The 144,179-nt window shown below is 46.3% G+C and overlaps 1 pseudogene; it reads left to right on the forward strand.

Annotated features, from left to right (window-relative positions):
• The first annotated feature begins 6,925 nt into the window (after positions 1 to 6,925).
• LOC127687809 (polymerase delta-interacting protein 3-like) lies at positions 6,926 to 113,839 on the forward strand (annotated as a pseudogene).
• Positions 113,840 to 144,179: the final 30,340 nt, after the last annotated feature.

Genomic DNA, 144,179 nt, shown 5'->3' on the forward strand with positions numbered 1-144,179 from the left:
CTTGTTACATTGTAACATGCAATTTGGTGCCTTAATGAGCTGATAATCAATGCCAATGCTCTTAGAAATATCTGTGTTATTTCAGTTTTTAAAATTGTATACTTTCCCACATACGTATATATGGCAAGGTCTCAGCGTGTAACTCCATTGGCCTGGAATTCATTATGTATACCAGCTGGCCTCAGACTCAGAAATCCTCTACCTCTGCCTCCCTAGTGCTGGGATTAGAGACACGTACTACCATGCCTGGCCCAACACTAGTTTTTTTTTTTATACAATTCATCTTATATATTTTAAAAATAAAACTTGCTAGGCAAGATGGGCTCATGCTTATAATCCCAGCAAAGAAACTGAGGCAGGAGGAATGACGAAAGATTCAGTTCAAGCTGGGGCCAGCATCTCACCAGCCTGGGCTATGGCCTGAGACCCATCTCAAAATAGCATGACAAAACTTTCATTTTAGAATAGTTTTAGATTAATTGAAGTCTTTCAAACTGGGCAGTGTTCCCGTATCCTATAGTGTCTCCTGTGACAGCATGTTACAATAATAGAAAACATTAACCACACTGAATACCCCAGTACCAATGTATTAGTATGCCAGAACCCAAACCCTGCTTCCATTTCTTCTCTCTGACCTTTCTGTCATGCCACTTGGTGCCTGGTTACATTTAACTGCGACAGTCTATATGACTTTTCCTTATACTTAAGGATCTTGATAGTTTGAGGGACACTAGTCAAGTGTCTTCAGGGTTGGCCTCACTGGGATTCATTTGGTGTTTTTCTGGTAGTTAGCCAGGTGTTGAGAGGAAGCCCCAGGTGAAGGACCATTTCCTCCGCCACTCTCCTGGGCACACGCTGTCAGCACGCCCAGTCCCTGCCGTGTTGACCCTGCTCTGTTGACCTACATTGCCCTGCTGACGCACTGCTGGGCTTCCCCACAGAAGCTGCCAATCTTTCTGCTTCCCTAGTGTCTTTGGGAGGAAGTCACCACGCACAGGCCACCTAAGAGGGTGGCAGGCGTGTGGCACCTGAGGCTGGAGGACCTACATAGACAACTCCAGTCGTTCCTGCCTCTTCTCAGCCCCCACTTGGTTATTTGTTCCATCTGTTAAGTGAGACAAGGCTCCGGTGTGTTTATTGGATGGTTTGGGCTCCCATCCAATACTAGGCTATTTATTCTGTTGCTCATATAGATGCGGCTCTGGCTACTGGGGGCTCATCCCGTGGGTGTCTGTGACCATTGCCCTGCTGACACATGGGTACTTATGGGGTTTGTGGCCATTGGTGCTCCATTTCTTCTTTCCTGTTGCTTCATTTAAGGGGCTTCTTCTTCTTCTTCTTCTTCTTCTTCTTCTTCTCTCTCTCTCTCTCTCTCTCTCTCTCTCTCTCTCTGTCTTTGTGTGTATGTGTGTGCACACATACGAGTGTGTGGTAGGCCAGACACTAATCCCCAGTGTTTTCCTCAATCACCATCTACCTTATTTTTTGAGACAGGGTCTCTTCCTTCCGCCCAGAGCAGAGCAGACAGACTCAGTTAGGCTGGCTGGCCACCAAGACCCAAGGAGCCTCTTACCTCTGCCCGCTCAGCACTGGGGTTACAGACGCACTATCACACTAGGGTTTTAACTGGGCACTGGGGATCTGAACATAGGTCCTCATACTTGCAAGGTGAGTGCTTAACCCCCTGAGTCATCTCCCCAGCCCCTTTCCTCAGTTTTTTAGTTTTTACTGGAAGTCTGTCAGAAACCCAAGATTCACGTCCTAGAGATGCATCCACTGTTATTCAGGCACCATAGCCCTGTGGAGCTCTCTTGGAGCACAAGAGTATCTGTGTGTGTGTGTGTGTGTGTGTGTGTGTGTGTGTGTGTGTAGGGGGGTGGGTTATGCACACACAAGCAAGACAAGCTCCACATGTGACCGTCTATGCTCGCATGAAGCTTACCTTGTGCTCCTGTCTGCATGTCCCTTCCAGCTCTCCCCACATGACTCACTCCGGCCTCTCCTCTCCTCCTCTGTGCTACCCCCTCTCGAATAACAGTTTCTTTGCCCTGCCTCCCCAAGGTGTGTGAGGAAAACAAACCCCGACAAGACACTCTGCAATGTGTTAAGAGACGGGCACTTTGAACAAGGCGGCAGGAAGAGAAACAGGAAGGAAGCAAGGCAGTGTGGGCCTGGCTGCTTGAAGGCTGTGGAAAACTCCTGTCTCCTCAAACCTAGCAAGTCTTAGGTGGGGATTGGCCTTCTCTCCATGGAGCAGAACCCTCAGGAGGACGATGTGGCCTCTGCTGTTGTCTGCCTCAGCCTAGCCTGTGGGTTTGGTATTCAAAGCTGCTCTTCCCTGCAGAAGCACAGCTCCTTAGCTCAGCTTCTATAGATGATGCCATAGATAACCTCACCTTTTCTGTCTGATGAATTGGGCTTTCTCCTTGGAAGAGGCTGTGCCCGGCTCAGGAGAGAGAGGGCGCTGTTTCTTGGTGTGTCTGGGTGTAGAGGCCTGCCAGTCTTCTCCAGGCCTTGGTCGCTTGGCACACATCCTAGCCTGGCAGGTACTGTCAGGAGCACCAAGGTTACTGCAGAACATGAACTGGCCTTTGTTAAATATTTTGCAGGCTTACTGTGTTTGATGTAAGTTTTGGGCTCTGGGACTTATTTCATTCCGGAAGAAGTTTTTAGAAACAGGTGAAAACCTCTCCTGCTTCTAAAATAAATATCTGTCCTGGCCTCTTGCACACTGGCATGACTAAAACCAAACTCTTTGAGAATAACCACCTGCTGTCTCTGTGACCTGTCCCTAGTTTTGCCATGTAGAGAGTAACCTGTGGTCACAAGGAGAAACAACCAGGGAATGAGAGGCTAGCCAGGAATCACTGGGTCTGGACAACATGTGCCCCTGGAGAAGTTCAAAGTTCCTCAGCTGTGTAGAGTACACATTGTTTGAAACATGCGGGAATCTGGTCATAGGGCCTGTGCATGCTCATGGACTGGATGCTTTGAATTCCTGGCTGATAGCTTCTTTCCAAACCTCAGGTAGACAGAAGGCTGCAGGGTTGTGGTACCACCAGCTGACTATCAAAGCTGTATCTTGTGTCTTGTGAAAGTGTCACTCATGTATGAAGGATGTCTGTAGGATATAGGCCCAGTTCTTCCCCCCAGGGCCCATGCTCCTGGAAATAAGACTCGGACTCAGAATACATTTATAAACACCTTGGCCATATAGCTTGGGTTCTTTTCTGACTAGATCAAAGCGTAGAGAACTCAATTATTTTAACCTACATTTTGCCGTGTGACTGGTGGCCTGTGCTCAGGGGCCATGTGCCCTGCCTCTTCACATCTTCCAGGGTTGATCTTCCACCTGGCTCTCTCCCGGATCCTTTCTGCCTCCAAGATGTCTTACCTCTATTTCCTGCCTCAGCCATAGGCCACAGAATTTTTGATTGACAGGCGAGGCATCCATACAATGCACAAGAGATTCTCTCTACACATTCATCTTTCCAATTACTTCATCCTTCTGATAGTGAAGATCCTGTCTCAATTCTTCTGAAGTGCTATCAGCAAATAAATAAATAGCTCCACGGGCTGTCAGTGCAGGAATAACAGACACTTACTGCTCACAGTTCTGAAGGGCCAGAAGTCTAGGTGCCAAGGGATTCAGTGGCTGGTGAGGGCTCTCTGCTTCATAAGCAGTGATGTCTTTCTGAAAACTCACAGACGTCTCAAGCAATCTCTGTAGGATCAGCTTGTCAGGACGCTAATCCCATCTCATGACTTAATCACTTATCCCCAAATCCCATCTCTTAATATTATCACACTGAGCTTGGATGGGAGAGACAGGCATTAAGACCACAGCAAGACCTCTTATCTGAAAATTCACTGTGGGCTGTGGGTTTGCTGGCTTGTCTATTTCTAGAAACTCAAAACAAAGCAATAGCAAGAAAAAAAGTAAGTAAGCAACAAATCCTCATTTCACCTTATTTTTACAGTGAAAGAAATGTTCCACCACTGCAGATAAATGCTGTCTTGTTACCAGCAGGCTGGAACACAGAACATTGCATCGCCTTAACTGGCACAGGTGGCGTAGGATGTGGAAGGTACTTTCTTGTGTATATGAAGAATTGAGAAAGGATATTCACTCTTTGAAATAGATGAGGACTGAGTTGGTAAAAAATATTGTCTGTTAACGGTTCTTAATCCTCTCAGATCTGACATACCCTTTAATAATAACTATCCCATAGTTTGCTTTGTAGAAAATGGTGGGACAGGGTTATCAATGTCATGCATGTGTCTTCTGTTTTTGCATCCTGCAATCCCTTCTGTTTTGACTAAGGGGGTCCCTTCACAGACCCCCTTGAATCTGGGCTGGTTTCCGGATTAACCGTGGTAGGCAGGGTGCTGCAGAAGTGCTGTGTGACTTGCGAGCCAAGGCTTCCAAGGCCGTGCAACTTCTCCCTTAAACCAGGGCTCTGTGGAGGAAGCCTGAGATAACCACGTGGAGAGGCCGTGGGAAACAGGGTCCAACGCTGTGGGCTCCTGCCACGTGAGCGGCCATTGCAGCCGAGCCTGGCCTCACGGATCTGTTGACTGATCACCAGGGAGTTACGCACTCAGCCAGCCATCATGAGAAAAGATGTGATTAGTGTGTGAAGTCATTATATTTTGAGGTGGGGCAATCTTTAATCACAACTCTCTCTATAAAGCTATGGGATCTATGTTGGGTACGTACGAAATGCCAATGTGTGTGAAAATCATAAGCATACATGCAGTTGAAAAGAAACCACAATGCCCTCATTTAAGTGCGGACGCAACAAGAAAATAGTTTATAATAAGATAATTGTGCTTGAAGTCATAGTGAAACAGCTACATGTGCCTGAAGTCACCAGAAACTTTTCCACCCCAGCTGGGATGTGGTAGATGACTCCTAGTGATCTTGTCAGTGAGCTGATTTTATTTCCAAAATAATAGCCAAATCCAGAGATACAACAAATTGTAATTTATCTCTACTGATACAACAGTTGTGGCCTTAGAAAAGTAACATGAAATCTGTAGCCCCAGAGCATGTGTATATGTGTGTGTATATGTGTATGTGTGTATGTATGTGTGTGTGTATACTCACACAGTTATATTGTATTCTCATAAATTATACATACATTCAAAAGCTGAAAAACTCATCAGCCACAGATAGATGTTTTTCATCTAGAAAGAAATTGATAATGTTCAGAAATGTGGGTCTTCACAGTATAATGGTGACATCAGACATGGTAACCACGTGAGCAGATGCCTAAGATACTTTTTTATGTTTTACATTGCTTTGGATGATAGCTGGCTCTTCAAACAAATGAATGTGAGAATGAGCACATAGACGCCAGGCAGGGTGAAATGGAAGCACCCTCCTGTACATTTCCTATGCATCAGGACATAATGTATATGATGTATAATTCATGATACCCATCAAGTGATAACAGCTATTGACGAAAACTGTATCCGGGGCTGGAGAGATGGTTCTATGGCTAAAAGCACTCACGACTCTTCCAGATAGCCCGAGTTTAGGTCTCATTTAGCATCCAGTTTGGGTTGCTCACAGCTGCCTGTAGCTTTGGCTGGCTTTTGAGGGCACCTCCATATGCTTACACAGATAAATGCATGTTAAAAAATAGAACCTTTGAAAAATAAAAATGTATACTAACAAGCTCGAAGCCCCTATCAAAAATACTCCAACAGTTGTCTTATCACATAGGTTAACAAAAGTTAGGAAAAAATGTACAGCTAATTTTTAAAAAGGAGGAAGAGAACTAAAGACAGGAGAAATAGAAAGCTTTTAGACAACTTAGGAAGATTTAGCCCTCCCCCAAACCCCTATTAAATGTAAGTAGTAAAACATAGCAATCAAAAGGGAAAGATTTAAAGATGGTGAGGAAAAACCCCCACCTTTTTACAAGCGAGACTAAACAAGGTACGCTTTAGCCATGAGAGATGGGTAAGCACTCACTGATAAATACGCATACGAAGCGACCTCCCGGCACGCTTAACCGTTTATTTATGTAACAGTTCTCAAGATGTATTCTCATCTCCCCTGCAAGCTGGAGGGTCTGTATTGGCTTAGGAAAAGCAGGTTTCAATGCAGAGGGCATTGTCAAGAATGAAGACAGTTCATAGTGAGGTTGACGTTACACGGCGAAGGCTGCCTCGCCGTTTACACACCTAAGGGCAGAACTTGAAAGGGCGAAACACAATCTGATAGACCCATAAAAAGAAAGAAACCCTTAGTTACAGGCAGACATTTCAGGCACCTCTCTTGACATGTTGCCCAGAAGATCAGTTTAGGGCAGCGTTTAACGGTGCCATCGGTCAGCATGGTCTGAGTGTCGTTTATGGAGAACTTCCTCTGTGGACAGAAGGATGGCCAACCCTAGACTACTCTTGGCAGCTTTACTGAGGCAGCTCCCAGTCTGGGTCGTAATGGAAGTCTCAATAAGCATTTCAAGAAGTTCAGTCAGTGCTATGCAATCATGCTGGAACTAAACTGCGAATCAGCACCCGGGAGACCCCGAGGCAAACTTTAAACATTCAGAACCGAGTAAGTCACTTGAACATAACTCACGGTCAAAGGAGACGGCAAAGGGAACCAGGAGAACCTTTCCAGGGAATAAACTAAGAGCAGTATATTCGAGAACTTGAACTGAGCAGTACACACGAGACGCTGGGCAGTACATATGAGAAGTTGTGGGATGTTGTTGGCAGAATTCTCCAGGGGAAATTAATTTAAAATGAAACAAAACAACCAACACTCTATTCAAAAGAAGAAAGGCCTCAGACTGGTGTTCTTAGTGTCCATATTAAGAGAGAAAGGCACTGGCTCATAACTCCGGCCGAGGGGCGGGCTCTCTGCAGACGGCCTTTCATCCGCTCTCCGCTAGCTTGGTGGCACAAGATGGCCGATATCTCGCTGGAAGAGCTCATCCGGAAGCAGGGAACAGTGACCAGGGGACGGTCCAGTGTCAGACCAGGAATGGGAGGTGTCCGATCTTGAGTTGGGGTCCAGCATTGTCTTCTTAGCCAGGCAGCTCGCACAGCCATCTTCCAGCAGAGATCTGATGCCGGCAGAAGATTGGCTTCTCAGATGCTCAGCTCAAACTGCGTGTCAAAAGATGCCCATGAAAAGCTCTCGCAGAAAGACGCTCAGTTTCAGATCAAAGGAAAAGCACAGGATGCCAGAGAAATGCCGAACTCACAAAAGCAGCCGAACGGTGTGCCCCAGAAGCCCTGCCAGGCGGCTGATGCCTGGGAGAAGATCGTCTTGAAGAGGGGATCCCCTGCTTCATTCACGAGACCATTGGGACTGTGACCCCTGCTCTGAAACTCACCAAAACTTTCCAGAACTTGTATGACCCGGATGAAGATGCTGACATTGCAGCACCTGTTCCTGCTAAGCGGATGAGGTTTGCAGCCAAGGGCAGCCTTGGTCACTATATGACTGGACCGAGTAGTTTCAAGCTGTTCGTGTCCAAGGCCCTCCCTCTCACGGAAGTGGCCCAGAAGCAAACCTACACTGCTCCTGCTCTGTTTGAACCAAAGCCTTGACCAGCATGTCCGGGACACTGGAGAAGGAGGAGGAGCCTCTCAAAGAGCTGCCACCTGCTGAGCCTGTGCTTAGCTCCTTGGAAGACACCAACGTGACTGTGAATGTTCTGCACCCTCAAGTCACAGAGGAGAACACAGTTGAGCTTCTCTCTGTGTGTGGAGCTCTCAAGCGGCCTCAACTGGTCCATCCTGAGGTAGCAGAGGTTGTTTTTGTGAAGAAGGATGACACCATCATTGCTTATAAGAAATACAACAGATGTCTGGATGGGCAACCTATGAAGTGCAGCCTTCACATGGATGGAGATGTCGTCACCTCAGACCAACCCATCCTGCTGCCGCTGAGTGACAACAGCCCTTCAGTGAAAAGGGGCAAATCCTGACCCTTCCAACCCTCCCACCAAGGCGGACCCCGACACCATTCTCAGAGCACTCTTCAAGTTCCTGGGTGGCCTTCTTGTGGCCCCATGGGACACAGGGTACAGGAACATGTTGGATAGACTCATTTTTTTTTTTTATGTTTTGTTTTCAAGAGTTTTCTTGCTCTGTTGAAGTTTTCACACAAAACGGAATGAATGGGGCCTCCTGCCCTTCAGTGGGCACCAGGTCAGCTGGGGGCTGCATCTGGTCGCTGTCTTCTTGTGTTCTCACCACTGTCCTCTCCAGGCCTGACTGCCAATGTGCAGTGCTCTATGACAGGCAGGTAGGGTGGCAGTGGCCAGCTCTTTGCTGCCTGTGCTGTTTGTGCAGTGTATCAGGCATCTCAGTGTTCATGGTCCCTGGTTAGTGTTGGGCCAAAGGCCCTGCCTCAGCCAGCTCTCTCAGCTTCCACATGGGCTTGAGGAAGGAACCTGTGCCTCTTAGCCCTCTTAGTTCTCACCTTACAGGGCAACAGCAAAGCCTGGTCTTGGTGCAGGTGCCAGTTCCAAGTTGGTTGAGCCTTTTCCCAGGCTCTACCCTGGGTTGCAGCACAGAGGACTTGGGGGAGATTGACCGGATCAGAACCATTGGCTGGCTCTGGCTCTGCTCTTCTGGTTCTGTTTATCTACAGAACAGCAATCAGGGTTGCCCAAAGTGCAGCCTCCACCGGGAGCGTTGTCTCTGATAGTATAAGTGACCCACACTGATGAGTGCTCTGAGTGGAGCCGGCCTAAGAAGCAGGCTGGTGGGTTACTTTGTACAGTGTGCTCCTCCGTTGTTAGTGTGGTGCTGTGGGACTTGGGCAGGTGCTAAGTGTCATGTAGCAGCATTCCAGAGCTGGCCAGTAGTCCCCTGATAATGGGAAGAGAAAATGTAAGCTGTCCGAGCTGGAGCAGGATCCTGAGGGCGCATATTATCTGTGGTGTGTGTTGTAAGGGGACAAGCCGAGGAACTAGAGGAAGCTGAGGCACTGCGACCCAGTCAAGGCTAGCCCAGGAAAGAGAACTTCAACTAATTCTTATTTTCCTGAGTTAGATCTGCCCAGCTGGAAGGGTCTGTTTTGAGTCCAAATCAGTTTTGATTTCAGCTCTAAGGTTGCTCAGCAAAGGACTGACATCTGGGGTGTCCACTCCTATAGAAGCCAGGACTGACATCTGGGGTGTCCACTCCTATAGAAGCCAGGACTGACATCTGGGGTGTCCACTCCTATAGAAGCCAGGACTGACATCTGGGGTGTCCACTCCTATAGAAGCCTCCTTCTCTTAAACCCTTTTAAATGGGTACAAACTTAATTCTTCTCAGAAACTGGAAGACATTCCTCTGTGTTTGCCCCTTCCTAGCCCAAGAGAACACCCCAGACACTAGGGTCTACCTTCTCTGCCACTGGGAACAGTTGGCACGCCTTCTGCTTTGTGTAGAGTAGGGACGGCTGAGGCCCTTCCTGGATCCCCTGCTCTTTTTGAGCCAGGCGTGCTATGATGGCACAGTCAAATGGAGTCAGCCTCACCCTCCTGGCCATGGAGTACTTTGGGGAGTGGGGTGTTTGCCCCTCCTGCATTTCAGAAAGTCATCTTGGGAAACAGAAAAGAAGGTGGGCCAACCCTCATGTCCTCCACTCCCTTGCATTACTTCTTTGTGTCTTGTTCAGGAGAGAAAGACATTGTGGTATGGAGGGGCTTGTTACTTTCCATTTCTCAATAAATGTTTGTTCTTCCAGAGAGAGGGGGAGGGCCAGAGGGAGGGGAAAGGGAAGGGAGAAGGAGGGAGAAGGAGGAGGAGGACCAGGAGAAGGAGGAGGAACAGGAGGAGGAGGAGGAGGAGGAGGAGGAGGAGGAGGAGGAGAAGGAGAAGAAGAAGAAGAAGAAGAAGAAGAAGAAGAAGAAGAAGAAGAAGAAGAAGAAGAAGAAGAAGAAGAAGAAGAAGAAGAAGAAGAAGAAGAATGACATGCATATTTCTATTCTGAGCCCCAGGAAGGGAAAGAAGAAGGCTTATGAATTTGAGACTTACTTGTGCCAAGTAAGAAGATCCTATCGCAAAGGAAAAAACCAAAAGCTTAGTAGTAAGGAGGGTGGAGTTGCTCAAGCTAAGTAGGAAGAAGAAACTGGAAAAGGAGAGTGGACTCAGCAAGAAAACAAACCAACCAACAACCACCACCGTCAATGGCAACAAAGTCAGAGAAGATGGCAGAGAAACATCTACAGAATCATAAGGAGGGTCTTTGCACAGATGCAAACAAACAAGCAAGCAAGTAAACAACCCTCAGTAAACACTTACACACACTGATCTAGAAAAAAAGAAGAAACAGATGTCCAGGATTAGAGTCGGAAAAAGGTGACCAACTTCACTAGGAATTGTTATGTTATTTAAAATGAAAGAGAATAAGGCGAAAAACTTGACCTGGATATGTTTACCACTTAGACTGGATGGACAAATGTCTGGAAAGAGTTGAGTTAGCAGTGTTCACTCATTATAAACCAAATGACTTCGGGTGCAGGGGATTGGGCTAGCAGATAAAGTGCTTGCTGTGTGTGGGCACTGGGGTTCAGATCCTCAGCACATGACAAAACCTGGGTGGGTGTGGCAACCTACCTGTAATACCAGGTAGAGACGGGGTATCCAGAGAAAACTGGTTGGTGAGACTATCCCAGTGACTGAGCTCCAGATTTAATTAGAGACCCTGTCTCAGTAAATAAAGTGGAGAGCAGTTGAGAAAAATGCTTAGTACAACAGCTGGCTTACATACACATGCACACACATGCACACTCACACACTCACACACTCACACACAGACACACACACTCATACACACTCACACACACACAAAAACACATGCATGCACATTCACACACTCATACACACAGAGTACATGCCTACACAGAAAACTTAAATAGCCCTACTTATTAAATGACCTATGTCTATTATGCAAATGAATTACATAATACTATAATATAACATAAAATAAATTTATAACATATAATCTATAACATATAAAATTAAGTACTTTCCCACAGTGAAAAACATCAAATCAAAACAACTTTACTGGGCACTTCTAATGGATGGTTAAATTAACAGATGTGTTTGGTGTGATGTGGACACCATGGAAAGCCTTCAGTAGAGATTGAATGTGTTATGTCAGAAGTTAGACAAGCAAGTGTTTATTTCCTGTGTCTATTTGTTATTGTAGTGAAGGCAAGACTAGAAAAAATTGAATAAATGATAATTTAGAAAAGAATAAGGTAGGCTGGGCATGGTGGTATAAAACTTTAATCCCAACACTTGAGGCAGAGGCAGAGAGGCAGAGGGGCAGAGGGGCAGAGGGGCAGAGGGGCAGAGGGGCAGAGGGGCAGAGGGGCAGAGGGGCAGAGGGGCAGAGGGGCAGAGGGGCAGAGAGAGGCAGAGGGGCAGAGGGGCAGAGGGGCAGAGGGGCAGAGGGGCAGAGAGAGGCAGAGGGGCAGAGGGGCAGAGGGGCAGAGGGGCAGAGGGGCAGAGGGGCAGAGGGGCAGAGGGGCAGAGGGGCAGAGGGGCAGAGGGGCAGAGGGGCAGAGGGGCAGAGGGGCAAAGGCAGGTGTATTGCTGTGAGTTCAAGGCTCCATTGATTGATATAGCAAGTTCTAGATCAGCTGGGGCTACATAGTAAAATGTAACTCAAAATCTAACAGAGCAAAAGCCCAAAACCAACCAACCAACCAACTACCACCACCACCACCACCACCACCACCACCACGAACAACAACAACAACAACAACAACAACAAAAACAAAACAAAAGAAAAAAAACCAAAATGAAACGAACAAGCAAATTGTCATTATCAGCAGCTGCTCTGGCTCTGTATGTTGGAAGTATGGGGCTGACACAGAGTTCAGGGGGACAGCCTAGGGTTTGATCCCCAGCACCAGAAAAGAAATGGATGCAATTTACATAAAATTCTCCAAGTGAATGAGTTCCATAAGTTATGGGATTTGAAATCATTACACAGAAACACACAGACCGCAAGTGCATTTCTATATATTAATATAAACACATCAAAACACAGAGATACCGGCTGGAGGCGGTGGCTCACGCCTCTAGTCCCAGCACTCGGAAGGCAGAGGCAGATGGATCTCTGTGAGGCCAGCCTGGTGTGCAAACGGAGTACCAGGACAGCCAGAACTACACAGAGAGAATCAAATCAAAACAAAACAAAAAACAGAACAACCAAAACCAAAACCAAAACCAAAACAAAACAAGACAAAAAAAAAATAAATAAAGGCTTCGGTGAATTGGACCAAGCTGTATTAAGTTGCATGCTGAAACGTGAAAATATTGCTGAGAGGAATTGAGGATGTCATCAGGAAGTGTAAAAACAGACCACCTCAGGGGGCAGGACAGACATTATTTATAGACCACTTCTCCTCAGGTTGCCGCAGGGACAGGATGCAGCCCTGATCAAAATACCCCCGTTCCCATTCTCTCTCTCTTTTGCCTCTCTCTAGCTTTTTGTGGTTGATGGCTTTGTTTTGTTTGTTTTGTTTTGTGTGTCTCTCTCTCTCTCTCTCTCTCTCTCTCTCTCTCTCTCTGTGTGTGTGTGTGTGTGTGTCTGTGTGTGTGCGTGTATGCGCGCGCGTGTGTGTGTGTGTGTGTGTGTGTGTGTGTGTGCGGTAGCCTGGCATTCACCACATAGTCCAGACTGGCTTCAAACTTGCAAGGACTCTCTTGCCTCTGCTCCTGGAGTATAGGGATTCTGGGCTGATGCTGCAATACCTAGCAGATTATTTGGGTTTTATTTTCACATGTGGCGAGTGACACTAGAAGAGGAGACAAGTTTGAACATGATGATGAATGCTGTTCACCCCAAGGCCTCTCCTTACAGAATGGTACCCAAGCAGTGAAGCTTTGGCTTGAAATAGATGAACTAGAGGAACAGGATCAGACTGGGGGACACCCCCATGAGTCTCCATGCTCTGCATAGCTTGCTCAGACATGTGGTCACCTTGGCACATCCGTGGAGAAAGGACAGCACTTCCCAAGAGCTGGGGTTGAGGCTTTAATCGAATCACTTACCAAAAACTAACTGGAGGTGATGTCTACATCTAAACATAGAGCCTTGTGTTTCAGAGCCCGCTCAAGGAAAACAGGGGGATCCTTGATGAGACTGGGTTAGGCAAAGGCTTCAAACACTACAAACTGTGATCCAGTGATGATCAGATGGCTTAATTGGACTTCCATAAAATTGAGAAAACTTGTCTTCTTCCAAAGACATTTCTGCAGGGATGAGAAACCGGGAGGGAATTCTTACTGTGTATCGACTAAAGGCTCAAAATCCATGTGCAAGAAAACAAATGTTTTAATTTAAATATATTAATTTAATCAATGGCAACTTCAGATGTTCTTTTCACTGGAGACAACATGTAGGTTGCAGATAACGGTGTGTGCCGGCTTGTTTTATGCCAATGTGACACTAGCTAAAGTCTTCAGAGAGGAGGGAACCTCAGTTGAGAAAATGTCTCCTTAAGAGCAGGTTGTAGGCAGGCCTGTAAAGTGTCTGCCTACTTCGTGATCAATGGGGGAGGGAGAGTCCGGCCATTGTGGGAGGTGCCATGACCTACCAAGCCATGGGGAGCAAGCAAGTAAGCAGCACTCCTCCGTGGCCTCTGCATCCACTCCTGCCTCCAGGTCCTGTTTGAGTTCCCGTCCCAAGTTCCACTCATTGATGAACAGTGATAAGGAAGCTTAAACCAAGCAAACCTTTCATCCATAAGTTGTTTTGGTTATGGTGTTTCATCATGGCAATAGTAACCCTACTAAGAGAGGGTAAATAGATGTTTGAACCAATCCGGATCAGGGAAGTATGAATTAAAAACATGATGTCAGGACACACCCAGATTATGGGAAGAGTGTTTGGTCACCATTCCACTCCATGCAAGAGAGATAACATACATGACACGTATCTGCTTTGACTTGGACACAGATACTCAAAGCAGTTCTGGTTGTAATGGCCGCTATCTGTGATTATCAGCTATGGGAGGGGACACCTGTGGGAGACACACTGTAGACCATGAGTCAGTAATGAAAAGGATTCGGTCCTCCCTATGTGATGCCAAGTGCTACAGCATGGGAAGATTTCAAAATGGCTGTGCCGAGCAAAAGGAGCAGTTCCTGGTTCACTAAGAGTTTACAGGCACAGAGAGCAGGCCTGTGGTGAGGGAAAGCAGGAGGCAGAAGGATGCCTTTGTTGAGAAGGAGAAGGGTACTTTTTATTGGGTTAAGTGCAATGAGGATTTTCTAGGGTGTGTGTGTGTGTGTGTGTAAAACACACTTAAAAGTATACAAGGCAGCATATATCCTCTTTATACTGAAGAATGGTTTCGCCCAAACAACATGGCCAGGATTACTCCCCTGAACTTCACGAGATGCCCACAAAGTTCCCACTGAAGGGTCAAAACCATCGTAATTGCGTCATGAGAGGCGATCGGTGAATGTCCCAAGTGCCAAGCCTTTGCTTTGCTCCTGGGGGTGGGGGGCACGACCAGGTCATCGTTAGCACAGCAGTGGGATGATGTGGCCTTTGCTTCTGCCCACAGTTAGAGAGGATCTTTAAGGCTAGTCCTGGGTTTCAGCCTGTCACTCGGGGATCTTGGCTTTCCTACCTACTGATTTCTACTTTCTTTGTGTTCCAGGGAAGCAATGATCTTTTCTGCTGATGCTTAGCACCCAGCCTCAATAGAGGCTGGATTCTCTGAACACACATGTAGATGGTTTTTCTTTGCATCCTTTGCTGATGGCTTTCTGCACTTTTCCATGTCTGTGTCCTTGCCTCTAGGAGGGGTCTCGAGCGGAAGAGGTACTTACTCACTGGCTGGTTTCGAGGGGGGCATAAGCAACCTATTAACAGTTAGCAAGTAGTGTTGGCTATTTCTCCCCATGTCAGGACCCGCCCGTGAAATCGGAATGCTTTCCCGATGTGCTTGACCAAGCAGAGCCATCTCTCCTGTAAAAAGTGAAACCAGAAAAGAGAATGTCTAGGCCTGCTCACCCGGGTTACTTCATTCCCGGAACATCTCTTGTTTTTATTGGCTGTGCTCTGATATGATCTACATAACACCGACTAATTAATTCACCTACACAGACATGGCACTGGTAGGTGTGCGAGGCGTGCTGTGTGTGTGCCTACACACACACACACACACACACACACACACACACACACACACGCTGCGTCTGTGCGGTACTTATTTTTACGGTAGAATCGCTATCACGAAGATTCCTGTGGATTCAGATTTGTTTTTACTGAGTTTGGAAATGTTAGAATCTGAGAGCGTGGGGTAGTTTTAGGACATAGGAAGAGAACCACTGAGCATGCCTTGGGGTGCTGTCAGGCAGCCGTTGTACACGAGAGATGATGCATCCTCCGAACATCCATGACATCATGCGTGGTCCAGCCACAACTGGCTATTAGGAAAACTAAAGAATGTCTTTTGGGGGTGTCAGTTTCCACTCTCTTGGAGCCTGGTTGCTGGGAAGACAGTGGAGAGGGCTTTGGCTTCACACACCAACTACCTTGTCAGTTAAATACACTTTCCCAACTCGTGATCATCCACAAAAACCATGCTAGGTCCTAAAGTGAGATTGCTGCTGAGAACGAACAAGTGTGTAAGTAGATCAGCGGGGGCACTCAGACCTCATCCAAGGAGTTTCTTTACACCTTGTACAGTGGTTAGCATAGAAGCTCACAACCGCTCAAAGTGTGGAGACTAAGGGTATATGGAGGACTTGGTCACAAATGGGACATCTACATCATGGCTTGGGCCATCACAGAAGAGGGACAGGAAGATTGTAAGAGCCAGGAGGTCAGGGAGAACCAGAGCAAGCAGTGACTTCTGGGTATGCCAGGATGGCTGAACTCAGGGATTAAAGCAGCTAAGGCTGACTGCACCAGACCCGTGTAAGACTGAGCCGGTCAGCGTTCTACTGAGTGTGCATTTTAAAGTTTTAGGAACACTGGAATGAATTTTCAGGAACATGTGTGCGCTCATAGCTCAATTCTGCTCTTACCATTTTGCCATGCTTCCTTGGATACCATCTAATCCTCCATCCTTCCCTAAACACATGTTTCTCTCTGGATGCATCTCTGCATTCTCCTCTCTGGACATACATGCATCTCCAGTGCATACATCTAGGGTTTAATCTATTTTTATTTAAAGTAAAATGCCCAAAGTGGAGTTCGTCCAATACCTACTACAGCAGCCCCAATGATACTAGCCCCCTGGTGTTTGTTCCCTGCCCAATCTCTTGTACTTACAACCAGAGGCTTGGAGAGAGGTGGTCAGTCACCACCATGATGGTGTTGCAGTGTCCTTGAGACTCCATTTTGCTAGTAAACTAGAACCAGAGACCTGTGTGGGGTTCATGAAGTCAGGGGCCCTATCAGAAAAGTCTAGGTGTTGGGGAACTGGGTGTGTCCTCTAGCACCTGAGCCTATCCTCTTGGCCAGCATCTGGCAAAGAGGTAGACCCTGAGTTATACAGCTGGAAGGGAAAAAAATCCCAACAAGCTGTAAGATGAGGTCTACATAGAGACCCTTCCTGGTTTAGCATCTAGACAAGCCACCGGTGTGTAGAACACTGCTTAAAAGATCTGGGGAAATCACGTCTGAACTTCCCTCCACCACGACCCTGATACAGTGGGTGCCAGAGTTGTTTTAAGATGCCGAATGTGTGGGATTTTGTTACACAACAATAGGAAACAATGCAAATATTAGCACTTGGAGAAGTGGGGGTGTCACTGTACCAAAGACTCGAGAGAATTCGGGGCAGTCTTGGAGCTCATCAAACACCAGAGATAAAGCTTCTCTAAATAAATAAATAAATAAATAAATACATACATACATACATACATACAAACTAGGGCTTCAGGGGCCCTGCAAGCCAGGGCACAGAAGGGGTGAGGACCAGGAAGCTAGAAACTGGGGACCGGGCAGTCTTTGGGATGTGGCAGCCGAAAGCTTGCCAATATCCTTACCTATTTGGGAACCATCCATGTCTACATCCTCCTCTGAGTCTGGTGAAATAGGACAGGAAAGACCAATGGTGAGAGCGCCTGAAAAAACCGAGGGTGGGAGGGGAAGAAAGATTGGCTCAGGCAGGAAAGTGCTTGCTGAAGAGCAAGCAGAACCCTCACAGAAAGTGGGTGTGGGAGGTGGAACTAGGGGGACGGTTGAGGCTTGCCAGCCAGCCAGCCTGTCCTACTCGGAAAGTTCCAAAGAGAGACCCTGGGTGTCTGAGGAGTGAGTCCTCTGGTCTTGTGCATGGGTATGCATACCTGTCTAGCGACAGATGTCACAACAGCATCGTCCAGGAGAAATGAATCCAAGGGATGATGGGACAACCTTCAGCTGAGCCCCAGTGATGGAAACAGAAGCTGTTCTGTTACACAGAGGGGTCTGTGGAGAAGGTGTGTCTCATAGGACCTCTCCTCACACAGGTCAGCCGAAGGTTTCAAAGCACTGCTGTTGTACTAGCAACAAGCCAGAGACTCTTAGGGCCTCAAGGCATCAAATGTAGTGTGGGAAGGACCACAGGACAAAGGCACCTGTTGGAACTGTGAGGTTGTCTCCAGATGGTGGCCCAGGGTCTAATAGAAAGATCTTGGGGGTTGGTTCTTTCCCAAGAGAGGATGCAGCTTCTATGCTGTCACAGACAACCTTGTGGATCCTGAGGAGGGACCAAGGAGGCTGTGCTTGCATAGCTGATCAATAAATGCTGTCAGGTGACATGCGGGTGGAGTTCTAAGCACCTAATTCTGTTAGCTTATTATACAGAGTAGAAAACAAAGACATGGAGATTTGGAAAATGCACACTGTGCAACCAGGGATGGGAGAGGGAGAAGGAGAGGGAGGGGGAGAGGGAGAAGGAGGGGGAGAGGGGGAGAGGGAGAGGGAGAGAGGGAGAGGGAGAGGGAGAGGGAGAGGGAGGGGGAGAGGGAGAGCGGGAGAGGGGGAGAGGGAGAGGGAGAGGGAGAGGGAGAGGGAGAGGGGCAGGGGGAGAGGGAGAGGGAGAGGGAGAGGGAGAGGGAGAGGGAGAGGGGCAGGGGGAGAGGGAGAGGGAGAGGGAGAGGGAGAGGGAGAGGGAGAGGGGCAGGGGGAGAGGGAGAGGGAGAGGGAGAGGGGTTGAGGGAGAGGGAGAGGGAGGGAGAGGGGGAGAAAACTTTGGAAGAGCCACTTGGCTTCTTCCTATCTGCCCCGTCCTGAAATCATCAGAGGCAACAGATTTCTTCAAAGCCTGTTATACTCTAGATTAATCTTGCCTGCTTTAGGATTTTGCATAAATGGAATCATAGTAAATACTTCGAGGGGTCCAGCTGCTTTCAATAAGCATATTTCAGAGACCGGCTCACCGTTTTGTGTGTTCTAGCTGGTCCTTTGCATCACTGAATCTTTCTTCACCACACACCTTTATCGCTCTTCCACCTCCCACTGATGACTGTGGGTACAGTTTCTAGTTTTAGGATGGTATGAATAATTTGTCATGTTTTTTGCATGTCTTTTTGTGAGTAGATGTCTATTTTTGATTCCCTTAGGTAAATACTCAGTTGTGGATTTACCAGGTCATGGGAAGCTCTTGATTAGACTCTGGGATTTTCCGAAGGGGGCTTCTGCAGTTTTCACTCTCGCTACACCACAGGACACTTTTCTCAGCAAGTTCTTACAGCCTTCTTGATTCTAACAGCATGGCACGGGACACAGCTGCAGCTCAACTTCATTTCCTGGCTTCTAAGGACACTGACTACTGCTTATTTTTCTTATTAGACCCTTGTATAGATTGTTCTGGAAAAAACTTCCTTTAAAGAAACTTTGCCTAATTTTTTCTTTTTTTTTTTGAGGAAAGTAATCGTTTGTGTTTTCTTGTTGAGTTGGAGGGTTCTTCATGTTTCCTGGACACCCACCCTAGGTCGCACATTTGCCACACAAATATTTTCTCTCAGTCTGTGGCTTGCCTATGAATTTTTCCTCTGATGTTGTTTGATGGACAGGGGACTTTAATTTTGGCAGAGTCTAGTGTTTCAGTGTTTTCTGCTATGGTTATTGTTTCATAGGACTTGTCAGAGAAACATTTCCCAGTCCCCGGTCTTAGCACATTCTCCCCTAGGCTGGGAGCGCTGCATCTGATTGTGGCAGGCTGACAGTCAACTTTGAAATTAGGTAATAGAAGTCCCTGGCTGCTGCTTCTTCGTATTTATTTTAGGTTGCTTTGAGATTGGAGGCCAGCACTGTCCTTATAACTTTCTGCAATGGCAAAAGTATTCTTTGTCTGAGGTGCTTTGGGTTTCTCTGTATCTCATCCTAAAATACATGATCTGGTACGGAACTGGATGTGTGTGTGTGTGTGTGTGTGTACAAATGAACAAATGAATATTGTATGTGAAAGGGTATGTGTGTGTGGGTGGCTTTGTGTGCATACATGTGGAGGACAGAGGTAGGCATAGATGTCTTCTGCTATTGCTTTTACATGATGGTGATGGTGGTGGTGGTGAGGGGTGTGGGTGTGGGGATGGTGATGAGAATGGGGATGGGATGCAGATGTGGATGAAGGTGATGATGGGGATGATGGTGAAGATTCAGACAGGATCTCATTGTAGCCCTGACTGTCCTGGAACTTACTACATAGACCAGACTGGCCTTGAACACACAGATCTGCTCGTCTCTACCTCTTGAGTGCACCATGCTGGGTTCCAACTTATTCCCACCGACTCTAGAGATGTCTGGCTGGCTTGTGAGTCAATCCTGTATCTGTTGCCCCAGCAGTGGGGTCACAGTCATATGTGGTGTGACAAAAGTCCTGCCTGGCTTTTGTGTGGATGGTGGGAACTGAAGCTTGGACCTGGTGAGCCATCACTTCATTCCGAGTAGCTGATCATTAGTTATGTGCTCTCTGTGCATGGGTAGGGACACAGCAGGCACAGTTTAGCTCTAGGTGCTTACACATCATGGGCATTTCAGAAGGAGCTGCCAGTCTATTAGGCAGTAGCTGGCAGGCAGAGGCTGTTCTTTATCGGTTAATTTATTTATTTACATTTCAAATGTTATCCCCCTTCCCAGTTTCCCTTCCACAAACCCCTTATCCCCTCCCCACCCCCTGCTTCTATGAGGGTGCTCCCCCATTGCTGCCCGACAAGGCCATACTTGGCTACATATGCAGCTGGAGCCATGGGTCACTCCAAGGGAGCTTTTGTCTTTGGTCCCTGGGAGCTTGGGACGGGGGTGGGTCTGGTTGGTTGATGTTGTTGTTCTTCCTAAGGGGTTTCAAACCTCTTCAGCTCCTTCATTCCTTCCCCTAACTCCTCCAGTGGTGTCCCCACGCTCAGTCTGATGGTTGGCAGCTGGAAACTTACTCTGAATGTTTATGGTTATGTGAGTCACTTGGCCATAATCTGCCTCCTGGCCTCAGTGAAGGTACGTTGCTCAAATTAGTCATTTAATTTCTGTAATTTCTCCCAGGATATTTTGTACATCTCAGTGTGCCAGTCTTAAAATGTCTTGGTTAAATCTATCCTTAGGTGTCTTGTATTTCTTTTGCGGCTGGGGTGGAGAGTGATAGTGTCAGTGAATTGTTTTTCAAATTTTAGTTTTTGGTTATTTGCCTATTTGCCACAATAACTTTTGTGCATATGTCTTGTATCCTTTGTCTGTTTGTTGTTATTTTTTTTTTTACTAAATTCTTTCCTTAGTTCCAGTGGTAATCCTGTTGACTCTCTCAAATCTTCTAGGCTTGTGATTGTGCTGGGTGACAGACAATAGGTACCATTTTTATTTCCTCCTTTCTAATTGGGATGGCTTTGTAATTGACCCTCTAGGACAGAACTGAACAAGAATGGTACAGCCTCCCCACCCCCACCCCTGGCTCAGGGTCACTGAGGAAGATAAGAGGAAAGTCAGCAGGGGCTTGAGAGATTGATAGACAGGCTATGAGGGAACACTTTCCTTCTAGCATGGAAGAGGGAGGTGGGTTTAAAGTCCTACCCTAAGTATCTATTGATGGGGAAGAGAGAGAGAGAGAGAGAGAGAGAGAGAGAGAGAGAGAGAGAGAGAGAGAGAGAGAGAGAATTATTTTTCTTTCTTTAAGGCTATGACAGACCATGTTTGGTCTATCATAGTCTAACATACCCAAGACTCCAAGAGTATATGGGCAGCAATAATGGATTTGATGGGTTTTGTAAAAATCAAAGACACAAAGTTGGGTGACTATGGAGCAAGGGTCCATGGGAGGAGATGGAGGAGCGGAAAGGGTACGGTCAGACTACATGGTATGAAATTCTCAAAGAACTAATAAAAGATTTTAAAAGAAACAGCACCAGGCATGGCCATCCTCACCCTCCTTCTGTTTTCTGTGGGGGAAGTGACAGTCTATCAACATTAAATGTGACAGTAGGTACGCACAGTGTTATTTTGAGGTTTTGTTGAGGATGGATGTTCAGTTTTGTTAACTGCTTATTGCGCATTTATTGGAACCTTGCTAGGAATTGTCTTTACTCTGCCAATACAGTGAATGACATTGATTGATGGTTGAATGTTAATTCAACCTTAATTTTTGGGATGTGCCCCGCTTGCTTATGATCTATTAGCCCTTTACATGTTACTAACATTTTATTAAAAATTGTAACTATGTTTATGAGTGGTTTTAGTCTATAATTTTTTTGTTGACAGCCTTGCAAAGCTTGGATTTTTAAGGTTTTAGTGGTTCATAAAACAAGTTGCAAAAGGGTTTCCTCCTCTGCCTCTAGGAAGAATTTTTGCATTGTTGGTGAACCACTTCTTCACAAGTTGACAGAATCAGCCAGTGAAGCTATTGATAAGTCTTGGATTTTTTTTTTAATGGACAAGTTCTTGACAAAGAGACTGTTCTGCCTGTTTTGGAAGATAAGGTCTTGACTGTAGCCCTAGCTGGCCCGGAACTCATGCATCATGTATCTAGGGTTGGCCTTGAACTTTCTGTAGTCATCCTGTACCAGTCTTTGTAATGGCAGGAGGATAGGCATGAGCTATCACACCTGGCTTAGAAATTAATTTTTTATAGATAATAATTATTGAGATTTTATGTCATAAGGAATTAGTCAATGTCGTCTAAGTTGTCAGATTCATTAGTGTAAAGTTGACACAGTCTATAATTATATCTTTAATCCCCATAGACTTGGCGCTGACATCTCCTGTCTCAGGCTTGATGTAGTTCATTAGTGCCTTCTCCCTTTTCTAGATCAGAACAGGTATGTTAATCATATTTAGCGTTGCTTCTGATGTGTCTACTTCTGTTTTAACACAGCATTGGTTTCTGCTCTTATGTTTAGCCTTTCCTTCTGTCTGCCACTCAGATTTCAGTTTCCTCTGTTCCTCTTTCTCTAGCACGGTGGTTCTAAACCTTCCTAATACCACAACCCTTTAATACAGTCCCTCGTGTTGCGGTGATTTCTATCCCTAAAATTGTTTTCGTTGCTACTTCAATTTTGCTTCTAAGTTGCAACTGTAACTTAGCTACTGTTATGAATCATAACATAAATATCTGTGATTTTGTATGGTCTTAGGCAACCCTGTGGAAGGATTGTTTGACCTCCCAAAGGGATAAAGACCCACAGGTTGATAACCACAGCTCTAAGACTCCTAAACTCCAGCCTCGGGCCAATTTAAATCTTCCTTCTTTTTAAAAAAAGTTTTTATTTATTTGAATTTACTTGGTCGTTTTGTTTGACATATGTATGGGATGTATGTGTCCAATGCTCTCAGTATCTAGAAGAGCACCTGATCACTTGGAACTAGTTATAGGCAGTTGTGAGGTGTCATGTGGGTGTTGAGAACTGTGTCTTTTGGAAGAACCCCGAGTGCTTGTAATTGTTGAGCCATCTCTTCAGCCCCAAATCTTTCTTCTATTATATGAACATTTAAAGCTATTTTTTTTCTCTCTAAGGGATTTGTCTCAGTTCTGCAAATTTGGATATGAAATCAGCTCAAATGTTTTCTGATTTCTCTTGAGATTTATTCTTGAACCATACGCTACTTAGAAATTTGTTATTTAATTTTCACATATTTGGGGTTTTCTGTTTTTTTTTCTCATTATTTGATTTATAATTCCATTGCAGCTGGAACCCATCCTTGGTGTGATTCTCACACAACTCTTAGTCTGTCTGTATTTGTGCAGCAATGTATTTGAGAGAATGTATGTTCTCCAAGTTTGGGGCTAAATCCTGCCTAGACTGTGGCTGAAGTTGTCTTGTCTGATGTTGCTGTAGCTCCCTTGGTCTTCTCCTACCTGCTCTTCTCATCTCTATGGGGCTCTGGCTGATAATGTCTCCACAGGCTCACACATTCTATGTTTGATCTCCAGTAAGTGGAGCTGTTTGGGAAGGATGGGTGTGGCGTTTGTGGAGGAGATGTATCAGTGGTGTTGAGCTCAAGCCTTCATAAGCCCACCTCAGACCCAGTCTCCTCCCTCCCAACATGTCCAACCTGCTGATAAGGATGTAAAGCTCTTAGCTACTGCTGCAGTGGCATGCCTGCCACCATACTCCCTGCTGTAACCGTCATGGACTCTAACCCTCTGAAACTGTAAGCAAGCCCCAAATTAAATGCTTTCTTTTATAAGTTGCCTTGGTCTTTGTGTCTCCTCACAGCAATTGAAAAGGAACTAAGACAGTCACATATATTATATGCCATTCATTTACTTGAAACCTACCTATCTTCACTGACAAACCTATATGCAGGGCTGGAGAGATGGCTCCATGGTTAAGCACACTTGCTGTTCTTCGAGAAGACCTGAATATCTCACTATCCATATGGTAGCTCACAACTACCTGTAACTTCAGTTGAAGGGGACTTGACACCTTCTGTCACCTTCTTCTGGTCTTGGTAGGCACTAGGCACATACAAGACACAACACCACACATACAAAATAATAATTCAAAATAATAATAGTTTAAAGAAAAATATGGGTATTTATATTTCTTATTTTGTTTGCCTGTTGGAAGCATATAGTTGAATCTATTTTTAATTTTTTTCTTTTCTTTTCCCACCACCAAATCTCATTTGTATATGGTACATATGTATGTACACATACATGTTTATGTGTGTGCAATAGTGTGCTTGCACATGCAGGTACACAAGTAACGTGTGTACTTGTACCTGCAGAGACCCCAGGTTGATGCTGGGAATAATTCTTATTCCTCTTCCACTTTATTTATGGAAGCAGGGTCTCTCAATCAAACCCAGAGCTCGCCAACATGTCTCTTTTTGCTAGTCAGCTTGTTTTGCCCCCCTCCCCATCTTCCATCTCTGAAGCTGGAATTACAGGCAGGCCATCATGCCCACCTAGCATTTCCATGACTTCTGGGGATCTGAGTACCTGGCTTTGATAGCAGGTCCTTAATCACTGAGCCGTCTGGCCAGTCCTTCTCTTTCCCCGCATCCCCACCCACCTCTTTCGGATCTTCCTCCTCAGACAATATTTAAAGCATTTTTATATGATTAGACCAAGCTCTCTTTTTTGTCCACTCTCATTCTGTGTGTTCATCTTCCATCTCTTCTCCCTTTCTCTCTGAGTGTAGGACCACTTTTGAGAGATAATTTCGATCTAATGATCTTAGGTATTTCTGTTTGCTACTGTAGTGGATTCTAAGCTTTGAGTGACATCCTCTGCTTATCAGGCCCTGCCTAGTGCTCGTGTTGTGTTCTGCATGTGACCCAAGTGAGCGCGTGGCTGCTACCACTATAGCCATATAGATTACACCTACATTCTAAGTCTATCCATGTGATGCTGCAATGTTCACTTCAATTGTTATATATTTACTAATATATATGAACAAAGGAACATAGCATTTGCAGTTATTCAGATATTTGGCAAATCTACTGTTTTCTTTATAAAAACTATTTATGTGATACACATCGCCTGCATGTATGTCTGTGTACCATGTGCATGTGTAGGGCCTATAGAAGCAAGAAGAGAGTGTTGGGTTTACAGATGGTTGTAAGCTGCCATGTTTATGTGTTGAGAACCAAACAAGAGTCCTCTGGAAGAACAGCCAGTGAATGTGACCACTGAGCCGTGTCACAAGCCTTGTCTCCTCTGTTTTCAATAAGTCTGTTTTATCCTAGGTGATTTGATTTCTTTTTAATGTGAAAAATCCTACAGCCATTTTTAATGCAGGTCTGCTGTCAATGAATTCTCAGTTATCTTTTACCTGAAGCTGTATTTATCTTAATCCTTCACAGACGGATTCATGAATGGAGGTATCCTAACTTGCTTTCTGTCCTTGCGATCATCACAATGACCTAAAGCAACACAGAGGAGGGACGTTTCTTTGACTTGTATTTCTCAGTCACAGTTCATCAGGATGGGAAGTTAGGACAGGAACTCAAGGCAGGAACTGAAGCAGACCATGAGGAAGAAAGCTGCTCACTGGCTCGGCCCCTGGCTCATGCTCAGTTGGCTTTCTTACCTAGCTCAGATACACCCGCCTAGGCACAGTGCTGCCCACACGGACTGCCAGCAATCATCGGCTAAGGCGATTCTTCACAGGCGTGGCCACAGGAAATCTGACCTGGAGATTCCACATTTGAGGTTCTGTCTTCCCAGGTAACCCTAGTTACGTCAAGTTGACAATAAAGACTAGCCAGCACACTGGATTAGCAGGTTTAAAATCCAGCATTTTAATGTTCTAAATTCATAATTTTGAGGCTGCTCTGGCCTTCCACGGGCTGGAGGTCATGTGACTGGCTGGTTATACACTTCGTCTCCTTTCCCCTTAAGGCTTTCAGGATTTTCTCTGTCTTTTAGCTGCTGGTTGATTTGTTGGCATTTGTCTTAGTTAGGGTTCCATCACTGTGAACAGACACTGTGACCAAGGCAACTCTTATAAACGAAAACAGTTAATTGGGGCTGGCTTACAGTTTCAGAGGTTCAATCCATTATTGACATGGTAGGAAGCATGGCGGCCTGCAGACATGGTGCTGGAGGAGCTGGGGGTTCTACACCTTGATCCACAGGCAGTGTCTATCTCACTGAGTATAGCTAGAGGATATATCTATATATGTATAACTCTATATATCTATATATGTCTTCAAAGCCTGCCTCCATGGTCACACACTTCCTCCAACAAGGCCACACCCACTCCAACAAGGCCACATCCACTCCAACAAGGCCTCACCTCCTAGTAGTGCCATTCTCTATAGGCCAAGCATTCAAACACATGAGTTTACGGGGGCAAAACCTACCCAAATCACCATAGCATTATCCCACTGGTCTCAATCGTGTTAACTATATAAAGTTTTTTTTATAATTTTCAGTTTGAATAATTTTTATTGGAAGTATTTTCAAGTCTATTCACAAAGTCTCTCATACATCACACCCATTATGCCACCACACCTAATTTATTTTCTACTTAGTTTTTTAAAAGAATGAGTTAAGAAATTTTTAGATTTTGTGTCTGGTACTTATGTGTGTTTGAATGTGGGTGTACACATGCCAGGTCCTCATGTTCAGGTCAGAGGACAGCCTTAGAGTCCATTGTCCTTCCCTTCTACTTTGTTTGAGACATGGTCTGACTATTGCTAACCATTGCACTTGTCGGATGAGCTTGTTTGTGAGCTGGGCTTTCTTGTCTCTGCCATAGGAGAACTGGGGTCGCAGGCATGTACCCCCATTTCAGGTGGCTTCTGGAGAGGGGGGCAATGGGACTCAGGCTCTCCCACTTACACGGAGGGCTTTATCCACTGAGCCATCTCTCCAAGCTCAAGTACTGAAAGTTTTAGAGGAGCATTAGGTCTGAAGCAATGTCAAAGGAAGGCTCAGGTATTCCCCTTCAGTCTCCTGGCACCCTTGAATGCAAAGCTTCCCCCATTATCAGCATCCTTCAGGGGCATGCTTCCTTTCTGGTGACTGATGAATCTCATTGATGTGTTTCCTCAGTAAAATCCGTTGTTTACTTGAGAGTTCCCTCTTGGTGGTTCCTTCTGTGGGTTGGCAGGTGTTTATGGATAAGTAGTAAATGCTATAATGTTGTACGTTTTGCTGTTCCAGAATTTCCCTTTAATTCCTTTTTACCACTACCTATACCTTGATACCTCCTGTATGTATAAGTGCACTGAGAACATTCCCACCTTTGTTGGTACTTTTGGATCTTTATAATTTAAAATTTTCATTGTTTTTGGAATTCTCCTTCATCTAGTATACTTTCCATTGGGGGAAAAATCATGTTTTCTAGTTTCTTTTAAGTATATGTAATCTTAAATTTTATCTTGAATACTGGGAATGCCATCTGGATTTTGTTACATTTTTCTGAAGAATGTTGATTTTGTACAAAAAAAGAGAATATTATTTATTTGGACTCAAATTGAGTCTTGAAGCAGCTACAACTCTTAGGTCAGTTCATTTTTTCTAACTTTAAGTGCATTGACTACGTCTCCTACATGTAACTTAGATATCAGGGAGAGAACTTGGCCCCTCCCAGTTCTTTTTTCCAGAATTATACCCTCACTCTGTAGTATCCCTGGCAGTTTTGAGCTCTGTTCCTAGGTTCTTTGGGCCAGAAACCTCACACATTTTCCTTTAGATATTTAGCTACCTGGTTGGTTACTGCTAACATGCCCTCAGGGTAAGAACTTCACAATTTTACCTCACACCATTTTGTTTTCTCTCTAGACTCTGCCTATTTTCAATTGAAGTCATGCTTTACATTTTTCACCTCAGCTCACAGTTGTTGGGGTTTTTTTTGGGGGGGGGGCAGAGATAGGGTCTCTCTATGCAGCCACAACTGTCCTGAAATATGTCATTAAGTAGACCAGATTGACCTTGAACTCAAAGATCCCCTTTCTCTCTGCCTCCTGAGCCCTGGGATTAAAGGTTTGCAGCAGAGATAGGTCCAGAAGCTGACTCCCTCATAGCAGAAGGCAGGCGATGCTTCCCCTTGGTTTTAAGATTAAATGTGTTTTGATTTTGGGCAACCTGCATGGGACTTGATGTCTTCTTAAAAATAATGTCTGGACTTCCCTTGAGTCAATGTCAAAGTAAATGAAGACTCAAGATGCTATCAGCCCTGTTTCGTTAGGCCTTGGCTCACTTTTAATTGCATAAGAAGGATACAATCTTTTCTTCATTTACAACGTGTTCTGTAGCTTCGTGTTCCACTGCTTATGGGCATGACCTGTATCATAAAATGCATTTGAAAGACAGTTTTAAATCTCTACATAACATTTTGTTACATGGATACACACTAATTAACTTAGCTATTTCTTAGCCATTGTAAATTCAAGTTTTTGAATTCAAAAAATTTTTTTTTCTTGTTTGGTTTTATCTTGTCAGTGTCAGGTACTTTCTCATAAGACATCTTTGCATATAAATCTTTAACTCTAGAAAAAGTCTCTCTAATTGGCCCAGCCCGAACCAGTTTGTTGGACTGATTGTTGCTTTCTGAGTCTCTGTGTTGTTGGCTTTTGGAGACCTTCCTCTGCTTATACTGTTTGTGATGCCTGCTTAACTCAGAGCTAATTGTGCATGTTTCTGTGGTAGTCAATCTTGATTGTCAAGCTGATTAGGTTGAAAAATGCCTAGATTAGCCAAGCACACCTCTGGGTCTATCTGCCAATGAGTTTCAGAAACAAATATATCATCAGGGTTCTGAATTAATGAATGGATTAATCCCTTGATGGAGTCACACAGTTATGGCACTAGTGGGGGAAGGAGAGAGAAGATGGAATTTACTTGTAAAGTAACGCATTGGAGGTGTGGCCTTGGGAGCTGTTTCTTGTCTGGGCCCCTCCCATACTGGTCTACTTGCTGCAGGCCATGATAGGTGCTAGTCTACCTCATATTGGAAACCATTTTGCTACAGCTACCCAAAGTAACAATGCAGATCGAAAACCTGTTTATGCCACAGCATGGTACTGTGAGACTGACTTACTGATTAGGAGTCAGAAGAGAAAAGGAAAGACTCTTTGTATAAAAGTAAAGTTGAATGCTTAAGAGAGACTCAATAAAGTGAAATAAAAGTAAGGCTGCTATGAGATTAGTTGACCAGCCAGACAATTGAAGATATAAAGGTGCATTATTTGTTTATTTGCATGTATGTGTATGTAGGAAGTTCAAGCATGAACACAGGCCACAGCATGGATGTGGAGGTCAAAGGACAATGTTAGGGAGTCAGTTTTCATCTTCCACTGTGTGTGTGTGTGTTTCTGAGGATTGAACTCAGGTCGAGATGAACATCTTTAAGCTGGTGATCTATTCAACCAAAAGCAACTCAAAATGAAGTGTGGGTCACTGGGATGGTTGGTCTAAGGATGTTACTGAATTCTAATAGGAGAGTATAGGGAGGCTTAACCTTTCACTGAAAGGTGGTTGGGAGAGAATTTATAACTTCACATTGTAACTTTTAGACAACTGCTTTTGGTCATTTGTGACATTTGTTGCAGCTTTCCAGTTTGACCTTTTGTTGGGTTGACCAGTTGTCTCAATTTCTGATGGCAAAATTGTGAAAAAAGGAGACTCCAGTTCTCTTCTGTATAGATTCCTAGAAGTGTAATTACTGAGTATTTTGAGGCCATTAATCCACATTACCTAATTTCACATTTTAACTGTGTCTTTGTAGCATTTATGCCAAGGAACGTGATTGCTGGGTGGTTTTAAAGCTATCAATCTGTATTACCTCATTTCCCATCGGAGTGTTTGTATCATGTTATGCTGTTTCTTAACTTTTAGAAGGAACGTCCAAGCTGCTGTCTTTTCTCCAGCTTCAGTTGGCAATGACAGAGTGGGGTCCAGGGCCATTAGGCTGCAACTTCTTGGAAAAACTCCCAGGATTCTCCTCTGCTCCAATGAAGCAGAGTCCTATTCCCTTTTCTGCCCATGATAGATATTTGTGAAGTTCCAAAGAAAATCCTAACCACAAGAGCATTGGAACTGTTTACCAAGTGCAATGTAGGCCTTGCTACCACTTTATAATTCTCAGGTAATTATATATTAGCTGTGATGGGGATGAGGACTGGTCTCAGTACCTAGGTGTAATGGCTTCTTAGCTGAGCTCAGAACTCAAGTCTCAGCTCCACCCAATCTGGTTGGTCCTTTGATCTCTACCACACTCCGTCTGATTGTGCAGGGACGCGATGCTAGGCGAGTCTGGTCATATCAAGGGACTGTCTGCAGGGTTAGAAGATCAGGTCCACTGGATGAGCAAACCCTTGCTTATGAGCGCCAGGTCCTTCTGGGAGTGCTTTTGGGGGTCACATCACCTTATTATCTCATGTAAACGTCGTAATTATCTCAAGCAAATGTCATAATGGCTCTCTGTGGTCATTTAACGATAAGAACACTGAGCCTGGAGCCATGCCTGTGCCTTTAAACTGTAGTGGAGTGAGGTTTTGAGTGTCCATGCTCCCCATCCCCAGCCTGGATTCCTGTAATTCCTGGTAGTTTCCTCTATGTGTGTTGAGAGAACAAAGAGATACGATTATTGGATATATGTATTTGAGGCAGGCATTTTAATGTATTTTACATAGTTAAAAAGATGTACCTACACCATCTCATTTCAGATTTGAGAAAGTAAGTATCAGACAAGTTAAATGACCTGCCCAAAGCCATCGATGGGGGAGTGGAGAAAATGGAACTCCAGCAAAGACTGGACTGATTCTGAACCTAGCCCTGGCTGCTGCTTCACCTACACAGCAGGAATGCCTGACTTCTGGCTGCTCACTGACATCACCCGCAGAGGGTTAAAGCATGTATGGACAGAGTTTACAGTTCAGTTGCTAGAGTGTGGGCCTGGCAAGCACAAGGCCCTGGGTTCAAGCTCCAGCACCTCATCAACCAGGCATGATGGTGCACACCTGTATATCTATGCTTAGGAGGTTGAGGCAGGTAGATCATAAATACAAAGTCATGTTAGTTACATAGGCCTGAGCCATCTATCTCATCAGCCCTCCTGGGGCTGGCCCACTTTGAAGTATGTCACAGCTTTGGTCATTCTGCACCTTTAATCCCTTTCCACACATGTGAGAGCAGGGGGCAGTTCTCATGGGTGAAAGGTATAACTATGGCAATAGCTTAGTTTGCTAGAGCGGTGTGACAAAAGACTGTGGACTGGGTGACTTAGGAGGAGAAATGTATTTTGTTATCGTTCTGGGGTTGGAAGTCTGGAGTTGAGCTGCACGCAAGGCTCCATTCTGACTGCACTCACCAAGAGTCCTCTGTTGCCTCCTCCCCTTCCTGGTGGTCTTTAGTGCTCCTTGGCATTCTTGAGTTGTAGCTTTGAGGCCCCAGTCTCCATCAACACAGGGCTGTCATTCTCTCTCTGAGTTTGGATGCCTTTCTGCTTTGTCTATGAGGACTCTAGTCATCGGAATTAGGACCCAGTCTAACCTACCATGGCTTTATGTCTGATTTCGTCTGTACCAATGCCACTGTCAAACAAAGCCAACTTTGCCGGCAAGCATTTTAGGGGGGGGGGGACAATATTTGGTGTAACAAAAACAGAAAATCAAATAATATTGAAAAATTGAAGACTATGTGAGCCTCTTAAGAGCAAAGATGACCGTTTCTTTTGGAATTAAGAGAAATTCAATTGGCCTGGTGTGGTGGCACATGCCTTTGATCTAGCACCTGAGAAGAAGAGATAGGTGGATCTCTGGGGGTGTAAGTCAGGTCTTGTCCAAGTGAGTTCCAGGCTAGCCAGAGCTAAACAATGAGACTGTCTCAAACAACAATTCAATTGTACAAAAGAAGGGGTTTCCTTACAGTGATTCCATATGTAACTAGAATGTTCTCTGATGTTCCTTCCTTACCCTGCCCTTCTTTCTTTCCACGTTGATAATGGTTCCCTCTTACACATACTTCTAGCCCTGAGATTCACATGAGAGAGACCAGAGCATTTGATTTTGTGAGTCAGACTAATTTCTCTCAATGCAGTGATATCCAGTTCAACTCATTTTCCTAAAGGTGACATAATTTCACACCTTTTCATGGCTGACTAAAACTCCATTGTGTATACACCATATTTTCTTTACCTATTCGTCCATCAGCAGGAACTAGATTGCTCCCATCACCTGGCTATCGCTACCAGAGCCGCAACAAAGACAGACATGTGAGTGCCTCTGTAGTAATCGAACTTTGCTTACTTTTGGATATACCCGAAAAATATTAATTAAAAAAATCCATTTTAAATGTATTAAATACTCCATGGCCCCCAGCAGAAGCATACCTATACCACTGAATTTTGGAAAGATCTGTATATGCCCACCTCTTTTCTCTGGGTTCATTTGTTAAGTTCGGGGCTATAGGAATGACACTCAGGGGACAAAAGACCTGGTCTGAATCATTCAAGAACTTCACAAATGCTTCAGAAAAGGAGACTTTTGAAGGAAAAATAGGCTTGAATCTCCTTCTTCTTCTAGAAGCTTGGAAGACAATTTTTTAGAGATGTGGGAGGTATCACCACCATCACAGATATGGCTTGTGAGATTTTGGGCATGAAAACAGTAGAAACGGGGAGCTTTGCCCTCAAGCCATCCTTTCATTCAAATGTTTGTCTCTTATGATGGAAACCTGACAGCACTTGGACAGTACAAGGTCACAAACGATCTTGACTCCTTAGGGGATGTTTGTACGCTGAGCTGCATGGTCAGCTGTCAACACACCTGTCTTATTGAAATACCCACTCACCACAGAAGGCACCATTCCTTCCTATCTCCCCCTCATGGATTCTCCATGGTCAGTGTCTTGACTTTTGACAAGCTACTAGTTTTCAGTTAGAAAATGGCTACACAGGATTTCATTGTAACAGACAACAAACAAACCAGTAAACAAACCGTCACTAGCACCACCATCACCACCAACAAACCCAGTCTGTTTTGAGGAGGAAGGAGATGGCTCATTGGTAAAAGCATATTCCAGGCAAGCAAGAAGACCTGGGTTTGAATCCCTGGGGCCCATATAGATGCTAGGCAGGGACACATTGGTCTGCAACCCCAATGTTGGGAGGGAGAGGCAGACAGACCCTAGGAGCTCACTGACCAGCTATCCTAAACCAGTGAAATCCAGGTTCAGTGAGAGACCCTGTCTCAAAAAATGAGGTCAAGAGTGATAGAGAATACCCTATCTCTTCTGGTATATGTATACTTGTGTGTACACGCACAAACATGTGCACACGTATATATGGTACACATCACACACACATACACACACACATATTCATGTACCACTCACACCTGATGAGTCACCCCACTCCTTAAAGTTCTCATCAAACTGCTACCCCCCAACTCCAGCATCAGACTATCTAAAGCTGTCACTGAATCTGGCTTATTCTGCTCTGGACAGTGTGATGTAGACACACACGACTCACAGTTGGCAAGTCACCTAGGTCAATACAGTAATTGGTATGGAAGCAGGGACTCTTCTTTTTACAGAGCTCTGTGAGTCTGCAAAGTCCCAGTAGCAATAGTTAGGCAGTTTCTTAAACAATCAATCTCCATTTCCATTTGGGGAGAACCCCTGGCCTTTCTGTCTCAATTTTACTTTCCTTATAAAGGTTACAGCTAGACATAAGTATGCTACAGCAGTCCTTAGGCAAGAAAGAAAGGCAGGTTGACAACCTATTTCTCCATAAGTGTCCCAAAATCAAATTTCCCAAGGTTCGTCAGATGATGTTATTGCAAAGTCCTCGGCTAAGCGTGCAAGGCTGCAGAAAGATGAGGGCTGGCTTGTGTGTTTATGAACTGGGTCCCAGTGAGGACTTTGGCAGTGACAGCAGGGAGGAGGGAGATGCGTTGCCATGGCTTGCAAGCCTGCTTTCCAGCTAATGTGCATTATTAAGAGTGTCACAAATCCCTAATAAGCTGCAATTTATTGTGGAGTCTTAAATTGCTTACCCATTTGAGAATGACATGGTGCTGGTGAGGTCTTTTTTTCTGTGGCCCCCTAAGTCGTGTAACAAACACCTGTTCACTCTATAAGGGAGGGGATTAACCCATGCGGTACGTGATAAAAACATAAACCCACAAAAGGGGTGCTTGCGTGGCTGTTCATTTAGTGAAGCCATTCAGACTGAGACTTGTGAGCTAGAGAATTGAGGCCTCTGTCTGTCTCACAGAGGCACGATCTTGAGCCCATTAATTGCTGGGAAAAGAGATATGGACTTGAATTTCACTCTAACCAATAAATCCACTCACTCTCTGATCACTGGAATTGATGGATGTTAAAATTCTTGAATCTATCTATCTATCTATCTATCTATCTATCTATCTATCTATCTATCCAAAAGATCTTCTTTAAGTCCTAGGATGTGTCCCAAGAGAGTCTACTGAGTATCAGCATATCCCAAGTGACCCCTGGTTGCAGCTGGATGGGCCATCTTCCTCTGATAGGGACAGACTCAGGACAATAACACTTGCTTTGATAGCAGAGGGACTGATTGGAAGATACCAATGTTCATGGACATCTGGCTCTTTGTTCATGGCCACGTTGACATTGCTGCCTGAGTTGTAGTCAGCTTGAAGCAGACAAACACAGTGACTGTGTTAGACCCGCTCCAGAAAGCAATGGTGGCTGAATACAGGGGAAGCTGGTAAAGCCAAGTTACTAGCTGGGGTATGGTGGCCATGGTGTCTGTCTCCTCATCTACCTCTGGGTCCTTGCCTGTTGGGGGTTTTAGTTAAGCATTGTCCAATTTGGTCCTTTGTCTATGTGTATGAGAGTAGGAAGGACAGGGAGGGAGCCAGGCTGGTTTTCTCTAGTTCATCTTGGCAGAGGGCCCTGTGGCTGACCTTGAAACACAGGTCTTCTCTCTGGTCCACTTATGAGGTATAGGTGTGAGCAGTAAGAAGGTAATTTCCATCCCAGTTAAAATGGTATTTGAGACTGAATTTCATGCTTTCAATAGGCTCAGGTGCTCTGTCTGTGACTTTAGTGACACCCTGAGATGCCTCTTGTCAAGTCAAGCTTGTGGATCAGTGCCACCCTACCTGGGCAGCACTGTGCTTCTGAACATGAATCTGTCCCTCAAGAGGAAAGGAACCATTGTGCGCTGCTATGGGCTGTAAATGGGCATTCACTGCAGAAACTCAGCTGTAGCCACCTGTGGCCCGTTGTCACTGTGGGATCATCAGGGGCTTCAGCTAAGACTTGGGTCCCATACAACACCTCTCTTCTGCATCTATGTCCAGCAAGTGATTTGACATCTCTGTACCTCAATTTTCCAAATGTGAAGTAGGTGCGATAGCAAACACATTGACCAGAGCCAAGAAAGACACCTAGCCCCACGAGCCTGATGGCCCAGGTTCAGCCCCTGGAAACCACGGAAAATCAAGAATCTGGAGATGGTGGCCTGCATCTGGACTCCCCGCACCCCTACAGCAAAATGGGAGGTGAAGACAGAATTACCCAGGAGCTCAAGGGCTGGCTAGCCAACGTGGAGTAGACATCAGCTGCAGAGAGACAAGAGAGACCAACCGTCTCTCAACTAGACATAAGGTAAGTACTGGAGTTCTCTTAATCTCTAAAGCATCTCCCTCTCTCTCTCTCTCTCCATCCCCTCCCCCTCTCATTCTCTCTTTCTCTCTCTCTCACACACAGCACACATGCATGCATGCACACACACATGCACTCATGCACATGAAAGTACTAAAAGAAAAAGCAACAACACAGCTCACACCCCTTTGTTCCCATGAGTAGCAAAGTCTCCCTCCAGATCTCCCCAAGCTCCTTCAACTGTACAACAAGAATAGTACGTCTGTGTGTCTGCGGGGAGCTGTGGTCTCTTTGAGAAGGAGCAAGGCCGGATGCAAGTTAAGTGCATTCAAATGTAAACAGCAGTACAAAGGAAACAGAATTTCTTTCTCAAGCCTTAGGGGAAACAACTGGTAATCCACGAACCAGATGGAAGGGTCATAACAAGGCAGGAGAGAAACCCACGCACATCAGGGGCCAAGAGGGCTCTGGGGGGGGGCACCCATCCTTAGCACCTGGGGAATTGCAATCTAGCTACCTGTAGGAATGTTTTTGCTCCTGGAATCTATGAGTCCTGTGTCTCCACCAGCCAGACTGAACAATGGGAAGGTTGTCTGTTCCTAAGAAGGCGTGTGTGGCATTTGTCCTCAGTAGCAGGAAGGGTGTGGCAGTTTGTGGGGAGATTATAGTTTAGGTACAAGTCACAGCAGTATCCCTCTGTATATTAGGTTCCTGTTCTCTAGAAGCCATGGGTTATGGGGAATAAAACGGAGATGCTCAAGGGAGGAGGTATTGTCTCTTTTTGCTTGACATGGTGGTCGCTGGTTGAATTTTGACCTTCTTCCTCTTGACTTCTATCACCGGGACCTCATCTCCATGACTTCAGATTGGCCAGACAGATTCCTTCAACACGCTGGTTTATTCTGTTAGAGGACCAGCATCCTGGAAATGGGTCCTGACTCTGAGTGGATGCTTGATCCTGCTACTGTCTGAGGGATGGAGGGGGTCTGCCTTCTTGCCTCTGATGATGTCTCTGAAGACATTCTTGCTTCATTACTGTTTGTAACTGTGGATTCTGTGGCCACACCAAGAGTACCCTTGAGAGGTGGACAAAGGCTCTGAAGCCCTGGCTAGGCCCCATTCCTGAGCAGTGTGGCCCCGAGTCCCGTACACTTTCATCTATATGTCTTTCCCAGGGCCTTCCTTGCTCTCTCTATCTTCCTATCCCAGTGTTGTAGAACCTTGGAGTCAACCTGCCCCAGCAGAGGGAGGGAGATTCCCTTCCTGCAGCCCCTCATCTCTGGAGCCACATTATGGTCTGAAAGTTACACAGGGGGCTGCAGAACAGAGGTAGCTCCGTCAGTGCTTTTCATGCAGGTGTGGTGATATGAGTTCCTTCACCAGAACACATGTAAAACGCTGGGCACGGCAGTACATGGCTTAAACCCAGCTCTGGGAGGCAGAGACTGGACAGTCTCTGGGATTCACTGGCTAGGCAGGCCAAGGAAACCCATGATTTCCAAGTCAGTGTGGGACCTGGGTGGCGGAGTCACAAAACAAGGTAGATAATAAATATCCTGAGGAAGGACACCCAAGACTGATCTTTGGTCACCCCGTGCAGACATACATACCTACCTCAAGTATCTTACACACACCCTGAGGTAGACAAAGCATTTTACAGCGAGTGTCTGTCCCTGGTTATGTCATGAGCCAGGACATTGGGTGAACGCTGATTTCAGGGGTTCTCTGATCCCAACCTTGTGCTCTGGGGTAGGGTGAGAGCTGAGAGCTGTGAGGTTCACCAGCAAGCCCGCGCTGCGGGACTGATGCTCCCTGACCCCTGACGAACGGATGTATTCATTACACCAAAGACAAAGCATAAAATGTGGCACAGACTTCAGGAACCAGGCCCACAGCTAGGTTTACTTTTCCTATCTGATTTTCGCTGGTGCAGTGTGAGAACACTGTTGAATACTTGGCGGCTGCCTTTCCATACTTGACTTGTTTGTCATTTCTGGGGCTGCTGTGGCTGTTATGATTTCCCTTTTGGGAGGAATTTACAGGCACATGTTGACCCAGCTGAATGGGAACAGGGAACAGCAGGGATTTTCAAACAGGGACCATCATGGGCTGGAGAGCATGGATTCTTTTTTCTTTTTTTTTTTCTTTTGACAATCATCCTGCTGGACATTTATGGCATTGTCCGGTTGGTCATTTCATGCACTACAACCCATTAAGACACTCAGGTACCCTCCAGCCTGGGGTTAAAATCAGCCCGACTCTCTTCTCTGTCGATGTCTGCTTTGTTGTGGAAATTTCAAGAAGGTTGGTTCTTGGTAGCAACAGTTGCTAGGTAAGGTATGCCTGCCTCCAGAGCCAGCAGAGAGGGTGGGAAGGTGAGACAGAGCAAGGACAGGGCAGCTGAGACAGAGAGGGGCCTGTAGCAAAGTGTGAGGCTGGATGGTGGCCACAGTGTTCTACCTGCTCCTGCTAGGATCTGCTGTGAATGACATTCCCTTCAGCTTCCATTTCTCCAAAAAGCTCAACGTCATCTCCCCCAGGACCACTTACGGGCTCACTGGCAGCACGTTTAGACATCTCCACTCCCCAGGGACTGGGATCCAGGAGCTCATCATAGATGTGTGGGCCAAGCAGGCACAATTGCTAGAACATAACCCCACCACAAGGCTGCTACAGCGTCAGCTGCTGTTTGCACGGCTGGCCTTAGGGTCTTTCTGACCCCATGTTCTACTGTTACAGCCTCCCAGCTCCTTACTCCGAAGTTTCATCTCAAGAGGACCCCTCCCCCCCCCCCCCCCCCCCCCCGTGCATTTTCTTGCCTTCCTCATTCTATATCCTTACTTCCCAGGCACCCCTAGAACACCTTACAGGCTTGCTTTTGTGTTTTCAGGCTGTCAGGATGTGGAGACCCTTCCTGAGGGTCCAGGAGGCAGGGTCTGCTGCCTGGAGAAAGGGCTTGGGTAAAGACTGTAGAGAGGACACGCCTGGCTTGTTTCCAGAAAGACAAGTTTTCCATGGGAAGATAGTCTTCTCCTCAAGGCAGAGGCCAGTAAAATGGGAAAACTAGGATTAATCTGTAAGGAAACTAGAGAGAAAGATTGGGAAGCAGGGAAAGGTTAGGGTCTTACTGTCATTAGTGGATGCCGTGGTTTGCATATGCTTGGCCCACACTATTAGGAGGTGTGGCCTTGATGGAGTTGGTGTGTCACTGTGGGCTTTAAGATCCTTATCCTAACTGCTTGAAAGCCATTCTTCACCTAGTTGCCTGTGGAACAAGAGGTACAACTCTAAGCTCTTCCAGCCCTGTGCCTGCCTGGATGCTGCCATGCTCCTGCCTTGATGATAATGGACTGAACCTCTGAACCTGTAAGCCAGCCCCAATTAAATGTCATTATTTTCTTAATAAGAGTTGCCTTGGTCATGGTGTCTGTTCACAGCAGTAAAACTCAAACTAAGACAGTGGACTTCCTTTTCCTGAGACTGGGATTCCCCTGTAGGCTTAGAAGACAGGCAGGTTGGAGCTTGGCACGAGCTGAGGGGTGATGGGAAAGTGGGGCGGAGCCTAGGAGGAGCAGGTAAGCCATGCACTGCTAGGAGAAAGGGAAATGGAAGAGGGAAAGAGGAAGAGAAGCCTTCATAACTGAGTGTGATTGGAGGGAGAGAAGAGAGGACATCACCTCCTGGGAGGTAGCCAAAAACACACCCCCACTTGACCTCTAGTTGGAGCCCAGTTTCCTGGGGTCCAGAGTTCCTGTTGTGTTACCCATTGCTTGGGCTGCACTCAGACCAAGCGATGGATCTTGTGGGTTTCCTTTCCATTGCTATCAGGCTTCTGAAGTGACTCCTTGGGGCCACTGTCCATGGCCACTGTCAAGGGAACACACCAGGTGGATAGCACAACCTCTGCAGGGTCAGTTGACTAGCTCCTTTTGTGTATGTATGTGTGTGTGCATGTGTGTGTGTGTGTGCATGTGTGTGTGTGTGTGTGTGTGTGTGAAGGCTAGAGTTTCTGAATGGAAACTCTTGAGATCCTACCCCTCTTGAGGATTTATAAGCTATTGCTGGTTGCTAGAAGAGAAAGGGACGCTTTCTTGAGTGGTGTAGCTATTGGCAAAGTAAGCTGCCCATACCTCCATAAACAACTTTTTACCTATACTCTTGTGACAAGCCCTAATTAAACTTACTGGATCACACACATTAAAAACAACAGTCATGAAACAGTGGAAGAGGCTAGCTGGTAAGAAGGACTTTAGCAGGGGCTAGCTGGTAAGAAGGACTTTAGCAGGGGCTAGCTGGTAAGAAGGACTTTAGCAGGATTAAGGAGGGAGCAAGAAGACAACTGGGAGTGGGTGGAGTAAGTTTGCTCTTATGCATAAATGAAAATATCATTACAAAAGCCATATAATATGTCTCAGCAAAAAGAAGTCATACTTTAAAGTGAAAGGGAAATTTGTGGGAAACTACAAGCCTCACCTTACTGATTTCTGGCAGATGTGCCTGTAATGCCTCTGTCCTTGGTTGGTCTGACCTTTAGAGTTCACTTCCGCCTACTTCTCAATTACTTTACCTCATGGCTGCCGCCATGTTACAGCTTGCATGTTCTGAACTGTCCCCTCTTCCCTCTGCCCACACTCATCATTTTCAGGAACTCTTCGTTTAGTCAGGAACTCTTCGTTGTAAACTAAACGTTGCAGACTGTAGTCACAGGGCCAAGCCCCTCCCACGCCCTGGCTTTGTAAATAAAGTTTTATTGGGGCACAGCCAAGTGTACTCATCTACATATCATCTATGACTGCTTCTGGCGGCACACAGTGGGGTTGAGTGGTTGCCACAAGGCCACATGACCTGCAAAGGCAGAAATATTTACTGTCTGCCTCTTACAGGAGAGGTTGCCAATACCCCTGCTGTGAGAGGTGTTGGTGTGTTTAATTAGTTGAGGACTGGAGTACAGAATTGTGGAGTTTTTTTCCCCCCTTTTATTTCAACACATTAAAGAAGGAAAGTATCCATAAAGCATCCTGTGACAGGCAGGAAGCAACCCTGTGTAGCAACTTCTGAGCTCACATTTGAAGTTTAAGGAGTTCCTTTCATCAGGTCAAGGATACCCAGGGCAGGGGACGGGGGAGGATCTAAAAGGAGCCGCTGACACATTTCGTCCAGATTCCCTCATCTGGGCTGGTGAGATGGCTCAGTGTGTTGAAGTGCCCACTGCCCAGGTTTGACTACCGGAGTCCAGTCCCTAGAATCCAGAGTGGAAGGAGAGAACCGACTTCACAAAGGTGTGCTCTGATTCCATATATGGAATGTGCACTCATGCACATGCATGTATGCACACACACACACACACACACACACACACACACACACAGACACACACACATATGCGAACACATGGGACCACCAAGCTCTGGTTCTCCTATCTTGTCCACATCCCTAATAGTTTGTGTGTTTATAAGCATACACACAATGAAGGAGGTGATCAGACAAATAAGCGTAACCAGTTATATCAATTTTGCCTTATTTTAGTTTAATTTAACTCACTTTGACATTGTGAAATAGAATATCAACTTTCCAGAAATGCCCAAGGTGTTCCAGTGTTCCAGGCCCAGAGATCTGCCTGCCTGCCTGTCTGCCTATCTGTCTGTCTGTCTACTATCACTCTATATGTAACCTGTCATCTATCTATCTATCTATCTATCTATCTATCTATCTATCTATCTACCTTGTGTCTATTTTCATTATTTATCAATTGTACAAATCTGTTTGGCTAATCAATATGTATCAATCATTATCTATGTACCTACCTATTTATCATCTTGTTATCATCTAATATCTATCATGTGTTAGCTACCTATCTGTCTGTCCATCCATCTGTCCATTCATCCATCCATCCATCCATCCATCCATCCATCCATCCATCCATCCATGCATCTACCTGTCAACCATCATATTTGTCTATTCATTTATCTGTCTACCATCAATTGCTATCTATTAATAATAGTCACAAAAATTTCAATCAGCTAGGCCACGGTTTCCCGTGGCATTGCTGACATTGGAGGCGGGGAATTCTTACAGGGTAAAGGCAAAGAATTCTTAGGGGTTAAAGGTGTGGGTTCCTGGAAAGACTCCATGGACTTGGTCTATTAGATTCAGTAGTGGGTGAGGCCATCCTCTACTACCTGCCCTGGTCTGATGGATCAAATCATATCCAGATATTATGAAATGTCCCCTTGGAAAGAAGTATCTACAAGTGAGGAGAGCAGAATAAGACCTTGGTAGCCACATGGCACCTCTCTGGATGTGTGAGTGTCTCTGCTTGGCACCCTGGGGACCCATGGCCTGACCTGACCCCCCAGGCTCCTAACACTTGAGTGATGTCTTTGCTCTAGGCTCCTGGCAGCTTTGAGTTTCAGGGTCTTTGTCCATGGAAGGGCACACAATTCATGCCTTGTTGATTCTCCAAGAAAAATTTCAGGAACCAGGTGAGATGGCTCATCTGATGGCTCATCTCACAGCACTGGGATGATGAGGCAGGAGGATCACCATGAGGGTCAGGCCAGCTGGAATATTTGATAAGACCTTGACTCAAACAAACAAATAAAATGAACAACAGACACGGATACAGACAGAGACAGAGACAATAAAATGAACAACAGACACAGATACAGAGACACAGACACAGACACACACAGACACACACACACAGAGTGAGTGAGAGAGAGAGAGAGAGAGAGAGAGAGAGAGAGAGAGAGAGAGTAAGGGCATCTCTTTAGTCAAGGGGAACCATAAAGTACTTCAGTGATGGGTGCCTTCCACCCCTAGATACACAGAAATATCTAGAAAATAGACACTCGAATATCAGATATACTTCTAAGAGGGAACAGTTAAATAAAACTCAACAAAAAGTTAATAAACTTGGAGTAAAATATTTAATAATTAGATGACTTTCACAGGCACTTTCTCTGAGCAAGTACCATTTTATGTAATTTCCTGACATCGAAACAACAGCTCTCCTCCTTGTTAAGAAAGAAGGAAGCAAGATTCAGTCCCATCTCAGTCAACAGGATCGGGGTCTGACTAATCCCTATAATCAGAAGCTAATTTGCCTTAAGGACAATAATAGTAACAATATGCCTGTTATGAAAGAGTATGCCTTTATCGTTTTATTTGCCTGCGATTATGTAAATCCCAGATACAAGGCAGTGTGGAGAGGCAGCAGAGAGCTGCCCTGCCTCAGCTGAGGAGCCCCGGGGAACTGCAAGCAGGGCCTTCTGCTGAGAGACAGAGCCAAATTTCTTCCCCTGTGCAAAGAATTTATTTTCTGCAGATTGGCGAAAACATTTGATAGTTTAAATACAAGATGCTGGAAAAAGAGCCGGGCTGACAGCCTTCTCCGCTTCTCGCTCTCCTTTTCCTCCCCCTGTAGAACTGTGTGGATTCTCACCCGTGCCTGGCAGTGGCCCTGAACCTAGTGTAGGATGTCCCCCGGATCAGTTCTGAGTGGAGCTGGCTCAGGAACTAGGCCTGAGCTTCTCCTAGTCAGAAGGTCAAGTGCTGCCTGGCTCCTGCCTCTTCCAGAGGGTGGCCCTTTGCCATTGCAGTCTCAATTCCCTTAGGGACTCTTCTTACCATCCATATAATGAGCAGCGGGAGTGGCCCTGGTGGGGCCTGCTGTGCCCTGCGAAGCCAACATGGGTGCACAGAGTCTTAGATCTGGTGACTGTCATTCTGTGAGCCTAGAGGTGGATGGCTGCTCCCCAGAGCTGTGCTCTGAGCTCCAGCCATTCAGGGATGGTCCGCTGCTGTGTGGTAATTCTGTGTGTGAGCTTTCCCTATGTCATCACTGGTGTGACTTAAACACTTGCTCAGTGGTCTTCTCGTTCTCCAGCTGTGCAGCCAAAATCCTAGACATTTTTGTGCCTCAGTTTCCCTTCCTGTGACAGGGAGCTGATGAGCGTTTTTGTGGCAGTGTTGATGGACATGTCAGCCAGTGTCCCAGCTCTAGTGTACACACAGGTACTGGTGGCTTCCTGGAAGTGTTCTGACCTTGTGCAATTCTAGATCCGTTCAGTACCTGAGATCTCTGGGGAATCCGTTTGCCCCAGAGCTGTCCAGAGTTTGAACAAGGTGGCAGCTCTCTCGGCAGCTACCGTTCTCAGCGTACGTCTCTCTGTGCACTTGAGTTTTCATAAGCATGCACAAGGAAAACAAGATTATTATCGTAGACATGGCATGAAGAGGGGCACCCACGCACTGAGATTTGTTATTACTGAGAGCCACCCTGCAGCTAAGTGGCAGGGCCAGAATCCAAAGCCTGAGCTACTGGGAACCAGGGAAGCTTTGGGAAGGCGGCTGCCAGCATGTTTCATACCTGTTGCTGTTTTCAGATACCTTTCCGTCCGGTAACAGAAAGTTCCGGACTAATGGGAAGTAGCTTGTGAAGTTAGAGTGGTGTACACGTTTATTGGACACAACATCCCATGTCAGCCCTGCGTTCTACCCTGTCTGATGCTGTCCCCTAAGCTAGGAGCCTTCTCCTTTTCTGTATTTGGTTTGCTGTGGACTTGATCTGGAAACTTCTCCTCTGCCTTTATCAGTCTGTGTCTGTTTCTTTACTTCTGTCAAAATAAAACAAAACAAAACATTTTTTTGATTGATCAAAAACTGATTTTGACCGGTTTCTACTGATCTCTGAGTACCTGGAGGCTGAGATCTAGAAGACATCAAGGAAGCCAGGGCCCCGAGAATTCAGGTGGGTTTGGGCAGGGGCTTTGCTGGGCACGTGTTTAAATGTAGAGTTCATCTGACTTGTACTGGGCTCCCTGCTAGAAAACATTTCGTAGAGACACATATTTGCTGAAGAAATAAAAATGACATTTCACCAGAGACAGTTTGAACACTGAAGACAATGTTCTCAGCTGTGGCTGTAAACTACCTCTTCCCGAAGCGAATAACGGTGAAGCAGGCCAAAGGGGCCCAGATTTTGATTGAAAACTTTAAAGTTTTAAAGTGTTGAAATTATAGAAAATGACATAGACACAGGGGAGAATTCGCTACAGACAGATCCAGACTCTCCCCCCAAGAAGTCCCACAAATAAAACCAGAAAACAACAAAAACAATGACAGCAACTGATTGCAGGGATCTAACCATCGCCTCACACTCCAGAGCAGTCACCCAAGGTTGGTAGGTCATCTAAGTGTATTGCTCAGGCCTCTTCCCTGTCATCCCAGTGACCCATCTGAGATAAGGCACTGCATCCTAACTGGACCGGTGTCACGTGGTGATTGATGTTGAAGCTGACAGGAAGCTATGCCGAAGCCTTTCCACAGAACTCGGAGCGGTCTGGACTCTGGAGATTTCTGCCCCCACACTCCAGAGGCATTTAGGGACGTGGCAGAAAGCGAGAGTGGAGAGGGTTACTCATCTCCTCTTGCTGGCTGTTCTGCAATTATGAGGAATGTTCCTGAGGCTGGTGTTGGTTGGGAGAGCAGGGTGGATTGCAAAGCAACAAGATAATTAGGCACAATTGAATTAACTAACGAATAAGTGTCAGCCTCAGCTGCCATCCTCCTCAGGGGAATTAGGCTCTCCCTATAATGCCACCCCCACCACACACACACACACACACACACACACACACACCAGTTTAAAACATCAAGATAAAGAAAAAGTGAAAATATGTGAGAAACATGCTTCACAAAGTCCATTGAGATACTGCTTCAGTGGGACTGTCCCCTTGCGTGGGCATGACACTCAGCAACTGCTCTGTGTGTGTGTGTGTGTGTGTATGTGTGTATGTTTGTGTGTGTGTATGTGTGTGCCTGTGTGTGTATCTGTGTGTGTGTCTATGTATGTGTGTGTATGTTTGTGTGTGTCTGTGTGTCTGTGTTTCTGTGTGTGTATGTGTGTATGTGCGTGTGTTTGTGTGCCTGTGTGTGTATATGTTTGTGTGTGTGTGTGTTTGTGTGTGTGACTCTGTGTCTCTGTTCTAATTTATGCATCCCTTTATTGGGTGTGGACGATATGGCAGCAGAGATTTCTGCAACAGGTGAGTGACTCCATCTAAAGGTAGCTTCCTGTGTCTCAGTATTTACCCAGCATCTTAAGGCTGTGTTGGGACAGAAGCGAGGGACACCATCTACAGGGTGCAACGGAGCAAGTCCTGAGAGCCGAGCAGGATCGGAGCCCTGGCCCTTTCTAAGCAGGCTGAATCCAAAATACATTCGGTCTGGGAAGGGAGGGACATGTTCAGATCTAGGAGTGCCTGATCCGGTGGGACCTCTGGAGCATCGGCTAGGGATAGAAGAAGCAGCAGGCTCCTGCTCCCTTAGCTCATGTAAGGGCTTTTGACATCTCTGGATGGCCTACAGCCAGAGAGGGCAGATCAAAATAGAAATCTAGGGCTAGGGAGATGGACCGGCAGTTAACAGGGCTGCTGCCCTTCCTATGGATTCCAGTACGGCTCCCTGGACCCATGCTGACCGGCTCCTAACTGCCCATACCTCCAGCTCCAGTGCATCTGACGCCTTCTCTGGACTCCGCAGACGCCTGTACATCAGTGGCAGGTACTCACACCCAGGTAAATAAAAGATAAAAAGAAGTATTTAGAAAATGGAATTCCATGCTGCCATCTTCTCTTCTGGCACCTCTCTCCTCCCTCCTTCCCGTTCTTCGCGGTGCTCTTTTACTTTCTGGCTGTTTGGAAATACTCATCAAACTAAACCAGGCCAACAATGAATGTGTCTGTCAGGCCTGCAGTTTTGGGGGCGGGGTCCGTGTCTCAGCAAGGGAAGTGTTAGCTGCAGAAGCCCGAGATCTGAGTTTGATGGAACTTGAGTAAAGGTGCAGAGGGGGAGCCAAGCTCACAAAGTTGTCCCCTCACCTCCATTCGTGCACCTCGGTACTAGCGTGCCCACTGCATCTGGTGTGAGCTCATGTACATGTGCATGCAAACGCATGCATGTGTTCACGCACACAGGTTTTGGAGCCATATCCTGGGTTTGTCTCAGGAGAGCAGGTTACTGTTGATGTGGAAACACACCCCCAAGTGTACCTCCGAGGTCCATGGATAGTGTAGTGCACTCTGCTGCACCCCGGGGAGCACGCACTGTAGGGCTTCTGCTCAACTGCTTTAACATTTGTCCTCCGTGCATTGTGAGTTGGGAGAATGTCCCCCCTTCTCTGAGTAAGATTGAGCACGTTTGTCACATTTAGCAAAGACAGAATCTAAACTCCAAGCAAACACAAAGCCACAGGCTCCCCACCCACCCAGGGATGGCTGTTCAAACAGAGTGTTGGATAAGCAGGGGCTATATGCTAGTGCTCAGAGGCCCTGGGCACTGCTTGGGACCCACTTATAGCCAGCATTTTGTGCTGCTTAACCAACACAGGAATTTGGCTAGGAGCCCTGTGTGCTACCTGGCAACGTTCGTCAAAAACCAGGCAGAGATTAAGAGATAGGCGGGCGCTCTCTCCATGTTTTAATTTTAAAGAGAGGCGGAAGCCAGTCACATTGAAACAGAAAAGTTTAAAGCAAGAATATAGCTGTGGAGTTTACCCCGCAGAGGGCTGGTGTATGGGGTGTGGGGTGGGGGTGGGGGTGGGGGTGAGGGTGTGAGGCAACAGATCACATCCCACCCCTCTTCAGGACACTGTCTAATGTGGTGACCCTTGTTGGTAGTCACCAGTTATGTCTGGTTTTCTTGTTTCCTAGGGGGATTGTCAGGGACGTGTGAAAGAAGGTGGTGACAGTTCTTCCCAGGTGTCACCATGACCCTCTAGAGGTATGCTTTCCTTGGTCCTCAGGTGTCACCATGACCCTCTAGAGGTATGCTTTCCTTGGTCCTCAGGTGTTACCATGACCCTCTAGAGGTATGCTTTCCTTGGTCCTCAGGAGTAGGAATGACAACAGCCCAGATCTGAGTTGCCAACCCATTCACAGTGGTCATACACAGAACAAGAGACAACAACTACATATTAGCACAAACCACCTAGATTGGGGGGCGGGGATGGTTCATTGTGCCAGAGCCTTCCTTGACTGGCAGAAACTCTGTGGCCACTTTGGGGTAGATCCTAATGTCCCATGACACTTGATGTCTTTATCTGGAAAAAAATAAGGTTGACATAGGAGGCCTTTTAAAATGCGCATTTTCTCTTTGGAGGCAAGTCTCTTAAGAAGTTGCAAAAAACTGCCTGGTTTTGAATAACCCCGGAATTAAGCAATGAGCCCTTAACTTGGTTTGAGGGAGGTGATGCTTAATCTTTATTGCCAAATTGATTGCGTCTAGGGTGCCCTGAGATTGATGGAGCTCAGCCCTGGATGTGTCCTTCAAGGATGTTTCAAGAGATCACGTCTTACTGGGTGGGTTAACCCTTGATAGATTCACAATATGGGATGTGAGTGGAGAGTGATGAGGTGGGGGCGGGGACAGGCTGGAGAAAGTAGCGACTGGTGATGTGACATGCCCCGGGGGGGGGGGGGAGGGGGCACTGTATCCTGCTTTGGCTTCTTTCTGTTTACTTCCCTCTCTTTCTGTCTGCGGGGGGGGGGGGGGGGGGGAGTGAGGCTGCGAAACTTTTTGTCAGGTTTCTGTTGCCAAAGTGTCTGCCATCAGACTAGCCTGAAAGCGTTGAGCGACCCCAAACTGAGTCCTCTGAACCTGTGAGTCAGAATAAAGCATTCTTCCCCGTGTTTGCTTTCTTTGGATATTTGGTCACAACAAGCAAGGCAGCCAACATAGGGATGACACTGCTTTAACTGATTCACCAGAGAACCAAAGTGGCCCTTGAATCCATAATTCTTACTGTAAGTCAAAGTGGTTGAAAGTCGTTACTGGGCAAGCTCACACTTATCCCAGGAGACAAGCTCCACCTCCAGGAGACAAGCTCCGCCCCCCGTGGTCGACCAGCTGGCCTGCCTCACCACTGTGGCCAGCTGAGATCCAACCTGTGAAGTAAGCCTCTCTCAGAAGAGCCTGATCCTCATTAGCTGCGAGTTGACATTTACAGTTTCTCCTTTCCCAAGGGAAGCGGTCCAAAAGGTTATGTAAGTTTTCTGTCTTAGACACATTCGAAAACATGTTAAAACAATACAAAATGTCTACTGGAAACCACACACAAGCCCAAAGAGTAGGCGAGGGTGCAGCCTTCCATGGAGAACATATCCTTGATTGGATGAGGGTGGGGTCCCTTTAGGGAGTTCTGTTCCGATTCTGGGAGGGCTGGGTGACAAGTCACAGGATGCCACATTTTGGCCATAGCTTTGCTTGTCTCCTCTTCAGAGGCATTGTAGAGTAAGGGCTGGTCCAGCAGAGCTCCTGTGAGTTCCAGGTCAGACATGCTACAGAGAGTGGGAGGCAGTCTGGGCTTTCGCTGGTGCCAGCATCCAAGAAATCCCTCTCATCTGTACATGTTTATTACACATCTGTCCATCTCTGGAGTCTTCAATTTTAAAACAAAAGGTGCTTTCTTTCCAAAGCATACCCCTTGTCCTTTAGCTCCCCGTTTGTTAGCTTTGACATTTGGAAAATCCTGTCCAGAGCTTTAGCCCAGTGAACAACCCCCTCACTAACTGACTTTGAAGTAATTGCAGGCTGGCCTTCTCCTGCTCCAGGGACTCTGTGGGGAGACTTTGGCTCCCTGGGACTCAGATTATGTTATCAGCCTTGTCTCACTAGTGTCTAAATCATTTCAGCATTTAAGATTTTTTGTTATTTAAAGATCAGGCTAGGCCCTTGAACAAGTGAAGACAGAGCGAGATGGGAGATAAAAATCGTGTTTACTAGGAGCTGTCTGTGTCAAGTGACAGCTTCAGTTCCTGCCGAACCAATGCAACCTTTAGCCCAGTTTTAATGCTTGCAGTGGATGAACGTCTTGTTTCCAAGTTGTGCTGTGTTTGGGATCTGAGACTGTGTAGAATGTAGCTTGTTTCTTGGACTAATTTCTATGTATTATATAATTTCTCTCTGGGTATGCTTATTTAATGCCATGCCTTCATGCAGAACTTGGTTTCTGAAGCTGCCAACGGGTGTCTGTTCAGTGCTTGGATTCATTTCAAGCTTGGGAAAGCATTAACTTCCAAGGCTGTGCAGGCTGAGAATTCCTATACAGGTAATAGGGGGTGGGGAGGGGACTGAGCCAGTGTGGAGTAGAGACAATTATCTCTCAGAGACTACTGTTGTGATTAATGAGAGTTGGTTAAACCAGGTAAACTTGGGGCATGACAGAAGTCAGGCTAATGTTCCGCTGTGCTGTTCTTGAGGATTTGCATTGCACATGTGATGTCCTAGCACACGCTGCCCCCCTCATCTCTGTTAGGAATTCACAGTAGCCCCGCCTACAGAGCTCACAGTAGCCCCGTCTACTGAGTGCCATTTCCTTTCCCCATTCCTCCTTTTCCATCCCTATTCATGGAGTACCCATCATATGTCAGAACGGATGTTGGGACTTCAAGAACTTAGTAAGATGGGGTTCTTCCCCTCCTAGAACATATATTTGCACCAGATGCACAAGACAAAGCCATCTCCGAAGGTTACCTGAGTCGGTACCAGATGGAAGACAGGCAGTGGTGTTTGTGGATTCATTTGGGGGGGATTCCATTTTGGTCTCATGAGAGGAGCTTATGATTGCTCTATAAGCAAGAAAGTTTGCAAAGAGCCCCAACAAATAAACCCACCTCAAGGTGGGAGAGACTGCATTATACATGTGGGAGCAAGATTGGCTGTGTTCTGCAGGAGTGGTAGCCCATGATTAGGGAGAGGTACACAAGACTTGACAGGAGGAACCTTGACTGTTTTGGTACTTAGTGAGGTGGCTTAGACACCATCTGGCAGATAAACAGAGCATATTTCTGGGTTCCTGCTTAGTTTTATGCTATAAATATGTGCTCTAAAAATGTGTTTTGAGTTATGTCGTAGGAGAATCCCCCTGTTGAACTTCACTGCTCACAGTAACTAGAAGCTTTCCACTGGGCTAGGAGACTCGTAGGGGTGCTAAGGTGAGCAGGAAGTATAACATTCCCATTGGGATCCAACCTCTGCTCTGTGGTCCCTGCACAAGTATTCAGGTCCACCCTAGCCTATTCTATGTCATAGAAATCTTTAATATATTTCAAACATACACAGCTGCTCAGGCTCACACATGCCATGCTGCTGAGTAGCGAACCCAATGATCTTGTATCCATCACTGTTGCCCTGGGTCTTGTTAGAATGGGTTGACCTCATTCCTGACTGTACCTGGGGCAGGAGTTCTAGTTTCCATCCTGTTGCTGTGATAAAACACCACTACCAAAAGTAACTTGGCAGAGTGGCGGTTTGAATGAGAATGATCTGCGTAGGATCACGTAGCCAAATGTTTGGTTCCTAGTGGGTGGAACTGTTCTGGAAGGATTAGGAGGTGTGGCCTTGTAGGGGGCGTGTCACTGAGGATGACTTTTCAGGTTCCAAAAGTTAAAAACAGTACCCAGTTAGTTCTCTCTCTTTCTGTCTCTATTCTGGCTTGTGGATCATATGTAAGCTCTCGGCTACTGCCCCAGCACCGTTCATGCCCACTGTCATGCTCCTCACCATGACTGTCACCCTCTGAAACTGGAAGCCCCTGTACAAGGCGCCTTGGTTACGCAGGAATAGGAAAGTAACTAAGTCAGGGTAGAAAGAGTTCATTTCTTCTTTCAAGTCACAGTTCATCACTGAGGGGTGTCAGGAAAGGAATCCCAAGGCAGGGCTGCTTGCTAGCTTCTGAACATTACTGATGACAAGGGAGCCCACCCATGGCCAAGAAAGTAAACCATAAAGGATGCTGCTCAACAGCTGGTTCAGGCTCACACTTAGCTAGCTCCTTTTCCAGTTCAGTACCTCCTGCCTCGGTGCCCTCCTGCAGCAATTAAAAATCGAGATGGTCCCTCGCAGACACACTCACAGAGCAACCTAGTAAAGGCAATACTTAGTTTATACTCCTTCAGGTGACACTGGATTGGGTCCAGGTGATTGTGGATGACTAGGATAGCAGATTGACTGCCCCACATTCACCCTTTTTCAGCTCTCTCTGAAGCCCCAGCACACCCTCATCAAGCTGGTCTCCTCAAGACCCCTGTGATAGCTATTCCTGGTTGTTGGCTTGACTACATCCGGAATGAACTAAAATCCAAAAAGATGGCTGGGCACAACTGTGAGATATTTTTTGCTTAATTAAAACATTTGGGCCGAGTGGTGGTGGCACATGCCTGTAATCCCAGCACTCTGGGAGGCAGAGGCAGGTGGATTTCTGAGTTCAAGGCCAGCCTGGTCTACAGAGTGAGTTCCAGGACAGCCAGGGCTATACAGAGAAACCCTGTCTTGGAAAAAAAAAATCCAAAAAAGCAAAAACAAACCCAAAATATTTGAAGCAGGAAGATTCACTTTAAATCTGGATCTTTGGAGTTAGGAAGACTTTTAATCTAGATCTTTTGATATGGGAAGACTCACCTCTAATCTGGGCCACACCTTCTGCTGGTGGCCCGTGTAAAGGGCATGGAAGAAGGGATTGCCTTTCTTGGCTGCTTGCTCTCACCCTTGCTAGCAAGCCCATTCCTTTGCTGTCATTAGAGCCTACTGATTTGGGATTCCAGTGGATACTAAAAATTGACTGCAACATCAGCCTTGTGGACTGAAGAACGACTGGATTCTTGAATCTTCTGCTCATAGGCAACCGTTGTTTGATTAGCTAGACCTCAACTTATAAGCTATTCGAATCAATTCCATTTCTAGGCATGCAGATTCATTCTACAAGTTCTGTTACCCTAGAGAACCCTGACTAATACATTCCCTTAGATGTGTCCTGCCTTTCTCAGCCATAGTTGATGATACTTAAGGATCAGCTCTGCATTTCTCTTGGGAGGAAGAGTTGTCTTTGACTTGGTGGATAATTGACCTATCTGAGCCTGAGATTTCCTATCTGTGTAACACAGACAATAAAAATAGTATGCTACAGGCACTGGGCCAAGTGATTTGCATGTATTAACATATATAATCTCCGTGGCAACTCTGAGTTAGGCCTTGTTATGATCGCCATTGTACAACTTGAGGAAGCAGAAGCAAAGGGAGATTTAGTAAGAAGAAATGGATACACTAACGTGGAGTCAAAATGGAGGGTAAAGATACAAAAATAAATGTGAGGTATTTGGAAAATAGTGATACTTGGAAGAGTATTAAATAGGTATTGGGAAAAAACTAAAACCATGTGCTTAGATATAAGTATCTATGTAATTGGAGTCTGAGGAGAAGAGAAATAAGAGGAGAACTGAGGAAAAGAAGAAATGTTATGGGTTCTGAAAGCTTGGAATGCATAAAACATGAATGAAAGACATCAAACTACAAACCCCAGAGGATGCACAACCCCAGTGAGTGCACTGAGGATTGTGGGAAAGGAGCAAGCTGTGAGATGCAGCAAGCAGAACTGAACCAGACTTCCAGAGAGCCCCAATGACACTAGAAACAAGGATCTTTACAAAGAAGCATCAAGAGGAGAAACAGGGGCCAGAGAAGGATGGGAGCATTGTCCTTAAAAGGCCAAGAGAAAACAACCAAATTCTGTATCAGAAAAACTGCCCAAAACGGACCATGAAGGAGTGCATCTCCCACCAATATTAACTGAGGAGGTTTGCAATAGGCACCTAACACTAAAGATATTCATCAGATAGAGGAATAGGATCCTAACTCGATGGTGTTGATAGAGAAAGGAATACAAAGCAATGCAGAGGGAAAATATAAAGTTAAATAAAATAGTAGAAGGTAGGACAATAGTAGCATCTGTAAAAGTAACTTTTATTTGTCAGCCGTAATAGTCATCTCTGAGGCTTTCTGCTTCCTTCTGCTAACCTAGGCTTAGTCCTGGAAGCTTCTGGCCTTCATAAAATCTTATCTAGGCCTAGGATATTTTCAGCCTCTGAGACTTACTGGTGGATAAGCTCACCCTTTATCGTCTTCTCTGAACTCTAGCTGGCTGAGTCGACTCAGCTCTTCGGCCTCGAACTTCTCTCTGAGTGGACTGACTCAATCTGGTTTCTCTCTCTTGGCTTCTGACTTTTTTCTCTTCTTGACTTCAGGCTAACTCTAGCAGTCTGTTCTAACCTCCTGGCTCCTTCTCCGTCTCTGGCTCATTCTGTCTTTACCCATGTCTAGCTTGTTCGCTCTTCAGCCTGGCTTTGCAAAACTCCCCTGGTAAAACTGCCTCCTTCCCTTTCTTCTGCACTGCTCTCTTACATGGCCTCCTCTTTCTCTTTCTTCTCATGAGAGTTGGGCATAGTCTGTTCTGTCAAATCTTTCTCTGATTCATCACTTTGTCTGCCACTCAAATAGACAACACTTTCAAACATGGCTGCTTTCCTCTACAAACTAACTTTAGGATTAAAAGTGTATACTAAGGCCATGCCCGTATTACAGTCAGAGGGATTAAAGGTGTGTGTATTACAGTCAGAGGGATTAAAGGTGTGTGCTAAGGCTTGAGGGATAGCACAACTAGAAACAGGTTTTTCCAGTAAACAACACAATTTCGAGGATCAAACCTGCAACAAATTTTCTGTCAAATTGAAATTATATAGTGAGTTAAGATACATGAAAAATTATTAAAATGAAGTAGAAACTGTTGAATTATCTAGGAGGAGATAAATGTATTGAATTTGATAACTTAATTAAGAATAAATATTAAAAGAACATCAAGAATTAGCAGATATGTAAAAGAGCAGGAGGATTATAATGGACAAAAAGTTCATTCAAAATTAGGGGAGGAAAGAGATTTAAAAAAATATTTACAAGGGAAGATGGAAGCTTGATGGCGGGTTACGTGAGAGGCTGATGAGGCTGTGATGGAGATGAAAATAAGGCGGACATGAAGAATGGGAACCAAATTGGGAGTTTAGAGGGGGAAGCAAAAGATCTGAGATGAATGCACTGCATATTAGTAACAGTTGCTTAAGATTATCATTACAGTTATTTATTATGTGTGTGCATGCATGTGTGTGTTTGTGTGTTTGTGTGTGTGTGTGTGTTGTACAACATGGAACATGTATGGAGGTGTCTTAGTCAGGGTTTCTATTTCTGCACAAACATCATGACCAAGAAGCAAGTTGGGGAGGAAAGGGTTTATTCATCCTACACTTCCACACTGCTGTTCATCACCAAAGGAAATCAGGACTGGAACTCAAGCAGGTCAGGAAGCAGGAGCTGATGTGGAGGCCATGGAGGGACATTACTTATTGGTCATTGCCTTTCCTGCCTTGCTCAGCTTGTTTTCTTATAGAACCCAGGACCACCAGCCCCGGGTTGGCACCACCCAAAATGGGCCCTCCCCCTTGATCACTGATTAAGAAAATGCCTTACAGATGGATCTCATGGAGGCATTTCCTTACCTGAAGCTCCTTTCTCTGTGATAACTCCAGCCTGTGTCAAGTGGACACACAAAACCAGCCAGTACAGGAGGTCACAGGAAAACTTATTGTTCTCCTCCTTCTACCATGTGGGCTCCAAGGTTTTCAGGGTTGGCAACAAGCTCCTTTACCCATGAAGGCTTCGTGCTGGCCCTCACTCGTCAATTCGATACTACACGAAAGTCTCCCAAATGGCAGTATGTTTGAATTTGTAATAATGAGATAGACATCTAAGATGAAGTACACATAGGCATGTGAAGATGGCAGCTTGCCTAACACACACTTGACTGTCAGAGCAGAAAGAAACGGGGTGGAAACAGAAAAGGTTTGAGCTCATAATGTATACAAGTTTGTCTAGTTGATTTAACAATCTTTACAAAACCCAAGGTAAATCTCTCTCTCTCTCTTTCTCTCTCTCTTTCTCTCTCTCTCTCTCTCTCTCTCTCTCTCTCTCTCTCTCTCTCTCACACACACACACACACACACACACAGACACACACAAGTGGCATATTATAGTCATATTGAGAATCAATGAAAAAGAAACATCTCTAAGCAACTCGAGACTGAAGATTCGCTATCCACAAACTATACACAAAGAAGCGAGATAGAACTATGGCAGACTTTAAATGCAAACTTATAAAAGTCGGGAACAATGGAGGGCACTCCTGTGAAGTGCCAAAAGAAGAAAGAAAACATTCAATATGGAATTAAATACCTGATAACATTATTTTAAAATGGAGTTGAACTGTGCATTTCCCCCCACACCCTTCGTATGTCTTTGCTGTGGGCAGAACCACAGTCATAACTCTGACCCATAATTGTGCTTCTCTGAAAGAATTACAGGGATGGAAATGGAGAGGCACCTGAAGAAAAGAAGGTCCAGTGACAGACCTAAAGTGGGATCCAGCTCAAGGGGAGGTTCCAAGTCCTGACACTATTACTGAGGCTATGGAGCACTCACAAAAAAGGGACCGAGCATGATTGAACTCCAGAAGACCCAACAAGCAGCTGAAAGAGTCAGATGCAGATATTTGCACCCAACTAATGGACAGAAGCAGGGGACCCCTGTTGTTGGGTTAGGAAATGCTGAAAGAAGCTGAGGAGAAGGGCAGTCCTGTAGGAGGACCAGCAGTCTCATTTAATCAGGACCCCCAAGATATCTCAAACACTGGAACACCAAACAGGCAACATACAACTGGTGCTGATATGAGGCAGTAGAGGACTGCCGGGTCTGTGTTCATTCAGAGATGATGCACCTAACCCTCAAGAGATTGGAGGCCCCAGGGAGTTTAGAGGTCAGGTGGGATGAGGGGTGGGGACATCCACATGGAGAAAGGGGGGTAGGGAGGAGGTTCAGGATATGGAACAGTCAGAGGGTGGATAGGGGTGGGGGGAATAAAATATGGCATATAAAAAATTAATTAAAATGGTAGATACTCTTTAGGCAGAAAACAAGAGTTAGGGTGAGATATGAATCTGTATAGAATAAGAATGCGGTGGACATCCAAAGGACATCAGCATGGTGAACATTCAGAGAACATAAATTTTTTAAAAAATTTCTTTATGGACAACTGAATGCCTAAAACAAAGAATGGGCTGTGGGGTTTCTTACATATTCAGCAGTTAAATGTGTGACAGCTAGGCCACTAAGGCAAGAGGGGTGTGTAAAATGTTAAAAGTTATGTGTCAGGTACCTTGATGTCTTTTCAAGGTCACTGTGTTGAGTTAAATTGCATATTGAGAATCACAGTCCTTTAAAAGAGGCACAGTCCTTGTCAGAAAGACATAAAGATGGATTGTTGGGAAAGGGTAGCAAGAAGAAGAGAACAAGATGAGAAGGGGGCACAGAATGCTCAGAAAGATGTGATAGCCAGTCAGGAAAGCTAGTGATGCAGTATAAAAAGACATGGGTCACGTTTATTTATGCATTAAAAAAAGCCCACAATACTTTGTGTCAAACAACTGAATGTTCTCTGCTTAAAGCTGTCTACCTACCTAAGCTACTTTTATCCAACATTTCTGTGTGCCGTAGGGGGTATAATAAGAGAAATGATGAGAGTAACAGGGGTGTAAGAGACCCGTGGGATACACACCACAAAGATGAATTAGGAACAAGAGAAGGAAATTAGAATTCACAGGTGTCTGATTGCAGAGAATTCCAGGGAATCTAATTTAAACCGTTACCATTAGCCTGTGAGCTTAGTAGGGTTTTAGAAGTCTATATTTCTATAATTTTTTAGTAATGAGCTGCAGAAGCATAAGAAAGGCTTGAGTTAGGGGAGGAATTATCTACCCTAACTCAAAATAGGCAAACATCCAAACACTAAAAACAATTTACTTTTAAGGGTAATGAAAGAAAGCTTAGATAGGTAGGGAGATAGATGATGGATAGATCAATACACATAAACACATGGATTAGATAGGAAGATCAACACAGAGATGGATAGATGTAATAGAAAGATGGATAAATAGATGCTGTCATTGGTAGGTAAGACTGACAGATAAACACATACATACATGAGTATATATGTATACTCACATTATATATATAATATGTGATAGACACATTATATATATATATATTGTGTGTGTGTGTGTGTGTTATACAGACAGGTGATAGACATATGGATACATGGATAGTCAGCTAGTATAAAGATAACTATATAATTAATGGATGTTATAACCAGATGGATGATGATAGATAGGATAAGTAGATAGGTAGGTAGTGTTGGGGGTCTGAGAGAGTTAATCATGTTAACATGGCCATTACCATCAAATTAACAAACACAATTCACTCCTGGAAGGATTCTTTAAAAATAATAATAATATTTCCTTAAGTATTTGAGAATTTCATACATATACCTTGACAATATTCACTGATTGCTCCTCCCTCCCCCAACTCCTCCAAGATTCTCTCTCTCCTCCCCACAAAGCCCCCTTCATGTCCCGTTTGTTTGTTGTTTGTTTGTTTTAAGATGAGACTCATTTGCAGCAGGTGTTCTGGTCTTACAATCTTTCAACACCCTTCTTCCCTGATGTTCCCTGAGCCTTAAATGTAGAAGCAGTACTGTAGATGTATTTTAATATGCTTTCTTTCTAGCATGAATTATTAAGTTGATTCAAGAAATTATTCAAAGATGTGTGGGATTAGGAAAAGCCAAAGTGTGTCCGAATGTAAACAGCACTTCCTGAAGACCACTGTCTGACTTTAAGACTCACTGTAAAGCTACAGAAGTAAAAACAGTACAGTAGTTCCAAAGGCCAGTCAGGTAGAGGAACCAGACAGAACAGGAGCCAGGAATAGACACAGCTGATGTGGTCAGCTGGGTCTTCATAAAATACAAGGTTCCTGAAAAGAGAGGTGGCTGGTGGTGGGGCAGAGTCCTTCCTGCCATGCACCAAGCACTGGGTTCCACTCTCAGCAAGGCATAACAGGAGGGTGATGGTGCACATCTGTGATCCTAGAGCTCTGGAGGTGGAGGCAGGAGGATTAAAAAATATCATTCTTAGGCACATGACAAGTTTGGGCTAGCCTGGGTCTTAAGGAACACAACTAAAAGTAACAAGTTTCATGGGTGGAGTCAAGGCTCTACAGCTATTACCTAAACACCTAGCAATCCTTATGGCAAAGTTTGAACCTTCACTCTGTCCCATACTACATTTAGAAAATGAACTGTGTCTGGTGAGCTGAGGTTGGATATGAGACACTGAAAATCTTACCTTTTTTGTGTGTGATATTCTTTCCTTTCTATGAATATTCCCAAGTTTTCTAGAAACCACTTGAAGTGGACATTAAATTAACTCCAAGTAAGATATAGATCTGTACTCTGTATATGAACAAACTGCGCTTGTGGGGAAACACACTGGAAAAGTTTCATGACTCTGGAGGGACGCACACTCCATAGATAAAAATAAAGATATCCAGATCATACCATTGTAAAAAGGTTAGACACATTGATCATGTAATAGAACTCCTGAATATAAGCCCATCCTTCTACAACAATCTGAATTTTGACAAAGAAGCCAAAACTGCACACTGAGGAAAAGACACATCTTTGCCAAACGGTGCTAATTGAACTGGCTAACTGCATGTCAAAGAATGAGATTAGATCTTTATCTCTTGTACCGTACAAACCACAACTCCAGACGGACCAAGGACCTCAATGTAAGACCTGACACTCTGGATGTGCAGGTACTAAGGACCAACAATAAATCAGTGAGGCCTCATGAAACTTCTCTATAGTGATGGACAACATCATTAGAGAGAAGAAGCCTACAGAGTTAGAAAAAAAAGGCACTTACCAGCTACATAGCTAGAATATACAAAGAACTAAAAGAAATCCTAAACACCAAGCAAACAAACAGCCCAGTTTTAAAAATGGGGCATGAGAGTAGACAGAGTTCTCGAAAGATCAAACACACAGGGCTGAGGGACATTACAGGAACATTCAACATGCCCAGCCATCAGGGAAATGCAAATTAAAACTACCTTAAGACTTCACAAAAAGTCAATTTGAAATTCATCGGACCCACAGATTTGCTCTTCAGAGTTCACTATTGAGAAAATAAAGGTGCAAGGCAGAAAGGGTGGGAGGATCTCACACAACACTGCCTCAAGAACGTGCCAAAGGAGCTGGGGGCAGTGTGGCTGGTAACGTATGCTGCCTCACGATCAGAAAAATCCGAGATTGATCCTGGGAACTCGTCAGAAAAGGTGAGTTTGACTGACAGAACAGACTTTAGGCCAAGTGGTGTAGAGGCCGAGACAGGCAGATCCCTGTGGCTTGCTGGCCAGCTACTTGGCCTATTTGATATACCTCATGCAAGGGAGAGACCATGTCTCAAAACCAAGAGAGACAACACCGGAGGAATGACAGCTGAGGTTGTCTTCTATCCTCTACAAGGACATGCACATGTGTATCTGCACATACATGAATATGCATACAAATAGGGCCTTTAAAACTCAGCTCTGCGGGGCTGGGGAGATGGCCAGTGGGTGAGAAATGCTTGCTGATCTTGTTGAAGGCCAGAGTCATGTTCTCAGCATCCATATTGGGCAGCTCTGGCCTCCACAGGCGCTCTCTCTCTCTCTCTCTCTCTCTCTCTCTCTCTCACACACACACACACACACACACACACACACACACAAACACACACACACACAAACACACACACACAAACACACATGCACAAACTTATATGCACAGACACACACATACAAGTAAATAAAAATAAAATAAATCTTTAAAAAAAAACCCCAATACCTCAATACCTCATTTAAACCTGGAAAAATTCTGAAGATCTCAGATGGCTTATGTGTATGTATGTATGTGTATGTGCGTATGTAACTCCCCAAAGTAGAGAGAACGCTTTGTTTTATCTTGGATACTTCAGCTTCCATGTAAAATGGAGTCCCAGAGACAGGAATTGCTTTCCTGGCTGCAACCATCAGAAACTTTCAAACTAAAACCCAACCAATTTATCAAGCAACAACTCTGCTCTATTTTTCCACCTCTACTGCTGGAGACTGAACCCCAGGGCTTTGCTTTCCAAGCCCTTCACTATTGAGCTACATTTCCATCCCTGGAAAAATACAATTTCGCAGCACTGACAACGAGGCAGCAGAGAACACGACTGCCTGAAAAGTGGGAGCTGTTGAGTGGGCTCTCGGATCTCCCAGGTTACTCATGGCTCTGACATCTCCATGGTCAAATTTCCAGTTTCAGTAAAAGGATGGGAAAGAGATGGAGCCAGACTAGCTTTCCCGAGTGGAGGGTGAGGAGCCGAGAGTCTGGGGAGCCCAGCTGAGTGTGGTCTGTGCCTTCAGGATGGCAGTGGAGAGGAGGAGCCACAGAATGAGCCGCAAAGACCCACTGCGGCACCTCCTGAGACACAGCAGAGCACTGGCCCACTCAGGTGTGTGGGAGCGGTACTGAAAGTTTTGGGAGAAGCATTCAACAGTACTCAGACGCCAGGAATAATGGTGTCCCATCCACAGAAGTGGAAAAAGCCATTACTCAGAGGCATGGGGCGAATACCCTGAAAGATCCTGCTTTCATCGTGTGGGAAAATCGGACATGGTTCCAGACACACCTAGCAAATAATAAAGCAAGAACAGACAAGACCAGCAGTTTCCAAGTGACTTATGTCACTTTCAACATATGTCAAGAAAGCTCAGGATAATTCATAGAAAACGGAAAAGCCCATTCAGGTAAAACAGTGTGTGACATTTAGTCATAGGTTACCAAACATGAAGAGAAGCATGAAAATATGATCTATCTTAAGTAGAAGCATCTGTCTGCCTATCTATCTGTCTGTCTGTCTGCCTGCCTGTCTGTCTGTCTTCTGTCTATCCATCCATCTATATCATTTATCTACCATCTATTTTTATCATCTATCTATCTATCTATCTATCTATCTATCTATCTATCTATCTATCTATCCCTATCTGTGACTCTTTTAAAACTGACCTAGACTTAAGACTTAACAAAGACATTAAAATGGCTTATTTTTTGTTTTTGTTGTTTTAGTTTTGCCATCCCAGCACTCAGGAGGCAGAAGCAGGTGGATCTGTATGCATTCCATGGCAGTCCAGTCTATATAACAACTTCCAGGCCAGCCAAGGTTACACAGTGATACCATGTGTCAAAAATTAGTTACTGCCATCATAACTATATTCCATATGTCCAAACATTAAGGAAAGCACACAAATGAGCCAAATTAGACTTCTGGACACAGAAAATGTAGTGCAGAAGATGAAAATATATGGAATGAGTGACTGGGAAACACAGGAGTAAATGTTACAGGACTTAATGACGTGCCGGCAGAACAAAGCACACCAGGGGAAAAATGAAAACCAAGGCATCCTTATCCGTGAGGGAAAAAATCACGTGTCAGAACGCGTAATTGGAAGCCGTGAAAATGGAGGGAGAGGTGGAGACGTGAAAGTCATTTTGAGAAATAATGGCTCCGAGTTTTCCAATTTCTGTGAAAACTATCAACCTACAAATCCCAGAAGCTCACTGAGGCAAGGACAGGAAATGCAATGAAAGATCAATGCTCACCATAAGCAAGTTGGTCAAAACCAATAAAGAGAAAGTGCTATAAAGGCCCGGGGAAAAAGGCACATTATGTACGGAGGAACAAAGATAAGAAGGACAGAAGATTTCTCCTGGACTCGATGCGAGTGGGGAGCCGCCGCGGAGCATCGATGGCCTAATGGAATGCTCGCAATCCGGCGTTCTAACCCAACGACGTCATTCTTCAAACATGAAGGGAGGAAATAAAGTTGATTTCAGACATACAAAAGCTAAAGAAATTTATCACCAGCAAAATGGCACTGTAGGAAATGTGGGAAGGACACTTTGAGGCTGACCAACAAGGCAGGCAAAATGGAAATACAGATCAACCCAGAGCTCTGAAGTGTGCGGGGGGGGGGGGGGGTGCTTGGTGAACGCTGAGGATAGTTTATTACTTTAACGTCATTCTAAGATAGCTGGCTCTTTGTACAGGAGCATAATGCTGTGCTTATGAGCTTTCTGTGATATGTGTGAGTTAAATCTACGAAACTAGCACCAGGATTGAGCTGGAAGGAATGGATGTCTCGTTCTTAGATGTCAAAGTGGGTTCCCTTGGAAATGATAATCTCTTGCAGGCAATAACAGAATGAGATAGTTTATCAACTGCTAGGAGCCCCAAGGCTGTAATTTGATCGCCGTTGCTCTCCACGCAGCCTCCTGTGCGTGTGTTTGCAAGAGGTAACAGAGAGGTCTCTGCCAGAGCTGAATCCGGTGAGGGCGGGTGGAGAGCTCATGTTCCAGCTCTTCCCTGGAGTTCCCTGTCTCTGGCTCCCTCCATGCCAGTGCAACACCTTCTTCCTGTGGACATTAGAGTCTTGGTCGTCCATCATGGCACCCTGATAAGATGCAGTGTTCTGTTAAGTTTGATTATCTGATGAGCAACAGGTAATGTTCCAGTATAAGTATTTCCAAAATGGGACATTTCAAGGGACATGAGGGGCATTCTCATGCCCTCCAGGTGGCAACTTGCAGTCTTGGAAGAGGCTAGCTCTCTCCCTAGCCACTGGGCTCCCTCTGGAATGTGCAGGACTTTCTCCTCTTGGCAAGTTAGGAGGGTTTTTTTTTTGTTGTTGTTGTTTTGTTTTTTTAAGTTGGTGATTTTATTTATTTACATTTCAAATGTTCTCCCCCTTCCCAGTTTCCCCTCCACATGCCCCCTATCCCATCCCCCTGCTTCTATGAGGATGCTCCCCCACCTACCCACCCACTCTCTCCTTTCCATCCTAGCATTCCCTTATGCTGTGGCATTGAGCCTCCATAAGGACCAAGAGCCTTCCCACCCATTGATGCCAGAGAGCCACACAAACATAATTCTACCTCTAACAACAAAAATAACAGGAAGCAATAACAACCATTGGTCCGTTGATATCTCTTAACATCAATAGACTCAATTCCCCAATAAAAAAGACAAGACTAACAGACTGGATAGTAAGCAGGACCCAGCATTTTGCTGCACACAGGAAACACTCCTCAGTGACAAAGACAATCACTACCTCTTGGGAATTTTTATCTCCACTCTCCTCAATACCCTGCCTCAAGAGCCTGTCTGTGGAAGGAGTCCTGTCTGTGGAAGGAGTCCTGCGAGTTTTCTCAGCATCGGCTCTTCCGCTCTGAAGGTTCCCGGAAGCTGGGATGGGGTTGAGAACGACAGCCTCGCACGCCACAAGCTGCCGTTTCTGATGAGGCTGATGTGAGGCGGCGGCTGCTGCTGACATGCTCTAAGGTCTCTGTGTCACGAGATGGGGGTGGGAAGAGGAGGCTCAGTGTGAACCCCTCAGTCTGGCACCTTCCCCGAAAGTACTTCTCAGTCATTGTTTAATGTCTGAGGGGACAAGTCTCGGTATCTCCCATGATGCCTGCCATTGAGAGATTGTGGGGCAGTCATTCCTTGCTGAGGCCTTGTGGATTACAAGGGTGATTTGTCTCCGGGTGTGTGTGTGTGTGTGTGTGTGTGTGTGTGTGTGTGTGTGTGTGAGAGAGAGAGAGAGAGAGAGAGAGAGAGAGAGAGAGAGAGAGTGTGTATGAGTATGTGTGAGTGTGTGTGAGTGTTGGGTCCTACCGACTGTTAGCGTGGGACACTGTGGTAGCAATACAGAGTCACAGGGCTTGGCTCTGCCGTGGGATGCATGGAACGGACACCGGAATTTCTGTAGAGTTCTGGAGGTTTGCTTTAGTCTTTCCTGGTTGAGCCATTAGGAAAGTAACGGAATGATTCTATAAACAAAGTATCGAGGTAAGAGTCTAAGGACAGGAAGAGTGGGTTGGGGCTGGGAGATGCCTCCGTCTAAAGTGCTTGCAGAGCAAGCATGAGAATCTGAGTTTGATCAGGAGCAGTGGGGTGCCCAGTGAGATGCGCCTGAAATCCCACACAGAGAAGACAGAGTGAAGAGGACCCCTGGGGTTTGCTGTCCGGCTAATGGAGCTGAATTGGTGAGAGGCCTGTAAAGCAGACAGCGATGGAGGAAGCTGGTCTGTATTGGCCCTCTGACTTCCACACACGTGTGCACACTGGTATGCACACTCACAGGCCCATGTCTGCCCCGCCCTGTCCCCAAGACCAGAAGAGTCTAACAGATATTCAGGGCGTGGACTGAGAGTTAGGAGATAGACCTGCTAGGGTGTGGGGACAGAGAGATTTGGAGGTACAGAGAACCAACCGTGAGAGCTCAGTTTGTGAGACACGAGAAGGCAGTTGTCTCTGATGCATCCTTTGGCTTAATTTGAACCAATTTTTTTGAACTGTTGCATTAACCTTTTTCTGAGGTGATGTCAAAAATATCTCTTCACCCCAGATAGGGTCTGAATGGCAAAGGGACAGTCCCATCCAAATCTAGCTTGGGGCTCTTTGTATATATTGGATATTAGCCCTCTATCTGATGTAGGGTTGGTGAAAATCTTTTCCCAATTTGTTGGTTGCCGATTTGTCCTTTTGATGGTGTCCTTTGCCTTACAGAAACTTTGTAATTTTATGAGGTCCCATTTGTCTATTCTTGATCTTAGAGCATACGCTATTGGTGTTCTGTTCAGGAACTTTCCCCCTGTACCGATGTCCTCAAGGGTCTTCCCCAGTTTCTTCTCTATTAGCTTCAGAGTGTCTGGCTTTATGTGGAGGTCCTTGATCCATTTGGAGTTGAGCTTAGTACAAGGAGACAAGGATGGATCAATTCGCATTCTTCTGCATGCTGACCTCTAGTTGAATCAGCATCATTTGTTGAAAAGGCTATCTTTTTTCCATTGGATGGTTTCAGCTCCTTTGTTGAGGATCAAGTGGCCATAGGTGTGTGGGTTCATTTCTGGATCTTCAATCCTATTCCATTGATCCGCCTGCCTGTCACTGTACCAATACCATGCAGTTTTTAACACTATTGCTCTGTAGTATTGCTTGAGGTCTGGGATATTGATTCCCCCAAAATTTCTTTTGTTGTTGAGAATAGTTTTAGCTATCCTTGGGTTTTTGTTATTCCAGATGAATTTGAGAATTGCTCTTTCTAACTCTGTGAAGAACTGAGTTGGGCTTTTGATGGGTATTACATTGAATCTGTATATTGCTTTTGGCAAGATGACCATTTTAACTATACTAATCCTGCCAATCATGAGCATGGGAGAACCAAGGGCATCACTTCCTTTATAGCTGCATAGTGTGGTCTCCCCTCTGGTGAGGTTCTGACGACGCTGCCATTCCCTCTTTCTACAGAGGAATATCAACAGGCTGGGTCTCCTGAGAGTTTCCAGTGTTACCAAAGGTACTCTGATTAGGGCAGTGATGCTGATGAGCCCAGAGACCAGTGTTCAATGACTTAGTGCCTGTTCAGTATGCACTTTGCTTAGGGTCAACCACCCCTGACATCATGTGTGTGGGCAACTAGAAAGCCATACTCAGATTTTATGTACCTCTAAAATGGCATGGCTGTCTTCAAAAACCCTCCAAGAAGAGGGTGTGAAGGACTTATCCCCTTTCTGGGAGAGATGAACCCTGAAAAGGCACCTAAGGGGGTTGAGGCTCTTCCCGTGTGGAGCCAAGTTGCCTGTGGAGCTGCCTCATTTGGAGCTGTGTTTGCACCAGGTAGACAGGCCTATGGTGCAGAGTTCTGGTTCTGGAAACTGTGCTGGGCTGTCAGGATTCAGAGCTGATGAAGTGTTTGGTTCTTCTCCTCCAGAAGTGCATGGTCTCTAAGAAGCAACCAGCGAAACCCATGGGATCCAAGCACTGGACTGTGCATAGCAGCACCAGACGTGGCAAATATGCCCCACTGTGCTTTTCCATACACTCCCTGGCAGGAGGCATACAACGCCATCTCCTCCCGGAACCCCAGGATTCTCCTGTGGGCAGGCAGGGCCAGCACTGCTGGGAAGAGAAGCCCTTTCTCATGAACCCATGTAGGCTGCTTGATGCACTGTACAGATTCCTGCCTTAGGAACTAGACTCTATTCTGGTAAAACAAACAGGGAATCTGAAGTAATACAAGGTAGGTGAGCAAGCACCGCCCCCCCCCTTCAAATGGTCTTTACCTGGAGCCTCTATGTGTGATCTAATTCGGAATGGAGTTCTTTTGTGGTGTGATTAGACAACCGAATGAGCTAACAACCTACAGGATAGAGTGGACCCCCATCTAAGGACTGAATTCCCTAAAGGAGGCAGAAATAGGGCCAGCAAGATGGCTTAGCAAGTGAGGGTGTCTGCTGCCAAGTCTGATGACCTGAAAACCTACATGTATGGTGGAAGGAAAAACCTAACTTCCACATCTGACCTCTATTTGTATGCTGTGGCATGATCACACCCTCCCTATACTGTGTGTGTGTGTGTGTGTAAGCACATTGTGTATGTGTATTAGCCTATTGTGTATGTGTATATGCATACACACATTGTGTATGTGTATATGCAGAAATAGAAACACAAAGCAGGCAATGAGAAGACAGGCTAAGACCGGAATAATGGAGCCACCAGAAGCTGGATGGGAAAAGGAAGGGAACTCACCTAGGCTCGCTAGAGCCATGGTTCTCAACCTGTGTGTTTGAGACCATCAGAACACCCAGATAATTTACATTACAATTCATAACAGTAGAAAAATTATAGTTACAAAGTAGCAAGAAAATTGTTTGTATGGTTGGGGTCACCACAGCATGAGAAACTGTATTCAAGGGTGGCAGCATTGGGAAGGTTTAGAACTATGCTCTAGAGGCCTCTAGAGGGAGGAGGCACTACTGTGCCTTGTTTTGGGATGGACGGTCTGTAGTACTGTGAGACATGACAATTTGGTTGGTTAAAGCAGCCATGTTCACAGTCATTTGACCCAACATTTCAGAAACACCAACTTGCAACATAACCCCTTTAAAAATAGTATGGAAGCCTGTGTGAAGTTTAAGTTGTGGCCTCTTTCACTCAGCGAGGAGCAGAGGGCTAGCAAGAGAGAGGGCTCAGTCACTAAATGCTTGATGTGTAGGAATGAAGGCCAGAGTTCAATCCTCAGAACTCACTGGAAAAAAAATGGGTGTGGTGGCACACATTTGTAGTTCCAGCAGTGGGGTGGCAGAGATGGGCAGGTCTCTTGTGTTCACTAACCACTAGTCTGCCCTACTTAGGGAGATCCAGGCCAGTGAGAACCCATCTCAAAAAACAACGTGGGGCTGAAGAGATGGTTCAGCTGTTAAGAACATTGTTTGCTCTTCCAGAGGTCCTGAGTTCAAATCCCAGCAACCACATGGTGGCTCACGACCATTTGCAATGGGATCCAATGCTCTCCTTCTGGTGTGTCTGAAGACAGCTACAGTATACTCACATACACATAAAATAAATAAATAAATGAATAAATCTTTTAAAAAAAAGCTTGCCACTGGCTTCCACATGCATGAGCACACACACATTCACATACACACATACACACACATGCACACACAAGCAAACACACACATGCATGCACAGTGGGGAAGAGAGTTTGGCACCCACAAGCTCCCTCTCAAATCCTCTTCAGCTTTTCCACCATCCTTACCTGCTTCCCACAGGGCTCCCTGACTCCTGTTCAGCCCGCACACCGACTCCTCTGGGTCTGTGTGTATTTCTGACTGGACGCTATTTGGACATCAGACAAACCAATTATTATTGCTATGCTCGTGGACCTGGAGATGGATAGAGTTCCAGGGGATCCCGGCTTCACCTGCTGCCATCTTCTCGTGCTGACCCACGGAGGGCCCTCAGACACGCCAGGACAGCAGCATGGGAGCCCTGGCTCTGGTAGCAGGAAGCCCTGTGACGATTCCATGCTGGAGGAAGCTCCGTCTTGGAGCTTGTTTCTTTATCCACAAACTGAGAAGCTGGGCATCTTTGCGTGTTTCTGTGAGGACGAGCCTGAATTGCAGCACAAGAGCAACCTGTAGATGTATAGCCATCGCCATCCCCTGAGGAAGTTGATGGGGACCGAGGGTGTGAGAGCTTGGCTCAGCAGACATGATCATGGACGGCTGGGCAGGAGTTCCTACTGCCCACTGTGTTAGTGCTGTCTCCATTGCTGTGATAGTTACGCAAAGAGCAGGCATGCGAGCACTCAGGGGAGAAGGGACTTTGGGACTCATGGTGTCTGAGGTTTTGGCTTCCTGGTGGCTGGTTCCTTTGTTGTGGGAATGAGGTGAGACTGAGAATGATGGCAGAAAGAGTGTGGTGGGACAGAGAGGCTCTTCAGAGTGGTACTCTTGAGAGGACATCCCCGGTGACCCATTTCCTCTAATCAGGCCCCGCCTTCCAGTCTCATTACCATTGGGCTGTAAACGGAAGCACGGATGAATGCACTGATCATATCATAAAATTTATAGCCCAGTTATTGTCCTATAGCCCACCTGTGGGCATCACATCGGGGAGCAAAGAGTCAACACATGAACCCTTGGGAAACATTTTATATCCAAACCAGGACCTCACACCCTTCCTGTCACCTCCTGCAAACATACCAGAAAGGCCATCTGCATCCCCGAGGCTCAGGTGGACCATGTAGAGGGACTGAGTAGCTCACCCTCATCTCTGTCCAGCACCTCAGCAGTGTATGTGAGGACAGTGGTACACCTGTCCCCCATCTGTGTGCAGCAGGGGCCAGCTGATAAATGGTACCAGCTCCAAGAGTCTCTTGTCACTGCCATGGATTTAGTTTGGCCGTGGCATTGTGAAAGCAGCCACAGGAAGCTGGTAGGGAAATGGGCATGGCTGAGTGCCTAGAACATCGTGGACAAAGCCAGCCAGACGGCTGCATCTGGTCCTCCAGCTGTACTTTTTCATCTTCTGGTAGCAGAAGGGTTCCGTCGGGAAGCTGGGCTGATACACTTTGCTGTAAGTCTCACTTTTGAGACTACGGCCATCTAGCTAAGTCAACAGTTAACAGGGCTTGATAATGAGGAAAGGAGTCTGGCTCATGGGCCCGTCTACCAGAGGGGCTGCCTTCTAGTGATAGCTACACTGCACGTGTCCACAGGGGCTAAGGCTCTGCTGCAGGCAGGGCCAGAACTGGGACTCGATTTTTCTGCCTGAGCTGACATGACCATCCACCCAGTGACCTGACAGCCAGTGGTTTCTGGAAGAATCTGAACAGCACTCCTACAGAGGAATGTCTGATTCTACTTCCTCCTGCATCCGATGGAACCTCTAAAAGCCAGCAGATAATGGCCAAGCCCTGGTGGGGCTGGCCGCCATGCTGGCAAGTTTATACTTGGGTTCTGACTCAAATGGCTGGATCCTCTACTTTGTCGGTTAGACTACAGAGGCATGATCTGGTCACCTGCCTGGTTTCATTCTTATTTTTCACAGTAACTTTTTTCTAGACAGGGTCTCATTGTGCAGCCCTGACTGGCCTGGGACTTGCTCAGTAGACCAGGCTAGCCTGGAACTCACTGAGATTTGCCTGTCTCTGCCTCCAGCAGGCTGGGATTAAAGGTATGCTCCTATTTTTGTTCTTGATGTATTATCACCAGTGGTAGTAGCCACACATTATGCTAGTTCTCTGAGTCAGGCATCAAGTTAGATGCCTTATCGCCAGACCACAGCTCAGCTGAAACACAGCCTCAGGTGGGCAGAAGCCTTCTCTGTGTACGTGGGGACAGAGTCTTAACAACTGAGATGGCTTCTCCTCACCCAACATTGCTCACATCACTGGGATAGGGTGGAAAAAAAGACACTTGAGAGGATGTCAAACCAAAGGCTTCTTTGCAGAAATGAAACATTCAACAGAATGAAAGACAGTCTATACAACAAGAGAAACTCTTCCTCAGCTCTTTGTGTGACTGAGGATTAGTATCCAGAATATAAAAAGAACTCAAAAAATTAGACACTGAAATGACAAATAGTCTCTTTAATAACTGAGCAATAATCTGAACACACCCTTCTCCTCTTCCTCCTCTTCTTTGCTTTTTTGTTTTTGTTTTTGAGCCAAGGCTGCACTCTGTCCAGCTGTCCTAGAACTGACTGTGTAAACCTGGCTGGCCTTTGAATTCACAAAGATCCACCTGTCTCTGCTTCCTGAGTGCTGAGATTAAAGGTGTGCACCACCACGTCTGTTTGAGCAAACATTTTTAAATGAAGAAATAAAAATGGCCAGTGGATTAATGAGGAAGCAATCAGCATCTCTAGTTACGAGAGAAACGTGAACCAAAAGCTATGTGAGATTCCATCTCAGTAGATTTGGCAAGGGCTTTGAAAAACCAACACAGTAGATGGCAGTAGGAACTGGTGGACACTGTGGAAGTTCCTGGCCCACTCTGGACACTTGGAATTGTGAGTTAAAATAAATTCTTCTCTTCTCCATTGCTTTTTGTTGGCATGCTTTATTACATTAACAGAGATGAACCCAGAAGAGTTCCCCTGTTACCCACACTCAGCCTTTCTTCCTCCGATAAATGCTTAACAGCCCGTCACCTCCCTATGCCTTAATTTAACAGCCCACCTTCTAGGGGAGCAATGGCTTCTTTGGCTCACAGTTCCAGGTTTCAGTCAGAATGTTTAGGCAGGAGCATGAAACAGCTGGTCACATCACATCTGCAGTCAAGTGTAGAGAGAAAATGTGTATGTGCCTAGTACTCAGATTTCCCTAATCTATACAGGCTAAGGTCCTAAACCAAAGAATGGTGCCTCCTGCCGTAAGGCTGGGTCTTCCCCTATCAATTAATGCAATCAAGGTGATTCTTCATAGGCGCCCATAGGCAGCCTGGTCTAGGCAATCCCTCAATGAAACTTTGCCCTGAGGTGATTGCAGATTAACTCAGATTGGTAATTGAGACAGCATCCCAGCGGCAGGGTTAGTGTGGGTGTGGTCACTCAACCATCACATTGGCAGCCATTGGCAGGTGTGATTGATCACTCAGCATCCCAGTGAGCATGGATGGCATGTGTGACTATGGTATCTCAGATACATATGAGAAACTCTCGTGGCAAAACCCACCATTTTGTATAATGAATACACACTCAGAAGGCCCAAGGAGAACCCTTTTAAAAGGAGAGAAGAAAACAAACAGCAAGGCTCTTGCAACACAGGGATAATCCCTTCTCAGACCAGAACATCATCTTGCCTTGCTAGGGCACATCCCACTGGCCAATGGTTGGAGCAACGACAGTCGCCTCTTTGAATGAACAGACTTGTCTCTTCTGTATCTTCCAGCCATTGGTTCTGTTTGTGCCTGTTTCTCCATTAGCACTTTCCGACAAAGAGAACCACTAGCCACAGTGACTATCAGCCCAGACTGAGGCATAGAAGAATCTACACCAGCTTTCTTTTTTTTTTCTTTTTAATTTTTTATTCGATATATTTTTTATTTACATTTCAAATGATTTCCCCTTTCCTAGCCCCCCGACTCCCCGAAAGTCCCGTAAGCCCCCTTCTCTCCCCCTGTCCTCCCACCCACCCCTTCCCACTTCCCCGTTCTGGTTTTGCTGAATACTGCTTCACTGAGTCTTTCCAGAACAAGGGGCCACTCTTCCTTTCTTCTTGTACCTCATTTGATTACACCAGCTTTCAAAGATAGATTATTTCAACAAAATGGATCCCTAATAGCTCAGTGATGCTTAATAGTGGTATATGTTTTAGGCGAATTAAATGCCACATTCTCCACAAAGCTGCCTCCTCTTAGACTCACTGAGTACCCGCCACTGAGTTGGCAGCCATCTGGCTGGGTTTCCACGTATGTAGAGCTCTGAGCCCTTCCCTCTCACATGTGTGGGGTTGCAGCATAAACTGTATGTGTGTGTGTGGGGCTCTGTGCCCACTTCTCTTTCAGGTTCCTTCGAAAAGCATGGATTCCTTCAAAAGTGGCCACAGAGATCCACATGGCCCCAGATGTTCTGAGGTTTTCAGGACGGCTACACCTCATGAAGTCTGGGTACCTGACTGAAGCACCCCTTTCTCTCCTGCTGGGCCTCCGTTTACGTCCACACAGATGCTTCCTAATCCCTCAGCCTCCACGCCTTCTCTCTGTACCCAGGGTCTCCTGAACCCTGGTAACCCACTCTCTATGCTTGCCCACTTCCTTGACATTTCATTTCCAGCAGGTTCTGCATGCTCTGCTCCAGGGTCTAGCCTTGGCTCCTGGGTGTTCTCAGCACCCAGCAGGGTGATGGACACGCATGCATCAGTGAGTTCTCTGTGATCAGAAGAGCAAACTCCCTGCTTTTTAAGAGCAGAGATATAAGGCGTCATTCATTGCTGTGACTGGGACAACATTGAACTGAACAAAATATACATGGTCACTCTCTTCCTACGCAAGAGGAAAGGGGGATCCTGTGGTGGGGTCCGCTCAGGATCCCACAGTGAGTGACAGCGAAGGCATGGACATGTTTATCACTTCTGTGACTGGGCACACATCACATCCACTGAACATGTGTTTTGGGCCGAAGCCTGAGTCCTCTCATCTGCACAAAACCTGGAGGAGTTTTGGTTCTTCCTTACTCACCTTCTGTGCATGGATGAAGAAACTAATGCAAAAGTATGGTCAATACCTTACTGTGGTTGCACAGGCTCCTCAGGGTTGGTGGGATTAGAGCATGGGCCTAGGAGATGGCTCAATGGCTAAAGACACTTGGCCTGCAAGCCTGACATGAGTTTGATCTCTGGCGTCTGTGAACAAGTTGGGTGCAGTGGTCACGTCTATGATGCCCGCACTCCCGTGACGAGATGAGAGGCAGAGTCCCAAGAATCTGGTGTGAGGCCAGTTGGCCTAGAGCACACCATGAAGAAACAAGCAGACTCTTCCCCAGAGACAAGATGGAAGGAGAGAACCAACTCCCAAAAGTTGTCCTCTGACCTTCACAGACATGCTGTGCCAAGTATCAGCGTGTGCACTTAGTGCCACACCTAATGCTATGGACAGTGACACTAGGAAGGTGACCTTGCCCACACAGTGTGGCATTAGAATTAGAAACAGATACCAGTCCAGGTGCCCTCCTCCCATGAGTGCCTGGGAGCCCTGATCCTTGCTGTTGGGTTCTGGGTGAGGTGCTGAAGAGGAAAAAGGGGCATCCAGCTGTCTAGTCCTTCCTGTATCTTTTAGCAGTTCATGAAAGAAGGACCATTAAGTGAGTGAGAGCTCGCTCACGGGTTTCGTTGCAGGGAGACTCCATCATAGACCCTCACTGACTACTCTTCATGGTCCGGCACACATTACAGAATCTCTTTGAGGCTCAGTTTTCTTATTTTGGTGTCTGGGGCAGGGGCACAGAAGTCCCTCACAATCTCTGGTCTTACTTTCTATGGCTTTAGTCACCCACCGCCAACAGCAGCCTGAAAAATGCTATCTGAAAAGTTCAAGAAATGAACAAGTCAAAAAGTTTTCACCCCACCCCCCACCCCATTCTGAACCCTGTGGTGATGCAATCGTGCAACTCCCTGCTGGGCCACAACCAGGATGTGAGTCAGCCCTCCGCCCCTCACTTCCAAGATGTACTTACTGTCCAGACGCCGTCCCCTCATTGATCTACTGGAGAGAGGACCACATTGATCCAAATCTTTCGTAATATATTATAATTGCCCTATCTTGTTACGCTATTACTAATCTCTCACATTAAACTAATTTGATTAATTTAAATTAATTAAGTTGGGTTTTATTACAGGTCTGTAACTACAAAGACAAATTTTCTGTAGGGTTTGATTTCTATCCATTCTCAGGTAACCCTGGGAGGGGGGGTGTCATGAAACATGACCTTCTGAGACAGGGGTATCCAGTATCCTGACTTCATGGTCATCTCTTACACTCTCTTAACTAGAGTGTCATGCTTTGTGCTGTGGTATGTGGTCCTGTTCACTGGGAATCACCAGACTGAAGAGGTGACTTGTATTACCTGGGAACTGTCAGGGACCTGTGCTTGCCACCACCTGAGAGCAGGCCTAACAATTGTCCTCTTAGGGAGGAAGACTACAGACAGGACTGTACACTCTGTGGTGATACTCTTGTGACCACACAGGCCTAAGTGGCAGATCTGGCCTGGGGACCAGCTACCCATCAGCCCCTTTTCCTTCTGTTGGGCAGCTATTCCCCCCAGCATAGCTGGGCCAGCTGCCCCTCCCATTTGGCTAATTTCAGACATGCTTTGTAAAAATCTTGCCGGTCTGAAGGTTAGGAGTTTTGGTCAGCTGGGACTTTTCTCTTGATTTTTTTTTCTGGATTGTTATTTTACATCAATAAAAAAAATGAAAAGAATTTAATTCATCACTAAGTGCCGGGGGAGAAGAATTCAGCAAGGGAGGGAGCCATGGCCAAAGAACAGTATGAAACTAGAAGCAAGCCTGAAGGCCAATAGGCCAAGGGCCACTGGTAGGGCTTCTGCACTGGCTGTTGAGTTCTTGAGCCATATGGCTTCTCAGCATGTGTCTTTGTTAGATTTTTACTGCTATGTGCAGACACCATGAGTAAGGACTCTTACAAGGACAACATTTAATTGGGGCTGGCTTTCAGGTTCAGAGGTTCAGTCTATTATCATCAAGGCGGGAACATGGCAGCATCCAGGCAGGCATGGTGCAGGAGGATCTGAGAGTTCTACATCTTTATCTGAAGGCTGCTAGGAGAAGACTGGCTTCAAGGCAGCTAGGACGAGGGTCTAAAGCCCATGACTACAGTGACACGCCTACTCCAACAAGGCCACACCTCCTATCAGTGCCACTCCCTGGGCCAAGCATATTCAAACCACCACAGCAAGTGTTCACAAGGAAATCATATGCCCCAGCTCTGAAGTTAGGGGTGAGATGGTTTGAAACCTGAGGGTCCTCCAAAGTTTATGTGGAGATAGGTGTCCTAACTCAATTGTATTAAGATAGGACTTTCAATGGGTGGTTAAGTCTGAGGGCTCTGTCCTCATGGGCACAATTAGTGACTTCATTGAGGGGCTTGAGACAATGTGTGTTTTCTTTCCCTCTGTCACAAGAGGATCATGGGTAAGACACTGCCTTGGAACACAAAGTAGAATCACTTCTCCACCTTTTGGCTAAGATCAAGTGTGGGACACAAAGTAGACCTCACTGAATGTTCTAGGACGCTGTACTTCCTAGCCACTGGGATGGCAAGAGATAAGTTTCTAGTCTCAGGTGTCTTGTTGCAGGGACAGGGACATACTGGGATGGGACAGTGCTACTACATCCATGCACTGTGGTTCAGGGTCTAGATCAGACAAGTGCAAGAGGTCTAGGAGGTTGATGGGGGTGAAGTGGATGGGATACCCACCCACAAAGTCTGGTGGTAACATGTGTTCCCAGTTCTAGGCCTTGCAGGGAGAGGTAAACCCCTGCAGTGGCTTGGTGTGTGCTCTCTGTGGGGCCTGGAGAAGCTGTGACCCCTTCTATACTCCATGGTTCCATGCCAACATGAATCTACGATCTGGTTCTGGTTCTCTGTGTACCTGGGCAGGGCCATGCAAGCCTCAGGGTGTACGTCTAGATCATTCATGAAGACCAGAGGCTGGAGGCCTACCATTCTGGGTCTTGCTTGAGTGATTAATTTTCTAAGGTTTGTGAAGGGGCATTTTCTATACTGGATTATCTTGTCCTCACTGAAGTGCCTTGTACCTACGCTTCTGGGAAATCCCTCTCAGGAATCTGCCCTGTCCTTGTTCCTGTGTGCCTTACATGCTCCACAGACACCCCCCACCCCTGGCTCATGCTGCTGGGATTGTGTTGGCCTCCTCATGTCAAGACTTTCCATGGCTGGAAGCTTGCTCTGTTTCTTCTATGCTTAGTGCTGTGTCTGGGCATCTACGCTTCTATAGAGGAATCTAGAACTGCTGATGGACAAATAACCCATCCACTCAATGAAAATAACATTTCCAGGGTAGGGGGCAAAGACTCTGGTGCTGATGTTTGGAATCTACCGAGCTATATGCACTATTTGAGGTCGAGTACCAGGCAGTCATTCCTTCCATGGTGATAGACATGTTTAGCCGTGGGGCCATCTGAGGGTGTCCACGGCCCTACACTGAATAGTAGATTTGGGTATCACATCTTCAGTGACCAGGAATACATCAGAAAGTGGACGCCAGGGTTGGCAGATGAGGAAGTCAGATGGTGGTGTTTCCAGAGTGTATGAGAAACAGGCTCTCTTCCAACTGTCTTGGGGACTATATTCCCCTCTCCTCTCCCTTGTGTGACACTAGATCATCCATGAAGTTCACTGTCTTCCATTTCATCCGTAGGCTCAACAAGAGCTCCTGCCCTGCTTACTCAGCCACCTGCCCCATACAACATAAACAACGGTGTGGGGTGGGGTGGAGTGGGATGGGGGAAGGGATTAAGGTGACCTGCTCTTGTCTGTCTGATTTCCTTCCTCCTTTCCTCAAATCCCGGTCTCCAAGCACAGGGAACCTGCGGGTCAGGAACAGAGTGGCTCACAGAGGGACAGAGAAGCTGTAGTTGTCTCCTGTTCACCCAGCACTGCAAAGTTAGCAGAAACCAGGGGGAAGTCAGAGACACTCATTTCATTTGAAACTTGGGTGGGTCCAAGGCAGGAACTCCAGGAAGATGTTTTCTCCTAGAAAGCTGAATGTCTTTATTAGAGAAACCTCCAGTAGCACTGTACTGCCCCAAGGGACACACAGACAGGATTCCATGATGACAGAAGACAGGAAGCGAAGAGCTGCATCCCCGCCTGCCTCAGCTTGCCTTACTTCAGAAGAAGGCTGGTCCTAGCTATTCATTCAGCCGTTTATGCTCCTCGGTGCCCCTCGGCGTAGAAGCTGAGGTTTGGCTCAGGCCCACCCACTCCTCTACCTTTGTTCCTGCTGTTTGCCACATTTTAAAGCTTTACTTTTAACTGCCACCTATCAATCATATGGATACATTTCTGTGGACAGTGCACAGATCCACTTCAGAGAGAGAGAAGGGGGGGGGGTATCAGTATTCCATCACCTCAAACATTTATCGTCTCTTGCTGGGGAAACAGTCAAAATCTCTTCCAGCTATTTTGAAATACACAGTAGATGTTTTTGTTACTTTAAAAACTTTAAATGTGTTATACAATTTCCACACCATTTACATAATGAATTAGATTATGTAAGTGACACCACATATTTATATATAAGCATAGTCTACCTTTTCTTGTTAAGCTCTTGTGTGTATGTGTGTATATGTGTGTGTGTGTGTGTGTAGAAATGTACCCGACTCAAGTTACCCTGTGGTGGCGGATGGGCGTTCCCATTGCCACTGTCCACCTCCAGAAAACATCCATCCTCCTGAGCTGAAACTGTCCCCGTTTATCACCCACCCTGTCTTGTGTTCTTCCACAGGGCCTGAAAACGGCCATCCTATTTCTTGCTTCTATAACCCTGGTTAAAGGCTAGACTGTCCTCTGGTCCCTCTGCCTGGAGTGCCCAAACTCCTTTTAGTCTATGGCCCGTCTAGGAGGGTGCCCAGGACCACAGAGTGGGTGAGCTGTAGTTCTCGGGCGGTTGGAGGCTCCCACTGGAGATTTCTAGGACTCCACAAAGCCTCTGTGTTTCTGTCTTTCTTCTCGGGCGTGAGGACTTATGGGATATGACAAGCAGACAGAGAAATCTTCATATTATAGGACAGACATGTGTCACAGTCCACTGCACTCTGTCCCTTTGTCCATTCATATCTTAAATGCCCCTGTGCTCCCCTGACCCCTGTACACTTGACATGGAGGGATAGGGGTGCTGGAGCGAGCTCACCTCCCCAGAAGGATCCCATAGGCTCCGGTGGCCCCAGACTAGTCTCTGCAGGAAGGGTGTCCGTGTATCCCTCTCTGACCATTTCTCCTGGAAGTGATGTTTCCCGGTCATGGCTGGGGTCACACTGGGACAGCTGATCCTCGGCTCTCCTGAGATGGTTTAGGAGCCTGCAGGCAGCGTTCTGCTTTGAGCATCAAGATTCCTGGCTGGACATGAAAGGAAAGATTATAACAGCCCATTTTCTCCAGGCGGCTCACCCTTGATTCAGTGAGAATCAAGGAAGGAGAGAGAGAGAGAGAGAGAGAGAGAGAGAGAGAGAGAGAGAGAGAGAGAGAGAGGCATCTTCATCCACCCTTCCTCCTTGCCTTAACCCACCAGTCACTGTGCCCGTCACTGTGCCCTGCTGAGGCTGGTAAGGACCAGGACGGTGAAGAGTACACTGAACTTGTATACATGTATACTTTGCTGAACCCCTTCTGCCGTGCAGTCTAGGCGGCACTGCAGCCACGGTGCCTATCCCCTGCAGCACGGGCAGCAAGTGACAGAGCTCAGATTGAGGCCAGATCTGGCTGGATAGCACCTAGGCGCCTTCCTCCCTGCTGTTTGTCCCCCGTGGGCTGAGGGGCTGGACTTTGCCTGGACATGATGTTCTCTGTAACATCAAATGAGCTTGTATAACCATGTGACTGTGCGCTGAGTAGACAGTGAGCGTGTGGGCTCTGGTGGGGTCAGGCCAGGTTACGCCACAATCCCATGCTGCACCCAAAAGGATCTCGGGCCAACAGCAGCCCCCTCACCCATGAGTGACCTGGCCGGGAAGGGGCTGGTGAGGCAGCCAAGGATTGCCATGATTTATGGAGGGCGGCGGCCCTCGGCATCCCATAGATACAACCCTTTCAAACTCCTGCTGGCTGGCTGCGCCACAGGCTCGCAGGCTGGCCCTGCCACAGCTGGGCTCGGCCCGCACCTATTTTGAGCATTTTGATGTTTTCATAGGGACTGTGGGGAAGATGATTTATGTCTATCTCCCTCTTCCAGCCCTTCTAGGGTGGCACACTTCCGAAAAGGAGGGGGAAAGGCTCCAGATCCTGCCCATACTTACTCTCTTTGCAACGGGAGCCCTCCAAGGACCCTCATTCTGAGAAGTGAACTCTGGTACACCCGGGCCATAAGTGGGGCTGCTGAGGCCAACTTTAAAAACATACTCCAGCAGAGCCAGTCTGCGTACTGGCATTCCAGTGCCTTTCCGTCTTAGGATAGTAATTCATCAGTTAGATGGAAACTGCTTTGAGGTAACTGAGAATGTTAGCCTTCTACACTCATAAGTGAGAGGTTTCAAGAGAGGCTCCTCTTGGCCCTAGAGTCAGCAGATACTGCCTGCTCTGCACAAGGACTGGGCCTGGAGACTGCTGTGTGTTGACATTGCAGGGCTGTGTATGGGACCTCATGTGTGACTCCTCAAATGTTAGTATGTAGGGAAAGGTTCTTTCATGAGCCTTGGTGAGGGGATGGGGGAATGGGAGATGGGATGGGGAATAGTGGTGGGGGTGGGGTAGAGAAGGGTTGGAGAATCAGGGCACTGGTGGGGTAGGGGGTGGTAAGTGGGTCAGAGCAAGACTCTGGAATCTTACATCCAGGTTTTTTTTTTTTATTCGATATATTTTTTATTTACGTTTCAAATGATTTCCCCTTTTCTGGCTCCCCACTCCCTGAAAGTCCCATAAGCCCTCTTCCGTCCCCCTGTTCCCCCATCCACCCCTTCCCACTTCCCTGTTCTGATATTCCCCTATACTGCTGCACTGAGCCTTTCCAGGACCAGGGACCACTCCTTCCTTCTTCTTGGACATCATTTGATGTGTGGATTATGTTTTGGGTATTCCAAGTTTCTAGGCTAATATCCACTTATCAGTGAGTGCATACCATGATTGATCCTTTGAGACTGGGTTACCTTACTTAGTGTGATGTTCTCCAGCTCCATCCATTTGTCTAAGAATTTCATGAATTCATTGTTTCTAATGGCTGAATAGTACTCCATTGTGTATATATACCACATCTTTTGCATCCATTCTTCTGTTGAGGGACATCTGGGTTCTTTCCAGCTTCTGGCTATTATAAATAGGGCTGCTATGAACATAGTGGAGCATGTATCCTTATTACATGCTGGGGAATCCTCTGGGTATATGCCCAGGAGTGGTATAGCAGGGTCCTCCGGAAGTGACGTGCCCAGTTTTCTGAGGAACTGCCAAACTGATTTCCAGAGTGGTTGTACCAGTTTGCAACCCCACCAGCAGTGGAGGAGTGTTCCTCTTTCTCCACATCCTCACCAACACCTCCAGTCTCCTGAGTTTTTAATCTTAGTCATTCTGACTGGTGTAAGGTTAAATCTCAGGGTTGTTTTGATTTGCATTTCCCTAATGACTAATGATGTTGAGCATTTTTTAAGATGCTTCTCAGTCATCCGAAGTTCTTCAAGTGAAAATTCTTTGTTTAACTCTGTACCCCATTTTTAATAGGGTTATTTGGTTTTCTGGGATCTAACTTCTTGAGTTTTCTTGTGTATATTGGATATTAGCCCTCTGTCAGATATAAGGTTGGTGAAGGTCTTTTCCCAATTTGTTGGTTGCCGATTTGTCCTTTTGATGGTGTCCTTTGTCTTACAGAAACTTTGTAATTTTATGAGGTCCCATTTGTCAATTCTTGATTTTAGAGCATAAGCTATTGGTGTTCTGTTCAGAAACTTTCCCCTGTGTCCATGTCCTCAAGGGTCTTCCCCAGTTTCTTTAAGGGTTCTTACGTGTGCCTGGCTGCAGTTGGTGCAGATTGGTAGCCAAAGGTGATCACGCTCCCCTGGAGGCCAACCCAGCTACTGTGGTAATGGATGCCAAATGATGATAGTGGAAGCTGAGGTGCGGCTGGAAGCAGAAGCTGCAGTCTGCTTTCAGCTTGGTAAGTGAGGCATTGCAGAGAAAGTCTGAGGAGGTCCTGAAATGGGGCATGGGTGGCCAGGGGCTTGGCACAGACAGCACAGGGTATCTTACTGAATGTTCCAGGCCTTGCCCTCGATACAGCAAATGAACACACACATGTGGAGGTCAGAGGTCAACCCTGGTATCCTTCCTCAGGCACTGTCTATCTTGTTTTTAAGACAGGGTCTCTTCTGTCAATGTTCTGAAGTTTGGCCAGACTAGGCTGGCTGGTCAAATAAGTCCTGGACCTGCCTGTCCCCACACAGTTTTTGTGGTGGTTTGAATACGATTGGTCCCTTAAGCTCATCTATTTTAGTGCTTGGTCACTAGGGTGTCATGCATGGTATTTCTTCAGAGGAATAGATCATTGATTAAGACAGGAGTTGGTACGAGGAGTGGAGTATTGCTGTGACGGGCACAGCCATGCTTCTTGTTGGCAGAATGTGGGCTTTGGAACTTTGGATTAGGAAAACAGTTGGATGCTGTAAGTGGGCTTAATGGACCTAACCAGCAGAAGCATGGGAGACAGTGGTGCTGAGGGCAATGTAGGTTATGATGGCCTCACTCAAGAGGCTTCAGAGGAGAAGAATATTAATAAGTGGCCTGGAGACTATTCTTGTGATATCTTGGCAAAGAATGTGGCTGCTTTCTCCCCTTGTCCAAAAGAAAAAAGTATTTAAGATTAAACTGAAGAGTTTTGGAGTAATAGCATTGACAAAGGAGATTTCAAGGCAGTGTAGTACTAACTATATTGTGAGGAAATTAGTGCTCATTCTTATATGGATCTAGCAATAAGGAAAAGGATCAAGCTGAGGAGGGGAAGAAAAAGAGCAGCAGGAAGTATGGCGAATTACACCCAGGGCTCAAGGAGATACAATGTTTAAAGAGAAGCTGGATCCTAAATGGAAGAAAGAATGGAGGCCTCAGGGGAAGACTCCATCCAGCTAAGCTTATGACTTGTGAAAATCTAAGGAGTGAAGGAAACCATCAATAACAGAATGCAGATCCAAATGTAATCGAATAGGGCAGAGGGCAGGAGGGGCGTGTTCCAGCTTCAGCAAGTAACAGAACATGGCAGCTTCAGCCACATGGTTTTGGCTTCAGAGTCAAGGATACAAGAAACGGGCCATGAAATCTCCATCTGCAACCAAGGAAAGCCACTGGGCCCAGACCCACATCATGGCTGTCCCTGTATGGAAGCCTAGAGAGGCCAGTGAGGCTGGGAAGGGCAAGCCTCCATTGCCTTGGAGACCACAAGACACCGGTGATGCCAGAGCCCTGGGGTATTTGTGGTGGGAAAGTATTAACAGGGAGTGGAACCAGCTCAGTCAACAAAGCCGAAGAGAGTTGGAGCCCTGAAGAGCCCTTTGACAGCAGACAGAGATAGGGAGTTTTCAGTCTTGCTTCGGACCAGGATTGCCTCTCTTTCCTCCCTTTCAGAATAGTAATTAATGTATACCCTGTATCACTATATATTGGAAGTATATGATCTACTTTTTAATTTTGATTGCATAGTTAAGAGACTGCCATGAGTCTCAGAAGACTCTGAGCTCTGGACTTTTAAACAGTGTTGAGATGCTTTTAAACTTGGACTAGACTTCACAGTGGAGTCCAGCAGCAGGAGTGCTTCTGTGTCCCCCAGCAAGCGTGCTGTAGCAATTTCTAGGTGATGCAGGAGAATGGTGAGAGAACAGGGGCTGGAGGGGAAGGAACAGCGCAGGAGTGGTGTATGATCTCGTCAGAGACTGGAAGCTCACACCATGTCTGGATCTGAGCATTTGCAGAGCATCCTCTGGGTAGCAAGGCCTTGGGCATTCCCAGGATTCTGGAGATGAGCAGAAGGGGAGTGTTTGCAGGGCACTGTCACCACAAGATGAAAAGGAACCGTGGCCTGGGTGATCAGCTACAAAGCCACAGTCACTCCCAGTTAGTAAATGAGATTGTGAGCACCCAAGATTTGTTGACAATTTCCAGATCCACCTTGAAGATAGTGGGATCAAGTTACACCCAGCCCCCATTTGTCTTCAACTTCACCAAAAATCCTAAAAGAAAACTTAACAAGGTAAATGATTTATGTTCTAAGTACTACAGATTCAGGTAGGGTGATGAGATTACCATCTATCCTGCCGCATCTCCCCCTTTTGTCCTGTGCATCCACACTGTATACACTACAAACCTGTTAGTTATTCTGTGGCCATCTTTGTTATTAGATTGGCAATTGGGCACCTCAATATTTATCCGAGCAATCATAACTTTTTCTTAATAATGGCTGTAGCAAGCAAGAACAGTGACATTGACTAACTTACGGTAGAGGGAATTCTGATTGTTTTTAAGATGGTTGTTAGTTATTGCTGATAAGCTCTTGCTGTGCTTAGTTTATAAATTTAACTTAATCATAGGTATTACATGTAGGGGAAAACAATATATTGTATAGGGTCTCAGTGTATGTTGGCACTTGCTGGAGGGGCTTGGAAAGTATCTCCCATGGGTCTGTGGGGACTGCTGTGTAGTTGGTCACCTCATGCCACTATTTCTAACGGCTATCAGAAGTTTTACCTCCATTTTCTATGAAATGACCCTTCCCTGGGAACCCCTGGCAGTCAGGCTGACGTTTCTTCTCCAGTCTTGATTTTATGGGGACAGTGTGTGTTTGGATCTGTTACTGTAGTTTTTTTTAAATGTAAATATTTGATTTTTTTGAGACACTCACACATGAATACTGTGCTTATGTTATTTGATCCCCACCCTCTCCCCTTCAGACGCCTCCTGTGCCCCATTCCAATTCACCACCTCTTCTTTAATTAATATTATCACTGCATATGTGTGTAGTACATATATAACACCAGCTGAGTTCATTTAGTGTTGATTTGGATAACCTATTGGGGGGAGCTTGTCCCTGAGAAAATGGATATTCTCATTCTCTGTCTGTCTGTCTGTCTGTTCTTCTCTCTGTTTCTTTCTGTTTCTGTCTGTCTCTGTCTGTCTCCGTCTCTGCCTGCCTGCCTGTCTGTCTGTCTGTCTGTCAGCAGTCACAGTTGTCTATAGTCTTTTGTCTAGGTGTGAGGTTTTAAGTAATTCCCTCTTTCCACATTGACAGTTGGCATTGTCAGCAGGTGCTGTGTTCACGTCTTTAGAATCCCATACTGTTGAGATTTCCTGGATACAGCATCCCTGCCATGTTTACACTAGTTAACAAGCAAGTTTCCTGATTCTCTGGCTCTTAATGTCTTTCTGTCCTTCTGTGATTTCCCCCTGAATCTTACATGGTTACATGTGGGATTACATGGTAGGGTTACATGGTAGATGTATCTGTTGGAGTTGGATACTTCACAGTCACTTATTTTATCTCAGTAATAGACTTTTTAAGTCTGTGTGAATCTGAGCTGTTGACATCCTTGGTTAGGGGGCCCAGAAACGTCTGGAGAAACCACAGCTGCTCCTCACAGCTGCAGACCGGTGGCCATGCCTTTTCCCAACACTGCTGGTGCAACCCAGCCATGTTCGAAGCCCAGCCCACTCTCCCCCGGGCTTCTGGTTGTACTCTGACCTTAATCCACCCCTTTGGTAAGATTTATTAATTACCGTACTGGAGACGGCATTGTGCCAAGAAGTTCAAAGCGTCTTCTAGCCTTAACCCATTAATCCCATTAGCATCCCAGAGTGATCGGGAAGGCTCGGGTGGGTCCTGTGATTTCAACCACCACCCTGCTGCTGAGTACTCAGGAGTCCAAAGCTTGGCCTGGATGTCCTCGGTGAGTCAACTCAAGAGTCTGGAAGAGGAGCCGAGTTTCTCAACTCAGGCCAAGGGCCGAGCTGCCAGGGCAGACTTCCTTCCTCACAAAACAGCCATTGTCCACGCCTCCAAAGATGCTCCCATCCTCAACACAAGCAGATGTCAGAATCCAGGCGCCAGTGGCCTTAGCCACATCAGCGGCAGCCCTTTCGTCTTTAGGGCATCTCCCTTCTATGAGGTTCTCTTGACCCAAACAGCTGACCCCACCACCCACAGATGGTTCAGAGTCACAGCATGGGTGGCATTTGTCACCTGTTCAGGGTGTGACACATCTGTGCAGTCCCAAGGGGGCTACCTACCGGGGCCAGGTCTGCTCTCTGGGATGCTGGGGAGGGGACCCACTGCCCGAAGCAGCCAGACAAGGAGAAAACAAGATGTTCCTTCTCCTGCTTGGCTTGCCCTTGACCCCAGGGTTCCACGCTGTTTTCAATCTTCAGTCCAAGTTTTGTCCAAGAACTTGGTGAAGCTAGTGAAGGGTGTGTGTGTGTGTGTGTGTGTGTGTGTGTGTGTGTGTGTGTAAACAAGTGTATTTTTCGGGCCAGATGTTTCATTTTTATCCTGGTCTTTCAGGGCTGTGCCATTGAGCTGTCCTGCTGGGGCTGAATAAATCTTTGTTTTATGGCTTCTTTGGTCTTTTACAACCGAAGGCCCCAGGAAGGAGTCAGAGCTTGTTGTCCTTCTGGTCTCGACCTTGATTGACCTCTCAAATGCACCACGAGCTAACTGGTCTTGAGATAGCCCCACAGCTGATCTGAAATCAGACTGGCAAAGACCCAGATGTGGTGCTGGCACAGATAACCGTGACTGGCATGTCATCTGCAGGCTTAGTGCCTCCCGGCAGGACCCCACTAAGATGTGAAGGCATCGTTTTTCATTCATGGTGACTAGGGTACCTTCGCAGTGACCAAGGTTATAGTGGCCTTTGCTTTTGATCTGCTTTCAAACACATGAAAAGTGAGACCTCAGAATGACTTCATGCTGTCTGTGAACTGTTCCCACATGGGGCGCTGGTAAAAGCAGGCACAGCTATAGGTGGAAGTGTTAAGTGTGGAAGAAGTCTGTACAGGGCGCAGGCTCGCTCTAGCTATTTGAAGCAAGGACCCCAGCCAAGGGACAGCCTTGTGAACTGTTGTGAGCCATCCAGCCATGGCCAAGTAGAGGATTGATTGTGTGTGTGGGAATGAAAGGAATGGGGCCCGGGTTTGTGTCTTGAATAGGTTTCCATGACCAGAGAGATGTGCTTATTGATAAGCCTTAAAAGTTGTATATTAGCCCCTGTGACATATCACACTTCAGAGATAGGTGTGATGAAAGCAGGGCCATGGCCACTCACTCCCTGTTGGCCTCTTTGTGGCCCTGGCTTGCCTACAGTGGCAACCAGGAAATGAGGCCTCGCTGTGCCCTCCAGCCATACAGCGACTTGCTGCTGCTGCTGCTGCTGCTGCTGCTGCTGCTGCTGCTGCTGCCGCCCACGGCCGGGTAATGTACACAGAAGATGGTGTCCTAGGAGGCTTGCTGCTCATTGATTTATGATGAAGAGTCCAAATTACCTGCTTCATCATGAGATGTTCCTGTCGTACTCACTGGAAACCTTAGGAACTATAGCTTTGAGGGCAAGGGAGCACCAGAATGCAAAAAAATAGCGTCTACCATTTTAACTGTCTGAAAACTGTGTGGAATGATGACTTTAAGCACGTTTGTGATGTTCGAGGTTTTCATCACTATTTCGTTTCAGACATTTTTTTTTCATTATCCCAAAAGCCATCTCCTTGTGAATATCTCCCAGCCCTTGGCACCTAGCGACCTACTTTCTTTCTCGGCAGCTTTGCCCACTGTGGAATTCTGTAGCAATTGTCTTTCTTCTCCTGGCTTCTCGCTCTAAGCCTTGTGTTCCCAAGGCTCACTCTGCAGTGGGAAGGGCAACGCCTCTGCAGGCTGCTCCTGCGCTCGCTCTGGGAACTCCTCTGGGCTATGTCTCTGGTGATAGCCATGATGTATGTATTTGGTGCTTTTCTGCATGCTTTTATCCGCTTTGCTGCATGTATTCCTTGCAGTGTTCAATGAACTCCTCACTGCTCTTGTCTGATTTGATAGTGTGGTGGTTTGAGTAAGAATGCCCCCCATAGACTCATAGTTTAATGCCTAGTCATCAGGGCCTGGCACTATTTGAAAAGAATTAGGAGGTGTGGCCTTGTTGGAGGAAGGATGTCACCAGGGGTGGGTTTTGTGGTTTCAAAAGCCCATGCTAGGCCCAGTGTCTCTTTCTTGGCTGGTGGATCAGGATACAGTTCCCAGCTATTGTTACTGTGTTATATGTGCCCCGTGTTCCTTGCCATGAAGATAATGTACTACATCTCTGAAACTGTAAGCAAGCTCCTTCCCAGCTAACTGTTTTCTTTTATAAGAGTGTCCTTGGACATGGTGTCTCTTCACAACCATCGAATGGTGACTCAGACAGAGAGACAAGGGAACTCAGGGAAAAGGTCAAGTGTCTGATGTCATACAGCTGATGATAAAAGGTGGCCTGGATATTGAGAGGAATTTGCTCTGGCATCTTCCTGCTTTAAGGCTTCTGGTTAGTAGTGGAGGGTATTAGAGAGCAGTGTGTCTTAGTTAGGACTTTACTGCTGTGAGCAGACACCATGACCAAGGCAAGTCTTATAAAGGACAACATTTAATTGGGGCTGGCTTACAGGTTCAGAGGGTCAGTCCATTATCATCAAGACAGGAACATGGCAACATCCAGGCAGGCATGGTGCAGGAGGAGCTGAGAGTTCTACATTTTCATCTGAAGGCTGCTAGTGGAAGACTGACTTCCAGGTAGCTAGGATGAGTCTTAAAGCCCATGCCCTCAGTGACACACCTACTCCAACAGGGCTATGCCTACTCCAACAAGGCCACACCTACTCCAACAAGGCCACACCTATTCCAACAGAGCCATGCTTTAGAATAGTGCCACTTCCTGGGCTGAGCTTATACAGCCATCACACAGTGCTTCCCTTATTTCCAGCCCCACAGAGCTTAGGTCCCTGTTGAGCCTGCTGTAGTTTGTCAGGCACACACAGCGATACGCCTGTGTTACTTATTTTAAGGTGTGTCTGTTAGTTTTTTTGTAACAACTGCTGACAAAAGCCAACCCTGGAAATACTTCCTGAGTTGGCCATTTTGAAGTAGAGGTGGCACAGTGGTCGTACTATCCATGCAAAAAAGTTGGAGCAGGGTCTTCTCAGAGCAACTTTCCCTTTGTCCCGGAGCTGACTGTTTCCTTTCTGTTTTTCCCCCATGGCTTTTTAACTTAATTCAATTTAAAAAGATTTCTCCCTCTTTATTTTTTATTACAATTTATACATGATGCATTTCGATCACATTTTCTCCTCCTCCAGCTCTTCCCAGTCCTCTCCACCTCTCTACAACCCAACTTTATGTCCTCTCTCTTAAAGAAAATAAAACCACAAAAACAAAAATCAAAACAAACAAATAAAAGATCAAGAAGACAAAAGAGAAAAAAAAGCAGAAATGAAACAAGTTATTTTACAAAACAGAGCTATAGTAACGAAAGTAGCCTGGTGTTGGCATAAAAACAGACACAATGGAAGATAGGTTGATGGAATTGAAGACCCAGATGTAACTCCATACACCTGCAGGCATCTGTTGGCAAAAAGCCAAAAGTGCACCTTGGAGAAAAGCAACATTTTAACAAATGGTGCTGGCCAAACTGGGTGGCTGCATGTAGAAGAACGTAAAGAGATCAGTGTATACTGTACATTCAACTCCAGATGAATCCGTGTAAGACCAGACACCCTGACAGAAGAGAAAGTAAAGAATAGGCTTGGGCTCCTTGGCACAGGAAAAGGAGTTTCTGTTCAGGACAATGAAAGCACAGGCCCTAAGCAAAACTATTGATAAGTGGAATCTCACAAAACTGAAGAGCTTCTGTTCTGCAAAGGATTTCATCATCCAACAAAGCAGGAGCCGGCAGGAGCTCGTCAGTGCTTATAGATTGCTTTCTCTCACATCTTTCTTGACTATAACTTTAATCTAGTTCCTATCCTTTTCCTTGGCTACCTGCACATTTTCATTTCTTCCTGTTCCACTTGCTTCTGTCTGTCTGGGTGAATCTGGACACTAGCAGTCAACAGTAACCGTGCCATGGTCCAACACTGTATCTCCTTGAAATTCTTACTACAGAGAAACAAAGTATTTGAGTTTTAACTAGATAGATTTCTCAGGACACAGGTAATACAGTCATACTCTTTGCTAGAATGTAACAGATGACCTCTAGACCAGGTTCTGACAAAGTCCTTGCCCCCTGATCCCTGCTCCAACATCTTAGGAGACAGGCAGGCCTCCATTGTCCACTCCTGGGAGCCAATGCCCTTTTGAGCTCTGTTTACATCATTCTAAGGCTCCAAATTCTTCCATGGTCCTCCCACAAGCCAGCTCTGAAGGCTTGTAATCACATGGTCAGGTTTATCACAGCAACAATACCACTCCTTGGCACCGGTTTGCTCCATAAACTTTCTCTTGTTGCTATGACAACCAAAACTTAAGGAAATGAGAGTTTGCTTTGGCTCACACTTTGAAAGTGCAGCCCATAGTAGCAGGCAAGGAGGTGACAGCAGCCGGGGCTGTGTCTGCAGGAACCTGAGGCAGCTGGTCACGTTGTGCTCATAGTTGGGAAGCAAAGAGGCATGTTGGTGGTTTGCTAGCTTTCATGGTAAATTTTCACTTCAATTATCCCTCTCTGGAGACACGCCCCTGGCTACACCCTGAAGTTTGTCTTCTAGGTCATTCTAAATATTAGCAGCCTAGGTTAACCATTACAATGGTTATATTTCACTGGGAAAACTAGACCTCTTGTAAGCTTTCGGTTGTTGTCGCAAAATGTCTGAGGCTGGACAATTTATGAGTAATAGAAGTTTATTTGGATCATAGATCTGGAGGCTAAGGAATAGAAAGGGGCATAGCACTGGGACCTGGCAGGGGAAGATCCCATTATTGTCAGTAGAGGCTATCATGTGGTAAATATGGAGGAAGCTTTATTTCTCCATCTTTAGTCTCTTTATAAAGCCACCAATAGCATCATGGGAGCCCCACTATGAAGGCCCGATCTACCTCTAATCATCCCCCAAAGACTCTGGTCCAATGCCTTCATCAGATGCGTTTGAGGAGTGGTTTCCTATATATGACATTTGGGGAACACATTTGACCATAAGACCTACTTTTAAGAATCCAGATAAAGGATGGCGAGATGGTTCAGTGGTTAAGAGCACCGACTGCTTCTCAGAAGGTCCTGAGTTCAAATCCCAGCAACCACATGGTGTCTTACAACCATCCGTAAAGAGATCTGATGCCCTCCTCTGGTGTTTGAAGACAGCAACAGTGTAGTTATATAAAATAATAGATGAATATTTTTTAAAAAGAATCCAGATGAATCAAATGTAAAATAAAAATAAAATGCACTGTAAAATCAGAGAAATAGGAGGCATGGGAAATGGTAAAATATAGAAAGTGAGAGAAAAGTAATTGTGATGTAGTTTTAGGGAATGGTGTGGGTCATGTCAGAAAAGCACATGAACGTCACATGGAAAAATGGTAACTTTTAAAAGATTCTCTGTTACTTACCTGTATGTCTGTGTGAGTACACTCCATGTGTGTGCCATGCCCAAGGAGGCTGGAAGAGGGTGTTAGAACTCCTGGAGTTACAGATGGTTGTGAGCTGCTGGATGTGGCTGTGAGAAATTAAACTTGGGTCCTCTAGAAGAACAGCAAGCACCTCTAACTCCTGAGTCACATTGCCTCTCAGCCCTGGAGAACAGTGGTGTTTAGGAACCCGACAAACCCATTTTAATGTAGATGCATCAAACTTGCCTGCTATCCAAGCAGCCTTGTCAGTTTCTGTGTCAGCCAGTGGGTCCATCTTTAGAAACCCTATTTCCCCGGGAGGAAGGTGCTCATGAGAGAGCTTCTCCCAACCACAGGGTTCAGAAAAGAGAAACGTGGCACCCACTGGGGATTTTCAGCTTCTGAATTCCAGGGACCTTGCTCAATGCACGTCTAAGTTTCATGCCATGAAATTCTCCCATCACTGTCTGAGGCAAATGTTTCCAGCTTCATTGCATAGTTGAGATTCCATGGCAAGATGCTCACCCCACTAAAACAGAGGCCACAGCCCACACCCGGCATCTTGACTCTTCAGTCTTGTGTTAAGTTACCCCACAGCTTTGTGGCTTCTTCACTGCATGAAGCAGGTATACTTATCTGTCCCCATCACTCAAAGTTAACTGCTCAAAGGCCATCCACAGTCTCCCCAGAGGTCTTAGATTCATGTCTTGTTGCTGTGATAAAAAAAAAAAAACAGTCTGATAAAAGTGTAGTGAGCATTTTGAATTTTTATTTTTAAACACAGAAATACTATGGAAATATGTTTCCATTTTAATCTCAGGTGTGGGATGCAGGAGCTTTAGATTGTCCACAGCAGCTGACTGTGATTTGTCTTGTGCTCTAGCAGGGGTGTGATTTTTAACAGCAGCAGATAGTTTCTGTAAGTATGTGATGTTCAAAATTCTGGGGACTCTTGAAAGCATATATAAATGGTAGAGCCCCAAGAGGAACATGGCATCTGCTTCTCCTCCTCCTCGTCCTCCTCCTCCTCTTCCTTCTCCTCCTCCTCCTCCTCTTCCTCCTCCTCCTCTTCCTCTTCTTTCTTCTTCTCCTGTTGCTGCTGTTGTGGTTTGTCAAGTAGTCACATGCAAAGTGATGAGAAGAAGAAATTGGATATCCTGTCAGAGAAGATCAAATTTGCCCCAAGAAACTTGGTACCTCTTATCTATAGGAAGTAGTTTAATTAATATTGGAGCCTCTTTTCCCCTCTAACCTTCCTTCCTTCTTTCCTACCTAGTGTTGGAGAGTTGGAAGGTTGGAATAAGAGTGAAGAGGGGTGGTAGAAAAGGGAACCCACAAAGTAGCCAAAAGTCAGGCTACATAAGAGTGACTTAAGAAGGGGTTTATTGTAGGACATCACAGTTTGTCCTGGTTTGCTTTCTGTTATTGTGATAACAACCATGATTAAAAACAACTTGGGAGAAAAGGGTTAGTTTGGTTCACACCTCCCAATTTCACTCCATCATTGAGAGAAATCAGGGCAGGAGCTCAAACAAAAACAGAGTCAGGAACTATTGAGGAATGCTGCTTACTGCCTTGTTCTACATGGCTTGCTTAGCTTGCTTTCTTATACAACTCAGGATCACATGCCCAGATAGGCTGGGTGTTTTATGTTAATCAATCATTAACCAAGAAAATGTCCCACAAATTTGCCTACGGGTCAATCTAATGGTTGTATTTTCCTCAGTTGAAATTTCCTCTTTCCAGATGACCCTAGCTTGTGTCAGGTTGATAAGCAACAGCAACAACAAAACCTAGTCAACATACAGTTCAAGATACAGTTCCTTGTGGCAGGGAATTCAAAGCAATAGGAGCATTAAGCAGTTGGTCACACTGCCTCCACAGCCTAGAAGAGACATAGATGCATGCTCCCCTCCATTTCTCTACCTCACACAGTACAGGACCTCCTGCCCAGAGGATGTTCACTCACAGTCAAGACAAGACTTCCTACATTACATTAATTAATTCAATCAAAATAATTACTCAGAGGCCTATCTCCCCATGTGATTCTGGATTAATTGTCAAGTTGAGAACTAAGGCTAGCCATCATGTCGAGGGAATGCTTATGGTAGTCAAGACCAATTCATTTCTTGTTAAAGCTACTAAAATAGATCTGTCCACTCAATTTCCTTCTCATATTTGAAATGTAGCTTGCATCTTCTTTCCAGATGGAGAAGACAGTTGCATACTTGGAAAATACACAGGAACATTATTTTATACCTAGCTAAACTGACATTGTGAATATACAGATATGCAAGAACTCAGGAAATTGGTTAGTATAAGAATTTTATTCAACTCGGGCTGAAAGACAAGAATCAACTTCAAACACTGAATCCATAGAACTCTAAGGTTAAGGCTTATCATGAAGGAAACTTTCTATGGAAGGGAGAAAGTAGGCTGTGCAGAATGGAAGTGAGAAAGGCAGAGGGAGCACCCTTCAGGGAGGACAGTTAGTTTTGTTGCACAAGTAGAATAATGGCCAGTTTGGGTTGTAAAATCCTGTGGCCAACATAGGAATGAGGTGTGTGCAGAAGCTCTGTGTCACATAGTGGGCTGTAAGGGTATAAGTTCATGTAACCTCTTTTCTGGGTGGTATCATTTATCACAGAAGCCCTGGTTGAGAGGGAGGTACTGGACTGTTGGAAAACAGGAGTGGGTGAAACAGTCCTTTCTTTGGCTAGCAGTATCAAACTTATTCTCTGTTTTCCCACCAAGTTGATTATTCCCAAAATTACCTCTTTGCTTTCTTCATGCTCCCTTGGCACATTTTTAGACTCCTACATGCTAGTCACATGCTAGTCACATGTATATGCTCATTTGTTTATTTTTAGAACCCCACCCTTGTCTTTACTTGGGTCATTTGTAGCTATCTTGTAGTCTGGCTCATATAATTCTACTGCCTGAGAGTTTAGGCCTAAATTCTATTTTGTTTTCCTACTGATGCCTGCACATTTGCTTCTTGCATGGGGACCAATCTGTATAAACCCATCTCTTCAGATCTTAAAACTGTGGGGTTTCTGCCACTCGTACTAGGAAGGTGTTTGTTGCCTTCAAGGGCCCCGACTCCAGAAGCCCTGGGTGCAGCTTTCCTGAAGCTGGTGGCTCAGTGTCAGGTGCTGTGCTTCAGGGCTGCCCCATCTGTTTCCACATCTGTCTGTCTGTCTGTCTGTCTGTCTGTCTGTCTGTCTGTCTGATTCTGTTTGTAGCCTTTTCTGTGGTATATAAAGAAACTCTTCAGGGGGGTACTCAATTTTGGGAACCCAGTTCAAAGTACTTTTGTTGTGGTAAATATTAATTGGGGGTTCCTAGCCACTTTTTAATCATTCAATTCCCAAATAAAAGACACGGAACCTTTATATTTACAATAAGCCTTAAAGTGTTAGAGCTGGGCAGATACTCTATGCTAGTTTGTCTACTTCCATCAATAACCCAGCCATGTTCTTATGGCTCACCTACACCATGGCATCTTCTCTTCTCTTCACCTCTGTTCTCCTCCTTGTGGTCTGTATATCATCACTTGGTGTACCTGAAGATTTCCTCATCCCTGAAGGCCTCCTGGTCAGGGGGCCAATATTTAGCATTACAATATATAGTAACAGATCAAACTTCAACATATTTCAGATATATTTATTTAGTGTGTGTATGTTTGTGTGTGTGTGTGTGTGTGTGTGTGTGTGTGTGTGTGTGTGCGTGCATAAGGTGGTGAGAAGATGGTGTCAGAGCACTTGGAGTTAAAGTCCAGGCATTTGTGAGCTACCTGATGTGGTGCTGGGATGTAACTCTGGTCCTCATGACAGAGTAACAGGAGTTCGTAACCACCAAACCATCTCTCCAGTCCCTTTGCTCTTTTCCCAGATTCAGAATTTTGTGGCTTTGCAGATTCTGATTCTTACAGTGGGGAGAGATGCAGCTTGGTTTTCTCTGTGTAGCTTTCAGCATCTTAGCATCCTGGACCGAAGCTCCCTGCTGCCTTCCCTCTTGGTGTAAACAAACAAAGCAAGCTTCTGTCCAGAGCTGCTGTCTACCAGGGCTAGGATCCTCCTCTCAGTCCCTCGCCTAGCACCTGCCACCTTTCTGTATCCCCGCCTCATGCACCATGGCTTCTTTCCTTGCAACAGCCCTGTCTGTTCCCTGTCCTGCACAAGCCCCTACTCCTTAGTGGGCCAGCTGCTGGCAGTCTGTCTGTCCACTCCCTGCTTCGGTGGCATATCTCTTGCCATCTCCACTTAGCCCAGGACCCCACTGAAGGCGGGTGAAGGTGTGGTTGTCTTCAGGACAACAGAGTTCAGAGTGACTAAGAGAGCTTCCTGTTCCTTCAGTTCCTCCCACCTAAGCTGCCTTTTGGCAGTCTTAGTAGGAGCCATAGCTGACTGCAGTGGCTGTGCCTTGGGAAGGCAAATCAGGCCAGGATGGAGGAGGCCTGGTGATGTGGGAAGGGTGTTGGCCAGTGGTGGAGGCTGCATTCCTAAGAGGGTTCTTTTGGCAATGCTGCACCAGAGAAGAGTGGGAATGTGGGGGAGAGAAAAGAATGCTCCTTCAGGAATGAACTGTGGTTTCTGGGGGGCAAGGTCAGACAGAGCCAATCTCTGCTTTTCTGGAAGCCACCAAAGGACCCATCCAAAGGGAAAGGACTGTGTGTATCAGCTTTATATGGTCTGGAACCCAACAGCATAGAATTCAGTCTCCTTTTTGGCATCTTGGGGACAAGCAGTATTATTCCACCATGCCTAGTCCCTTGCCTGTCACTGCATACCTCTGCTCCCTGGTGAAGGCTGGGCTTGGGGGGAGGGGTTGTCCCAAGAAGACTAGACAGTCAAAGATGCTGGCTAGTTTTACATCAAGTTGACATAATCTAGAGCTATCTGAAAGGATAGTTGAGAAAATGTCTTCATAAGATCAGACTGTAGGGCCCTTTCTTAATTAGTGATTGATGGGGAGGGTTCAGCCTATTTTGGGTGGGGCCATGCCTGGGCTGGTGGTCCAATAAGAAAGCAGGCTGAGCAAGCCATGGGGAGCAAATCATTAAGCAGCACCCTTCCATGGCTTCTGCATCATCAACTGCCTTTAGGTTCCTGCTCTGTTTGAGTTCCTATCCTGATTTCCTTTGGTGGTGAAGAGTGATATAGAAATGTAGGCTGAATAAACCCTTTCCTTACCAAGTTGCTTTTTGTCACAGTGTCTCGTCAACTCAATAGAAATGCTAGCCGAGACAATGATCCTCCCTTTACACTTTACCGCTCTCCCCTTTCCTGTTCAGCTGGAGGGTGACACCGGTGCAGACATGGACTGTGCTCATGGCTTCTGGAAGTCCACTGGTCGGGTATCTTTTCTTTTTTTCCCTCTGCCTGAGGGCTATTTCATCTCGTGCTGGTCCCACCAAGCTCATCTCTGGGGTCAGGCATTGTCTTGTGGATTGGGCCCTTCCCTCTAAGCAGCTGCATTGTTTTGGAGTGACTGAAAGTTGAAATCATCTCCTTTAGACCAGCCTGATGGACAATAAAGGAATCTGATCCCAACATCTCAGGAAGATGCTCAGGAGTGGGTTTCCCCATTCTCATGGATCATTGGCCGACACTGTCCTCAAGGGTAGTGGGAGCAGAGATGTGGACGGGGTTCGGAAGCCCCGTGATTACATACAGTGGATGGCCACACCAAGAAGGCTTGTCAGTAGGCAGATCAACTTTACTTATAAAGTTTTGTGGGACTGAGGGCAGGGAGATCCAGGATGGGCAGAGGTCCTTGGTTGGGGGCTTAGGGAGCCTGGAATGCCTTATTAGCATGTAGAAGCATTTCAGGAATCTCAGGTGCTGGCTGAACAGGTTTTGTCAGAAGAAAAGAAATTGATCCTATAAATCAACTGAGGCCACATGACATTCGTCAAGTAGAGGCGGGTGTGGGAGTAGGGTGTAGAACACCCTAGTAAAGGTCAGGGGAGAAAACTTGCTAACAAAGGAGTCTCCCATATTGCACTAAGCTTGGAGGCTATTCGGTCATGGTGGACTTCAACCTTAATTAGCGGGGTTTTCCTCACACAGGAGAAGGTTATTTTGAGACGTGTTTTCTTGTACCAACAGCAGGTAGCTTTGTGCACAGTGGCCACAGTGGAATAGGGTACTAGAATTAATTAAATACTTTTTGGCAGCTATAGACTCAGTGGAAGTCTGGTCTTTATGACGTCCAGCTCATGGCCACCTGTGTGCCTGTGGGTCCATAGCTGAAATCTGCTTTAATAGCAGGCACACAGCTGAAGACAATGGCTGCCTCTCCCTGAGCATCAGTGGGGAAAAGGCTGCACACTTCCAAGCTCCGTGCTTGATGGTTGACAAATCTGTTCTTGTTCAGGCCCAGTGAAGGCAACCAAAGCTTCCGTGGTGTCATGATTGCAATGTCTGCATCATGTCCAGGAAACAGCACCCTGCAGCCCATCTTCCTATTTTACAGCTTTTCTTTACCTTTCTTCTGGAACTTTCCTTGTACCTTAGAAGAGGGAGTATAAATGTCTATTTAGGTCTGAGCATTTGGTTATCACTGGTCTTGGTTTGCATTGAGATTTCCTCTAACTTTAATTTGTGAGAGTGGTTTTAAGAACTGAGCTGTCGGGTCTTACCTGAGGCATCTTCTGCATGTGTGGGCCCCTCTGCTTTCCCCTTTATTCCCTCAATATGTCTACTCGCATTATTTGGCTCTCAAATGCAAATCCAACCTTCCACTTGTTTAAAGAACCCACTTGGCCGTGGCATAAGATTGCTTCTGTATTTTATTGGGCTCAATACGCTCACATTTCCTAGAGCATGCTTGTAGCTTCATCCCTGAGGAATCTACCTCCCTGTTCTCTAATGCCAGCACAATGGCTGGTTTTAATGCTCAAGTTGACACAATGCACAATCACCTGATCAGACGGTATCAATCAGAGAGTGTCTAGATCGTGTTGGCCATGTCTTGGGAGGAGAGGGGCGCTGTCTTGATTATGTTCATTGATGTGGAAAGACCCACCCCACTGTGGGCATTCCACTCCCTAGGCTTGGGCTCTAAACCGTACGTAAAAGTGGAGAGAGTGAATTGATCAGTAGTGTGAGTTTGTTCAGTCTCTCTTTGCTTTTGTGGTGTGACTAGGTCCTGACGTGATTCTCTGCTTTTATACACTGGAACCTGGGATTGCAGGCTGAGATAGGCCCTTTCTCTCCCCAGGATCTTTTTGTTGGGTGTTTATCACATCAGCACAAACAAACTGCACACAGTGCCTGGCTCCATCCTCCAAGCTACAGACTGGAACTATACTCCTTCTTTAGGTTTCTAGAAAATCTTGAAAAAGACAGATTTTGTTTCTTTCTCAAAGGATGGTTAGAATTGTCCAGTTAAGTATGTGGGCTTGGAATCGTCTCCACAGGTGGTTTTTAAGTACAGATTCAATTTCGGTAGACACAGAGTTGCTGTGCTGCTCTTACAATCTGTCCCTTGGTCTGTTAAAGGTTTATTTTTATTTTGTGTGTGTGTTTCTCCACCTGTGTGCATTACCTGCAAAGGCCAGGAGAGGGCGTCAGATCCCCTGGAACTGAGTTATAGCTGTGAGCTACCATGGAGGAGTTGAACCTGAATTCTCTGCAAGAACATCCAGTGCTCTTGACTGCTGAGTCACCTTCAGACTTCAGTCTGTTTACTCTTGCATGCACGAGGTGGTCATTTGTGTCTGTCATTGTCCCCATTTCATCTGGGTTATAAAGCTGGCTCCTGAGTTTGGTGATGTGTTCTTTCTCTTCATTTCCGGAGCACACTGCCAAGGGCTTTCCACTTTGATTCATCTTTTTAACACCTCTCCTCTGTTTTCATTGACCTTTTCTACCATCCCTCCCTGTCACTGATTTATTAGTATCTCTCCTAGTTCCGCTTTTTTGATGAGGTTAATATTGATTTTTCCCCCTCCTTCTCTTTTTTCTAAACAGGAAGAGAGGATCTGAGAAATTTTCTGGTGTTTTTTTTTTTTTTTTTTTTTTTTTTTTTACTGAGTAATTGTGCTCTATATTTTATTTTATTCAGTACAGTTCTGGCTACCTTACACAGTTTTGGCATGCTACTTTATTTCCATTTATTGAAAAGCCCATTCTAATACTAGAATTTTTTCCTTTGGCCCATAAGTTACTTAGAAAGTTATTACTCAGTTTCCAAATATTAGAGAAATTTTCAGATATCTTTCAGGTATTCTTTTTTCCTGTATTTATTTTTATTTTCATTAAAAAAAAATAAAAGCAATCGCACAGCATTTATTGTCACCTGATAATGCTACTGAAACAATATGAACAAATGTAGCAGACTGTGCTCCCAGTAGAAAACACCTTGGAAAAACACTGAGCTGCCTTCTCAGCTTCTCCCAGGCTTGGCCATTTGTAGCTGGAAACACTAGAGCAGAATAATATTATCTCTGTTTAGCATAATCTAAGCCAGTTGTTTTCTGGACTTTGCTTTAGAATGCTTCTTTTTTGCATCATCTACTATGAGGTTCAAGTACTCATCAAAGCCAACAATACATCCCTCCATCCTCAAAGTCATGTGCTCAGTCATCCACACCTGAATTTGAGATCTATTTTGCAAGTATCTAAAGGTGAGGTTGATGGGCTCCTCCATCACCTTCTGCACCTTTTGGCCCTGGTCACATATACCATGGTAGAAGCAAAAAAGATCACATGGATAGGACATTTCATTTTGTTTTGAGATCTCATGGTGTAGCCTCGGTCGGCTTGAAACTCTGGAACTCACTGTTATAGACCAGTTGACCTCACACTCACAGAGATCTTCTTAGTCCTGCCTCCTGAGTTTTTGGATCATATGCCACCATGCCTGGCGTTATGTTCACTTTTTAATTTTGTATCACAGTGCTTGAAACAAATCCTTTGTGTGATTTGAATCCTGGTAAATTGTATATGATTTATCTTCCATAGAATAAATCTTTTATTCATAGTATTTATATGACATTGTAAACAGAAGAAATCGTGCTGGTTAGTTTTAACTATCAACTTGACACAATCCAGAATCATGGAAAGGGGGTTTTCAATAAGAAATCATGTAGATCGGGTTAACCTGAGGGCATGATAGTGGAGAATTATCTTGATTGTTGATTGTTGTGAGAAGATTCAGCCCACTGTGGGAGGTACCATTCCTAGGCAGGGTGTGGTGAGCTGAATTGGAATGGTGCTCATAGATTCAGATATTTGAATGCTTGGCCCATAGGGAGTGGCACTATTAGAAGGTGTGGCCTTGCTGGAGGAAGCGTGGCATTGTGAGGGTGGGCTCTAAGCTTTCCTATGCTCAAGCTATGCCCAGTATGGCACAAAGTCTTCTGCTTTCTGTAGATCAAGATGTAGAATGCTTGGCACACTGCCATGCTTCCTGCCATGATGCTAATGGATTAAACCTCTGAAACTATAAGCCAGCCCCCAATTAAATGTTTTCCTTTGTAAGAGTTGTCTTTGTAACGGCATCTCTTCACATCAATGAGAACATAACTAGAGGTTCTGAACATGTGAGGACAAGAGCAGGCTGTGCGAGAGTAGAAGCAAGCAGGCAATGATGTGCTAATTCTCTCTGTTCTTGATGTGATTTCCTGTCTTAACTTCCCCCAAATGATGATTCTAGCTTGGAACTGTGAATCAAGTCAACCTTTCCTCCTCATGCTGATTTTTGCCAGGGTATTTTATCACCGCAACAAAATGACTGGAAGGAACATCTTCTGCTGTAGTTGACATGTTTAGGAATCTCAGGTCAGGTCAAGCTGACAGTATAATTCAAAGCTTCTGTATCCTCACCAGTTTTCCTTCCACATTTCCACAGTTATAAGGAGAGCTGTCATCTCCTTACCAACTATAGGCTCCAACCATAGGTTAGCCCACCTGTTTCCAGTCCATGCCAGATGCATCACAGGACTTTTATCAGTGGTACTAACAACTCTGGTTGTCCTCTCTTCTTGACAGCTGGCTGGCTTCTCGATGCTAAATGATCCCCTTGATCTATATTCTCTTCTTTGCTCTGAATCGACACCGTCTGCGGAGGTAACTGCTTCAGTCTTCCTCCAGCTTCAGCCAGCACTGTGCACAGTTTCAATCCCTTCATTCTTACTCTTTCCAAGCTTTATTATTTTATTTTTCAGATAAGGTCTTATTTTTGTAGCCCAGGCTAGCCTTGAATTATCTGTCCTCTTGCTTCAACCTCCTGGTACTAGAACTTTACAAAGGCAATAATGCCCAGCTGTTTCTCCCAACATAATACTTTTACTAATTATTTCAGAATTTCATATAATGATCACAGTAGCTTCTAATCATCCCTTATCTACTCTATCGCCCTTGCACTGCCCCCCCCCCCTAAAAAGGAAAAACATACCAAGTCCAATTTGTGTTGTCCATATACTCACTAGAGTGTGGTCAAACTCTCAGTGGCCAGCCTCTTAAAGAAATCTGAGTCTTTCCCACCCTAACTCCCACCCTCATCAATTGTGAAGACCTACATTTTCTCTTCAATAGCTTCCTATCTGGATTTTGGAGTGCGTGTGTGTGTGTGTGTGTGTGTGTGTGTGTGTGTGTGTGTGTGTGTGTGTGTGTAGGCAGGGAGAGGTTGTCCCAGAGCCTTCAATGTCTCTCATTCTCTGTTATGAGTCTGTAGTCATCAATAGTGGTGCAAAAGAAGCTTCTTTGCCCCTAGCAGCTGGTGACAGCACAGGTCATGAACTTCTACATGGGTTTCCAGCAGCAACACAGACCAAGGAGATCCACCCAGCTTCCAGTGGCAGCACAGAACACAGACCTCAACATGGGTTGACAGAAAAATGCACCGTAGACCTCAACATGCTTCGAGCTGCAGCCCTGATCATGTGCATCAACACGGTCTCCTGGGACAGCATGGACCATAGACACCAACACACCTGTGGATGTGGTATGTGGCAGCACATACCACAGATACCAACATGGCTTCTGTTGACAGCACAGACCATGCAGGTCTTTTGTGGAGGATAATCTATGAAACAAACCATTCTTTATCTCAGATAGCTTGTGTTGCTCAAAGTCAGGGTGACTGTGCAATTGGGCAGCATGTTAGGGGCAGGACCTGTGCACGCTCCAGGTGCTGTGCAGTACCCTGTCCTCGGCACTGGCTGCCCAGTCCTGGGCACAACCATCATGCTTACAACCCCTGGGCAGTGCCTCTGCTTCACGCTCTCTTTCCTCCAACAGGGTAAGCAGCAGCAGTGGTAGTCCCAAACTACCAAGGGGCAAAGTGGGCCCAGTAGTGGCCTGAGCCTCCCAGTGGCCAAAGGACTGGCTCTTCTTAGCAACAATATGTTCCTTTGTCCACCACAGCCAGATTCCCATACCTGTCACTGTCACAGAGTCTATGTCTTCATCTCAAAAAAAAAAAGATTTATTTATTTTTACTTTATGTGTGGGGTACTTTTCTTGCATGTATGTCTATACACCATGTTAGAGCCTGGTGCCCAAGGAAAGCAGAAAAGAGTGCCATATCCCATGACACTGGAGTTTTGGGCACTTGTAGTTTGCTCTTGTTATATTATTTAATATGATGAGTACTGAGCACTGTCCTTCATTTAAGATAATTGAAACATTTACATTTAATGGGAATATTGATATAATTACATTTAACCTACCACTTCGGATGAACCCCCTTTTATTTTTAGTTCCTATATTATTTGTTTCTGGTGGGTTTTTTTTTTTTTAGATAACTTGAACAATTTCTGTTGTCTTAGTTTATGTCATTGGTTGTCTTTTCAAAACTGAAGGTTTCTTTAGGGCTTTTAATGTATTGTCTTGGATTTCCCAACTGATATTAGTCAACATTTCCTGTAGCGTCACAGGCTAACAAATCTGTTTCTACTTCTCTCTTCCTAGCTTTTTGTCTCTAGCCAGTTTTATTACTGTTTTGGTTGGTGGAGATTCTCACAAATGAAATTTGGCCATCTTCACCCTCCTCCCGGATCCACTCCCTTCCTTATTCACACCACCTTGCAGCCTCTTGATTTAGTTTGTCTTGCTCAAATATTTTTGGATGTGTGGTCTTCCACTAGAGTGTGGTTGACTTACCAAGGCCTACACTAGCAGAGAAAAGTGTCACTCCCTCTCTCAGCAGGTGACAGTTGCCAATAGCTCCATGCTTAGGAGTGGGACTGGATGCCCCACTCCCTCTCCATGCCGGGACTTGGGCTGGGCACATGCTGTTGTAACCACTGTGAGTTGGGATGCACAGCTCCATGCTATGTCTAGAAGATAAAGTTTCCTTGTACTCATCTGCTGCCTCTGGTTCTTACACTCTTTCTGCCTTCTCTTCAGTCGGGATCCCTGAGCTTTGAGTGTGACATATGTGGCCTTTAGGGCCAAGCATTTTGCATTTCTACCTGTGATGTTTTAATTACTTAACTCTTTGATAATTTCATTGCATGCGTATGATGCATACTGGTTGCTTTTATGCCATCCTTTAAAAGAATCTTCCTTCTACCTCTGTCTATCTGTCTTCTCCCTTCAATCCTCCTCACACATGTGTGTCTTTTGTTATGCGACACAGTGAGTTTAAACAGGCTTACTTCTGTCCTTCTTGGTTAACACAGCTAGGCCAAGCATGAACTCACAGTAGTTGTGGGTGCTTGTCCTGGGCCTGCATGAAACTGGCTTTGTCAACAGTCTGCCTGTGCACAGAACACACATTACATTGCTGCTGCTCTTGCTTGAGACAATCATCCTTTTAAAGATGCGTGGAGGTCAGAGACAATACATGGGAGTGGGTTTTCTATACCATGTGGGTCCCAGGGATTGGATGAAGATTGTCAGCTTTAGGAGCAAGCACCTTTACCGCTGAGCCCTTTAATCAACCCTTCAGGACTTTTAACAAAAGATATAAATATCTCTTATATTTGTTATTTCTCCTACTTTTGTTTTTTCACGCACAACCAAATTTGTCTGTTATTTATCAGACAATCTTTTCCTCCCATCTTTTTTTCTGAATGTTCTGCTGCTGACAGATCTCTTCAGCTTTTGCATGTCTGGAAAGTCTCATTTTTGCCTTCACTTTGGAAGTTGATTTCCTCTGGAACAATAATTGTGGAGTGTTGTGCTTTCAGACACTGGGCACTGTCCTCTGGCGTGTGTTATTTCTGGTGAGAATTCGGTGCTCCTCTCACACTTATTTTGCTGTCTGTACTGAGTCTCTCCTTACCCCCTTGCTGCCTGCCTTCAGTTAAATGTCTCTTTATCATCGATTTGGGGGCAATTTTGTTATGATGTACCTTGCCTCCCTATCTTCATATTTCTGGCATTTGGGAACTTCTTGTACCTGTACATTTATAACTTTCACCAAATTTGGAGACATTTCAACTGTGATCTTCAAATATTTCTGTCCTCATCTAAAGACATGTCACGAGAGCATGGCCATGTGTCCCTCTGCTCACTAGTGCCTTTCCCAGCCTCCTCACGTGCTTCCCTTGTTCTGTTAGTTGGTTGCTTTGCCTATGGATGCTCTTCTTATAACCCTGTCATACTCAGCATAATACTAACACTATGCCTTGGAAAACACCCAGCTCTCTCGGGCTGGAGAGACAGCTTACTGGGAAGAATGCACACAGTGCTCTTGTAGTAGACCCACGTTCAGTTCCTAGTGCCACTTTTCCAAGCTCACATCTTGTAATGCTAGGGGCTCTAGAACCCACATGCACACACCCCTTCTACACACATACACATGCACACACACATGCACACACTCATGCACATACACATGCACACACACACACACACACACACTTCAAAAATGAAACACAATAATCCTTTTTAAAAAGTCTCTACCAATTCAATTTATGTCTCCTTAATGTCCATGTCTCTCTTGGACATCCCTGATGCCTCTACCCTCTTAGAATACTCAATGTAGTCATTTCAACGTCTCCTCTGTCTGCTAAAGCATCTTTTACCTGGATTATGGGCCATGTTTCCCTCTGCTTTGCATGTTTTCTTAAGGCTTTTTAAAAAAAAACAGATGCCAGGCTTATATATTTTATTTTTGATGTGCATATTTCTGACCTTTTGATCCCAGATCTCTAGGTGGTGGGCTGGGCAGCCACAGGACAGTTCTTCTGTCTGTCTGTCTGTCTTTCTGTCTGTCTGCCTATTCTGTCCTTGTGTATCATGGTCAGAGGTAGAAATGGTGGCTGATGAAATGTCTCTGTTGCTTAAGTGCTTCTTATACAAGCAAGAGGTTTGACCCCCAAGACCCATGTTTTAAGATAATGTCAGGCCTAGCCACACATGCTTGTAAGTCCAGTGCTAGGGACATAAAGACAGGCTGATCCTTGGGTCTTACTGGACATCAGCCCAATAACTGAGCTCTAACTAAAAGTCAGAGGCTCTGTCTTAAAGAACGAGGTGGGCAGCACCTGAGGATGACATCTGAAGCAGATTCCTAGCTTCCTTGTGTGCACACGTGTGCCCTTACATACACACACAGACACATACATAAAAGAAATTCTGTGCGCGTATTTCTGTTGTAAGAGATTTGAATGATACCACCATAACCATTTAACATGTTAATCTTTCTGGTGTGTAAACATATATGTATGTTGGATGCATGTGTGTGCAGGTGCCCATGTCATGCACAATGGCCAGAGGAGGATACTCATGGTCTTTCTCTAGTACTCCCCAGCCTCTCCTTTGAGGAAGGGTCACTCTTTGAACATGGGCGTGAGTTTTCTTGGCTAGGCTGGAAAGGGTTTATTGAGCTTACACTTCTACATTGCTCTTCATCACCAAAGGAAGTCAGGACTGGAACTCAAGCAGGTCAGGAAGCAGGAACTGATGCAGAGGACATGGGGGATGTTCCTTACTGGCTTGCTTCCCCTGGCTTGCTCAGCTTGCTCTCTTATAGAACCCAAGAGCACCAGCTTAAAGGTGGTACCAACCACAAGGGGCCCTCCCACCCTTGATCACTAATTGAGAAAATGCCCTACAGCTGGATCTCGTGGAGGCACTTCCTCACCTGAAGCTCCTTTCTCTGTGATAGCTCCATCCTGTGTCAAGTTGACACACAAAACTAGCCAGTACAACTGCCAGGCCATCTCCCCAGCCCCTTCAACAGTTTTAATGGTATAGTCCAGTGTCATTTTGCACATTTATGGTCTTGTGCACCCATCCCCACCATCCTCCTGATAATCTTTTATATTCCTTAATCAGAACTGGATCTGGGTTGAACAGAGGCTTCGCCTTCTCCCTGCCCTGCAGCCCCTGCTAACCAGCACCATTTTGTATGAGTTGGAGAGTTATAGTTTCAGTAATCACCACACCCTTTTCTATGGTGGCTGCGCCCTTTTTGCTTCCATCCAGCTGTGGACAGGCATTCTAGTTTCTCTGTCCCTTGGACACGATTGATTGATTGGGTTTTGATGACAGCCATCATCATGTCAATAGTTAAACGTGCTTTCCTACTCAAAGTCAAACTTCCTCTGCAAAGTCTACAGTATGGCTTCCCAGTCTCGCAGGGCGGGCAGGGAGCAGTCGGGAAATATTCCTAAGGTCAGATGACAAGATCTGGATCCAAAAATTATAGCATAACTTCCAGCTCATTGAACCATGACCTCCACCCCCCTTCCCCACTCATCTCTACACCTAGAACCCATTGCAGTGTCCAAGAGGCCCGAACGTTCCACACAAGGTGCTTACTTGGGAAGTATGTAGTGAGGTATGTGAGTTCAGACAGCTTCAAGGCCTGTTTGGTTTGGGGTGGCCATGGGAACAAAGCTGGGAAGGGGGGGATGGTAATAACATCCACATCAACCAGACCCCCCCCCACTCTGAGCATGAAGTTCAGGAATTTGATTTTTGATCTCATAAGATATAGGATAGATGGCAAGAACATTATGCTCCAAAGACCATGGTATCAATCAGGGTTCTCTAGAGTAACAGAACTTATAGAATGAATATATGAACATCTCTCTCTCTCTCTCCCTACCTACCTATGTATCTATGTATCTATATCTATGTGTGTGTATGTTGTATGTATGTATGTATGTACATATGTATGTACCTACCTATCTATTTAATCTATGTATCTATGTATCTATCATCTATCTACTACCTACCACCTACCTACATATCTAATCTATCTATCTATCTATCTATCTATCTATCTATCTATCTATCTATCCGTCCGTCTGTCTGTCTATAGATCTATTGGAATGATTTACAGGCTATAGTTCAGCTAATCCAACAACGGTTGACTGTAAACAGAAAATCCATTAGTCCATCAGTGGTTACATTCACAAGGTCTTCAGTATACGCTGGAATCCCAAAGAAGTAGACTCCAATGCCAGTGAAGGAATGGATGTTCTAGCAATGTGAGGGCAAGCAGGCCACGGCTAAAGCTTCCTTCTTCATGCCCTTATATAGGCCTACAGTAGAAGGTATGGTCCATATTAACGGTCTATTTTCCCAACTCAAAATCTGGATTAAAGGTATGTGTCTTCTAGCTAAGAGGTCTGGGCTAGAAGAGGATTCATACTCTGCAAACAATGAAAAAAAGATGTAGTTCATTCCAGATGTAGACAAGCTGCCAACCAAAAATAGCCATCACAGCCATACTGATCATACTGGACATGTGAGCATTTGTAGAGAAGACTCTAAGACAGACATGAGGCATGGCAGATCAGGTGGACAAAACGGGGAGGCAGGAGTATTAGTTGGGGATCCCAGAGGAACCCAATGGCAGGGGAGATGTCTGGATATAAGCATTGGAGAATTAGGTTCATGCACTGGCAGGAGGTGAGAAGCCCCATCGTCTGACATCTACAAGCTGAGGATCTAGGAGAAGAGAGCCCTGGGAAGCAGGAGGCCCATAGAGGCATCCACATGTGTGAGGGCTGGAGGAAAGAGGGTGGGTGTCCACTTCATGCAGGCAGTCAGAAAGCAGCAGAGTGTGAATTTGCTCTTCCTCTAGCTTTGGACCCATTAGGACTCTTAGAGAATTAGATGAGATGCTCACACTGAGAAGACATGGAACCGGAGGCTAACCTCATCTTGACTCACCTTCAGAATCACACGCAAGGACAGAATCTAAGCTGGGTCACAGTGTCCCACTCCCACAGCGCCAGGTCACGAACTGTCATGAGGAGCTCAGGGCAAAGTCCACTCTCACCTCACTCTTGTGATTACTGTCAAACCTGAGCTCAGGAAACCAACTTGCTCGGGAATAAGAGCAACAAGTGTAAGAAATCCACTCGGTGTCAGGAAAGACAGAGTCTGTGGAAATGGCATGCTTGGGAAAGGAGCAAGGAGTGGGTCTCAGTCTGGGAAGATTCTGTCTTTAGAGTCCATGAAGGCGGCCTGAGGACTCTCAGAGGAAGTGTGAGGTATTCGGCCGGAATCCTGGTGAGGCAGAGGGTGAGGCTGACCGAGCAGCTACAGATGGTGTGCTTGGTGTCTCCACTTCTCTTGTTTTCTTCCGCCTTGGCTTCCATATGAAGCCGAGCGCCCTGGCTGGCTGTAGAAACTGTGGAAACAACCAAGTCAAGAGCGCAGAGACCCTTTTGTTGGACTCTGAAATGCCCATGGCTTCCTCTGTTCTCAGACGTATGCCCACCTCTGAGTAACCGTCTAATAGGGTGGTGCTATCCATCACAGAAGCAAAGGACACTTGAGTTCTGAATGTGTGGTGGTCATCTCAGGACATAAAGCTGTAGATTTCATCAGGTGACAGTTTGGGTTCATGAAGCCATGTGCAGTGCAAATCCTTTACAAGTTTAAAAACCTTTGGAAACAGTATCTGTGTTGGGCCGGAAAAAAAAAGGCAAAATTTGTGACCTGCTTGCCTGTTCCTGTGCTTTCAAAGTCTACAATTTCTAGGGAAATTGTAAATTATTGAAAAATAAAGGACCTCTGTGGTACATTGGACCATCCACAATCCCCTTCAGTGCCCTGTCAGCTTGTCTGAGTATGGTTTTAAGTCCAGCTATGTGTGCATGATTCTATTAACACTGTGTATCCTTTCTTCCTCTCTCTGGTCCATTTCCCACCCTCTACCTTACTTCTCATTCTGGTGTGTGTATGTGCATGTGTGCATGTATGTGTGTGTGTGCATGCATACATGTGTGTGCATGCAAGTGTATGTACACACATATGTGTCTGTGTGTTCCTCTGTGTGCATGCAGGTAAGTGAGCATGTGCAGAGCATTGGCCTGGAGGTCACCAGGTCACCAGGTCACCAGGTCACCAGGTAGCCCAGACTAGCTGCTCCTAGTTCTAAGGCTCCTCCCCTCTCTGCCTCCCCAGCTCAGACTATAGGTGCCACCACACCCAGCTTTTTATATGGGCCCTGGAGTTTGAATTCAGATCCACAAGCTTATGTGACAAGCATTTTATTGACAGGGCCATCTTCTGAGCCCTCCACACTGTTTTTAAGAGGGCCACTACTGGCACTTCACCCCTGGAGAGATCGCCTTGCATGTGAAGATAAGTGGCCCATGTTGGAGATGCCACAGCTGTTCTTCAAGCATCTTCATCCTTGGAGAGCTCCTTTTGGGGGTGGAAACGGCTTTTAGATATTTGATAAATTCATCAGGAGTGAGGGCGGGTTCAGGGAACAGCCCAGCACCTTTGTTTCTCCGTGCTATTTTATGAAGATCCCCATTGGGCTATGGAGAATTCTATTGAGAGAGGAAAAAAGTCAAAAGCTTATAAACAAAGATGCTGATGGTGATGGGGCCTTTCTTTGTAACTGAATAAGCGGTCTTAATTCAATAAAGTGCAATCACAAAAGGCTTAGATTGGAAGTCTCTTGTGTATTTCAAAGTCTGGCTGAAGTATAATGAGCCAAATTGATTCCTTCCAAACAAGTGAAACCCGTGAAATAATGAGGGGGGAGAATCCCTTCCTATGAACAAATATGAAACACTGAAAAAGTACAAGAGGACTTGCCATCTCCAGCAGAGAAAGGACTCGCCTGCCGAGAAGGATCCACGGAAGGGAGGGGGAAGGGGAGCAAGCCACCTCAACTCTGCTGAGCCCCCTGACTCTCCTTCCTTCTTTTGCTCAAAGCCACCAGATATCAAATGGAAACTGTGCAGGAGAGGTGGCCCCCAGCTGCTCAAGACTGCAGACATGGAAGAGTCCAGCTATCGCGGGCAAGGCAAGCCTATGTGACCTCGCATGTGACATATTTCCTGACTGAGACCACTAACCCCATAACTCCATCCTATTCATTGCACTCATTTCTTTGATATTTATTGATACCAATCAGCACTGAGGAGGTGAGCCTGTAGTCCCATGGCTTATGGCCATTGGGACGTAGGTCCCATGTGACAGTAAACAGTAATGTATAATTTACACTTATTATTAATTATTATTGATTTCATCTTGACCAACAGTAACCTGCAGCAGAAGACAGGAAAGAGTGAACCTGAGGTTAAGCTGAGGATCGGGAGGGAGATTTCTCTGAGGAAGTCATGTTTAAACGTTTGATGGATACACGCGTATGGGAAAGGTGGGAATAGTGGGCTTGGCAGCTAGCATAATAGGTGAAGGACCCAGATGTGGTAAGAGAAAGGCTGCACCAGGGGGAAGGTTGGCAGGGCTAAACATCCCAACTAGCATCCTGTGGTGGCAGGGTCTTCCCGCCTTCTCCCATGCTCTTAAACCTCCCCAAATGTTACTAGAGGCCAGGGTGAGCGATTCCAGCTGTAAGGTCTGGAAATGCCCTGGAATGTAGTCACTTCCTAGGAGCTGAAGATCAGGTCAGCAGCACCCCAGCTGACCCCTCTCCTCTGGCTGCTCCTTGGTCATCCCGTCCTCTGTAGCCTTGAAGAGATGGCGACAGTGGACAGGAGCTGAGGAGATCCCTTCCTCTCCTCGTGTGCCAGCATCAGTTCCTGACAGGCTATCTGGGAAAGACCACAAGCCCACGTCCTTCTCCTCCTCCTTCTTCTTCCTCCTTCTCCACTTCTTGTTTAGACTGAGAATAAAGGAATTCATAACCATGGTGAGGCAAAAGCCACACGTCTTCTAGGCTACTGCAGAGAGGGAAATGCACCTCAGGACCCTGGGGTCCCACACGCCCTGGTCCTGCCCTTCTTGATTCAGGTGAGGCCGAGGGGGTAGGGTTGGGACTCAGGTCCTTCAATCCTGCAGTGGAAGGCAGCTGGCCCAGTGGGCTGGACATGTAGGGCTTTATATTTGTCCTTATCATCATCTTGATGAAGTCTAACTTTTCAAGATGGCAATAAGCAGTTTGGACAGAGTCAGGAGCTTGGAGCGTTGCTCCAGAACCTGTTTTCTTCCCTGGGCGTTATCGGCAACACGCCATATGGTTTTCCCCCAGCCATGCGGCCGCTCATAGGTTTTGACTCCCAATTGAACAACCGAGCTAATAGAATTCACCACTTCATCAGGGTATCACAGCAATCCTCAGAGTGTCTATAAATGCCTTTGAACTCCTTGGGGAAAAAACCCCATGCTATCAAAATACCACGAGAAATCTATATAAATGTCATCCTAACTCCAGAGCTTCAGTTTGAGTGCGGGGATTTCAGGCTTATGCGGATGCGTTTTATTTTATCATCACGAAAGTTACGTGCCTCCCCTGGAGCTCTGAGTTCTAGTTCTTTCTTTTTCTTTCTCACTTTTTCCTTATTTATTTATTTTTTAATAGACAGTACTGCATGCCAGGTTGAGATGCTAAGGCCTTTTTTCCCCAAGTGGTCTCTCTTGTGAGGCTTTTCTTCTCCTTTAGTAAAGACTAATTTAGGGCTGGAGAGATGAGCTGGTTCAGCAGTTAAGAGTACTTTCTGCTCTTGTAGAGGACCTGAGTTCTGTTCCCAGCACCTGCTTCAGGTGACTCCCAACTGCTTGTAACTCCAGCTCAGGAAAGACCAACAGACAGAGATACACACCCTCTCCCTCTCCCTCTCCCTCTCCCTCTCCTCCCTCCCCCTCTCTCCCTCCCTCCTTCCCCTCCCCCCTCTCTCTTTCTCATACACACACACACACACACACACACACACACTTTACAAATAAAATGAAATCTTTTTTACAAAAGTAGTTTGCAGGTGAAAGTGTTTCCTTACACACATCAGTGGATCCCGTCTAGTCATTTAACATGGCTTCTGAGCTTAGGGTGTTCATTCTTGGGGTTTCTTGTACCCAAGGCAAGAGCAGATGGTATGTATCACCCAGTTTTCAGGCTGCACTTCCTTGTTACAGCTTAATGATCGAACACTGCTTTGCCTTTCTGTGGGGGAACTGAGAATACGTTTCTCTGGGCAGATCTGCAAGAGTTTGTCTTCGCAAAAGCCCCGGGACTGTTTATTTGACTCTCCCATGCATCTGAATTATACTTAGGTCCTCGTGTTTACTGCAGAGATTTTTCCAAAAGGAGAAAAAAAAAAAAGATCTAGCGACCCCAAATTAGTTCAGGAACCAGCGTGTCCCTCGCTTTAAGGAACACGGTAAACATTTCAGAGGAGCATGCCAGCTCACTATCTGACTCTCTGTAGAGAAAACAGCAGCAGTTAAGCAATGCGTGCCAAGAGCAAGTCTGGGGACCATGTTGATTTGCAGAGAGAAGGATGGGAGTTGGCTAGTCACTGTTCTTCCCGCTCTGCACTTGCTGCAGGGAGGCAGAGGCCTACTTGGTAGGGTGTCCGTCTCCCTGGGGAGCTGAGGGCCTGCCTCCACATCCTTGCTGTCAGAGGTTCCTGATGGACAGTGAGTTGAGGAATGATTCCTCCACTTGGCTTCTCCCTGTGAGGTGGGAAATGGCTCCCCAGTGGGGGCGGGAGGGGGAGGCTGAAGGATGGATGGAGGAGAGTCTTGGAGAGCCTGGGGTCAGCCCTTGCCCTAGAGTCTGGACATCTGCTTGGGGTTCACAGGAGAAAAGTAGGCTTGTAGGGAACGGGAATAGGAAACTTTCACAAGACACCAAAGACCTTTCCCCATCCCGCCCCTTCCGCGCCCCCTTTTTAATTTTTCTGGCTAAACATAATTAACACGTCTCAGGGTTGTTGGGGATTTCGGTTTGCTTATAAAGAACAGGCTTGCTGGCACCCAGGGCCCAACAGAAAGGAGCTTGCTCATTTACCACATATATCTGGGCATCTGGGGCAAAAAATTTGAGTGTCGGCCCCCACCCTTGGCCCCAGCTGAAAGGCCATCCAACAGCCACGCCAAGCCTGTGGCACTTGTTCCCAGGGCTCCGAATGTGTTCTGTCTCCTCACCACTGGGGATCTGGGAGATGAGGGCAGCTGGCTGGCCACACACACACCTCCTGGTGAGGTTGGAAAAATCTTAATTTTGTTTTATAGGCCATAGGTCAGCCCGTCTGTGTCGATTCTTGTAATTGGGCAAGACATGTTTTGTGTGGCCCCAATTACATCTTTTCTTTCAGACCCAACGGGAGCCATCAATTAGGACCACGCCGGTGCCTACAGCTGACCTGAACTGTGTGAAGACAGAGCTTCCATGAAATGCCCTGCAACCACTTTGTTTCCCAAGGATCTTAATTATAAGGAGTCTTCCTGGTGCAGGATCAAATGGCTTCCACCCCTTTAGGCCTGTAGCCCCCAGAGGCCGGTGCTTCCTCCTGTGTTTGGTGTTTCTTTTCCACCTCAGTGTGACAGAGCTCTGGAGGCTTTATGGCAAAAGAACTCTGAGGAGAACCTGTGCTTAGGAGCTGCTCCTGAGACTGGGACCTTTTCAGAAGTGCTTTCTCTCTGGCAAATCCTTTGTAGAACAGGTGGAGGGGGGGTGCCAACAGTGTTCTGAACTCCCCATCTCCCCTTCTTCAAGTCCAACGTAACAAATCCCTTGGATGCAGTTTGACTCAGTTTCCCCAGCTGGAGATCAGGTGGCTGGGTGCTAGGCCTAACCAACCCTTTAAGTACAACTTGAAATTGTTTCCAAGAGTTGGTGAGTGCTTCATAGGTAACTTTAGACAAGGTTGACTAGGGATACTTTGCAGCAGATGCTCATGGTCTTCGCTGATCTCTGCCATTGATGCCTGACCCAATGATGATCAGTACAAGTACCGGGGGAGGGGACCCAGGGCCCTCTGGTATTTCACAGCTACCCTTCCCTACCAGCTTGCAGAGAGGGAGCTCTGGACAGAGGTGGCACATTTGCATAGGCGCCAAGGAGGCCCTTCTCTGGAAAGGGGTCAAGACCAGACCCTCTTCCCTTTTGTAGTTTGGTGAGGAACAGGCCAGGCACAGTGCTGACTTGGAGCTGTTGGCAGAGACAGGCACCAGCGTTGCCAATGGAGAGCCGGCTCACCATGACAGAAATGCAGGGACGGTGTCTGCGGGCTCCTGGGATGATGGTCCCCCACAGTGAGAGATGGACGCAGTGGGGGTGGGGGGCTCAGTAGGAATGATGGCCATTGTGGGAGATGAAGCAAAGAAAGGTCTAATTTTTCCATGTGTTAGTGGAGTGTTTTTGCAATCAATCCCCCTACAGAATCTTCTTGTGGCTATGGGCCAAAGCCTGTTACATGAGGTAGACCTTCCTACAAGCACCCATTCTTGCCCCCATGATAGCCCAGTAATGCTCGCTGTGTTCGTGTGCGTGCGTTTGTGTGTGTAGTATGTGTATGTGCATGTGTGCATATGTGGTGTGTGTATGTTTGTATGTATGTAGTATTGTATGTGCATGTGTGTATGTGGTATGTGTGTATATATGTAGTATGTGTGTGTGCATGCATGTGTAAGTGTATGTGGTATGTGTGTGTATGTATGTAGTATGTGTGTGCATGTGTGTATGCATGCATGTGGGGATGTGTAGTATGTGTGTGCATGTGTGCACATGTAGTATATGTGTCTGTAGGTGGTGTGTGTATATAGGTAGTATGTGTGTATGTATGTGCATGTGTAAGTATATGTGGTGTGTGTATGTATGTAGTAGTATGTGTTTATATGTGTGGGGTGTCTATAGTATGTGTGTTTGCATGTGTGTGTATGTAGTGTGTGTGTGAGTATATATGTGCATATGTGGTGTGTATATATATGTAGTATTCTGTGTATGTAGTATGTGTATGTATGTGGTGTATGTATATATATATATGTAGTATATGTGTATGAGTGCATGTGTGAGTATATGTGGTATGTGTATGTATATATGTAGGTAGTATGTGTGTGTACTGGCTGGTTTTGTGTGTCAACTTGACACAGTCTGTAGCTATCACAGAGAAAGGAATTTCAGTTGGGGAAGTGCCTTCATGAGATCCAGCTGTGGGGCATTTTCTCAATTAGTGATCAAGTGGGGAGGGCCCCTTGTGGGTGGTACCACCTCTGGGCTGGTATTCTTGGGTTCTATAAAAAAGCAGGCTGAGCAAGCCAGGGGAAGCAAGCCAGTAAGGAACATCCCTCCATGGCCTCTGCATCAGCTCCTGCTTCCTGACCTGCTTGAGTTCCAGTCCTGACTTCCTTTAGTGATGAACAACAATGTGGAAATGTAAGCTGAATAAACTCTTTCCTTCCCAACTTGCTTCTTGGTCATGATGTTCGTGCAGGAATAGAAACCCTGACTAAGACAGTGTGTCCACGTGTGTATGTATTGGGGTGTGTGTAGTATGCATGTGCATGTGTGTAGTATATGTGTGTATATGTAGTATATATGGTATGTGTTCATACAGTATAGCCATCCTTGTCAAAGATTCCCTTCCCAGCATTCGCAGTCCTTTTCCTTTAACAGGCTCCTGAGCACTGGGGTGAGAAACTGAGAAGATGATTCTGGTATCTGGGGTGCTTTCTTTAAATGACCCTGGAGAGCAGGCACAGACAGCAGACTGTGGCTTTCCCCTACACACCCTGAGCTCTAGCTGGGCAATGGTGGGGTCATAGATGCTCCTTTCCAGGTGTCCTTCGGTCCCATGGGTGAACAGGGCAAGTGGCTTCTCTGTTGGCTCCTCCTGGTGCCAATGATCTTCAGAAGAGCACACAGCAATGTAGTGTCCTATTCCTTTTAGCTTGCTGGTCTCTCGCAGCCTCCTCGGTGCCACCTCCTGAGCCAGAGGGATCTGGAAGCACAGTGTCCCTGTGGATGGGGGGTGGGGCCAGGGCATCGTGAAGGCCATCCAGCTCCAAGGAGCCTTGAAAATGTTAGTTTGGAGATCAGGGTTTTTGATCAGAAACTTGACGGGATCTAGATCAGAGGTTCTTTCTCAACCTTCCTGACGCTGTGACCCTCCAGTACAGTTCCTTGTGCTGGGCTGACCTCCAACCGTAAAAGTATTTTTGTTGCCACTCCATAACTGTAATTTTGCTACTGTTGTGAATCATAATGTAAACATTTTTTTGGAGATAGAGGTTTGCCAAAGGGGTTGAGAGCTACTGCTCATCTAGAATCACAGAGGAGACAAACTTCTGGGCATGTCTAGGAGAGAGTTTCTAGATTACATTGAGTAGCAAGACCCACTCTAACAAAGCAGTGTGCAAGTGAATTACAGGGAGAGCGAGGGCGGCTGAACCCAAGCCTCTCTCTGCTTCCTGGCTGTGGGTGTGGCTCCTTCAAGCTCCGTCGGACAACTTTCCATGAGGAACTGTGAGCCGGAACAAGCCCCTCCATCTGAACACTCCTCCACTCTGGGATTTCGTCAAAGCATTTGGAAAGGCGACTAACTTAGGGACATTGGACTTTTTTCAAGAAATGTATCCCTTTTGGAACCAAAGGGAGTCACCCTTGGCCTCAGGCTCAGTGGGGGAAGGCAACAGGTGTTCTGGGAGCTGGCTCCCTGGGCTCCTGAGGCCTGTGGGTTGGGGAGTGTGCCGGCTCTGCCATGGCTGCCCCTTCCCAAATGCTGCTCTCAGGTGTGGCAGAGCCTGCAGGCCTTGGTGGGGAGTCTTGAGTGATCAGGCAGGGAGCTTGCTGTCCTGGGAGGAGAATAACATAGGTGGTTTTATGAAACTGAGGTGGCCTCGAAGACTAGTTACTCATGTCTCAAGACAACCTACCTCCCCTGTGAATGTCTCAGGGTTTGGTGAAGTCGGGTGGGACGCTTCCTGGCCAGCAGTCTAAAATAACATCATGCTTTTCCTCTCTCCCATCTCCTCAGAAGCTTCTCATAAAGTGACCCCTGAGATCTCCTTCAGCTCCAGGAAGTCACAGAAGTACCCTCTAAAGAGGAAGGGGTATTGTGGCCTTCAACCCAAACCTCCTCCACTCCCTTGTGACCATAATAGTCTAAACAGCAGCTACCTGGCATGGATGTGTGTGTGTGTGTGTGTGTGTGTGTGTGTGTGTATGTGTGTGTGTGTATAGGCTCTTGATTTGTATATGCATGTGTGTGTATGTAACGGTCCATGTGTTCTGTGAATGGATGCATTCATGAACGTATGCATGACCGTCTGTGTACATGTGTGCATGTGTGTACATACGTCAGCACCATATGGAAAGATATTGGTCTCCATCTCCAATGACTTATGGCGTGAAATTTGGAGAACTCAGAATGTAAGGTTTTCTCCCTCTGACAGAGCATGTCAGGCTGAGCAAGTCGCTAGGAAATGCCAAGAGCATCAGCGACAGTGAAGTTTGTCTCCAGTGGGGTGCACTGAACCGGGGGTCAGCTTCTGGGGGTGATGCTCTAAGAACGTGGTTATCATTCCAACGCCACAGTAACAGCTGCCGATGTGACCTCGGTTGTGGGCTACGTCAGGTGATTTGACCTCTGCAGCCAGTGCCCCCACCCCCTCTGTGGTTTGATTGCTGTAATCATTAGCTTCTCGCCACTGTGACAGGATGTCTGGCAGAACAACTTGAATAAGGACATATTGATTTGCATGACAGCCTCAGAGGGACCAGTCCATCATGGAGGGGACAGCATGTCAGAACTCTTTTTTATCATTTTTGGCCATGAAGGAAGGCCAAAAGACAGCATTTGTTGTCTTTTCCCTATTTTATCTCTAGGTCCCCACAGTCAGGGTGAGTATCCCTTCTCCGTCCTCAGGAAAAGCCATAGTCATAGACATAGCCAGACACACGCCTCTGTCTCCCAGCTCCTTCTTCTTCCAGTCAAGCTGACAATGAAGGTTCCTGGCAACCAAAACCCCTTCTGCCCACCCCCCATCTCATCAAGTTCAGCCACGCACCACCACACCCAAAGGGGACACATTCTGGGAGCATGACACTTGCTCCTGGAATAGGTGACACGCTCCTCAGACAGCTCTGAATGGAGGGCCATGTGGTGCCATTTCCTCTTTCCTTACCCCTCCTCCTAGAATGGAAGACCACAGCCCTGGCTTTCCAACATCCTCACTAGAGTCCTAAAAGCCAGGTGACAGTGGAGAAAGAGACAGACACAGAGCAAAGGCAGAGATCTCTGACAAGCATGTTTCGGTGCCTGCGAGTGAGTCCATCCTGTCTGCAGAGATGAAACAATTTTCCAGTCTCACAGAGAAGGCGATTGCCTGGCTTGCGATAGGACTTTGCAGTGGCCCTGTGCCACCCTGGGAATGACACTGCACATCAGCACTGCAGACAGGCACTTGAGTTAGGTGATTCTCAGCTACTTCCCTAACAACCACTCTGAGTCCACAGACAGCCTTAGCCACCCTGGATAAGGTGACCAGGACTGTGACCTTTGTCTCATGACAAGGAAGCTTTAGACCGGAAACCACATGTAGAGTTTAGTGGCAGACCATGAGTGCCCTGGGTCACTGTGTGCCAAGAATTGTTTGGTACTGGAGGGCAGGGTAGAATGGACCAGCCTGCCCACCTGCTCTCTCTCTCTCTCTCTCTCTCTCTCTCTCTCTCTCTCTCTCTCTCTCTTCTATTCTCTCTCCCTCTCCCTCTCCCTCCCTCTCCCTCTCTCCATCCCTAGCAAGAGTTTAACCTTGTGCCCTGTCCTCCTGTCTCATCAGCTCCTTCACAGACTATATGCCTGATAGGGTACAGAGGGACGTCACTCTGCCCGTGGACGTCAGCTGTTTTCTTCCGGAAGAGTTCTGCCTTCCTTTCATCTCTGCTTTGAAATATAAGGTCCACGCAGAGCATTCATGGGTCTGCGTGGCTTTCTGAACATCCACAGGCCCCTTACCCAGCACTCACTGAGACTTGCACCCAGCAAGACTGACGTTCTGCCGCTTCAGGTGCCCCCCACTTCCGCCCCCCCAACTTCCCGCCAAGGTAAGCCACAAGCTCCTCTTCAAGGCAGACCCGGTGTACACGCGCTTCCCATCCTCGGAATTTCACCACAGGCCCACGCTCCTGTCTTGCCTCGCCTGTTCCAATACCCACGTGTGGGAGGTCTTCCCACATTCCTGCATGCTGATTTACAATTGTTCTCGCTGCTACACAGCAGTCTGCTGTGTGCTGGGAGTGTGACTGATCCTGTCTCCTGAACATGAGCATTTAATGCTTTCAAGCTAGGGTCCTTCCTGTGAGCCTGGGAATGTTCTAGCCTGTGAGCGACTGTGCCAGAGAGCACCTTGGGGGGAAACAGAGGCTACTCAGCTTCAAGCACTCCAGCTGGAGGTACCACATTTCCCACCTCGCCTCTAGGCTGTGAGCTGCTCACTGGGCGGCACCTTGGCCAACCTTTGAGATTTTACCCTATATATTTTTATTGTGTTTTAACTTTCTTTTTATCAAGAAAGTCTTCCATTGCTGGTGGGATTGCAAGCTTGTAAAACCACTCTGGAAATCAGTTTGGCGGTTCCTCAGAAAATTGGACATAGTACTACCTGAGGACCCAGCTATACTACTCCTTGTAATATAGCCAGAAGATGCTCCTACCTGTAATGAGGACACATTCTCCACTATGTTCATAGCAGCCTTATTTATAATAGGCAGAAGCTGGAAAGAATCAGATGTCCCTCAACAGAGGAATGGATACAGAAAATGTGGACATTTACACAATGGAGTACCACTCAGCTATTAAAAACAATGAATTAATGAAATTCTTAGGCAAATGGGTGGAACTAGAAAATACCATCCTAAGTGAGGTAACCCAACCACAAAAGAACACATATGGTATGTACTTGTGATAAGTGGATATTAGCCCAGAAGCTTGGAACACCCAAAATACAATTCACAGACCATGTGAAGCTCAAGAAGAAGGAAGACCAAAATGTAGATACTTTGATCCTTCTTGGAAGGTGGATCAAAACACCCATGGCTCACAGCCAACCAATAGAATGAGCATAGGGTCCCAAATGGAGCGGCTAGAGAAAGGACCCAAGGTGCTGAAGAAGTTTGCAGCTCTGCAGGAGGAACAAAAATATGTACCAACCAGTTCCCCCAGAGCTCCCAGGGACTAAACTACCAACCAAAGAGTACACATGGAGGGGCAATGGCTCCAGCTACATATGTAGCAGAGGATGGCCGTTTTAGCCATCAATGAGAGGGAAGGCCATTGGTCCTATGAAGGCTCAAGGCTCCAGTGTAGGGGAATGCCAGGTCAGGAATGTGGGGGGAGATGGTTTGGTAAGGAGGGGGAAGAGGTGGTATAGGAGGTTTTCAGAGGGGTAATGAGGAAAGGGGATACCATTTGAAATATAAATAAAGCAAATACCTAATAAAAAATTAAAAATTAAAAAAGGAATAAGGTAATTTGTTTTTGTAAAATTTACTATTATTGTTTCTATTATTAGTGTGTGTGTGCGTGTGTGTGTGCGTGTGTGTGTGTGTGTGTGTGTGTGTGTGTGTGAGAGAGAGAGAGAGAGAGAGAGAGAGAGAGAGAGAGAGAGTGGATGTCAGAAGACAACTTTTGGGAGTTGGTTCTTGCCTCCCCTTCCACCTTGTTGAGGCAGGAGCTTTCTCCCATGCTGAATATCCCAGGCTAGCTGGCCCGAGAGCTTCCAGGTGATCCTAGCTCCACCTCCTGCCTTACCGTAGGAGTGCTGGAATCACAGGTGCGTATCCCAGCATCTGGGTTTTTAGTGTGGGTTCCAGGGATTGAACTCAGGTTCTCAGGAGTGTGCAGGAAGGGTCTTTACCTGCTAAGCCATTGCTAGCCCTCATTTGGGTTCTGAGACATACAACAGTAGATTGGTAGAGAAAGAGTCACCTCATAAATAGCATCACTGGACATGGATACGCACACACTGATTCCTAGGCTCTAGGCCTGGGGCTGCACAGTTCTAATGGGTTAAATGTGTATGTGTGTTCCTTTCAAATACTCATGGATGCTCATAAAAAATATATTCAGGAACAAAATCTCAGTAGAGTCACCAAATCAAAATGCTACTAAGTCGATTTCTCTGACTTTCAATGATAAAGCTTATCTCGGAAACCAGTCAAAAAGAATATTGGCTCGGGGGATACAGAGGCGTTTTTTGTTGGTCTTGGTGGAATCCCCAGAGTCTAGAATAATGGCCCACACCAGTCCTCCACTGAATGTAGACTGTAGCGAGGCCCCCCGAGGGCACTGAATGACCTGCCCCAGTCCTTGACCGAAGACTGCAGTGAGGACCCCAGAGTGCATCCCGTGAGCACTTACTTAGCTGATGAGCTCAGGAGGATCCTGAGTGATCCCTTAGTGTCTCCAGTGAGTTGCTGACATCTGCTTGATGCTCTCATGGGGCCCCATCTCCCTCCCCTCAGTTCTCAGCATCCGTCACTGTCCTCATCTCCAAAGTGACGGTGACAACAGTGATAGAGGTTGGTGCTGTTTGGATTTCTGCCATTGTAACTAATGCCTGAGAGAAGCCAACTTCAGTGGAAGTGGAGTTGACTACGGCCACAATTTCGGGGTGTCTGTCCATGGTCCTCTGGGTGATGCATTGTGTTCTGGACCTGTGGCTAAGCAGGCTGCTCTGGGATCGTGGTGGCAGCATGGAGGGATGGCATTGTGGGGGTGGGGTTGGGGGGAGGTATTCATGTCCTGTATCTAGGAAGCAGAGAGAAAAACAGAATAGGGCCAAGGTCCCAATATCTCCTCCTAAGAGGCCCTGCATCCCACAGACTCTGCCACTTCCCAGTAAAACCATAGGCTGGACAAAACACTCAGCATATGAGCCTTTGGGAGATCATCGAGACTGAAACTAAAGGAGTATTTATTTACTAATGTATTCATTTATTGGTATTATTATTCTAAGGATACATTGTATCAACCATTGTTTTAAACCCTTTACGCATTTCAATCACTACATGCTCTGTGACATGCTACTATTATCCCTTATCTGCATATAGGGAAACTGAGGCAGATAGCAAGTCACTAACATATTCAGTGTTCTATAGCTACTAATTGGTATGCCAGGTATTAATCCTGGCACAGCCTGACACCTGTACCAACCTTTTAAGATATAAGGTCCCATCAGGTAATTCTCATTCCCAGCTAGAGAAAGATTCTGGACACTGCTACATGACGATCCTGGTCACAGAGAGGTTGGGAAAGTGAGGTACAGGAGTTCTAGAATAACTTTGGACAAACCATGACCCAGGTCTTAAAGTAAGAGCTGAATCTGCATTCCAAAATTACAGGGGGCAGAGGGACATCACCATCACACTAAGAAACTACATGGTCATCTCATTAGAAAGTAATCCATCCCTTTGCATATTAAGAAGCTGTTTCCTATATTACTTGGACTCAAAGAAAATGAGCGACAGTGCAGCACTCACTGGAGATTCATAAACTAAAGTGTATCTCCAAAGAGGGAGACAAGCCTTACGAGGCTAAGAGAGGAGGTCAGAGGGACCTGCACAGACTTCTCTGTGGCCTCTACACTCCCACAAAATGAGCGAGAGCCACGGTGTTCTTCTATGGGTAGAAAAGGCAGTGTCAGGTTCTCCAAGTCTTCTACCTTGACCCTGGGACTGAACCCAGGAGGTTAAAGACAAGCACAGACAGGTCACCTTGCTTGTAAAAATAGGGCAGAAGGTCCTAAAAAAAAAGAAAAAAAAGTGTTTTCTAGAAGTAAAGTAATGGTTCTTAAGTTTGGGGAATCTGTTAAGATAATTCTCCATGATACCTGCTAACTGAGAAAGCTCCTATCAGACACACCTGGTGCTGTGTCCATGCTCAGCCCTCCACCCTGCCCAGCTCTCTCTGGGAAACCCCCATAACAGGTTCTAGCTTTCTGTCACCCCATGAAAGGAGCTCACTAGTCTGGTGAGAGGAACAGAAGGGTGGATGGAGCAGCATGTCCTGCGAGTGGGGAATTAACTGCCTGGCCCCTGGTGTCTCCCTTCTTTGAGACCATAATGTGCATGCTCCCCTTGGAACTGTGTGACACAGAGGTCTCACCTGGAAGGCTCTGTGACATCAAGTGGTCATCAAAAAAAAAAAAAAAAGACCTGTGTGTGTGTGTGTGGTCCATGTGTGCCATAGCATGTATATAGATAAGGGCCACCTCAGCGATTAGGTGGTTAGGTGTCATCTTCTACCTTGTTTGAGACAGTGTCTCTTGTTCGCCTCTGCTTAAGACAACCAACATGACCTGTGAATGTCCAGGGATTCTCCTTTCTCCACCTTCCACCTTCCGACAGGGGTGCTGGGATTACAGATGTGTGCTACAGATGTAGCTTTTATGTGGCCTCTGGGGATCGAATTTATGGCCTCACTCTTGAGCACCAACATTTAGCGTGGCGCTGAAGCATCTCTCCAGTCTAGGACATCCTTGTCAAAGAATTCTCGTACAGATACTGGTGTGTGTGTGTGCATGTGTATGTATGTGTGAGTGTGTATGTGTGGTATGTAAAACAATCCTTGTGTTATTTTGTACAACAGTTGGTATGATCTGTAGAGGCTCACAGGTGACACTTTTGGAGAACAATTTCATTTGCCTAATTAGGTTAGTGACTGGTTGGAGCTCCTCCTAGCTCTGTCTTCATTGCTTCTGGCTTAGATAACTGAGGGAGAGAGAGGCAGGGGGTGTGGGTGGGGAAGGAGAGAGAGAGAGAGAGAGAGAGAGAGAGAGAGAGAGAGAGAGAGAGAGAGAGAGAGAGGAGAGAGAGAGCAGCTCCAACATTCTACAGGGAAAAGCAGGCACCACTGTTCCCTAATACTGACATGTTTCTGATGAGCATTGTTCAATTTGCTTAATTATATATATAATTAAACATATAATTTAATCTTTGCTGTTTGTTGATTTATTCAATAAAATATCAAGGAGGAACTGACATGCAAAAATGCTGAGTTCAGTTAGGGGCACAAATGGCCAAGAACCCAGACCCTGGCTCCGCCCTCCTGGAGCGCCAGCTGTTGAAGGATCAAAGTTTATTCTTCTTCTTAGCATCCAGTGTCTTCCAGTTTGAGACTCCACAGCCAGCTAGAGCGAGGAGACACTCAGCTCTGCTCGCTGTCCCTTTCCTTGGTTTGTTTTCCGTTACTGCAATGACTGCTAGGTGATTTACAAAGAACAGGGTTCATTCCACCCATCTTGGCGAAGGACTCCTTTCTGCATTGTAATGCAAGCGTCAACAGTGTCAACTGACAAGACTTAGCAAGCTGCCCCGCTGGATTTCCCTTCTTTTCTGTTCTTTTTAATTAAAACATTATCATTTTGTACATATATGAAGGTAGGTATGAATGTTTGTGATGGGCACCCGTGTGCCACGGTTCACATGTAAAGGTCATAGGACAACTTCATGGAGTTGGTTCTCTCGTTCTAAGCTCACGTGGGTTCTGGGGGTGTGAACTTGGTCGTCAGGCTTGGCAGCAAGTGCTTTTAGCCTCTGAGCCATCTCGCCAGCCCTCTTCCCCATCATATAAAGTCACTAATCCTGTCATGAGGGTCCCACCTCAGTGACCTAATCAAGGATCTCATTACTTCCCATAGGTCTTACACCAAATGCCATTAATTTATGGCCTTGAGGATGAAATTCTCTGTTTGGGGGCCACATTCATGTTATGCTGGCTTCTTCTTGCCTTTGAGAACAGTGATTCTGGCTGTAGGTCTGTCTCATAGAAGCAACTGGAGCTAGCAGCAGCAGAGTAATCTTTGGTCCCTGGCAGTAGAGAACTGCCAGTACAGAGTGGTACAACCACTGAGATACCTCTGGTATGCAAAACATGTCATTTCTTGTGTCCTGACAAACTTTTCCTGGAGAGACACATGCTCATATCTGCTCACTCCAGATAGGAAGCCCATGACAGACCAAGGTAAGGATACCACCAAAGTCCAAATGGTGAACCAATGAGTTTTATTGGAGTCACTTATAGGATCAGAAATGACAGCTGCATCACTAGAACCCACCCCAGCATGGGTGACATAGAGACATGATAGATCACAAGGCTGGGAACATGGATCACGCTGTACAGCCTGCCGGCAGCTCAACAAGATGGAGAGAGTGTCCTTTCCAGGTACCTCAGTTGGTCTAAACCTCTCCAAGGCAGCTTGGCTGGTTTCTGCTTCTTCTTGGTCTGGTCTCATAGTCTTCTTTGTGGCTCACCATGTCTTCTTTGCAGCTTAGCTTCCTTCCCTAACGGGGGAGACTCCTGGGTTTTATTTCTTACTCTGACAGAAAGGGGACCTAGAGAACCTGGTCAGTTTCAGGGACTTCCTGTGGGTACTTTTGATTCTTTACTTTCCTGTTTAAGGAGTTTCCCTAAAGGATAGAATGTATCCATCTCGGAGAGAAACTGTTACGCAACATTCGCAAACAGAAGAAAACCCACTGTAGCCTTCAGGCACCGAGGGGCTCCCACTGCCCTCTTTAACCTCTGTCAGCACAATCTGTTCCTGCTGAGTCAAGGCAGCTTCTGCCATCGCCTATGCTGTTAGAGTACAGGGTAACACCTCGGAGGCTCAGAAGTGTGAGGCAGCCTGGACACACACAGAGGCTACACATCCTGCAGCTCACAGGGCCAGGTGGGAACTTGGATGTTCAAGCTTAACTCATCAGGGACGCTCCCCTACAGATGATGCGAATGGCAGCCCAGCCTACCCCATTTCTTTTCTGACAGATCCTTTCATCATCTGTTTGATTAATTCCAAACTATTGTAGTAGGTAACTGTACTTTTGGCTGCTCGCACAACTTGACTCTCTTCTAGAACACACCACGTGAGAGGTACACATGCAAACACAATCATCTCTACATTTTAGGAGTGAAGTTATTTTCTCACTTTAGGGATACTGCCCTTTCCTGGCAAACCACCTGTGATGCATACATTAAAGTTTTTTTTTTTTAATGAACTTAATTGGCACAGTTTGAGGAAGCTTAACAAATGTGCCCTGTGCATCCCACCACTATAATTACGGTTGTGCATTTGTCTCTATACACTCATTCCTGTGCCCTGGGTCAATGCCTCCACCCACCGCCACAGCAGCCATGGGCTGGGGGCCTTCTGTGAGCGGAGAGCCACGTGTGTTCTTTTGTGCCTGCTTGTGTTCTGCCCAGCAGATTGGCAGGGCCGCTTCCTGCTGCTCACCCACGTTGCTGTGATAGGACTTTGCTACTCAGCCTGTCTCTCATTCTGCATCCACTCGCCTGGCAGAGGGGACTTGCTGGGCGCCGTATGGCTATACGGACATTTAAGTGCGGTGGTGTGTGCTCTTCTATAAGTAGGATCCATGGAGTTGGAACCCCACACTGAACCTCCTGCACTCTACACTGGCACAGCTGTGAGGCTGTGGACTCTCACCGGGGTAGGACACATGCTTTACGCGGGCCTCTTTGCCATATGTTTAGCTGCTTCTATTTTTAAAAGGAGGCTACTGTCTTTTTTTTTTAAGCTAATGGAGGAAGTAGAGACAAGGCCCAGAGTGGTCATTCCAGAAGACTTAAGACACAGGTGCACCCAGGGATGTGGGGTGCAGAGAAGGAGGCACACACGACATGCGTGGCCCTCACAGGGAGGCACACGCACATATGCAAACACACAGAATGCGTGTTACAAGTTCAGGCAACCTTCAAGCCCATGCAGCCAGCTACACACCCGTTGCTGCTGTGAGGATGTTGTCCCCTGTTTTCCACAACCCGGGTAGGTGTGAGAAGGACAAAGAGGCCCACACTCTACACCTGCGAGCAAGACTCCCCTCTGCTGCCACTGGATGGTAAGGGAGAAGTAAGGAGACTGGTGATGGCCAAAGGAAGCACTGAGTCCAGCTCCTAACAGTTTGTGAAAGTGTCACCAAAGAGCATCCTGTGCCCTGTGGCTTGGGATATGGAAACCCCTATGCAGTTAGGGAGGGGGGAGGGCAGGGGAGGGAGTGGTAGAGAGCAGGTGGAGAGAAGTAGTTCAGTGAGGGAGGAGGGAGGAGGAAGGAGGGATGAGGGATGAGGTGTGGGGGAGGAGGGATGGGATGAGGGAGTTGGTGTCCTGAGGCAGCTGAAGTTTTGGTGCTGCAGAGCACAGCACGGACAGTGTCTTTCAGAGGTGGCTGATATTTCCTTTTTATGGTACTCGGTGGTGAGAATTCTTCTTTGCACAAACATATGGTACAAAATGGCAGACGTGTGTTTAGGGCAGTGTCAGACCCTGCTAGAGATCCCATCCTAATCCCAAGCCACAATTCATTTAACTATTCTAATTTTTTTTAAATGAAAGTCATCTTTGCAACTCAAACAGCAATTTTAAAAATCAAACATTCTAACCCAGTCTAATCCAAAGACAGTCTAATTTGATTCACTCGGAGGAATGAGGGTAGTAAAATACTGGCAAGTCTGTGTTTTCTGTCACTGAAACATTGTGTTCCTCAAATAGCAAGAACCTCTGTGTGCAGCGAAGACCCCACAACCCATACAAACACCATCAAGCAATGGTTCTCAACTTCTTAGTGCTGTGACCCAATAATACAGTTCCTCCTGTTGTGGTGACCCCCAACCATAAAATCATTTTCATTGCTACTTCATACTGTGGTTTGCCTACTGTTAGAAATCATAACGTAAAGATCTGTTTTCCGACAGACTTAAGTGACCCCTGTGAAAGGGTCATTTGACCCTGCCCCCACAAGGCATCATGAACCACAGGTGGGGAACCACTGGTTTAGAATCTGAATACAGTTCTTTGACATGACTTTGGCTAGCGTGTGTGTGTGTGTGTGTGTGTGTGTGTGTAGGGGGCGTGATGATATGTCCTTCCCGGTTGTGTGTTCAGACCAAGCCTGCAGTGAAATCACAGCATGCAACACAGGTGGGCACAGCTAGAGCAACCTTAGATTTGCATTTTACGAGCTGGATTTTGAATCGATCCTGAGTGTTTATTTTTCCATCATTAACCCTCATGCTTCATTAACCCTCGTGCTTTTACAAGAGCAGAAAACCGTAGGAAGAGTGGAATCAGTGTGACTCGCCATGTGGAACACTGGAATTGGAGCCAAAGTGTGTAAGTGACTGTATTAGTTTGGGTTCTCTAGAGTCACAGAATGTATGGGCAGTCTCTATATAGTTAGGGAATTTGTCGATGACTTACAGTCTATAGTCCAACTCCCCAAAAATGGGCAGCAGCAGCTGTGGATGGAAGTCCAAGGATCTAGCAGTTGCTCAGTCCCACGAAGCAAGCAGGCAAGGAAGAGTGAGTAAATCTTCCTTCTTCCAATGTCCTTATATATCTCCAGCAGAGGGTGTGGCCCAGATTAAAGGTGTGTGCCTCCATGCCTTTAATCCCAGATGATCTTGAATCCAGATGATTTAGTCAGCCCTGTGGGGCGTGGTCATGCACAATGCAAAGTGTACAAGCTGTGTGTTTAGGAACAACCTATTGGCACAGGGAAAGACTTCTGATGGTGCAGACATTAAGATGAATAGTTAATACGTGGGACTTCAGGAAGACACAAAGTTTCTTTTCTTTTCTTTCTTTCTTTGTTATTTTTTTTTCAAGACAGGGGTTCTCTGTGTATCCCTGGCTGTCCTGGAACTCACTCTGTAGACCAGGCTGGCCTCAAACTCAGAAATCCACCTGCCTCTGCCTCCCAAGTGCTGGGATTAAAGGCGTGTGCCACCAATGCCTAACCTAGCCACAAAGCTTCTGTATGGCAATTGATGGCATCATCAACGAGCAAAGTGTCAGCCTACAGAATGGGAAAATATATATATGGTGAGGTAACCCAGACTCAGAAAGACAAAAATCGAGTTTTACATGTATTCAACTTCAGATACTGAGCCATTCTTGCACTCTTGGGATAAATCTGAGTCGCTCATGGTAGATAACTCTGTACGTGGTTGGATTTTATTTTCTAATATGTCTTCGGAGGCTTTTGGTCTGGTGCTCATGGGAGAGACATTGGCTTGATGGTTTTCCCTTCTTGTATTTGTTTGGTTTCCAGTAGAATGCTGGCCTTGTTGCATGCATTAGGGAGCACGCCCATTGCTCGGGCATCTGAGAGAGATTGTAGCACATTGGTGTCACATGGTCCTTGCCTGTAGGGACTTCTCAGTGAACTCCTGGATTCCGTCCTTTATTTTGAGTTTTTGTTTTGCTTTTGGACTTCTTTAATGGTAGCGTGCCTGCTAAGATGGCTGACTTCCAGTGTGAGTTCTGGTACACCTGATTTCAAGGAAGGCCATTTTCATCTAGGTACCTGGACGTGCCGTGCAGCATAGCAAAGCACACCGAGTGTGTTCTTTCATCTCCCATTTGTGCCCGATGACGTGGCAGTGTCCATATTTCATTCTTGGTGTTAGTCCTCTGTCTCTATGAGAATTGGGACAAGTACATGTATATGAAATAGAAACTGAGGGGGCTCTGGGAAGAAGGGATGACTGGGAGTTGGAGAGCGGGACAGGAGAGAGTAATGCATCTGAATCTTATATGACAACGTCACAATGAAACCTACTACTTTTATAATAAATACAGACTAATAAATTTTTTTTTAAAAAAAATCAGATACTAGAGAAATGGCTCATAGCCGGGCGTGGTGGCGCACACCTGTAATCCCAGCACTTGGGAGGCAGAGGCAGGTGGATTTCTGAGTTCGAGGCCAGCCTGGTCTACAGGGTGAATTCCAGGACAGCCAGGACTACACAGAGAAACCCTGTCTCAAAAAACAAAAAACAAAACAAAAAACAAAACAAAAGAGAGAGAGAGAGAGAGAGAGAGAGAGAGAGAGAGAGAGAGAATGGCTCAGTCTTGCAAAGGCTTGCTTTGCAAACACGAAGATCTGAGCTTTATCTCCAGAACCAACATAAAACTGCTGGACAGGGGATGGGGACGCGCCTCACCTCAGCACTGGGGAGGAAGAGACTGGAGGCTCCCTGGGGCTTGTGGGCAGCCAGTCCAGCCTAATCGATGAGCTTTGAGCCAACGGCAGATCTTATCTTAAAGGAGGTGGATGGCGCTCTGATGGCACCTTAGGCTGTTCTTTGGCAAGTCCTCTCTCTCTCCTCCCCCCCCCCTCTCTCTCTCACACACACACACACACAAATAATAAATATATTAATAAACAAGTAAATTAAATATTTTCTCTCTTTGCAGAAGAAGAGCAGAAAAAACCTCTTTTACTGTATTGTAGCTGTGTTCAAATTTACAGTACAGCTACTAATCTACTTACTCCATTTTCTCGTGACACTGTGCCGGCCCTTTGTAAAAGCACACTCAGTTCCTCTTTGCTGTCACGCCCACACAGACCATCCACCCCACTCACTAGAGATATTTCCCCAGCTGATTTTGAACCAACTGTTATTTGTCAAATCACTGAAGAAATGAAAATATTTGGGATTGGAGAGATGGCCCTGTGGTTAAGAACATTGGCTGCTCTTGTAGAGGACTTAATTCCCAGCACCTGCATAGCAGTTCCCAAGTGTCTCTAACTCCAGCTCCAGGGGATCTGTTGCCCTCTTCTGGCCTCTTCAGGTACTGCATGAACATGGTTGTCATACACAGATGTAGGCAAACACATGCATAAAATAAAAACAAACACTAAGTTTCAGGCATTTTTTTTAAAAACATGAAATACTGCATGTTATCATTTCATATCTCTTCTCTAACACTCCTCCTGTGTTAGGTTTGGATCTTTCAACCTGATTGTTTCCCTTTTTCTAAAGAACTTTCCAGGCAAGTCTATTGATGGCAAATGTTTTCTTTCTTTCCTTTTTATTTGAATAAAGATTTCCTCTTGGCTTTTGGACGATAACTTTAATGGATAAAAAAAATTCTACACTGGTGGATTATTATTTTTCTCTTGACGGTTTGAAGATTCCAGTTTGCTGTCTTGTTGCTTTTATGGTTTCTCTGACCTTTTTAAATTTTTCTATTTAATATTTTCCAGTTTTGAGGATGGAGCCCAGGGCCCCCATGTCGCCGGGCAAGTGCAGTGCCACTGAACTACATCTACAGCACAGTTTGGGTGGCTTCTGAAGAGAAGAGCAATGGCCTCCGCCCTTGGTCCTGGGCGACGTCCTGAGCAGCTGTTCTAGTTCATCTGGTTGATTTTTTCCTCTGGAAGATACAGGTTATCTTTGCCTCGTCATTCACCTGTGGCACCTTTTCACTGGATCTGGATCTTACTCAGACTAGATTAGCATCTTGTTTAGTTGTTGTTGTTGTTGTTTTAACCCATACTGAAGTTTGTTTTAGCAAGCAGCTAAGTTTCCAGCAGATCAGATCTTTTCAAGGTTAGCTTTTTTTTTCCTTCATGAAAGCATGTTTAAAATATTTCTCTGCTAGGCATGGTGGCATATATCTGTAATTCTAGCACTAAAGAGGCTGAGGCAGGAGGGTCCTGAGTTTGAGGGCAGTCCAGGCTACATAAGGAGGCCCCCATCTCAAGAAGTGGGAAGAAGGAAAGGAGGAAGAGGAGGAAGAGGAGGAAGAGAGAAGGAGGAGACATTGTTGCCTGAGGTTAGCTGAGCCTGACCCTGTGCTTGTCATATTGTGAGACCTCCTAAAAGTTCATGGGTTCCTTGAGTTCCCTCTATTCTGACTGAACTGAATTCAGATTTCTCCCAGCCCTGAATGAGCTCTGGGAATTGTTCAGTTTGCAGCACTCCTGTAGTTTCCGCTCAGCTTTGTCGAGTCTGCCCCATGCATATGACGCTGAGTGCCCTGAGCTCTCGGCCTGCCCGCAGCTCCCGGAGCCTGCCCGCAGCTCCCTCCTTCCTCCCCGTACTCAGACCTGTAAGTACTTCAGCTTCTCCCAACCTCAGCTGCTTCCCCAGTGGCAGGCCCTGGTCCTCTCCGTGTCCAGTCCTCCACAGTGCCTCCGCCAGGCAGCTGGGCCCCTTGCTGCTGGCTCATTCTCTCAGCAGCAGCTGCCTCCTGGTCTCTGCCTGATTGCCCGGTTGTTCCCTGAAAGAGCCAGTTCAGAGCCAGTGGCTCCCAGTTCAGACCCAGTTCAGAGCCAGTGGCTCCCTCAGGCCCAGAAGCAAAATGATCCAGCATTCAGTGCACAGGCAAACATAACCATTAGTTTTTATCTATTTATTTTAAAATGTAAATGTGTATGTGTGCGTGTGCGTGTGCATGCGTGTGTGTGTGGGTGTGTGTGTGTGTGTGTGTGAACCTGCTTGTATGCATGTGCAACCACACCCATGCAGTTGACTGTGGAGACCAGAAGGGGGGGGGGTTAAAATGTCCGAGACTGGAGTCACAGGCAGTGGAAAGCCACAGATGTAGGCTCAAAGGAACCCTGGGTCCGATGTTAGAGCAGCAAGTGCTGTTAGCTACTGAGCCATCTTTCCAGCCCCAGCATTAGGTTTATTTAGAGAATCCCATAATAACTGAGGGGCTGGGAAAATGGATTAGTAGGTAAAATGTTTGACGTGCAAGCATGAAGATCTGAGTTCAGTCCCCAAAGATGCATGAAAAAACACAGGCAGTGTTCACACCCATAATCCCGGGGAGTTAGAGACAGGGGGATCTACAGGGCTCCCTACCCAACCACCAGCCTAATCCCTGCCCCAGGTGTCTGTAAAAGGTCCTGACTCACCAACTAAGGTGGGCGGCTCCTACGATCTCCTCATACATATGTTGTACACATATGAACATGCACTCGCCTGCTTGTGTGAACACACGCTCTGAAGGCAGCTTCAAGGATAGATGTGTCTTTTTTCCCGACACAGGAAATATGCATTAGGCCACAGCGTTGGGACAGTAGAAGCTCGGGGTGTCTGGACCATAGGAACGGAGTAGCTAACGAAGAAGGGAACCAGCAGAGAAATCCAGAGCTTATGTCGGCATACAGAGAAGGAGCCGGCAGACCCCCGTCTGGCTAAAGCCACAGGTCCCTGTGGCAGGCTCTGCACTGTCTGTGGCAATGGGAGACATGGCACTATACTGCTGGCTGATGCTCTGGGGCTCTCTCTTGTGGAGATCTTGTGGGTTGGAAGATCCTGACACCAGTAGAAAAGAATTCAGCGCAAGTCATTCTAAAGCAGGGCGGACTAGGGTTTGTTCAGTAAAGACGGCAGGAAGCCTTAGTACCTCCTTTTGGTGAACACTGGCTTATGAAGAGGACAAGCACTAGGCTTCTCAGGTGGAGGGTCCTGTCACAGTTCCTCAGCAATAGCTGCCTCACGTGGTCCAGAGGGTCTCATGTACAGCCAGGCAGAAAGGTCACAGGAAGTTTCAAAATTAAGTATGAGCTGGTTTATGTATTTATCTTATCCTGAAGAATTTCCTTTTGTAAATGGGACTCTGAGGTTGATTTACAAGTGCCCTTTTCAGGTTTGGGGATGAGAGAGGTGGACTGGGAATTTGAAACCCAAAGGTCACCGAGGGTTTTGTTTTAGGGCTAGTATCTGACCTGTTCTCTGTGGAGTGTCTGCCTCGAGTTTGTCAGTATTGGGGTGCTTGATTCTCAACCAATGAGACGTGTGAATGAGATCTCTGGAACTCTGTTTCCTTGAGCCTCCACTTTCTCTGCTCTCACATCCTGGAGATCTTTATTTTATTTTATTTTTTTAAATCATAACCCTTTGTAAACTTCTGTCTCACCCAGCCCAACTTTCAGGCCACCGTCTGGCCTGAAGGCTGCCCCCTCGCTTGCAGCAGCAGAAGCAATTCACGGAGGAAAGTTAAAATTATTAGTGCACATAAGAAGAGTGCACAGCCGCCCTAATAATCAAATAAACACCATTTATAGCTCCTAGAGGCACATTTCACACCAATCTGATGGGTAAAAATTGCAAAGGCCCACGACATTGAGAGCGAAGGTAAGGGCGGGGAGGGGGGGAGCTACAGTTCACACCCGCTGCTTGCTGGTGGGGTGGGGTGTGTGTGAATTAATTCAGCCACTTTGGAAAGCAATTTGTCCATATCCAAAGCAGAATTGGAATTGGAAATGCATGTTCACAGAGACTCCGCGATGCCACTTCCACGTCTATTACCCAGAGAGAATTGCTCGTAATTGCGGTATTGTTTGTAATAGGAAAGTAAATTGGAAACAACTTCCGTCTACACGCACTCGTATGGGCACAGTTACATCTCGGGGAAAACATACTGTTGAGTGCAAAAGCAAGCCCTAGTGCAGGAGCTTTTATGAAAATGTTTCACAACACACTGCTAACAACATTATGAATCATTCATGCACACCTCTTTCTGTAGGTGTAAACATACGAGAAGAAGCTGGGGGGAAAGTAACCCCAATTTTAGAGGTGGGGGAAAATTAACATTTCCTGCAGTGACAAGAATGTGTCCTGGGCATGGGGACAAGATGGAAACCTCATCTGCCATATTCTCTTTCTCTTAGGATTTTAATTCCTGTCACACATGGTGGTAGCCATCTAGGGGCTCATGTCATGTCATGTCCTTCTCCTGTCTCTCAGAGTTCTATGAAAGAATGGCCCGGACAACACAGTGCTGCCTGCATATGGAAAAATGCAGCTTAAGTAATTATTTTTTCCTTTTTAGAGGGAGACGTGTGTCAGGAAAGTGGCCTTGCTACCCCAGTGGTCCCTGGCTGTCTGGTTAGCGTTAGGATGCTCCTCCCCTGGGATTTGACTTAGACGGCTGTTGTGTAAAGGCTACAAACACAGGTTTCGGTGCAGTGCGGCTGGCCTTTATTCAGTGTGATCTGCTGGAGGAGATTGAAAACCCAAGAGTGGGTCACCACCCAGAGGCCGGGTGCAGAGGGATGGGAGGGGCCAACCATTCTGCGGGTGCATGACTTCTATGTGGGATGACAGGATTCTGGAAAGGGACGGTGCAGATGTTGCACAGCGTGAGTGGGCGGAGTGAATTGACAGCCTGCTGAAAATCGGTGGTGATGGTAAATCCTCTGTTACATACGTTTTAGTTTAAAAATGCATCTTGTTGAGGAGGACACCTCCCACCCCAGAAACCTTCGGTTCCTTGTGTTTAAGGTGCTGGCTGAGACAGGGAGTTGTGGGATGCCTTAATGGCTGCAGGGCTGTGGAAGGCTGATGGCAGGCTCTCGCAACTTTTGTCCTGATTACCTGATGGTATGTGTGTGTATGTGTGTGTGTGTACATGCATGTGCACATATGTGTGCATGTGTGTAGGGGTCAGAGGCTGACAGTAAGTGTCCTCTTTAATCCCTGTCCACCTTGTTTTTGAGACAGGGTCTTTCCCTGAACCTGGAGCTGTCCTCTCTGGCTGCTGAGCCCTGGGCTACATCCTTCATATTCTTCTGCCTCAGTGCTGACATTACAAGGACATAATCCATATCTGGACATTTACATGGGTGCTGGAGATACAGGCTCAGGCCTTCAAGCTGGGATGGCAAGGGCTTTATATACGGAGCCATATCCCAATCAGTTCTAGCCTGCTCTCCAGTCTCTGGGGCCTGGACCTGCTCAGGAAAGCAGTAGGACCTAACACTTCTTCCCTTGAAGAGGCCAGGTTCTGTTCTGGACAGCAGCACAGTGTTCAGCAAAGCCATTAGTCTACCAAGCTCTCAGTCGCGAGAGAGGAAAGGCGGCATATTATCCAATTTCAGTGGCACAGGTTGGGGGATGGTTGGCACCCTCTTGCCCCAGAAAGCAAAGATGCATTAATATAAATTAGAAGACTCTCTGGGGCAGAGGCGGTGGGGGCGGGAAGGCTCACGGCAGGCTTCTCGATCTCAATTGCCGCTTTGTCAGGGTCCATCAGAGAGAAAAATCAGCCCGGGGCTTTTAATGTGCAGTTTGGAGAATTAGTTTCAATTAGCAGAGGGACATTTTAAATCTCGGGAAATAGTCAGCCTTCATGGACTCCATTTAGCATGTAAAAGCCATTCTCAATATTAATAGAATCATAGCATGTAAAATGAGAAGGGACCTCAGAGATGACCCTGGGCCCGGCTCCATTGTGCACAGGGCACTGAGTGATTCTGTCTACACGGCAAATCCGTTGAGAGAGAGGACAGGGACTCGGAAGTCAGCTACTGGGTCCTCATGCCTGGACTTCCTTTTGTTCTCACAGTCCAGCCTCTCTGTGCTACTACGGAGTTAGGGTAGGGAAGCTCACATGTCTAGTTGTGTGTGTGTGTGTGTGTGTGTGGTTGTGAGTGTGTGTTTATCAATGGCAGTGTAGCAAAATGCAATGGATTTGGATACTGGCAAAGAAAAGGAAAACATAGAGCCAGAACTCCCAAGTGCAGGAAAAAAAAATACGTGCAGCAGGTAAGGAGGACACAAGGATCATTGTCAGAGCACTGATGTTCTTCTCAAACAAAGGATTGTGGACTTGTGTGTGTGTGTGTGTGTGTGTATGCCTGAGGTCAGTTCTAGGTCCTTCCTCTATGACACCCCCACCTTAATTTTTGAGACAGAGACTCTCCCTAAACTTGGGGCTCCCTGTTTCACTGGCTTGACTGACCACAGAGACCTGCCATGTTTGTCTTCACCACGCCTATCCCCGGCACCCAGGTTGCAGCGTGCACCCAACTTTTAAAAATGGGTCTGAGTGCAGATCCTGGTGTTTGGGTTGTACTGTCCCAGAGCCCCTGACACCGTTCACCCGGCAGAGGACCGGGCGTTCACTCTACTCCACACCCAGGAGCAAACCTGTGTGGACCCCTCTAGCCCCATTCCCAGAGCTGCAAGGCGAAGTGCATTTGTTCCAATGGGAAATTGGGTAAATTGCCCACTACTAAGTAAGACATCATCATCAAGGACAGCCCAAGATGAACTGTGACCCTGGCTCCCCCGTGTCCTATTGTGTAGCGTGTGGAATTCGCTGGCCTGGGAAGGTGCTTGCTGAACCAGTAGGAGACCCAGAGTTCCATCCCCAGGTAGAGAGGATGGGCACTGGCGGCGCATGCTCATCATCCAAAGCTCAGGGTGTGGAGACAGGGCCAATCCCTGGAGCTCACTTAGCAGACTGTGAGTTCCACAGAGACAGGGACAGAGAGAACCAGAGACAGAGAGACAGAGACAGAGAGACAGAGACAGAGAGACAGACACAGGGAGACAGAGACAGGGACAGAGAAAGTCAAAGACAGAGAGAGTCAGAGACAGAGAGGCAGAGACAGAGACAGAGAGACAGAGAGACAGAGACAGGGATAGAGAGACAGAGAGACAGGGACAGAGAGAGACAGAGACAGATGCAGGGAGACAGAGACAGGGACAGAGAGAGACAGAGACAGAGAGAGACAGAGACAGAGAGTCAGAGACAGAGAGACAGAGAGAGGGACAGAGAGTGGCAGAGGGACAGGGGCAGAGAGAGACAGAGACAGAGAGAGAGAGAGAGAGAGAGAGAGAGAGAGAGAGAGAGAAGGCCCTGCTTGTTTGGTTCCTCATGCTGCCACGTCCTTTGTGAACCGGCCTCCTGGTTTATCTTTTCCTCTGCTTGGCCAGGGGTGGACCCTTTGTCTTTAATCAACACAGGTAACTTAGTACCCCTCCTACCAGTCAGACAGGGGAAGCAGAGCCATTCATTTCTCAGCGGTGCCAAGAAGATGTTTTATTTGTTGTTCTACAGATGTATCAGGATAGCTGTACTAGGGGGAAACGCTATGCGCGACTCTGCTAACTCTCTTGTTTACCACAGTGGCTTGGTAAAAATTAACTGCTGTGGTCAAGATTATCTGTCCTTTGGGGCTCCACTGCTGAGCTGAGGTGTAATTGGTGGGAGAACAAAGTGCGAACTGTTTACCAGGGGCGTGTCTGTCAGAGGTGTGTTTCGACTGTACTTGGATGAGGGTCGGTTGTGCAACCAGAGGCCTGGGGACCACATAGGTAAATAACAAACAAGGTCTGGTGGTGATTTGGGTCTTATTCTGCTGCGGCCCTCTTGTTGTCTGACCTGCTGGGTGTGTTCGTGTGAGTTTTCCAGTAGAAAGATCTGGAAACAGCTGTCAGGCCTTCCTGCGGTCTTAATGAGCATCTATGCCTCTCCCTCCTTAAGGAAGGTATCCTGTGCATATTCCTGACTCCCATGATGACAGTTGTCCATACTCTTTCCTCTAGAGGTCAAGTGGTCCACAGTGGCCCATGGTGACCTGGAGTTGCTCTGTCACCAAGAATCACCAGCGCCAGATGTTTCCTTTGCCCCCTGGTAAGAATGCCCGCCTTCTCGGAGAGTATTTGTTTTATAAGAAGAAGGAAGAGGTGGGGGATGTCACTGTCTACTTCAGGTAGACAGCTGCTTGAAGCTCTGGGGAGAGACCACAGAAGTCCCAGGGAAGAGAGAAAGCCCTGAGCATACCTTCTGCAGGAGTGATCTGGGGGCTGGATGGTGGGAATTGGGTAATCACAGGCACACTTTCCTGCCACTGGGGTGACTACCAGTTAGTGGTCATCAGTGGGCCAGCATCTACCGGTGACTCTGGACAATGGGAGAAAGGAGCAGAATTCAGCAGCGAGCAGTTGTTGTAGGTATTAGGTGGACTTGGATCTGCATCAGCGGGGGTCCTGGGGTCCGCCACTGCACACACTCAGGTAGAGGCTGATCTGCTGTCTCCTGTTCCTAGATCTGCAATGATCTTTTACAGGTGTGTGTGTGGGGGGGGGGGTGAGTGGTACTCTGCTGTCCCATGTGTGTGGTGGAGGCTGTGGTTGGAGCATTCTTCCAAGTCAGGGTCTCAGTTGTCACCGGAGACCCCTGAATTCTATTTCTCACCAGCACTTCTGAGGCGGGTCTCCTTGTCCTCCGCAGCATTGAGAGAGGCCGCTGTGTAGAATCTCATTATTCCACGCGCGGTGCATTCCATTAGGGAAGTGAGCACAGGGCATGCTTGCTCTTCATTAACTCATGGCCGAGGCTAATAGCATTGCAAGCTCCCATTCCCACCGTACACTGCAGGGTGGTGGCCGGCTACAGGGCATGCTCCTGCCACAGGCATGGGGGCTCTGTAGACCTTCTGGGGCCTCCTTTTGAGCTACATGAAGAGACCTGAAGGTTAAGACTTGAGATAACAGTCTTGGGGGAAATCAAGCATGCTCAGGACAGCCTGGAAACAGGCAAGGCTTAGGGAAGCTGTGCTTAGCAGAACTGGAAAGAGAGAGAAGCCAGTCACGATGATGGGGCAGTGTGTTAGGGAGAGATGCCTGGAGACTAGGAGTTTCTCCATCAGGAAATTGATCAAGCAAGCTCTCTGGGGACATTATTTTTGTTTAGAGGTGGTGGATGTTGTTTTGGGGTTTGGGTTTTTTTTTAATTGTTGCGTTGAGTGGTGTCTTAGAGTTGCTATGATGAAACACCATGACCAAAAGCAACCTGGGGGAGGGGGAAGGTTTATTTGGCTTATACTTCCACACCACTGTTCGCCGTCAAAAGAAGCTAGGACAGGAATTCAGGGCAGGAACCCGGAGGCAGGAGCCGAAGCCACAGAGGAGTGCTGCTTACTGATTTGCTCCCCATGGCTTGCTCAGCTTTCTTCTAGAACCCAGAGATGGCACCGCCCACAATGGGCTGGGCCTCACCCCCATCAATCACTAATTAAGGAAATGACCCATGGGTTTGCCACAATCTTACGGGAGCATTTTCTTCAGTGAGATTCCCTCCTCTTTTCTATGTCAACTTGACACCAAACTGTCCAGCACGGGTGTTTGCTTGTTGTTGCTATTTATATGCTTGTTTTTTGGTTTTGAGGCTGGGCCTCATACCCCGGGTTGACTTCCAACTGCTTGCTTACACAGACCTGTTGATCATCCTGCCTCCCCACCTTCAAGGGTCAGGGTTTAATCTGCTGTGAGGGATTGCACCTAGGGGTTCATATATGCCGAGAAGCACTCTGTTGACTGAGCTTAAGTCCCAATGTCCCCCTCCACACCCCACTGTTCTTGTTGTCTTCCAGTCCCACAGATTCATTCCCCCATCACTAAGTTCAGCGTTCCCTGTGTGTGTCTCAGGCCTGGGAACAGCGATCAGCCACCAGCCCTGACCTTGGCCGGTGGCCCCTTCTCCCACCCATTGACGGTGGGCTCAGCCTCTTTTCCCTCCTACCCCTGTCTTTCCCATGGAAGGGTCTGTGGATACCAGGGAGACCTGCCTCCTTGTACCTCCCCCCCTCAACCTGGGCTGATCCAGGATCATCTATTAAGGCCAGCTGATGATTATGTTAACTTTGGGGCACATAAGCGACAAATTGATAGATCCCGGAGATTCTGTAGCAGACATTTTTAGAGCTGGCCATTAATCTCTCCACAGTGGCTTCCTTAGGACCTACACTTTCACTGAGGCTTTAAAGAGAAGTCAGGAGCTCTCTGGGCTAGGGTGTCATCGAGGTGTTCGGGCTTATCAGAAACAGGTCCCTTCAGTGTCCCTTTGGAAGGGCAGGGAAGCTCTTGTGAGTGCAGTTGGAAATGAGGCTGCCTTTTGCAAAGAAGAGGAGACTTGGCAGGGCTCAGTCTGAAGGGTTAGAATGGAAGAAAGCAGTATCCAACCATCTCCCACTATGCCCTGGAGTTGGGGCAGAACCAGCTGGAGGCGTGACCCCAGGAAGGCTTTGGGGAGCAGGCTGCGGGGGCAGAGAGAACTCATGGCTGTCTTTGGGAGCAAGAGAGGATGGGGGGGAAGCCTGCCAGACGTGGAACCGATGGAGACCTCGCACATAATAAAGCCGGCAGGCTGGCCCGAAGGCACGCACTGTACTCTTAAGCCATTTTAAATTTTGCCAAAACCCCAGGGTTTGTGCCAAAAAGAAGACCTCGAGTTGGAGGTGGAGGCAGGGTGGGGCGAGGGCAGTGGGTACTGTTGTTTCATAACATGCTAAGCTAATTTATTTGTTTTGACTTGCGCCTTTTAAACAGGGTTTCATCATTTAATGTGCTTTCCATCTTATCCCGTTACAGGGCAGGAACCCTTGTGTTTGTTTACTCGTGGGAGGCTTCCCATTCCCAAAGTCCCATCTAGCCAGCCGGGCAGGGAGATGGTATTTTGATAGCCTGTGCTTGCCGAGGCCTTGCTGCCGTCTCCATTTTCACTCCCCTCCGTGAGTTGAACCACCGCCACCACATTTCTGGTACTTCTGCTCCAGTGTGAATTCCAGGCAAGAGCATGGACAGACCTTGACGCTGCCGAATCCTGCCTCCCCCTCTACCCCTGCCACTCCACTGTGTCTAGGTAGAGGAGCCCCCCGCCGCCCCCGCTCTAAAAACAACAACCCGGACTGGCCGTGTGATCTTGCTGGATGCCCCCAGTGAGATGCTAAACAAAGATGTGAGAGTGAATGAACTCCGCTAGGGAGATTTACGGGCATCCAAGCCGCCATCTTGGTATGGTCACGCCTTACCAAACTGAAAGCAAGCCTAGGAGAACCCACCCATAGGTAAAAACTCCAAATGATGCCTGTGTGATTCCAGGAGGAGGGATTGCGGGGTTTGGGGGCATGCTCAATCTTGAGTTCATTAAGCACGACGAGACTGTCATTAAAACAAAAACAGTTGAACTTCTTTTTTGAAAGGTGTATTCAGTTTTATGTTTAATGTGTCTGGCATTTCGCCCGTCTGTGTACCATGTACATGTAGTTAAGGCCAAACGAGGAGTTTGGATCCCCTGAACTGGAGCTACAGAGGCTCCCGTGAGCTGCCGTGTGACGCTGGGAATGATCCAGGTCCTCTTCAAGAGCAGCCAGTGCCCCTAGTCCCCAAGCCTCCTCTCCAGCCCCTACGATGTGTAACGTTCAAGCAGCTGAGAACAGCTCCATTTTCTAATGGAGGCTTAAGGAAGAATAAAAACAAAAGTTAAAGAGAAAATAATGGCTTGGAACAGCTGAAGTAAATCTGATTGTAACAGCAATTACAAGGCATGTAAATTGGTTGCATCAATTAAAAGAAAGCCTTTCGCTTTAGATTAAAAAAAAAAAAAGAGGACATCGGTAATAAATTGTTTCAGGAGATGGGCTTAAAATAAAGGGATGAAAGAATGCAGACATGTACGTGTCAGGATCGTTTGTGGGGCTATTGTTTTATTTTTTTAAAGTATAATTACATTTTTCCACATTTCCCTTTTTCCCTCCAACCTCCCCAGTACCCCACTACCCCCACCCCTTCAAATTCATGACCTCTTTTTTAGTTGTTATTATTTTACACACACACACAGAGAGAGAGAGAGAGAGAGAGAGAGAGAGAGAGAGAGAAACAAAGAGACACACACATATGCACAGAGAGACAGACGCACAGACACACAAAAATACAGACATAGACACACAAATACAAAGACACACATACACAGAGACATACAGACAGACAGACACAAAGAGACACACACAGACACACACATGCACACACATAGATAGACAAACACAAAGAGACACACAAACACACACGGAGATAGACAGACAGACACAGTTACAGACACACACAGACAGATACAAAGAGACACACACAAACACACATATGCACACAAAGAGATACAGACAGACACAGCAACAAAGAGACACACACACAGATAGAGACAGACACACAGACACAAAGAGACACACAGACACACACATACACATATACACAGAGACAGGCAGACAGACACACAGATAGACACACAGACACAAAGACACTCAGACAGGCACACACAGACCCAAAGAGACACATACAGACACACATACACAGACACACATACACAGACAGACAGACACACATACACAGACAGACACAGACAGACAGACACATAGACACAGACAGACAGACACAAAGACACACATACACACACAGAAACACACAGACACAGACACACATACACAGACACACATACACACACAGAGAGAGACAGACATACACAGATAGACACATAGACACACACACACACACACACACACACACACACACCCCTGCTGAGTCCCTTCAGTGTTGGATAACCAGTTAGAGAGCCTCTCCCTAGGAAATACTGTTCTCAGCATCCCTTGGCTGCCTGTAGTTATTTGTGTAGGGGTGGGGCCCTGCAAGATTCTCCCTTCTACAGTCGCATGCCTATCTGTGATGTCCTTGTTCAGGTCTGGTTTAGGCAGCTATATTGTTGAGGTAGCCTGGGTGAAATTTTTCCATTATTTCTAGGACACACAGTCTCACAGCTAACTTCCTAGCTCCCTGCCTCTCACAAGCTTTCCACTTCTGAGACCTTCCCTGAGCCGTAGGCATAGGAGTTATATCCACCGAAGCTAGGCTTGCTCGCTGGGATGAGTCGCTCTCCCTGTTTTAATCAGTCTGTGTCTGCTGCGGAGAGAAGCTTCTTTAATGAGAGAGAGAGAGCTATACTTACCGGTGGATATAAGGACAAGTATTTAGAACGCAGGAATTCTGCTGGTCTAGTGAAGTGCTGGTAGTAGTTTCTCCTCTAAGATCCATGATCTCCTTACCCCTTACTACTTGGATAGGCTTCCAGTGGTAGGCTCGGCTTACCCCCTGCTGAGTAGGCCTTACGTCCAATTAAACAATTGTTGGTTACTACCAGTTATGAGTACCACTATTGCCCCTTTAGATATGTCTGACCGGTCATTTTATTCCATAGGCTTTTCACAGGTGGCTTCGATTGTCTTGGCAGCTCGCATGGTACTTTCTGGTAACGTGAAGGCTAGTCCTTAGGGAGGATGCTTTTGGGTTAGAATCAGCTGAAGCCAGATAAGTCCTATGTTCACAGTACATGGTGTTTGTAGCAATAAGGACATCACTCCAACTTCCAGAAGGCAACCAGGGGAAACAGGAACAGCCCATATTGTTCTTGGAGTCTCTTGGAGTCCCCTGAACGACTTACGAGGGGATTCCTTATGTCTGGTATTTGGGTTTTGTTATCTAGTCAGTGACTCTTAAGGGGGAACATTGTCAACCCAAATATCTTATCTTTAACGTGTGTGTGCATATGTGTACATGTATGTATAGACATTTTATGTGATTTTAAGTAGATAAAAAACATGATATTCCTTGTGATTTTTAAAATATTCTTAATGTTTCTTGTTCTTCATCTCTCTTTGTCTCTCTTGACTGACCTCTGTCTTTCTCCTCTCTCCAAACTAAAGCCACGGTCGCCTGTTTTCCCATTTCTCCCTTCATCTCGCTTGTACCTTGCTATCCCTTTCTCCAGACCCTCTCCTTTCTCCACACTTCCTTTTGACTCACCTGGTTTCTGCAGTTGCTCCAGGTTAGACGCTTGTCTTTGAAGATTTGGAGCTAGGACTCGCAGATGAGAGAGAACATGTGGTCTTTCCAGGTCTGAACTCTCTCGCTCGATGTCATAGGTTCTAGCTCCAGTCATTCATCTACAAATTTTATTTCTCTTTGCAACTGAATAGTGTTCCTTTTGTGTATATGTAGCACATTTTCATTATCCATTTGTCTCTCAAAGAGCATTTAAGTTGAACAGTCTTTAGGGGCTGGAGAGATTGGCTCAGTGGTTAAGAGCACCAGCTGCTTTTCCAGAGGTCCCGAGTTCAATTCCCAGCAACCACATGGTGGCTCACAACCATCTGTAACGGGATCTGATGCCCTCCTCTTCTGGTGTGTCCTAAGAGAGTAACAGTATACTCATATATATATAAATGAATA

This window comes from Apodemus sylvaticus, chromosome 6, assembly GCF_947179515.1.
Source record: "Apodemus sylvaticus chromosome 6, mApoSyl1.1, whole genome shotgun sequence".
Classification (NCBI taxonomy): Eukaryota; Metazoa; Chordata; class Mammalia; order Rodentia; family Muridae; genus Apodemus; species Apodemus sylvaticus.